We start from the raw sequence: 144,179 nt of genomic DNA on the forward strand, positions 1-144,179 counted from the left end.
TTGTTCAGCTAGAAGAGGGGAGTTTGTTTTATATTACCTAGGTTCTGTTTTCCTTCTGCTTTACACAGTTACCTTCATTGTTCATTATGTACTTTTCTTATCATAATCCAACTTTTAAATGAATTCTTTAATTTAGCCAATATTTACCAAGTGCCTTCTACACACCAGACACTATGTGAGGAGTAGGGGAAATGCTGTTAAACAAAAGAGACATAATTACTGCCCTAAGGAACTTCCATAATTAATTATTTACTTTCAACTAAAAAATTTTAGCAAATAAATAACATAGGCTACCTATAAGTGATGCAAAAAACAAACAGTTAAATCTAAAAAGTTTAACTAATTGGCATCATGTAACAGCCCCTATACTCAATATACCTATTAGAAATTTTGGTTCAAATCTACAAGACAAGTGAATTACATTGCATTTTTTTTAAATAAATTTATTTATTTTTATTTTTGGCTGTGTTGGGTCTTTGTTGCTGGGTGCAGGCTTTATCTAGTTGCAGCAAGTGAGGGCTACTCTTCCTTGTGGTGTGCGGGCTTCTCATTGTTGTGGCTTCTCTTGTTATGGAGCACGGGCTCTAGGCACATGGGCTTCAGTAGTTGTGGCACGTGGGCTTCAGAGTGCAAGCTCGGTAGTTGTGGCGCATGGGCTTTGTTGCTCCGTGGCATGTGGGATCTTCCCAGGCCAGGGATCGAACCCGTGTCCCCTGAATTGGCAGGTGGATTCTTAACCACTGCGCCACCAGGGAAGCCCTACAATGTATTTTTGTAGCAAAAGAGAGTACGGTTGACCCATGAAACACACAGGGGTCAGGGTCTCTGACCCACAGCGCAGTTGAAAATCCATGTGTAACCTTTGACTTCCCCAAAACTTAACTACTGATAGCCTACTGTTGACAGGAAAGCCCTATGGATAACATAGACAGTCAATTAACACATATTTTGTATGTTATATGTCTATCCACATATATTTTGTGCATTCACGACATACCTAACATTTTCTTAATTTTTTCCATATTTCTAGGCTACATGGTTCTTCTGCAAGTTTTTTCAAATTGTCACAAATTTCCAAAATTTTTTCCAATGTATTTATTGAAAAAATCCACATATAAGTGTACCAGCGCAGTTCAAACTCACGTTATTTAAGGGTCAACTGTAATTACTTTTTTTTTTTTTTTTTTTGCGGTACGCGGGCTTCTCACTGTTGTGGCCTCTCTCCCGTTGCGGAGCACAGGCTCCGGGCGCGCAGGCTCAGCGGCCATGGCTCACGGGCCCAGCCGCTCCGCGGCATGTGGGATCTTCCCAGACTGGGGCACGAACCCATGTCCCCTGCATCGGCAGGCGGACTCTCAACGACTGCGCCACCAGGGAAGCCCTGTAATTACTTTTATTATTTATCAGGAAAATTAAGGTACATTACTTGAGAATACTTCTACAGTTTCAGAATGCTTTGGTTTATTTTTATTGAACTATGAATTATGCTTCAATGTCTGTGGTTTTATGAATTAAAACACATAAGGATTGCTGATTTAAAATGATTTTGTAGATATGAAAACATTATTCTTTCAGTGCCTTGTCTTGTTTCTTTGCATTATTCTGATTCTCTTCCAAGGCCTGAAAAATGCCTGTCCAGTAAATATTACCTTGTAAAGCCAGGTGTTCATTAAAAGTTGTGTAGAAGATAAGAGCTTTTTTGGGTAGTGATTCACACTGTCAGCATTTTTCCCAGATGATAGCACATTATTTATAGAGCTAATTTTAATTAAGTGTAGATTTTAATCAAATGTAAATTGACTACTACATAATCAGATCTCCTAATGACTATGTAAGAATTAGTTGCAAAATGACCTGTTTGTTTTCCCTGATAGGTAAATAATGAATGAAATGTTCTATGTATTTTGGTTTACTCAGCATTTCAAAAAATATTCTTTATTATATAACTAGTTTTCTAAACCCTAGTGGGGGTTGAGACTTGGCCTGCAGTGTGAAAATATACCCTTAAAATAAAAATAAAATTACGTTAGAATTCACTTTTCCATAGTGGGGTCTTCATATTTTAAATGGTGTTATATTTAGGGTAAGGTATTTCCTAGCGAATTTAGTGTAAACCTGGGAGGGAGAAATGTTATAAAATTCAGTTTGTGGCTTTTCTAATTCTGCTTATTATAGGTTGCATAGAGTCTCTGGTGATATTACTTACAAACACAAATTACTATTTGTTGTGGTGTTGCAGAGAATTGTAAATAATCTTGACTTTTTTTCAATTTATTTGTTTGGAGGTTCTTCCGCCTTCTCACCCCACCCCCCTACAAGATCATATTCCCTCTCCACTCTCAGATTGTTGATACTGTCAGAATCTCCCTAGAGGTGATTCCTTGCTATATTATGGAATTAAATAATATCCAATTCAATTTAATTCAACATAACTATGTGAAAAATTTTTGTTTAAAGAAGTTGATCAAAGCATACTTTAGAAACACATTGAGAATGTGATTTTGCAACTTCATATTTTATCAGGTGCTTTAGATGCTAGATCTCCTTTCCAATCTTCCAGTGTATTGTACTATACTATGTAACCTGAAACACCTGGGTTAAGGCTTATCTCACATATAATTATGATTTTGTCCAGCAGATTACGTTTTCTTCCAACATTGTTTTCCTTCATACTAATAATAAGTTTGGTCACTTCTGTATGTAATGTAGGATTTTTTTATTGAGTAATATGCCCAAGAGATGGTCAGAAAGTTTATGTGCAAATATGAGATAGAGTTGTCCCTGGTGTAATATTTATTATACATCTGGCAATAGGGTATCATTATGTGACAAAAGACATAAAGAATAACCTCCAGTATGAAATATTTACCAACCTACTGGGGTAGATGGCCTATATTTTAGGCACTGGTATAAAAAGAAATATGTGATTAAATTCATAAGAATGACAATACGAAATACTTTAATTCAGGGAAGACGTACAGGCCTTTGCTTATGGTATTTTTTCCTGACTGAGATATTCTCAATTTGTGTTCCTACCCATTCAAATTCTTCATATTTTCTTAGGAATCAAACACCCTATAAAAGTCTTTTCCTGCTCTTCCATCTCTCACTATACATTATACAGTCTTTTTGCTTATTATTGTTAAAAAATGTTGCAGAGAGGAAATATTGGGAAAAGCCTGTCATCATATTATTTTTTCTTAATGCACTATCATAAAGATTCACAGATGGTTCTCTACTGTTTTATATTAACTGTGTGCTTATCATCAATTATTTTGAATTTGGAGATGTATAATAATTCTTTTTTTTTGACAATTTTGCCTTGAAAGATTTTGTAAATGCTCCTAATTGTTGGGATTGTTCTCATGAAGAATGCCTTTTGGAGTGGGGCAGTTTACAGACATGGTTATCTACTCTGTGTTGGCCTGGATTGCTGAAGATGCTAAAATTTACATTGGACTGTCAGTTATATAGTAGACCCACATTCTCCTATGATGTTTCTACTTTGGGATTAAAAGGAGTTGACAATCATTGTTTATGTCCTTAAGTCTTTGGAAGCTAAATTATACAGTGTTCCTATGCTAAAGTCCTTTTAGTAGGAACCACAAACCTTTAAAAGAGCTCTAAACTATTTTATATGTTCTCAACCTAAAATATTAAAATGCATAAAGATGCATTCTTAAATAGTTAACTAGCTGGACTTGATTTGAGGCAGAATGGGTATTGAATTATGAGAAACAACGATCAGTAAAAGACAAAAGTCATAGTGTATAGATACCAAAAAAGTCAATTATTTAGCTACTTGTGACGTTGGGTAAGTCACTTAAACTCTGTAACTATTTCCCTCTTTGTAAATTAGGAGACTTAAACTAATAACCCTTAACGTATTTTCATTCTAAAATTAGCAAATACCTGCATTCTTTTGAGTGCTGTATATTTCTGTGAATGAAGTAGAAAATAATGAAATGATTACCTATTATATATTTACCATTACTAAGTGAAGACAGTTAAGCTAAGCCTCTGTAAGTCTTTAATAGGTTATTGATTCATGATTTTGAATATTATCTTCTAATAAAAAAATTCACTGAAGCGTGAAGCACAATGTGCACAGGACAGAGAATGAGATTTCTGTCTCTTCATCTTAACCTTGTATGGACTTCACAAAGTCATTTATGTAGAACTCACTAGGCCATGCCTTCAGGAGGCCAGTACTCTTTTACACGGTACTGAACTGAGAATCATATCAGGGACTCTAGTACTGATGGGCTCAAGAGAGTCACCTTTATTTCCTCAGGCTTTCTATTCTTCTTTGTGCCCATCTTATACAATTTATCGCCTTTGCCATGTATCATGCATATTTTTTGTATGTGCCAAACACTCTACTTCTTGGGGATGCAAACTAAGCTTTGATAATAATTTCCACCGTTTTAAAAATTGATTTAGCATATAGTCATTTAGTAAATGTTTTTAAATTAAATTCATCTGCTTTTATATATATGTCCCCCCAAAATTAGCTTGACGACTTTTAGAGAAGCATGAGATTATCTGATCTGTATTTGATCTGTGAGATCAAACCAGATTCACAATGACATTTCCAACAGAATATGTGGTCAGGCACAGGTGGCTGGGATCACTAGAATGTCTATGACTGCCCTCCATTCCAGCATTTCAGTTGAGAGGTAACCATAGACTGTGGCCTCGAGACTTGAATTTTTTTAACTCTCATTCTTTTGTTTTTTATTGAAGTATATAGTTGATTTACTATAGTTGATTTACTATATTACTATAATTTACTAATTATATTAGTTTCAGGTATAGAACATAGTGACTGAATATTTTTAAGATTATACTCCATTTAAATTTATTGTAAAATGGTGGCTGTATTTCCCTGTGCTGTGCAATATATTCTTGTTGCAAATTTATTTTATACACAGTAGTTTGTATCTCTTAATCCCCTACCCATATCTTGCCCCTCTCCCCTTATCTCTCTCTCCACTGGAAACCACTAGTTTGTTCTCTGTATCTGTGACTATGTTTCTGTTTTTTTGTATCATTCATTTGCTTATTTTTTAGATTCCGTATATAAGTGATAACAGAGTATTTGACTTTCTGCCTCATTTCACTAAGCATAATATCTTCTAAGTCCATCCATGTTTTTTCAAATGGCAGAATTTCATTATTTTTTATGGCTGAATAATATTCCAGTGTGTGTGTGTGTGTGTGTGTGCGCGTGTGTGCGTGCACATACCATAGTTTCTTTATCCCCTCGTCTGTTGAAGAACACTTAGGTTGCTTCTATGTCTTGGCTATTGTAAATAATGCTTCTATGAACATTAGGCTGCACATTAGTGTTTTTGCTTTCCTTGGATGTATGCCCAGGAGTGGAATTGTTGGATTATATGATAGTTCTATTTTTAGTATTTTGAGGAACCGACATACTGTTTTCCATAGTGGCTGATTTGATTTGTAGACATTCTGACAGGTGTGAGGTAATATCTCATTGAGGTTTTGATTCAATTTTCTCTGATGAATAGTGATGTTGAGCATCTTTTCATGTGCCTGTTGGCTATCTGTATATCTTCATTGGAAAAATGTCTGTTCAGGTCTTCTGCCCATCTTTTAAATGGGTTATTTTTCTTTTTAATATTGAACTGTAGGAGCTATTTATATATTTTGAATATTAACACCTTATCGTCATATTGTTTGCAAATATTTTCTCCCATTCAGTAGTTTCTCTTTTCATTTTGTTGATGGTTTCCTTTGCTGTGCAAAAGCGTTTAAGTTTAATTAGGTTCCATTTGCTTAATTTTGCTGTTGTTTCTTTTGCCTTAGCAGACAGATTCAAAAACATTGCTATAATTTATGTCAAAGAGTATTCTGCCTATGTCCTATTTTAGGAGTTTTATGGTTTCAGGACTCAAATTTAGATCTTTAATTCATTTTGAGTTTATTTTTGTATGTGATGTGAGGAAATGTTCTAATTTCATTGTTTTACATGTGGCTGTCCAGTTTTTCCAGCACCACTTGTTGAAGAGACTGTCTTTTCTCCATTGTATATTCCTGCCTCTTTTGTCATAGATAAATTGACTACAGTTGTGTGGGTTTATTTGTGGGATCTCTATTCTGTTGCATTGACCTATGTGTCAGTTTTTGTGCCAGTACCATGATGTTTTGATTACTGTGGCTCTGTAGTGCAACGTGAAGTCAGGGAGTGTGATACCTCCAGCTTTATTCTTTTCCCTCAACATTGCTTTAGCAATTTGGGGTCTTCTGTTCATATAAATTTTAGGATCATTTGTTCTAGTTCTGTGAAAAATATCATGGGTATTTTGATAGGGATCGCATTAATTTTGGGTAGTATGGACATTTTAATAATAGTAATTCTTACAGTCCAAGGGCATTGGATATCTTTCCATTTCTTTGTATCATCTTCAGTTTCCTTATCACAGTTTTATAGTTCTCAGAGTATAGGTCTTTCACCCCCTTGATTAAGTTTACTTCTAGATATTTTATTCTTTTTGCTGTGATTTTAAATGGGATTTTCTTGCTTTTTCTTTCTGATAGTTCATTATTAGAAAAGCAACAGATTTAAGTATATCCTGCAACTTTACTGAATTCATTTATTAGTTCTAATAGTTTTTTGGTGGTGACTTTATGGTTTTCTATATATAAGATAATGTCATGTGAAAACAGTGACAGTTTTACTTCTTTCCTCCCAATTTGGATGTCTTTTATTTCTTTTTCTTGTCTATTACTGTGGCCAGAATGTCTAATACTATGTTAAATATAAGTGGTGAGAGTGGACATCTTTGTCTTTTTCCTGATTTTAGAAGAAATGCTTTCAGCTTTTCACTGTAGAGTATGATGTTATCTTTGGGTTTGTCATAAATAGCCTTTATTATGTTGAGACATGTTCCCTCTGTACCAACTTTTATGAAAGCTTTTTTATCATGAACGGATGTTGGATTTACTCACATGCTTTTTCTGCATCTACTGAGAAGATGTTAATGTGGTGTATCACATTGATTGATTTATGGATATTGAACCATTGTTACATCCCTGGAATAAAACCCCACTTGATCACGGTATATGCTCCTTTTTATATATTGTTGAATCTGGTTTGCTAATATTTTGTTGAGGATTTTTGCATAGTGGCCTGTAATTTTCTTTTTTTTTTGTAGTGTTTTTGTGTGGTTTTGGTATCAGGGTAATGCTGGCCTTGTAGAACGAATCCGGGATTGTTTTTCAATTTTTTGGAATAGTTTGAGAAGAATAGGTGTTAATCTTCTTTATGTGTTTGGTAGAATTCCCCTCTGAAGCTATCTAGTTCTGGAATTTTGTTTGGTGGAAATTTTTTTAATACAAATTCAATTTTTTTCTCTTTTTTTTCTTTTTTTTTTTTTTTTTACTATTAATGATTGGTTCCTTCAGATTGTCTATTTCTTCCTGATTCAGTCTTGGAAGGTTGTACATGTTTAGGAATTTGTCCATTTCTTCTAGGTTTTCCAATTTGTTGGCATGTAACTGTTCATAGTGTTTGCTTATATTTTTGTATCTCTGTCATATTGGTTGTTATTTCTCCTCTTTCATTTCTTATTTTATTTGGTTCCTTTCTTATTTTATTTGGTTCCTCTCTCTTTTCTTCTTGATGAACCTGGCTAAATGTTTATCGTTATTTATATCTTCAAAAAAACAGCTCTTGGTTTCATTGATCTTTTATAGTGTTTATTTTTTTTTTATCTCTATTTCAATTATTTCTTCTCTGATCTTTATTATTACCTTCCTTCTGCTGACTTTGGGCTTTCCTTGTTCTTCTTTTTCTAATTCATTTAGATGCTAGGTTAGGTAGTTTATTGGAGATTTTTCTGCAATAAACAATCTGTGAGGAAGGCCTGTATTGCTATAAACTTCCCTCTTAGAACTGCTTTTGCTGCATACCATAGATTGTGGAAATTTGTGTTTCCACTTTTATTTGTCTCAAGGTATCTTCTGCTTTACTCTTTGATTTTTTCATTGATATATTGGATTTTTAGTAGCATGTTGTTTAGTCACCATGTGTTTGTGTTTTTCCCATTTTTTCCCTGTATTTATTACTAGTTTCATACCATTGTGGTCAGAAAAAATGTTTGATATAATTTCTGTCCTCTTAAATTTGTTCAGACTTGTTTTGTGCCAAGCATATTTTCTATCTTGGAAAATATTCCATGTGTACTTGAAAATAAAGCATATTCTGTTTTTGGATGGAATGTCTAGTAGATACCTATTAATTTCAACTAGTCTAATGTGTCATGTAAGACCACTGTTTCCTTATTGATTTTGTTTGGTCTGGATGATATGTTCATTGATGTAAGTGAGGTGTTAAAGTCCCCTAGTATTATTATATTATTATCAATTTCTTCCTCTATGTCTGTTAATATTTGCTTTATATAGTTAGGTGGTCCTGTATTGGGTGTATATATGTTAATGGTTAATGAGTGCTATATCCTCTTCTTGTATTGATCCCTTTATTGTGATATAATGCTCTTCTTTGTCTTCTGTTAAATATTTTGTTTTAAAGTACATTTTGTCTTATATGATTATTTCTGTCACAGCTTTCTTGTCTTTATATTTGCATGAAATATCTTTTTCCATCCCCTCTCTTTTAGTCAATGTGTGTCTTTAGCTCTGAAGTGAGTCTCATAAGCAGCATATAGATTTTTATGGGTTTTATTTTTTCCATCCAATCAGCCCCCCTATGTCTTTTGATTGGAGCATTTAATCCATTGACATTTAAAATAATTATAGCTAGGCATGTACTTATTGCCATTTCTTGTTTTCAGATTGTTTTTATAGTTCTTCTTTATTCTTTTAGTTTCTTGCCTTGTAGTATAATGAATTTTTTTTTAGTGGTAATCTTGTGTTTATTTCTGTCTAGTTTTTGCATATCACTTATGAATTCTTCTGTATCACCTTGTCTGATATTCATTTCTTCTAGTGTTTTTCATTTTAGTTATTGTATTCTTCAGTTCTCACTGTTCTTTTTTATGTTTGCTATTTTTTTAAAAAAAATTCTCACTGTGCTAATCTACAGTTTTCCCTAATTCAGTTAACATTCTTATCACTAATGCTGTGAACTCTTTTTATGATAAATTATTTATTTCTGTTTCATTAGTTTTTTACCAGGGGTTTTATCTTGTTTTTTTCAATTGAAACATATTCCTCTGTCTTCTCATTTTGCTTAACTTTCTCTGTCTCTATGAAATTAGGTAAAACAGTTACCTATTGCAGTCTTGAAGTAGTGTCTTTGTGTGGGAGAGACACTCTACAGTCTGCTATCACCTTGGTAGGAGATGGGCCTAGAGATGGGGGGCGGCTAGAACCAGAGCCAGGTGTGAGCCATTGCTTCTCTGCTCAGTGGCCAACACCACCCTATTGGGGGTGGGAGTGGGTCCCAAGTTGCTGAAGCAGAAGCCCTGAGGGTCGGGTCTAATCTTGTTCTATTTCCTCTAAGTGTGTGCTCACCCTCCTTCCACACCACCACCCTCAACCCAGAGGGGAGCAGTGCTGGGGTAAGGTGTGCCATCATGGGTGCTCAGTGTCAATCAGGGTGTGGCTATGGCAGTCCTGACACAAGTCAAATTCCCATACTGCTTCTGATGTGCTACCTTTGTAAGCACTAGCAATGGCTGTTCCCACCCTTTCAGATGCCATTCAGGGTCAGAGCTGGCTCTGTCCATCACAACTGAGCACTCCTTTTGGCTGCTGCATGTCTTGCCCTAGTGCAGAGCTGTGTTGCGAAGCAAGCGGGGCCAGAGCAGGCGCTTGGCTTGGGCTGGGGTGCACGCCAGGGCAGTTGAGAGAAACCAAAGTCCTGTGCTTTCTCTGCCTTGTTTCAGGAGTAAGGAACTGTTTACAGGTTCTTCATGAACAAAGTCGAGGTTTCTTACAGCCCTCCTGTTAGTCTCACTGGTTTTCTAAATGGCTAAGGGAACTTGTGTTCCCAGTGTTGTACCCCAGGGCCAAGCACCTAATATTTGGCTCAAACTGCTCACTCCGCAAGGAGGATCTCCACCAGTATAATCTCCTTCCTCTTCTGTGTCTCCTCCCAGGGGCACAGGTCCTGATCTGATTGCCTCTCTTCCCTGTCTCCCCAAATACATGTGGAATTTTCATATATCCTTGGTTGTACAGGAGTCTTTCTGCCAATCACCAGTTAGTTTTCAGTGAGAATTGTTCCACATATAGTTGTATTTTTGATGTATTCATCAAGGAAGGTGAGCTCTGCATACCCCTATTCCACCATCTTGATCTGACTCATCAACACCATGGATTTTCAAGGCTCATCTTATCCACGGTGTTCTCCTTATTATAAGATACTATCCACAACTCTTCTACTGTATTTTTCCTTATTACAAAACTTTATCCCAAACTTTTTTTTTTTTATAAAGAAAATGGGCATATATTTGGCTTTTTGAGGTGTACTTTTTTTTTTATATATATATATATTTTTTTAACATCTTTATTGGGGTATAATTGCTTTACAATAGTGTGTTAGTTTCTGATTTATAACAAAGTGAATCAGCTATACATATACATGTGCTCCCATGTGTCTTCCCTCTTGCATCTCCCTCCCTCCCACTCTCCCCCTCCCACCCCTCCAGGCTGTCCCAAACCCCCGAGCTAATATCCCTGTGCCTTGCGGCTGCTTCCCCCCAGCTATCTACCTTACTACCTTTGTTAGTGTGTATATGTCCATGACTCTCTCTCGCCCTGTCAAAACTTACCCTTCCCCCTCCCCATATCCTCAAGTCCGTTCTCCAGTAGGTCTGCGCCTCTATTCCTGTCTTATCCCTAGGTTCTTCATGACATTTTTTCCCCTTAAATTCCATATATATGTGTTAGCATACGGTATTTGTCTTTGTCTTTCTGACTTACTTCACTCTGTATGACAGACTCTAGGTCTATCCATCTCATTACAAATAACTCAATTTCATTTCTTTTTAAGGCTGAGTAATATTCCATTGTGTATATGTGCCACATCTTCTTTATCCATTCGTCCGATGATGGGCGCTTAGGTTCTTTCCATCTCCGGGCTATTGTAAATAGAGCTGCAATGAACATTTTGGTACATGACTCTTTTTGAATTTTGGTTTTCTCAGGGTATATGCCCAGTAGTGGGATTGCTGGGTCGTATGGTAATTCTATTTGTAGTTTTTTAAGGAACCTCCATACTGTTCTCCATAGTGGCTGAACCAATTCACATTCCCACCAGCAGTGCAAGAGTGTCCCCTTTTCTCCACACCCTCTCCAGCATTTATTGTTTCTAGATTTTTTGATGATGGCCATTCTGACTGGTGTGAGATGATATCTCATTGTAGTTTTGATTTGCATTTCTCTAATGATTAATGATGTTGAGCATTCTTTCATGTGTTTGTTGGCATTCTGTATATCTTCTTTGGAGAAATGTCTGTTTAGGTCTTCTGCCCATTTTTGGATGGGGTTGTTTGTTTTTTTGTTATTGAGCTGCATGAGCTGCTTGTAAATTTTGGAGATTAATCCTTTGTCAGTTGCTTCATTTGCAAATGTTTTCTCCCATTCTGAGGGTTGTCTTTTGGTCTTGATTATGGTTTCCTTTGCTGTGCAAAAGCTTTGAAGTTTCATTAGGTCCCATTTGTTTATTTTTGTTTTTATTTCCATTACTCTAGGAGGTGGGTCAGAAAGGATCTTGCTTTGATTTATGTCATAGAGTGTTCTTCCTATGTTTTCCTCTAAGAGTTTGATAGTTTCTGGCCTTACATTTAGGTCTTTAATCCATTTTGAGCTTATTTTTGTGTATGGTGTTAGAGAGTGATCTAATTTCATACTTTTACATGTACCTGTCCAGTTTTCCCAGCACCATTTATTGAAGAGGCTGTCCTTTCTCCACTGTACATTCCTGCCTCCTTTATCAAAGATAAGTTGTCCATATGTGCGTGGGTTTATCTCTGGGCTTTCTATCCTGTTCCACTGATCTATCTTTCTGTTTTTGTGCCAGTACCATACTGTCTTGATTACTGTTGCTTTGTAGTATAGTCTGAAGTCAGGGAGCCTGATTCCTCCAGCTCCTTTTTTCGTTCTCAAGATTGCTTTGGCTATTCGGGGTCTTTTGTGTTTCCATACAAATTGCGAAATTTTTTGTTCTAGTTCTGTGAAAAATGCCAGGGGTAGTTTGATAGGGATTGCATTGAATCTGTAGATTGCTTTGGGTAGTAGAGTCATTTTCACAATGTTGATTCTTCCCATCCAAGAACATGGTATATCTCTCCATCTATTTGTATCATCTTTAATTTCTTTCATCAGTGTCTTATAATTTTCTGCATACAGGTCTTTCGTCTCCTTAGGTAGGTTTATTCCTAGATATTTTATTCTTTTTGTTGCAATGGTAAATGGGAGTGTTTTCTTGATTTCACTTTCAGATTTTTCATCATTAGTATATAGGAATGCCAGAGATTTCTGTGCATTAATTTTGTATCCTGCTACTTTACCAAATTCATTGATTAGCTCTAGTAGTTTCCTGGTAGCATCTTTAGGATTCTCTATGTATAGTATCATGTCATCTGCAAACAGTGACAGCTTTACTTCTTCTTTTCTGATGTGGATTCCTTTTATTTCCTTTTCTTCTCTGATTGCTGTGGCTAAAACTTCCAAAACTATGTTGAATAAGAGTGGTGAGAGTGGGCAACCTTGTCTTGTTCCTGATCTTAGTGGAAATGCTTTCAGTTTTTCACCATTGAGGATGATGTTTGCTGTGGGCTTGTCATATATGGCCTTTATTATGTTGAGGAAAGTTCCCTCTATGCCTACTTTCTGGAGGGTTTTTATCATAAATGGGTGTTGAATTTTGTCGAAAGCTTTCTCTGCATCTATTGAGATGATCATATGGTTTTTCTCCTTCAATTTGTTAATATGGTTTATCACATTGATAGATTTGTGTATATTGAAGAATCCTTGCATTCCTGGAATAAACCCCACTTGATCATGGTGTATGATCCTTTTAATGTGCTGTTGGATTCTGTTTGCTAGTATTTTGTTGAGGATTTTTGCATCTATGTTCATCAGTGATATTGGCCTGTAGTTTTCTTTCTTTGTGACATCCTTGTCTGGTTTTGGTATCAAGGTGATGGTGGCCTCGTAGAAGGAATTTGGGAGTGTTCCTCCCTCTGCTATATTTTGGAAGAGTTCGAGAAGGATAGGTGTTAGCTCTTCTCTAAACGTTTGATAGAATTCACCTGTGAAGCCATCTGGTCCTGGGCTTTTGTTTGTTGGAAGATTTTTAATCACAGTTTCAATTTCAGTGCTTGTGATTGGTCTGTTCATATTTTCTATTTCTTCCTGATTCAGTCTTGGCAGGTTGTGCATTTCTAAGAATTTGTCCATTTCTTCCAGATTGTCCATTTTATTGGCATAGAGTTGCTTGTAGTAATCTCTCATGATTTTTTTTATTTCTGCAGTGTCAGTTGTTATTTCTCCTTTCTCATTTCTAATTCTATTGATTTGAGTCTTCTCCCTTTTTTTCTTGATGAGTCTGGCTAGTGGTTTATCTATTTTGTTTATCTTCTCAAAGAACCAGCTTTAAGTTTTATTGATCTTTGCTATCGTTTTCTTCATTTCTTTTTCATTTATTTCTGATCTGATTTTTATGATTTCTTTCCTTCTGCTAGCTTTGGGGCTTTTTTGTTCTTCTTTCTCTAATTGCTTGAGGTGCAAGGTTAGGTTGTTTATTCGAGATGTTTCCTGCTTCTTAAGGTGGGCTTGTATTGCTATAAACTTCCCCCTTAGAACTGCTTTTGCTGCATCCCATAGGTTTTGGGTCGTTGTGTCTCCATTGTCATTTGTTTCTAGGTATTTTTTTATTTCCTCTTTGATTTCTTCAGTGATCACTTCATTATTAAGTAGTGTATTGTTTAGCCTCCATGTGTTTGTATATTTTACAGATCTTTTCCTGTAATTGATATCTAGTCTCATGGCGTTGTGGTCAGAAAAGATACTTGATACAATTTCAATTTTCTTAAATTTACCAAGGCTTGATTTGTGACCCAAGATATGATCTATCCTGGAGAATGTTCCATGAGCACTTGAGAAAAATGTGTATTCTGTTGTTTTTGGATGGAGTGTCCTATAAATATCAATTAAGTCCATCTTGTTTAATGTATCATTTAAAGCTTGTGTTTCCTTATTTATTTTCATTTTGGATGATCTGTCCATGGGTGAAAGTGGGGTGTTAAAGTCCCCTACTATGAATGTGTTACTGTCAATTTCCCCTTTTATTGCTGTTAGTATTTGCCTTACGTATTGAGGTGCTCCTATGTTGGGTGCATAAATATTTACAATTGTTATATCTTCTTCTTGGATCGATCCCTTGATCATTATGTAGTGTCCTTCTTTATCCCTTTTAATAGTCCTTATTTTAAAGTCTATTTTGTCTGATATGAGAATTGCTACTCCAGCTTTCTTTTGGTTTCCATTTGCATGGAATATCTTTTTCCATCCCCTTACTTTCAGTCTGTATGTGTCTCTAGGTCTGAGGTGGGTCTCTTGTAGACAGCATATATAAGGGTCTTGTTTTTGTATCCATTCAGCCAATCTGTGTCTTTTGGTGGGAGCATTTAGTCCAATTACATTTAAGGTAATTATCGATATGTATGTTCCTATTCCCGTTTTCTATATTGTTTTGGGTTCGTTATTATAGGTCGTTTCCTTCTTTTGCATTTCTTATCTAGAGAAGTTCCTTTAGCATTTGTTGTAAAGCTGGTTTGGTGGTGCTGAACTCTCTCAGCTTTTGCTTGTCTGTAAAGATTTTAATTTCTCCATCAAATCTGAATGAGATCCTTGCTGGGTAGAGTAGTCTTGGTTGCAGGTTTTTCTCCTTCATCACTTTCAGTATGTCCTGCCACTCCCTTCTGGCTTGTAGGGTTTCTGCTGAGAGATCAGCCATTAACCTTATGGGGATTCCCTTGTGTGTTATTTGTTGTTTTTCCCTTGCTGCTTTTAATATGCTTTCTTTGTATTTAATTTTTGATAGTTTGATTAATATGTGTCTTGGCGTATTTCTCCTTGTATTTATCCTGTATGGGACTCTCTGTGCTTCCTGGACTTGATTAACTATTTCCTTTCCCATATTAGGGAAGTTTTCAACTATAATCTCTTCAAATATTTTCTCAGTCCCTTTCTTTTTTTCTTCTTCTTCTGGAACCCCTATAATTCGAATGTTGGTGCGTTTAATGTTGTCCCAGAGCTCTCTGAGACTGTCCTCAGTTCTTTTCATTCTTTTTTCTTTATTCTGCTCTGCAGTAGTTATTTCCACTACTTTATCTTCCAGGTCACTTATCCGTTCTTCTGCCTCCGTTATTCTGCTATTGATCCTATCTAGAGTACTTTTAATTTCATTTATTGCGTTGTTCATCATTGCTTGTTTCATCTTTAGTTCTTGTAGGTCCTTGTTAACTGTTTCTTGCATTTTGTCCATTCTACTTCCAAGATTTCGGATCATCCTTACTATCATTATTCTGAATTCTTTTTCAGGTAGATTGCCTATTTCCTCTTCATTTGTTAGGTCTGGTGGGTTTTTATCTTGCTCCTTCATCTGTTGTGTGTTTTTCTGTCTTCTCATTTTGCTTATCTTACTGTGTTTGGGGTCTCCTTTTTCAGGCTGCACGTTCGTAGTTCCCGTTGTTTTTGATGTCTGTCTCCAGTGGCTAAGGTTGTTTCAGCGGGTTGTGTAGGCTTCCTGGTGGAGGGGACTAGTGCCTGTGTTGTGCTGGATGAGGCTGGATCTTGTCTCTCTAGTGGGCAGGTTCATGTCTGGTGGTGTGTTTTGGGGTGTCTGTGGCCTTGTTATGATTTTAGGCAGCCTCTCTGCTAATGGGTGGGGTTGTGTTCCTGTTTTGCTAGTTGTTTGGCATAGGTTGTCCAGCACTGTGGCTTGCTGGTCGTCGAGTGAAGCTGGGTGCTGGTGTTAAGATGGAGGTCTCTGGGAGATTTCCACCGTTTAATATTATGTGGAGCTGGGAGGTCTCTTGTTGATCAGTGTCCTGAAGTTGGCTCTCCTACCTCAGAGGCAGAGCCCTGCCTCCTGGGCTGGAGCACCAAGAGCCTTTCATCCACACGGCAAAGGTGTTGCGTGCGGTGCCAACTCTCAGGTTCCACGGAGTCCGAGCCTGCGCCACGGTGTATCTATCCCAAACTTTTAATATTCTTTTCTAGGTCATCAAATTTTGGCACCTTAGTTGTAGAATGATTTTATCGATAATTTAATTTAAGAGATTAGGCATCTCAGTAAGGAAGTGAGGGAGGGTACAAAAGCAATGTTGTTTAATAGTTCGTGACATGAATGAAAATGAAATATGTCACTGAAATTATTGGCCAGTCTAGGGAATCACTCCTATATATATCTGGGCCACATCCTAAATTAAACTCTGGTTAACAGAGCTACTGGTTCTTGATTTTATGGTTTGACCATAGTTATGATTCACATGTGCCATTCAACTGAAAGATTGCTTAGACAATTAGAATGAACAATTAGAATGTTTTAGCAGCTGCTACTACTCGGAATGTGCCTATGCTGAGTACCAAGCCAAGTGCCTTCAAATTACTTTGACCACAATTGTAAGCACAATTAAGTTGTCTTTGAGTACTAAGGAAACCTTGAACTCTGTGTTCTCCAGCTCGCTTAATGGCATATCTCCATGACTATTTTGCTGTTTAAAAAACAAGAATAAATCAGAGTTAAAATTACTGTGAAAAAAGGTAACTCAACAGCTGAACTGGGTTAAAGGAAAGCACAAAGAAATCAAAGTTGCAAATTAAATTTCCACAGTGATAAAAATTTGCATGATATCAAACAGTGAGATACCCTATTAGCTGATAAATAATCTCATTGCTATGTACCTTAGTGTATCTTTATCACATTTTATGATAATTATTTCTTGCCTGGGGACATTTGTTAAGAAAAACATTCAAGACTCACTAACAGAAAGGTCATAAGATACACTTTTCTAATTAAGTTTTGGGATGAATCAAATACATTCTTTGATTTACACTGTGTCTAAAGAATTTGGCTCATATGATCACAGTTGATTTGTGGCAATTATGAGAATGTTAAAGCAAATCAAATAAACAGAAAAAGATAATAGTATAATTAGTATAATTTGATGCAACTTTAAGGGCATGTGTTATTAATGAAATCATCCATAAGTAGTTATTTTTGGAAACTTTGATATATGTAACTATTAAATATTAATAGTTCTTGGACCAGATGATCAAAGTGTTCATTAAGCAACATTTCTCATTACTCTTCTCTGTACCTTTGTGCTGTTTCATCTGATTTCTGTCCTGTTTATTCCTTAGAAAGAACAGGTGCTCAGTATTGAGGATGCTTTTCAAAGCATAGATGAGAATTTAATATGTATCCCTCAATTTATTAATCAAAGATTTTAAAGAAGAGTCAATTTTATGTTTGGTATAAGATGGCTAAGAGGGGGTTCTTGCTTAAGAGAAGGACACAGATTACAATGTGGTACTCCAGACTATGTTCTAGTTTAGAAAAATAATAATCATAATACAAAATTGTTCAAAGAACAATAATATTGTTAAAGCAATAGTTAATTTTTACTCATCACACATGTGTCAGACACTATGCTCAGGCTGAAATATTTATTTATCCTCTTAACAGCTCTGTGAGGTAGTTCCTGTTCTTACTCCCAGACTTCATCTAAAGAGATGTGAAGCTAAATGCAACATTTGATTCTGAATTAGATCCTGGACCAGAGAAAAAGAATTATGTTTCTTTTGCTATAAAGGACCCAGGTGGAATATTGGCAAAATTTGAATACAGTTTCTAGGTTAGGTTGCAGTTCATTTTCTGATAATTGTAACTGAATATACAAGGTGTATATATATATATACCTTTGAATATACAAGAATGCCCTTATTTTTTAGGAAATATGCACTGAATCCTTTAAGGATAAGGAGCATTGTATCAACTTGCTCTCCAGTGGTTCAGAAAAAAGTAAATCATATGTATATAAATATATATTTATAAATATATATATGAGAGAGTCAGAGCAGGTAGGAAAATAGGGAAGGGAGAGCAAGGAATGGGAAGTAAATATGTTAAAATATTAACATTTGGGGACTTCAGCAAGTGTATGAGAATTCTTTGTTCTATTTTTGTAACTTCTCTGTGTCTTAAATTATTTCAACAATAAAAGTTTTGTAACTTTTCTGTAAGTCTTAATTTATTTCAACAAAAATGGTTAAAAAAAAAGTTTATTTCTTTTAACTATTCTGGTATCAGTCCTCTCCTTAGTGATGTATATGTTCTGCTTTGTAAAGAGTGTCATAATGTTCTTTAATGGAATAGAAACATTTTCACCTATCCTTTTGCTAAAATTTCTAATATGGGCTACATTTTCCCTACAGGCCAAGACATGCAACGGAGATCAAACTGGAATTTTGATCCCCTGTTGACCCTTAATGATGAATATAAACAGGGCCAAGAGATCTATGGCCTAATTTAGAGTTAATTCTCATATGGAGAAGTAACTTAGATATATTTTATTTATGTGTTTTGATTTCCCTATACAGGTTATATTATATTATTCTAATCTCATTGAGGTTATTAAAAAAATCTTGAAACATACTTATGATATTACCTGTTTAACACCAGATATCAATTTTTACCTGTGTGGCATTCAGATAAAATTTAATTTCTTCTGGTACTAACAGTGACACTGCAGCTTTGATTCATGCCATGAAACTGTAAAGATAAAGCTGCTTTCTTGAGTTTTTTCCAGCATTTTAAATAATTTATTTTATAGATGGTGTTCAGGATAAACCTACCTTATACTCTAATTTCATGCAAAAGGGAGCTTTACTGAAGTGAGGCCGTAAAGTATTTTAAACTCTAATAATAGCAGGTTTTCAAAGATGAGGACTGATTTCAGAAGTCTATGAGTTGCCTTAATGCAGGATATGTGGACTATCCTATGAACAAACTTAGGTTTAGAAGTGAGACAGGTGCAAGTTGAAGTTGACTCAGTGAGGACCACAGAACTCTGGGCATAAAAATAAAATTCCCACTATTTAGACCATATGGGACTGCACTGGGGAAAGGAATGGACATCCCGTGCTAATGAAAGGAAGCACATTTTCAAATATAGGGCTAAATTCGAAATTTTTAAGAAGACAAGGGAGAAGTAAATTATGCAACAGAAACTTCAATTAAATGGAATTTAGAGTGACATAAAAATAGCTCCCTATTTAGCTAAGACCAGCAATAGAAAATGTCTCATAAAACCCAAGGCAATGCTGATGCTTTGTGATGCATTCTAATTGTCTTCTGAATCCTTCTGTGGGTGCTTTAATTAACCTTTGTAACCCAGTCCTCAGCCTAATCTTCAACCATAGCTGAGCTGCTACAGAATTATGATCCTGTTCAGTGCTGGGTCACTGAATTGAATGATGCAAATTTTGCTAATTCCAGGCCTTTTCTCCATTCTGCGACTATGGAGTAAAATGAATCATGAAGAAATTTGGTGATCCTGGAGTGTTGTACATTTCAGCTTTTACTTCTCTTCCTGAGTAATCTCCCTTTCCCCAGATAAAATAGTTCACATTTTTTGTGAGTATCTACCAGAAAACTCAATCTTAGTAACTTTATCATTATTTTGATGAAAAACTTTTCTGAAAGGATTAAATGGAGTATTTGGAAAGTATTTTAAGATCACAAAAATCAATAATATGTGAATGAATGTTCAACGCTATTGTTGGAACCATGGGCCTTCTTACCGTGCTCCTGCTTCATGGAGTGTATAGTATGTGTGAGGAAGTGTTCAGAACTAATCAGAAGAAGTGGCTAGTCTCTGAGTGACATGCGCATTTTGGAGAACCAAATTGGCAAACATTTGGAATTACACTTTAAATTCCTCTCAGAGAATAAAATTACACGTGTTATAACTATATTTATAAGTGTATTTACAGACCTCCATTTTATTTTTCCTTCTGCATGTGCTTTTGCATAGTAGATAGTAGTCTAAGTATGGTTGATGGGTGCCTTTATGATAGAAACATGGGAAACCTGGCAGAGTGTGTAGTTGATATCTTGTTAAGTGATAGGAGAGTCCTGTGTGTCTGATAATGGCTAGTACATGGCTAGAGTGCATTTCCCAACTTCCCCTGCGTGTGAGTGGATTGTGAGCACAAATGGGTCCCACTGCCAGGCATGATTCTCCATGTTTTTTCCCTTTTAGCTTGATGCTAACATCTAGTTGAAAGTATAGGGTTAAGTGCATAGTTTCTGTCATCATGAGTTCCAAAATAATTGAGTAGGGCAGAACCCTACTGCCTGGAACTACTTTGGAATGTTAGGAATAAGTTCTCATATATTAAGCTACTAAAACGTTGGAGTTTATTATAGTAGCTAGTATTACCCTAACAAATTAGAAGGTGATAATTAATAGCATGAAAAAGTCAAGCTAAATTTAAAAGTGAACAGAAGAAGAATAAAAGAGTAGGTAAAAAAAGTAATGAAAATATTAAGAAATAAATGTATAGGGCAAGGAATGATGTTAAATAAGAAATCAGCATAAAGTAGATAGAAGCAATAAAATGAAATATATTCCAAGTATGAATGGACCAATTTCCACTACAAGGCAAACTGTTAGATAGAGTTAGAAAACAAAACCTAGCTGTATGCAATTTATAAGAAATAAGCAAAAAAATGATGAGGAAAATTTGACAATGAAAAAGATCTTGGCAAAGATATATAGTTCTGGGCAAATGCAAGCCTAAAGAAAGGGGTGGCAATGTTAATAAGGTCATTTAAAAAATTTAGAGCCCTAAACAAGATAAAAAAGACTAATGTATAATACAAAAGTCATATTTTTGAAGACGTTATGTTAGTAGTAACCCTACATGAAATACACTTGGTAACAAAAAAAACTTTTGCAATTAAAAAAGTGGGCAATTGTGTTACTGTCTGCTCATAAGTTAATACAATTGAGATAATTAACCAGAAATTGAAAAAAAATTATAACTACTTAAATTTTGAAAACACACAACTATATAACTCTTGTATCAGTGAAGAAATTTTAAAAAGAAATCAGCCATGCAAAAAACAGTGGAAAGAGCACTTCATACATATGGAATGTAGAAAAAGCTAAAATTAAGGGCTACTTTATAGCCTTAAAAGCCCTCTTATTAAAGAGATGAGAAAACAAATGAGAGAAATCAAGTACTCATCTTAGGAATTTTTAAAAGTGCACTGGCTAGGAATATAAATTGTATTATATAAATTCCATGACTATGGGGATTCAGTCTATTTCTCTCCCCAACAAAGTCTTATTGAAATATAACTGACATACATCACTGTATAAGTTTAAGGTGTACAACATAATGGTTTACCTTACATATATTGTGAAGTGATTACTGCAATAAGTTTAGTTATTGAGATCCATCATATCATATAGATAAGCAGAAAAAGCAAAAAAAAAAAAAAAGCAAAAACTTTCCTTGTGGCAAGAACTCTTAAAATGTACTGTCTGAACTTTCTTATATAGCATGCAACAGTTTTCACTATAGTCATCATGTTATACATTACATCCCCAGTAATTTTTAATTTCATAACTAGAAGTTTGTAACTTTTGACCACCTTCCTGCAATTCCCCCCTCCCCTTGCCCCTACTCTCCCACCTCTGGTAACCATAAATCTGATCTGTTTTTTCTGTGAGTTTGATTTTTTTTTTTAAGATTTTTTGATGTGGACCATTTTTAAAGTCTTTATTGAATTTGTTACAGTACTGCTTCTGTTTTATGTTTTTGTTTTTTGGCGGCGAGGCATGTGGGATCATAGCTCCCCGACCAGGGATGGAACCCACACCCCCTGTGCTGGAAGGCGAAGTCTTAACCACTGGACCTCCAGGGAAGTCCCTGATATTTTTCTTTTAAGATTCCACATATAAGTGAGATCATACAGAATCTGTCTTTCTCTGAATTCTTTCACTTAGCATAATGCCCTCATTGTCCATCCATGTTGTCACAAATGGCAGGATTTCCTCGTTTTTTATAGCTGAATATTTCATTAATATTTCAATAATAATAGTTCGTAAAGAAATTTCACAATTTCTTTATCCATCCTTTTGTTGATGGACACTTAGATTGTTCCCATGTCTTGGCTATTGGAAATAATGCTGCTATGAACATGGGGATGCAGAAACATTTTTTTTTCTTTTTTTTCCGGTACGCGGGCCTCTCACTGCTGTGGCCTCTCCCTTTGTGGAGCACAGGCTCCGGGCGCGCAGGCTCAGCGGCCATGGCTCACGGGCCCAGCTGCTCCGTGGCATGTGGGATCTTCCCGGACCAGGGCACGAACCCATGTCCCCTGCGTCGGCAGGCGGACTCTCAACCACTGCACCACCAGGGAAGACCCAGAAACCTTTTTGAGTTAGTATTTTCATTCCCTTTGGATTTATTCCCAGAGGAGGAATTGCTGCATCATGTAGTAGTTCTATTTTTAATTTTTGGAGGAGGTCTGTTTCTTTAGATTTGCAAACTTGGCCCCTAGTAGAGTACCAAGCTCATAAGAGACCTTTGGTAAATATTTGTTGAGCAAATAAACTATAGGAAACCCAATAATAAAAGTAGCTGCCATTTACTAAGCAATTACAGTGTGCCAGCCACTGTGCTTTACATGAATTATTTCATCCATTCATCAGTTCTGTGAAGGTATCACCTTTTCATATATGAAAAAATGGAAGCTTAAATAAGTTAAATTAATTTCCTAACCTACAAATCTAGCAAGTTTCAGGGCTGCAATTGGAACCCATGGGTCTTATTTCAAAAATTCATGAACTAAACAACTATTTATACCTGTGAATAATAGAACCTGAATAACCTTGCAAAGAGAAGATTACATTTTTCTTACAATTGGGAGATGTCAGATTTTAACCTGACCAGCCAGATGTAAATATGGAGCTAGGAACCATGTGTCTGATTAAGAAATACTAAGGTTAGCTACTTGCTGCCTTATATTCCCTGAGAGAAGAAATGCATCAATCATCAAGCTTATGGTGGACCATGTTAGTGTCCCGTGACTGCTGTAATCAGTCACTACATACTAGTGACCTAAACAACAGAAATATATTCTCCCACAGTTCTGGAGGCCAGAAGTCTGAAATCATGGTGAGCAGGGCTGTGTTCCTCCAAAGACTCTAGGGGAGAATTGATTCCTTGCCTCTCCCAGTGTCTGGTAGCTATCGGCGTTCCTTGGTTTGTAGCTGTATCTCTCCAAACTCTGCCTGTCTTCACATTGCCTTCTTGTCTGTGTATATGTGCTACCTCCCTTTGCTTCTCTTTTATAAGGACACTTGTGATGGCATTTAGAGCCCTCCTGGATAATCCAGGGCAATCTCATCTCAAAATCCTTAACTTCATTACATCTATAAAGACCCTTTATCCAAATAAGGTAATCTTTATAAGTTCCAGGGATTGGGACTTGATATCTTTGAGTGGCCATTATTCAGTTTATTGCAGGGATTTACCAAGAGAGAGCTACAGGCCTTGAGGGGGGAAGCAGGAACACATTAATATGATTAGTGAAGATAGAAGCTGTTAAAAGAATTGAGAAGTGGGGAATCACTTGATCTCAGGTTTTTGGGAGAAGCTTTATGAAAGTAGGCTCTGAGCTGTATTAGGAAGCTATAAAGAATTTTGTGGAGAAGGAATGAGCAGAGACCTGGAGCTGGAAATGTACAAGATGAATTTTGAGGCAGTGAGGAGGATCTGGTAAATATTTCTCGGGACAGGCAATATTCATCTATGGTTAAGTGATTAATATCAAATAATTATTTTTTAAAAACTGGCTGTGCATACACTGCTAAGTGGAAGGCAGCGTTCTCCAGTAAAACTCCATTCTCTGGCAGATGTTGAAGGAACAGCTCAGAAATCCCGAATGGTCCTCCATATGCACATGGAGAAGGCCATTTTTCTCCTTGTATTAGAGCTCAAAACACGCTGTCAGTAAGGGGTCTCTGAGATCCCAAGAGTGGAATGTGGTCCAAAGGTATGAATACCTTTAGGAAAATTGAGTAACATCTCAGAATTTGAGAACCAGAGTCTCTGCTCTTAAAATCTTATCAATCTTTACGGATGCTTCTTCATTATAAATATAAATCCTCATTTACCCAAGTTTTCTGAACAATAGTCTCGGCTCACTTCTGTGTCTCCCAGCAGCTGATCACATGGGACTTAGAGTGACTCTGGTAACTTTATTTTTGCAAGAGATGTATTTATTCTTCTGGTGAATATCATCATTTTTCTTCATTCTCTCTGACATTGTGTCCATTATATTCTGAGTTTGCCCACGGGACAGAAATAAATAGCTCAGTCTTCTTTAAAAACAATGTGAGAATTGAATAAATTTAGAGGCTGCTTGGTGCTCCTGATGCTGACGGAAGAGTGTCTTTCTTCAATTTATTCCATTCTCCTTTATTCCTATTTATTTTGGTTCATGGGGAGAGCTCTTAGCATCAAGGTTAGAGCCAGAATAATTACGAGTAATAGTTGGGCAAAAACTATAGCTGAGTCAAGGCATTACTGATAATCTGATTTACTCTCTGTTTTGTAAGGTAAAAGCAACAGCCCTATACCAGACAAATTGTAAATTACAATTTTAACATTTAAAAATCCTACTTTAGTGTAAATTAATTGTGTGTTTTTGGTGCTGAGGAAAGTAGTCTCAGTGTAGAGGTCTTCAATGTTTTTCTGCTTTATTTTCCACAGGGGGAATTTTAATTCTCAGGAAAATCTGGCTCTCAGCTGCCTATCAAAATGCAGGGTTCTTTCAAGTGGCAATTTCCCAGTGAAACCTTTTTGGTCTATAAGGATCAGAGTACTCTTACAGGAAGTGGAATTCAAGAGTACTCTTTAAAGCACCTTCAGGCACCTTCAGGTCTTTCTTATTCATCCTTAGTTTTTGAAGAATGTTAAGAAGGCTGCTGCTTCTTTGAATTTTCCCCAGGTGCACTTCTGACCCTGAGACTTGGGGTCTCACCTGGGTTCCATCACCTACGGGGTAAAGAAGTTGGTCAGGGAGAAAAACCTCATATCCTGGCCCCACTCTGACTCTAATGTATATATGAGGACATTTCTTGATGGTCCAGTCTGCTCCTCAGAGAGGAGCAGACTGGATAGCTCCGGATTTATTGATAGGTGAAAGGAGTTGTAGGATATAAACAATGCCAGAAAGGTTTAGGAATAGAATTAGCTAAAGATAGAAAATGCTGCAAGACTGGTGGCCAAGTATTATAATTTCAAGTACCTATGTTCACTCTGGTAATGTGGGGATGCACATAAAAGTTTCAAGGGATTTTGACACAATTTCATGTCATGATACCAAGTTTACATATGAGCTTAAGCATTACAGGCACACCTAGGAGACATTGTGTGTTTGGTTTCAGACCACCTAAATAAAGTGAGTCACACTTTTAAAACTGGCTGTGCAAAGGGACTTTTTGTTTTCCAGAGTATATAAAAGTTGTGTTTACACTATACTATAGTCTTTTAAGTGTGCAGTAGCATCAGTGTCTAAAGAAATCTACATAACTTGATTAAAAATACTTTATTGTTAAAAAATGTCAACTGTGATCTGAGCCTTCGGCATATCAGTGTAGTAATATCAAAGATCACTGATTCCAGATCACCATAACAAATATAATGATAATAATAAAAAAATTGAAATATTATGAGAATTACCAAAATGTGACACAGAGACCCACAATGAGCAAATACTGTTGGAAAAATGGTGCTGATAAACTTGCTCAATGCAGGGTTGCCACAAACCTTCAGTTTTTAAAAAACACAATATCTGTGAAGTGCAATAAAGCGAAGTACAACAAAAGAAGGTATAATATGAGTGGGTACAGATAACATGAGTTACAAACTCTGGTGTGTGTAATACAGAATGATTTTTAAAGAAATTTTCCAGGATTGAGTCATTTCTTTCTTGACCTGTATTCCACTAAAGATGACTAGAAACTTTATCCTAGTCAGTTCAGCATAAACATACTCAATTAGAGGTTTCTAAGTGACTTCCAGATTTCCTAGGCCAATTTACTCCTCCCCCTCGGTGGTGGCAGAATTCTAAGATAGCCTCCAGGGCTCCTGCCCTCTAGAAGTCACATGTTTCTCAGTCATTCAGTCAATCACTAATCTAGGTACTGCTGTGAATAGATTTTGAAGATATAGTTGAGGTCACAAATTAGTTGACTTTAAGGAAGGGAGATTATCTTGGTGAGTCTGGCATAATTTCATGAGCCCTTTAAATATGGGTCTAGACATCAGAGACAGAGGGATCAGATCTGAAGCTTGAGAAGGATTTGATGTGAGGGAGATTCTTCATGAATGGCCTGAGAGATGGAAGGGGCCACATGGCAAGGAATGCTGGCAGGCTCTGAGAGCTGAGAGTGGTCTGTTGTTGGAGGGTAGAGGGAACAAAAAGTGCCTGCTGAATTGAGAAGGTATCTAGAGACCAAAAAATGAGGCTGGCAGCTCCATATAATCAATGCATCAGTTTATTATAGGGTAACTTACTCACAGGGTGGGATCAGGCAGAGAATGATCTGGAAGCACTTGTAGCTGCACTGTGCACCGCCAAGGGGCCACTGGGACAATTTCATAGTTAACCTAGCGTACAGGGGTATGTGCTTGGAGACCGGAAGTATGTTCCTAAGTCAAGATTTATGAATGGGTAACTAGTCTCATGGGTACCGGAAACATGTCAGCGAATGTTTGTGGACTTCATTGTTTGGGGACTAACAGAGCATAGATGCCACCTAGTCCTAAGAAAAATAAATATTATCTACTAACTGCAAAGCCCTTGACAGCAGAGAAGTAATTTCCCGCACAGTACAGTCCTGGGTAGGGTCAGTGGAAGTACAGGAGGAACCAAGATGGTGTCAGTTACACTAAGAGTGATACACCTGTTTAACCTCTATGAACTGAGAGCAGCTCCTGGCTGACAGCCAGTTGGGAACAGGCTTTAGTCCTATAGGTACAAGGAACTGAATTCTGTCAACAACCTCAGTAGGCTTGGGAGCAGAGCCTTCCTGAGCCTCCAGACAAGAACTCAGCCTGGCAGACACCTTAATGTCAGGCTTGTGATATCCTGAGCAAAAAACTCAGTGTGGCTGCTGTAGACTTCTGTCCCATAGAAAAGTGAACTAATAGGTGTTAAGTTCCCTAAATTTATGATCATTTGCTACAGGGCAATAGTTAGCTAATACACCCTCATCTCTTTGAGGTTCCATGTAAGTTCTAATGGGCCAACATAGCATCAGGTGTTGGTGGGGCGAAAGGTCAGGAAACGCCAGGCATTTGGGTGCAATCAGTCCCAGTTAGAAACCCACTGCTGCATCATCATCTACTCCTCCATCCTACCTCCAGTCAGCAGGGCTTCCACACTGGTGTTTGTTGTATATTCTCAGTCCTGCCTGTTCTCCAGTTACCAGTCCATGCTGGTGTCTGCTGCTCTGTAACCCTCTGTCCTCACCACCTGCCTCTCTGGGCTGAGCCTTTAGAGGCTCTGTGAGGCTGTCCTCAAGATGAGATTCCTGGAGTCCTTCTGGAGACATTTCTAATCCACTGTTCCTCATCATCTGGACATCAGATTTCTCTAGAAGGCTGGAAAAATTCCTGGAGCTTTACTGGGGAAAAGAGAAGTTGTCCTCTGTACTCTCAAAATTCCAGACTTATTTGAGGTTCTGTCATTCTCAGCTCTCCATTTCTCCAACCCCCAAACCAGATGTTTGACTCAGGAGAGGGTCAGGGTATAAATTCCCTTCTTTAGAGATTGTCATTAACATCTAACTATGGCTTTCTCCACAACACTTTCCAGGAAAACCCTCTTGAATGGGAAAAAACTGTACAGCAAGTATTCTTCCACTTTTATTTGTTTCATACCTGGATTTTGGTATATTAGGTTGAAAGCCAATAATCTGACTCATTTGTTCTTTGGTTTTGCTGTGACAAATTCATCCTAAGGCAATAAGTGTTGCATAAGAGTGATGGGGTGTGAGAGGACTAAGGGGAAGAAAGAAACATGTAAATTAATGCCTTAAATATTACTTCACCATGCACAATTTTTTAGAGTAAATTAAGAAAGGTGGAGCTATTTAAAGAGAACATGAGTGTCTAGTTCTCAGTTAAAATTACTCAAGAATAATGACTGAGGAACTAAAAATATTCTCTGTAGGACAGGGTATTTAAAATAGTTGTTTTAGAAAGAGTTTAATGAGAACACTGTTACATAATATTTTTCAATATTTATTAGGATAAATATTTCATTAAGATTTTCACATCTTAATCCAACATTCAGTTTTTGAAAGGATAATTGATAGAGATTAAGCTTTGGACAGTTCTTCTGGGTAAATTGGCCTAAGTGTTCTGATTTTTGATATCAGTACTTTAATACATTGGATTCTATATTTTTTCTTACCTGAAAGATTTTTATTAAATAGTGAATATAGTTTAACAAAATAATTCAAGGCTTTGTAGAACAATAAAATACTAGAACTATAAGGGAACTTAATGGTAGTTTGTTTTAAATTTCAACCATCAATGCCACATTGTGTATACCTAACTTATTTATAAAGGACATTTATTAAATTCCAGCCTGAACTGTAAATCAGCAGGAGTTTAAACTATATTTAGGTCAAAGATGTAAAATCGATCTGTCACCTAGGAGGTAAATAAATTGGTCCGTAAGAAAATGATTTAGATTTTGACTTTTGAAATTTTGTCTTTAATAAACTAGTTTAATGTATCCCACTGATAGAATAGTCATTTTATATTTCTGTTTTGAAAACATATTATATTAATATATGAAAACATATTATAATAATGAAATATTAATATATGAAAACATATTAATGAAATGTTTTCACAAAGGTAAGTGATAGGGAGAGGGCTGTGTTGATAGCACTGTGTGAAACAGATATGTTTTAAAATATCAAATTTGTTGGTAGCTCAGGGTTAAATGCTTTTGTGTAAGAATTGTACACAAAGTAAAACTGACTGGCAAATCTTGTAATTTTCCAATTAAAAAAATGATTTCTATAAGTGGTAAGGGGTCATATTTGGAATAGCAAGTTTTAGCAATATCATCTTATTCAAATTTTTGGCACTACATTAATTGGTGGATACTGAGGTTAAATGCATCAGGTTTGCCATTAGAAATGAAACACTTGGTTTAGTGTACTGCTACTTGTCCTTGTTGGTATTTTACATTATTTGGTAGTTATTTAGCAGACATCAAGATATACAGGAAGAAAATGGGTCTAGAAATTAGAAAAAAAATTGTGTTAGGATCCTTATGATTGCAAATGCTAGAAACTCAACTTGTACTGGTCAAACAAACAGTGGAAGTACAAGGAGCTTCAGCTGCAGCCTGAGACAGTTTCCAATGATGTCAACATTTATTGTATTCCTCTTTCACTTTCCACTCTATCATTTAGCTAAGCTTTGGTCTCAGAGCAGCATCCGTCTAAGGAGAGTAGTGACTTTTAAAGAACTCTCATGGCCTTGCTTGAGCTATAATTCCACCCCTGAACTAATCACAGTAGTGCAGAGAGGAAGAGGGGTGGTCCTATTGGTCAGCTTGAGTCACATGACTTGCAGATATTGGAGGAAAGCAGACCTACCTAATATACAACCTCATCCAAAAAGCATTGAGTGGAGGAAATGCAGTTCCAAATTGGAAAAATCCTGATAACTAAATCCTCTCTGCTTCTGCTCTATCGCATTCTTTCTTTCACTAACTAGAAGTGTGGCCTACAGCAAATCTCTTAAATAGGCTGGACCTTGGTTTCTTCAGCTGTAAAATAAGGTGTTGTACTCTATGACATATTCATCCATCTTTCCATCTGTCCATTCTTCAGGTAGGGACGACTCTCTGCCAGCACTATGCTAGCTGTTAAGAATCCAAAGAAGATTAAATATGACCCCTCCCTCTGATGGTCTAGTGTGGGGTACAGACATAAGTGAAATAATGACAGTGAACTCTTATGTAGAGTAGTGAGGAATACTAATATTGGTAGCTATCATTCATTACAAATCTATTATGTGTTAGGTTCTGATCTACATAGTTTATGTACGTTATAGTATCTGGCCCTCATATTACATAGTAAAGCAATTGCTGAACTAAAATACTTTGAAGATAAGAAAACAAAGATTAGAGGAATTTGGTAAGCTACTCAGGACCAGATGATCAGTGGGTGAAAGCTGGAAATTTTGGATTCATGCTGGACTCTGGATCCTCTGGTTCTTTTCACTACACTGTGAGCAGAGAGGGAACAACCATCTTTACAGGAAATGATCAGGGAAATCTTCACAGCAGAGGTGACATTAGAGCTGAGTGGAAAGATAAGAACTTGCCAAGTGGAAAAGAGAAAAAAAGCATAAAAATATGTGGTTTATCTAAGAAACAGTGAGCAAGTGTCCTCCCTGCACAATTGAGTCAGGGGCTGCTGGGGAAACTGAGAAATGCAGCTAGAAAAGGAAATGACCACACCACATGCAGGGCTTTGAATGAAGGACATTCGAACTTTATTTTTGGCAGTAGAGATACTCTGGAGGGTTTAAGACAGGACTTTGAAGAGTCATATTTTGATTTAGAAATCATCTAAGATCCTTTTGATGCTAATATTTTATCTAGAGTCACATGCAATTGTACATTTTATTGGGTAATTTAAAACAGAGGAGTTTGAAAAAATGTGTGTAGAAAAATATAGGATTTATTACTTATAATTTTTAAGTTTTGAATTCTATAATATCTTTCATTTAAGAGTTAACATGTTCTTTCCTTTTTCCCCATACCATTTCTCTTTTTGGTTGGTATTTCCTGAGCAACGTGTGAATGTAGAATTTTAGATGGTATATTTTTACCCGATCTCCATTTTATGTAGAGAAAAATAGATTCAGAAAGCTCTGACTTATCTGTGTTTATATCTATGACTGGGCTTTTCATTCAATGCCTTTTTCATACAAAAGACCTTGCCTTTGGGTTAATCAATAACTAGGATGATTTAAATGTCTTGGGGTCATCTTCTCCATGGGAAAAGATGAAATAAGCTGAGGGTGACCAGAATAGCTGTGCTTCTCATAAGGCTGCCATTGTCTTAGACTTATTTATTTATTTTTACCATGTGGGCTCTGATAAATTAAGTGGATTGAACAAATAAACTAACTGTATAATAAGAATGCTGTTAAATTATTTTTGACTCATTTTGTCTGGAATTTAATTATGTTTTCATGTTAAACCATTTTCCATTTGAAAATGCCCCCTAGTACTTACAGAAATGTCTCGTTCATTACAATAATTTCTTTGAGTGTATCACATAAAAATTGTACTTGAGTTATTATGGCTTTTCTTGCCATGACATTAACCCTCTGGCCTGGTGCTGAAAATGCCTTGCCACTTTAAATAGATTAGAGAGTGTCTTGATATATTGAATGAAGGTTGGTTTTACAGGATCCTAAAATTGCATGAAAGTAAAAACTTATATGCTTTGAAAAAATAAAAACACAAGTCTTTTGTATTTTTATCTGCTTTCATGATATAAGGTGTAGATTCTATGGGGTTTTATTTTGAATGAAAGTTTAACTACTTTTAGATAACCAAACTCATCAGACTTCCCTGGCTTGATCCTTTTTCCTTGACTCTCATTTCTAGATACAGAAGCTAAGTGACAATAGTGGTATTACAAGTGTATTGCAAGTCATTCTGGGTAAACACATTCAGAGTTTAAGTGCCATGCTTCACATGTGGAATGGTTCAGTCACATTCATCTTGGAAAGAAGCTCGCTCTCATGTTCTCTCTCTCTCTCTCTCTCTCTCTGTGTGTGTGTGTGTGTGTCTCTCTCATATAGGAATAGGTCTGATAAATATTTGTCCTCAGGTAGTCAGTGTACCTTATACTCACACTGGAACTTTTTCTGTCAATAATTCTTTCTGTCCTTGGACACTTAAAGCCAATTCCCACCTGGTTTGATTCCCAATTTCATTGCATGATTTGTTGCTTGGTTTTATTAAATTTATAAATGTATCCATAATTTACATGCAAATATATTTGCTCTGTAATTCCCTGGTGCTCAGTGGACACATTACTATTCCTCATGGTTGGCTAAAGGAGAGTTTTTAGTACATGATTATGTTGTTTCTTTGCTGGTGCAGGAGTTCAGATAAGGTGATGGATTAGAAGCATAGTCTTTATTTACATTGTAGGATGTCCTTGTGGACACAAGGGAAGTTTACATATTTAGTAATGAAATTCTTTGTCCATTGTCCAAATAGTCTAGGAAAAGCCAATCTTTAAAATGTAGTATTGATAAGAGAAAGGCTGAATAGGTGGAAATTATTTCTACCTAAGGGCGTAGTGGGTAACATTGAGACGAGAAAATGAGTTAAGGAAAACTGTTCTGGAACTTGATTAAAAACTAGGTCTGATTATTGTACTTTCCCAGGTTAATGCTCATTTGAGGATAAGTGTCCCTCTGAAGAGACTCATGAAAAGGCAGCACACATTTTCATTACTGTTTACAAAATTTTCTCAGACTCCAGAAAACTGCCTGAAAACTGCTTAGAATGAATTTTGCAAGCTGCTTTTTATTTTATTCTGGGAAATATGGGAACAATCCATACCAGAAAAGCAGAAGGTGACATTATAGAATGCACTTTACCTAATAAGGAATAATATTCCAGTAAATGTTCAAAACAGTTTTATTGAGGTATAACTGGCACACAATAGATTGTACATGTTTAAAGGGTACAGTTTCAAGACATTATACATGTAGATAAAATTCCTTTATCAGATATATGATTTACAAATGTTTTTTCCCATTTATGTTGTCTTTTCCTTTTCTTAACTGTATATTTCAGAGGGAACACATTTTAATTTTTATGAATTCCAATATATCAGTTTTACTTTTATGGATTGCACTTTTGGTGCTGCATCTAAGAAACCTTTGCCTGTCCTGAGGTCACAAAGATTTTTCTCCTATACTTTTAAATTTTTTGTTCATGATCAATTGAGTTAACTTTGGTATAAGATATGAGGTATATATTGAAGTTGATTTTTTTGTATATGGACATCCAATGTTTCCAGCACGATTTTTTGAAAACACTGTCCTTTCCCTACTGAATTGTCTTTTCAACTTTGTTGAAAATTTGTTTTCCATATTTGTGTGGGTATATTTCTGGACTCTTCATTCTGTTCCATTGAGTTACTTTTCTGTCTTTACAACAGTACCACACTGTCTTGATTACTCTAGATTTATAAGAAACCTGGAAATCAGGTGTTGCTAGTTCTACAACTTTGTTCTTTTCCAAGTTGTTTTGGCTAGTCTACATCCTTGGCATTTCCATGAAGGTTTTAGAATCAATTTGTCAATTTCTACCAAAAAGCCTAATAGGATTTGGATTGAGATTGTATTAAATCTATAGATCAATTTGAGAGAATCAACCTCTTAACAACATCTCATCCTCTGACTCACGAACATGATATAACTCTCCATTGATTTATTCTTTTAATTCTCTCGGCACTATATTGTAGTGTTTAGACCTTGCAGTATTTGTCAGACATATGTCTGATTATTTGAAAATGGTATTGTTTTATAAAAGTTCCATGTCCAATTGCTTGTTACTATTATATTGAAATGAAATTGAATTTTGCATGTTGATTTTTATCCTGCAAACTTGCTATTAGTTTTTAAAAAATAGACTACATTGAGTTTTCTATATGTTTAAATAATTTTATGCTAATAGTTTTATCTATCACTATGCTTGATGTTTAGGGGCTGTGAACACATGGCAGTTGATCTGTCTAAAGTCACCTGTAAAGAATTTAACAATTCTATAACAATTAACATTTAGATCTCTAATAGAGAATGCATGGTATTATAAGAGTTATGGCTGGGACCCAAATGCAGTTAAAAATAAAATAACCATCTCTTGCCAGAAACCATGACTAACTTAAAATTTTAAACAGTTCCCTATATATTGTTAATGCTCAATAAATATTAAATATTAGTACAGTTAAGTGGGCTAAAACTCTTCTTCCCAATATTGATTTACCTTCATATAACATTTATCTTCTAAAGAAACAGAATGATGCATTGAGGTAATCAGTGTCTCTCTTTTAGGTCATTATTTTTTGTTCTTCGTCCTTTGGAAATTATAAAGAACTTTAATTAGGATTAACAACAGTATTCTGCCTTTATCAAAGGGCATTTAATGAAGGTATTTGGGTCATTTTCTCCTGAATAATTTGAGGTATTAAAACTTTGCTCTTTTAGGATGTTTACAGAGAACTAATCATAGCCAATAAATCACTTTCAGAAGAAATCTGTTCAAAGACAGATTTATACTGAAAGCATTCTCTCTCTCTCTCTCTCTCTCTCTCTCTGCCTATTTAAAGACATGAAAATGCAAAATAATTCTAACTTGAGTGGAACTTTTCAGGTAAATAGTTTCTTTTGATCTCTTTTAGGGAACCAGCTTTGTAATAGAAAAAGCTTTTTATTTCAATTATTAGGCAATTAGATAAGGATTGCCATTGAGAAATTGTTCTTATTCTATAAATCTGGATTAGACAGTCCTGGGTGCTCCCACAGGTCTCTTTTTTTGTCTGATCATGACATTGCTCATTCTGTGTTGGGATTGCCTGTTTACATGTTGATACTCTCTGGACTGTCAGCTCTGTGCAGTCAAGGGTCCCTTCTCCTTCCTGCTGCCTAGCATAGCGTGGAAGACAGAAGGCATTCCAAAAATGCTACTACTGAACGAATGAGTTACTTTAAGACATGCTGTTTTAAATCTAGTTTTAAGTAACTAGATTCTATGAATGGTATAAAATAAGTAAGTCACTTAGAATTTTAGTGATCTAACGTATACGTTTAAACATTATATAAGTAAATTCTAGTCTTACTAGGTAAATCAGTTATATATATTTTTTAAATTTAAGATCTTTTTTGTGGCCAGGGAATTAAATATTTTCAACATATGTGATGCTAATATACAAAACAGAATGTTAGTTAAGAATTCTTTGCTCTCTTAAGTCACTATCTCCAGTTAGCATGTTGCAAAATTGTTATTGTAGTATTTCTTCCTACCACACTTTTTACGAATTATGCAAATATTAATAAAAACTGCATTTTCAAAGGAAAGTAGATAAATTTGCAGCTAGCTGTGTTTGCTTATAATTCTAGTTTAAATTAAATGGAAATGAAGTTTGAAACTAATTATTAAAATGTGTTGTTTTCCTATTTGTAGACATTGCTATTCACACAACCCTTCTCCCTGATTATACAGTTAAGGTAATGAGAAACAAAGTGTAAATTCCCTTTGCGTTTGGTCATCTAACATTTAGACCATCTACTTTTTCTGCTTCAATTACTAAAGGTTTCTAAACTTTCTAGACAAAGGAAGCTTTTTGACTTTTCTAATTGAGACCATGGAACTATGGCTTAGTACCAAGCATGGAACTATACATTTCAAAGAGAATTTAGTGTTGACCATAACCTCTTTATTTTTCAGAAGCATCACATATTACGTTTGGAAGCTCTATGATAATAGATAAAATAATTTCTTATCTTTAGGGATTTAGAATTTATTTATATCTGCTCAACAAAAATCCTCCTAGGTAAATGAAAACCATAAAAATTTAAAAAAGGAGAAAATCCCCTGTTTGCATGAGACAAGTTCATCTACAGCTCTAAATCTCAATCAGGATGCATATTTTTTTAAATATTTGATCCTAAGTTACCAAAGGAACAATACTTCAGTGTAAATCACATGAACTTGGGACAGGAATAGGCTATAAAAGTTTGGGGATATTACTTGGGGTTAAGTTCCACATTCAGGGAAATGGGGGGAAAAGGCTTAAAGAGAGATTGTATAGATATATGTCTTAGTTTGGGTTTCTTCAGAGCAAAGCCTGAGACAAGGATTTTGGTGCAGAGATTATTTAGATAGTGATTTCAGACACAGGAATTAGTGATCAGGGAGGGAAAGACAAGGATGGAGGGAAAGTTGGCAAGCCAGAGTTTTATCAAAGATTCTGTGGTGAGTAATTCGCGTTAGATTCCACTGGGACCTCTGAAGAGTGTACAGAATACCTCTCAGAATTTTCCACTTGGAGGAGGCAGAACATTTATCTACAGAGTCCTGTCTCTTATTAGTTGAAGGTTGTTTCAAGGGTCCTGCCTGCCCTATGCTTCCAAGCAGTACTTGTGAGAGATGAACAGGCTCTCAAAGCATCTAAGAAGGAGATGAGACTACAGGCAGAAGGATGCACGGTTCCCACTTCAGATTAGGTGCTGGTGGTCTGAAGCAAAACTGAGCCCCCGCAGAACTGTCCACTAGAGCTCCAGCTGAAATCAGAAGTGGATGGATGTGAGGCACCAGTAGCATCTGGTCTCAAACAAGCTTACTACTTTATGTAGCTTGGAGTTTGAACACAAAAAAATGTGTGGTAGAGGTAAGGTAGGAAAGAGCAGAGAGCGGAAACAGAAGCTAGCTTTGTAGTTTCTGAGCAATAAATAAATTCTAAATCACTTGGTGGCTGTCTCACTTTGTGTTTTGGGATTTCTCTTTTCAGAGTGAGCAGATCACCAAAGTGGTATTTGGAATGGTGCACGTGGGATAATTTTAATTTACATTAGAAAAGTAGAATTTGATTCTAAGAAGTATGTGGAAATGAAAGAGAACAGGGACTTGAAGGAAAAAAAAAGGACAAAATACCAGAGAAGTTGGAAAAGAGTTAAAAGAGAACAGAAAAATAGAACAAATTGAAAAAGTGAGGTGGGTAAGCTATGGAAAGAAATTGAAGATAATAGTAAGGTCTTTACAAAAATTAAAACCATATTGGAAGCAATAAGAAGAAAACATGATGAAAAAAGAGCCAGTGATAATTTATAACGGTAATAAACACTTAATTGCTTAATGCTAATATTTACTTACTACATACTAGGAACTCTTCTGAGGGTCTTACTTTTATAAGGCTCACTGACTACTCAGAAAACTTCCATTAGTTAGTATTACTATTCTCTATATTCTATAAATGAGGAAACTGAGGCACAGACATCCTGCCTCAGCTATCTCTCTTTACTAGGAGTCCAGGCTGTATAAAATTAATTATTCCTTTCAGCTCTGTACCCTTACTGCTAGATAATGTGGAAGCAAGAACATGTTTGAGGCAATTACATAGATAAAACAATGAAAGCACTTAGCCATAAAGATGAGAGAGTGGAGATGCAACATTTGTGTAGTTGTTGTCTTTGAATTAGAGGCTGAAATGAATACCAAAAAGTAATAAAACTTTCCATATATGAAAGAAGAACTGAGTTTATAAATCTAAACTTGGAATACCATATTCCAAAAGAAAGTAGAATTATCAACCCTGAGGGGTCATATGGCATAAATATTAATGTTCAAGATTAAATAAAGAGTGCTGCAGTCATCCATCAGAAAAAGTAGTTACCTTCAAGAGGAAAAATTAGGCTAAACTCAGATTCTTCATAGCAGTATGCCATGTCAAGAGATGGTAGAGCACGTCTTCAGAATTCTGAATTTAAAAAATTGTGATTCTAAAATTTAATAACCAGCTACGTTTTTATTCATTAATAAAGGCAACAGTCCTTTCTTAAACAAGAAAGGACTCAGAGAGTATAGTACCCATGAGACACTGCCGAGGAAAAATCTTAATTATGAATTCTGTCAACCAACCTGTATCAGTTTGCTTTTGCTATGAAACAAATCACCCCCAAATGTAATCACTTTAAACTGTAGCTCTTATTTAGCTCATGGTTCTGTGTGTAGGTTGAGCAGTCTTCCTGATCTGGGCAACTTGATCAATGTCTCTGGGCTCTCAGGCATCCGCTTTTAGCTACATGTCTCCTGGCAGTTGAATGATCCAGGATGGCCTCACTCAAATGTCTGATGGTTGGAAGGCTGTTGGCAGGGCCAGTGAGGGTAACAGGTCACATGTCTCTCACCATCCACAAGACTACCCCAGACTTTTTTGCAGGTGGTGGTGGTAGGGGTCCCAAAAGTACCACAAGAGAAGAAATTGCAAGGCCTCCTGAGATCTTGGGCCAGAATCCACATGATATCCCTCCACAGCATTCCACTGGGTAAAGCATATTCTAAGAGATAAAAACATAGACTCATGTCTTATGGGAGAAGTTGAAAAGTGCTAAGGCCAGTTTTGACATCTGTTGCACAACTGAAAAGTTAAAATTTAAAGCAAAACAAAACAACACAAACACTAGGAAATGGGGAAGCAATAGTATCAAAAACTGCCTGTGCATTTTGAATTCATATAAATGTAAAAGGAAGGGTAAAGATTTGTAGGCATATTATGTTTAGAAATCAGAATATAAACTCATAAAGATCAAAATATAAAAGTAATAAAACAAACTAGGAGAAATGTTAGAGAAAGTGGAAATGTGTATCTAACCTTTCATAGTGTGGAAACAATAGATGCTTTCTAAACTTTATAACTTAGAAAACTGAGTTTTAAGCATATGATTTAAAATTCTGAAGGAAAACCAGTTGAAAATTAAGAATGGATTTTAACTCACTACAATTTCTAAGAGGAGGGAAGAAAGAAGATGCAGATATCACTACAAGAGATGGATAAAAATAAAACAAATGAGTAATTAAAAATCTGAAAAAACAAAGTATGTAGACTGAAGGTCAAATATATTCATTATCACATACATATAAATGAGATCAACATACCAATTAAAAGGTAAAATGCTGTGAGATTTAAAACTCAGGTATGTCCTACATACAAGAATCAAACATTTATAACATTCTCAAAATGAATAAATTATATACAAGAGATAAATTATATACGAGAACAGATTAATAACTATTACTTTGCTCTTTTATTGAGATATAATTGACATATAATGCTATATTAGTTTTGGGATTACAATACAGTGATTCAGTATCTGTGTATACTGTGAAATGTCACCACAATAAGTCTATTTACCATCCATCACCACACATAGTTACACATATGTTTTTATTGTGATGAGAACTTTTAGAATCTACTCTCTGAGCAACATTCAAGTATACAATGCAGTATTAATAACTATCGTTATTATGCTGTGCATTATATCTCCATTACCTATTTACTTCATAACTATTTATTTCATACCTTCACTCATTTTACCCCCTCCCAAACCCGCCACCTCTGACAACCACCAGTCTGTTCTGTGTATATATGAGTTTGGTGTTTTGTTTTAGATTCCACATATAAGTGAAATTATATATTTGTCTTTCTCTGTTTGATTTATTTTGCTTAGCACAATCCCCTCAAGGTCTGTCCATATTTTCACAAATGGTAAGATCTCCATCTTACTTTTGGCTGAGTAGTCTTCCATTGTATATATGTACCACAACTTCTTTATCCATTCAACCATCAATGGACACTTGGGTTGTTTCATGTCTTAGCTATTGTAAACAGTGCTGCAATGAACATGGGGGTGCAAATATCTTTTTGAGTTAGCATTTTAATTTTCTTTGGATGAATACTCAGAAGTGGAATAGCTGGATCACATGGTAGTTCTATTTTTAATATTTTTGAGGAAACTTCATACACAGTGGATGTACCAATTCACATTCCCAGTGTACAAGTGTTCCCTTTTCTCCACATCTTCCCAGTTTGTTATCTCTTGGCTTTCTGAGTCTAGCCATTCTACCAGGTGTGAGGTGCTATCTCATTGTGGTTTTGATTTGCATTTCCCTGATGATTAGTGATGTTGAAAACCTTTTCTTGTACCTGCCAGCCATTTGTATGTCTTCTTTGGAAAAATGCCTATGCAGATCCTCTGCCAATTTTTTAATCTTTAAAAAATTTTTTTTTTTTTTACTGTTGAGTTGTTTAAATTCTTTATATATTTTGGAAATTAACCTCTTATCAGACCCTTATCAGATATACAATTTGCAAATATTTACAAATATTTTTGCAAATATTTGCAAATATTACAATTTGCAAATATTACAGTATTACAATTTGCAAATATTTATAAATATTACAATTTACAAATATTTTTTCCCATTCAGTAGGTTACCTTTTCATTTTGTTGATAGTTTCCTTTGCTATGTAGAAATTTTTAGTTTGGTAGAGTCCCACTTGTTTATTTTTGCTTTTGTAGCCTTTGTTTTTGGTGTCAAGACAAACAATCAAAAAATCATCATCAACCAAAGTCAAAGTGCTCATGTTTTCCTTTAGGAGTTTTATGGCTTCCGGTCTTACACTCAAGTCTTTAATCCATTCCAAGTTAACTTTTGTGTATGGTGTAAGGTAGTGGTCCCTTTTCATTCTTTTGCAGGTTGAGGTCCAGTTTTCCCAACACCATTTATTTAAGAGAGTGTCCTTTCCCCATTTTATATTTTTGGCTCCTGTGTCATATTAATTGACTCTTTATGTGTGAGTTTATTTCTTGGCTTTCTATTCTGTTTCATTGATCTATGTGTCTGTTTTTATGCCAATACCATACTGTTTGGGTTACTATGGCTTTGTAATATAGTTTGAAATTAGGATGCATGAAGCCTCTAGCCTTGTTATTCTTTCTCAAGATTGCTTTGACTTTTCAGGATCTTTTGTAGTTTCATAGAAATTTTTGGATTATTTGTTCTATGTCTGTGAAAAAAACACCATTAGAATTTTGATAGAAATTGCATTGCATATCTGTAGATGGCTTTGGGTTGAATGGATATTTTAACAACACTGATTCTTCCAATCCATGAGCGTGACATATCTTTCCATTAATTTATGTCTTCTACAATTTTTTAATCAATGTCTTATAGTTTTCAGTGTAAAGGTTTTTAACCTACTCGGTTAAATTTATTCTTTTTGATACAATTATAAAAGGGATTGTTTTCTTAATTTCTCTTTTTGTTACTTGTTAGCATATAAAAATGCAAATGATTTTTGTATATGGATTTTGTATCTGCAACTTCACTAATTTTGTTTATTAGTCCTCACATTTCTTCAATGGAGTCTTTAGAATTTTCGATATATATCGTCTCTAAAAAGTGACAGTTTTATTTCTTTCTTTTCAATATGGATGCCTTTTATTTCTTTTTCTTTCATAATTGTTCTGGCTAGGACTTACAATACTATGTTGAATAACAGTGACAAGAATGGACATCCTTGTATTATTCCTGATCTTAAAGGAAAAGCTTTCAGCTTTTTACCATTGAGCATGATGTTAGCTGTGGGCTTATCATATACAGCCTTTATTATGTTGAGGCACCTCCCCTCTATACCCAATTTGTTGAGTTTTTATTTTAAATGGATGTTGAATTTTGTCAAATGCTTTTTCTGTATCTATTGAGATGATCATATGATTTTTATCCTTCATTTTAGTAATGTGGTGTATCATGTTGATTAACTTGTGGATGTTGAACCATCCCTACATCCCGGAATAAATCCCACTTGATCGTGGTGCATGATCATTTTAATCTATTGTTGAATTTGGTTTGCTAATATTTTGTTAAGTATTTTGTCATCTATGTTCATCAGGGGTATTAGCCTGTAATTTTCTTTTCTTGGTGTATCCTTCAATGGTTATGTATAAGGGTAATGCTGGCCCAGTAAATTGAATTCTGAAGTGTTCCCTCCTTTTCTTTTTGGAAAAGTTTGAGAAGGGTTGATATTCATTCCTGTTTAAATATATGGTAGAATTCAACAGTGAAGCCATCTGGTCCTGGACTTTTGTTTGTTGGGAGGTTTTATTTCTTACTGATTCAATCACTTCACTGGTAATCAGTCTGTTCAGATTTTCTGTTTCTTCATAATTCATTCTTAGTAGATTTTATATTTCTAAGAATTTATCCATATCTTCAAGGGTCCAATGTTAGCATAATGCCCTCACTTTATCTTAGCTAAAAGGCTGAGAAGCAATCATAGTAGTGTCATATAATACTTTACATATTTTTTGATATCAGTGTTAATCTTTCCTCTCTCATTTCTGATTTTGTTTATTTGAGTCATCTCTTTTTCTTGGTGAGTCTAGCTAAAAGTATGTCAATTTTGTTTATCTTTCAGAAACACACCTCTTAGTTTGATTGATCTTTTCTATTCTCTTTTTAGCTATTTTATTTATTTCTCCTCTGATCTTTATTTCCTTTCTTTCACTAACTTTGGACTCTATTTGTCCTTCCTTTTCCAGTTCCTTGAGGTATAAATTTATTTGTTTGAGATTTTTTTCTTGTTCCTTTATGTAGGCATTTGTTGCTATGAATTTCTTTCTCATTACTGCTTTTGCTAAATCCTATAAGTTTTGATGTTATTTTCCGTATTCATTTATCACAGGTATTTTTTGATTTATCTTTTGGTTACTTCTCTGGCCCTTTGGTTGTTTAACAGCATGTTGTTTAATTTTCACATTGTTGTGAATTTTCCAATTTTCTTCTTGTAATTTATATCTAGCTTTGTCCTGTTGTGGTCAGAAAATCTGCTTGATATGATTTCAGTCTTGAAGGAGTTGCTTTGGGTAGGAGATGAATGTTATTCAACTTTGCTCTAGCTCTTGGTTATCTCTCAAACCTTTGTCATTGCCCAAGTGGCCTACTTTATTTTTAGTGCCTCCCTGTAGTTAAGGTTGTGCCAAGCCCTGTAAGTCCCAAAGGGGAGGATCTCAGACAGCACCTAGATTTAGGCTGATTGGAAGCCAGACCCTCAGGCAGCAGCTTTTAAAGTATGCAAATATATACAATCCTGTGGGATCAGGAGTATAAGCCCAACTGGCCATGAGGACCAGGTGATCTTGAGGTGTCCCCTGGGTGGCACTCTTAAAATTTAGGGTGCTAGATTAGATTAGTGAACAAACTCCTTTCTAAGAGATACCAGCAAGGTATCTGGAGCAAGGAAGAAGGAAAGAAAAAAGATGGTGTCCACTGGCCTCCATCCCCTGAGAGCACTTCACCAGCTCCTAAATGTGTGCCAAACCAGAAATTTGAATTTCAGGCCAAAGTTCCAGGACAAGCAAGTAGGCCTTTCACAGAAAGAATAGTGATGTGTTTCAGTCAGCACTCTGACAGTTTCCTGGAGGTGGCAGCTGATCAGAAACTGTCTCTCCATCTGTTATAGTGCCATGGGGCCCAGGAATGCTAGCCTCATTGGCCAGGAGAGCCAGTCAATCAAGGGTCATCCCCAGGGCAGCCACTACAAAAACTGGGGCACCAAACGTGCATAAGCTCCCTTTGGGGAGATACTGGCACTCTGGAGCATGGCAGAGGGAAAGCGTGAAGATATTGCCTACCTCCAAGGTCTCTGGAGAGGATTTCAGTTGACCCTTAGATGTGTGTATAATTAGAAGCCTACCTCTCAGGTTGCAGCTATGAGGATAAGCTAAGATCTCTTTCACAGAAAAACTGGGCTCCTTAGGTGCTTCCTCTCTGCTGTACCTGGGGGATGGTAGCCTGTTAAGAACTTTTTCTCTGTTTGTTACAGTCCTGTGGGACCCACAAGTGTAAGTCCTGCTGACCACCAGAGCCAGGAGACCTAGAGGTGTCACCTGGGTAGCAGCCATATAAATTAGAGCACCAGACGAGGGTGTAAGCTCTCTCCAGGAGATACATGCTAGCTGGAGTGAGGCAGAAGGAGAGTGCAAAGATGGTGCCCACTGGCCTCCGTGTTTGGAGAATATTTCCGTAGACCCCTAGATATGTGTTAAATTAGATGTTTGCCCTTCAGGCCATATGTTTCTCATAATCAAATAAGCTTCTTTCACAGAAATTCTGGCTGCTTAGCAGTCAGCTGGCCCTAGGGTAGGTGAATCTGCATGCATGAAACTTTTTTTTTTTTTTTTTCGGTACATGGGCCTCTCACTGTTGTGGCCTCTCCCATTGCGGAGCACAGGCTCCGGAGGCGCAGGCTCAGCGGCCATGGCTCATGGGCCCAGCCGCTCCGCGGCATGTGGGATTTTCCCGGACCAGGGCACAAACCCGTGTCCCCTGCATTGGCAGGTGGACTCTCAACCACTGTGCCACCAGGGAAGCCCTGCATGAACCTTTTAAGAACCGTTTCTCAGTTCACTACAGGCTTGTGTAACTCATGGGTGCAAGTCCCTTTGACTTTCAAAGCTGTGCGTTTTGGGTGTTCGTCTCAGGTGAAGATCTTAAAAGTTGGGGAGCCAAATGTGGAGTTCAAATCCTTTGCTCCTCAGGGAGGAGCTTGAGTTGTATTTCCTCCCAATTGTAGGTTGCTGTGCTGAGAGTGGAGTTTATGGTCAGATCGTGTCTCAGCCTCTCCTACCCACTCCGATGTGGGTGTGGGTTTTCTCTTGTTTGTGTGATGTGTAGGGGTTGCTCATCTAGTTTTTTGTTTTTTGGTTTTTGGTTTTTTTCAAAAGGAAACAGTTTCATATATAGCTGTGGATTTGGTATGTCTATGAGAGAAGATGAGTAGATGAGTTCAGGATCCTTCTATGCTGCCATCTTGAACTGGAACCTATTAATTTGATTCTAATTTTTAAAATGGACAAACAATAAAATAGGCAGTATATTGGAAAAAACTTGAAATGGCCTATCAGTATGTGAAAATATGAACTAAATAAATGGAAATTTAAATACAATAAAATATATTTTTAAAAAATTCTCAGACTGGCAAAAATGAAAAATAAAATTATAATACTAACTGATAGCAAGGGTTCTGGAAGCAAAAACTGTTAGGTCCTGTTAGCAAGAGCAGACAAGCTCTTAAACTTATGGGACAAGAATGGAATATAAGCTGCCAGCTTTCAGTCTGCCCCTGTTCATGTCCCAGCCCTGTGTAATCATTCACCAGAAGGGGCCTGGCAACACATGTGTGGCCATCAAGCTCCATCCACTCACACCCATCTTCACAACCCTCCTTGGCCACCTGTCAAACCTCAGAGTGTCACTTGCATTCCATCCCAAGAAGAACAGATTCAAGGAACATACCCTTCCAGTCCCTGGAAGCAGGTTCAGGTATGTTTGGACAGAAAATTCTACAGCCCCAGATACTCAGAGTATTACCTGGAATAGAGAATATAGGTCCTGGGTGGACATGTCCCCTTAGTTCTGAGGTTTCCTCCCATTCTTGGCAGAGCCATGCTTAGAGCAGGACCAAAGGAGCCTTCTAAAATGTAGTTTAGAGTAGGAGTCCTGGTTGCCCAGCTCTAAAGGTGGTCTTGAGTAAAAGTATAGATTTACATCTTTATGGAAGGTCTTTAATAATATCTACCAAAATTTAACACTACCCTGATGTACATCAACAGGGAGTTCAATAAATTTTGTTACATTCATACAATGAAATTTCATGCAGGTATGTCAGATATTGAGATACTGAAATAGGAGTATTGTATGCCATAAAGTACAGAACTAAATAAAAAGCAAAGACCAAGGTGTAGAATGGTGCATTTACATTATACCACATATGTTTCTTTCCATTTTCACCCTCCTGTAATGTTACTCCAAGATTTCCTATGCTTCATTCTTTTCCATTGTTATGACTCAATCATGGCCTGCTTCTTTTTATAATAGGTGGCAGTTAACAGAAGATAAGTCGGAGGAGTTGGGTTTCTGAGAGAGAGTGTTTGGGACAAAGAGGTTTTTAACACTTTATACGCGCTCATATTTTTTTGACATGGGACATTAATTAATTTATTATTAACCATAAAAGTAAGAAGAGAATGTGAAAGGAGATAGAGTGGGTATAATTTTAATTTTTGTTTTACTATGGAGTAAACAGGCTCAAAGGGATTGGGCTGACTCGTGAGATAGTGACATAAAAGAGACCAGGTAAGACAAGTGGATGGAAATATTTAAAATAATATCTTCAAACTGATTTGCTGCAGAAATAATTTACTTTGTGAACATGGTTATCAGTAAAGTGAAGCCCCAATTTTTAATTTCAGTCACTCTTGGATTTGAAGTTCAACCCAAGTGGTGGTTTATCAAGGGCAGATTTAGAATTGGGAAGATTGCCCAGAATATGGCATTGGATGAGAAAAGAGATGTTTCCTTCTTTCCTCTCCTTAGATTTACTTACGAGTGTATTTTTCCAGCCAATACTGAGGATACAGAAGGGAGAGGAAAAGAGCGAGGGCTTTCTTCTCTAGTCCTAAAGAGTTATGAGAGAAAGGGAAATGGTCATCTTCCAAGACACCATTCTTTTATGGCTAAACTACAATCAACTAACCAAATAGCAACATTACAACTGTAGACCTGATGGTAGTAGACAGAGATGATGGAAATTGAAAAGAATTTCAAATTTGTTGAACCATAAAGACCTCTAAAGAAACCCTATTCTCTTCATTAATAGGAATAATCCACATATGCTAGTTAATTCAACTTCTATGCTTAAAAAATTTTAAATGGTAACTGGAATTTCAGAACAGAAAACATGCTGTCATCAGAAAACAGGCATCAAACTTGTAACTCCAGAAATATCACTTGCGCATTCAAACAAATTTGCAAACACAGGAAGTTGTGGTATACATAATTGAAATGGAAGGTGACTGAATTTGAGCTGAGAATTCCTTTCATCCTTTTGCACTTAGATTGTGTGCAAGAAATGTAGCATTTCTAGGCAGAGAATGCATGGCTTTTTCTTGAAGGAGAAAAGCCTACAGGATCAGCAATTTGAGTGTAGTCTTAACGGTTTTCTCTGGATGTGGTTTTGTTCTAATCAGCTCTGAAAATTCTGGAAGGAAATACATTAACTGGTCGCCCAGGATCTGATTTTCTCCCTAACTGTCAATATATTAGTTAGTACATATTAGTCAGTGGCCAGCTTCGACCACTGTGGTGGATAGTATTACTAAATCCACTTACAGTGAATGATTGAGAATAAAAAAATTCATTCTCTTTTATAGTCAGGCATTTGATAATAGGCATTTAAAGACATCTCTTTAATTACTGAGGTGGTGGATCAAGTCCATTTTACCCTGACCCCTGTGAGTATAACATCTGTTAAATTTATCACCTCTCCCTCAATATGACTGTGCAATGTTGATTAACTAAGCATGTGGCCCTTCCAATTTGGTGACTCAGGAGAGCCATATATCACTTAGCACATCAGAAAGCATGTTCAATTGCTTTTGCCTTCATTTATTACCCCACAGGACAGAAATGACTCTTAGCTTTCCTGATTAAAACACTATGACCATGCTTTGAGTTTAATTGTATACATTGCTAGCTAATAGGAAACACTTCCCTTGGGCATAAACTTTTAAATCTAATTTAGATCGACTCTGTGTTATTATAAAGGCTCTAGCTTGGGAAAAAGGGGAGCACTTACTATATCTTTGGTCTTTAACCATATGCAGTACATCTCGGAAATTCACAGAAAAAGTAAATTCAGGTAAATTTTAGAGATAAAACACCCAATAAATAATCCTCAGAAAATATTTAATTTGAATTAAAAATAGTGTTGTCCTGATAACTTTTATCTAAATAAAACAGGTTTATCTATCTGGAACATTCAAGTAGCTTGACACTGGAATAAAGAGTTCTGGAAAATATATGTGATCAATTGAAAACATTGTGATCTTTGAAACTGGTGACTTTCCCTTAATAGATAGTAAAGAAGACAATAAATACATGTAAGTGTGGAGGGAAAACAATCTGAAATGTTTAATGAATTTAAGCCCTTTAACTGTTATTTTTAAATCCTTGAGCTTTCTCAAAAACTTAGTAAAATCATAATTTAAGACATTTTTATTTATCATCAATAAATATTGAGAGTTTAAGTGGATTTTAGACATTTTTTTTTAACAATCAAGAGTTATTTGTACTAAGGAAATCTTTTTTATTTTGGATATTTTAAAAAATTTCCTTTGTTATAGAGTTGGTCCAGAGGAGGGAGAATCCCCAAAATCAAATCGGTACCACAAGCTTGTGTAAATCTAGAGATTTCCAGGCATGTGCCCAAGATATACATTTGCCATTAATCAATACAGTGTACTATACAGTAAGTAGAGAGGACACAAAATAAACACAGGAAAAATTGAATTTAAAATACAATTTAAGCAATGGCAAATTGGAGTAAGTGGTCTATCTTCATGTTTGTAGATAAAATGAACATAATAGAAATCTACAGAGTAAATGAAAACTTTTTATGGATAGAAAATATTGTTGGTGGAGTGGTGGTAGTGGATTAACAAATGGCATTATCTGTTTAAAATTTTGGTTTATGACTCCCCTTTTTTTCAGCTGATTTATTTAAGTGAAATACAGGTGTAAGATCTCTTTTTGATGTGTATCAATTTCTTTTTAAAGAGTCACTTTGTTAATGTTTGCATTAGTATTGCCCTATATGTTAATCAGTTCCAGGTCCATTGTAAAGCAAAGCCATGTTAGATGTCAATTTTGAATGCTAGCTAATATAATAATTCATCTGAAATACTTACAGAACAGTTACTTTGTGCTGAGTACCATTCTAGACACTGGGGATATAGTTGTGAATTAAAGCAAGACTATCCCTGATATCATGGAGTTTACATTCTAGCGAGGAAGACAGGTGATATGCAAATGAACACATACATATATAAAAGGCTAGAAAGATAAAACAGCACAAGAGGATCTAGAATAATGGGAGATGGGTGTCAACAGTGGTGTGGACCCTCCTCTCTGAGAGGGTGATGGTTGAGCAGAGCCTGAATGTACTGAGTTGTGTGAAAGTTTGTGTGTGGTGGGAGGAGGTAGGGAAGAGCCTTTGAGTCATAGTAATGAAGGGGCAAAGGCTGTGAGTTGAGAATGTTCCTGGCTTATTGGAGAGGTTACAAAGAAGACAGTAAGGCTAGAACAGAACAAGTGAAGAGAAGAGTGGCGAGATTAGGGTCAGGGATCAGAGCATGGGGCCAGGGCAAGAAGAGTTCAATAAAAGGAAAATAGACTTTATTCTAAATACACTTGGGGTGACTGAGCAGGAGAGTGATCAGATTTGCATTTTAAACACACCATTCTAGGTGTAGTGTGAAAAACAGAGTGTAGGTGGAGCAAGGGTGGAAACAGCAAAACCAGTTAGATGGTTGCAGTAGTCCAAGGAAGAGAAGCTGGTGTTTGGACCAGTGTGGTAGCAGTGGTGAGAAGTGATTGGGTTCTGAATTCTATTTTGAGATGTGGGTTTTTTTGTCTTTTTTTTAACATCTTTATTGAAGTCAGAGAGAGAAAAACAAATACCGTATTTTGAGATGTTTTGATTGTGGAGATGATAGAGTTTGCTGATAGCTATGGCAGTGAGTGAGTAGACAAGGAAAGGTAAGAGTTAAGAACAGTTCCCTAGTTTTAGAGCAGAAAAATAGAGGGGATTTTGCTCCCCAGTTCCTGAAATGGGGACACTTCAGAGGTCAGAGGAATGATTCAAGAGCTCTGTTCTGGACTTGCAAGTTTGAGTTATCCATTAGATAGTCAAAAAGACATGTTGAATGTGACTGCATTTATAAAATGGTAGATGTACATTTCCAGTTCACCAATGTACAAATGCTATATAAAACTATGGGAATGGGTGAGTTCAACTACGTGTAATTTCAGGATAGCAGAGTAGAGGATGGTAAACAGAACTACTCCAAAATTGGGAAGAAGAGTAGAAATCATCAGTGGAAATCTAGGACTGGCCAGTGACATAAGGAAAACCAAGTTTTAACAATTATAACCTGAAATCAAATGATTACTACTGGTTAGAGTAATAATCTCTTCTGGAATAATCTCTTCCTGAGACACAGGGAAAGATGCTTTGCTCACAGAAGCAGAAGATACATTTTGTGTTCCTGGATTTTGTGTCCTGGGTTCATAGAGAGACATGGAGAAGGGATGGTGTTTGTTTCTCCACTTTGCATTGAAAATAATGAATTCTTTCCTCTGAGGGTACCTGAATCATTCATTATAAAGGCATTAGCATAAATAGTAACATCATACTTTTTTGATATATGGAAGCCCTACTTAAACTTTGGCTGTTGTGTGGACCGTAAAGTGTATGGAGGGTGGGGGGCACTAAGTGTGGACTTAAGGAAGCTCATTAAGAGGCCATTACAGTGTTCCAGGTCAGAGACAATGGTGGCTTAGGCTATGGTAATCGCGACATTCTAAAAGGGTTGGAACCCAGCTGTACTAGCCAACCTGGAAGCAGTGTGATTTATTCTAGTGCCAACTGGGTTTAGTAGTTTCAGCACCTAAAGGGGTTCTTTTAATGTAAGATTTAATAAAATATCATTATTTATTGAGAAGAGTTAAAGTATTCTTTGGAACAAATTGCTTGTATTTCACCAAAAGGTTATTTTTAAAATGCTTATCCACAGTGTAGTATAACTGCATATTTTCTATAGTTATGTCTCTATATCCCTTTTCTCTAGGGAACTGGGGATATCCTTCTTCAGGAGGGTCTCCTGAAAGATTCTGTCCTTGTTCTGGTCTAGGTATACTCTCCTTTTGTCATCTGATTCCTTGTCTTTCTCCAAGACTGCTTCATTGACCCATGACAGTCAGTGTTGGATTGTTTCATGCTTTGCTGAATTCTTTATATCGCTGTGGTTGCCAAGAGTTCTACATCTCTTACAATTGTTCAGAGTTCAGTCTTTAGACTATTCAATTAAATTTCTGTTCCTAAGTTATTTCTCTTATTTACTATTGGGCACTGCTGAAATACATTAAAATATGGTCTGTACATTCCTCACAAAAATGTCTGCCAGAGGTGGGAGAGGTTATATGGAAAATCTCCATGAAATTAGATGAGAAAGAATAGCTTTGTGATTGATTGATAAGTCAATATATTTGTAATTGACATACATATATAATTTGTGTATAAATGTAATATATGTGTGATATGTATGTGTGGCAATATAAATGTATAATGTATATGTATATATGTAATTTATGTATGATATATGTGTGTATGTGTGTGTATGTGTATAAATGTAAATATATACAATCACTTAGCATAGGGCCTAGTAAAGAGTTAACTCTAACTGAGCTCACCATCCCACTGTGAAAAAGTAAATGCCTCCTGTTTTTTGACCTGGTGTGGTTTGGCAATAAATTACTCAGTAGACAGACAGGTAAAAATAAAACATAAAATTATGAAATGACTCTGGCACCTTTCCCTTTTTATGCACAGGCCTTTACCTACGTCTTTGTTCCCATTTTGTAGTCCCAAATGGACAGGAGGCCCAGTCAATAGGCAGGTAAAATGCAGACCAAAATTTAGCAAGCACTTCACTTTTAGGGGAAGTACCAGGTATGCCCGGTGACTCATTCGGTACCAAAGATAAACAGTTGTCAAAACACAGCACTTGCAAACAGGTTTCAGTTCTAGAGTAAAGGCTTGTGAGTAAAACCAGGGACTTGGAAGTAGCTTGAATGTGGTAAGCATTACGGCATTTGTTTAATAATATATATATATATCCAGTGTTGGTAATCACAGAATAAAAGGCACACAAACACAATTATATAACTGAAATTTCTTTTTCACATAAGACAACATAAGAAAAATTTCAAGGCAATTATAAACTAGAAAAATATTTCAAAACATATGAGCATTACTAAACTTAATACATGAATGTTATAATTCTATAAGATGAAAGTTAAAAACTTTACTCAGTTAAAAAGAGGAAGTCCAAAACTGAAGGAATAAATTTATAAAGAATGTTCAACCCCTCTAGAAAGCAGGTAAACATTAAATTAAAATTTTTATCAAAATGAATAAAATTTAAAATATGTATATTCAAGTTTGTAAGTGGATGAAGAAATGGATGTTATGTTAATTTTTCTGGAGAACAATTTGGTAATATAAAAACCTTGAGAAAAACTGTACTTTTTATCTCATAATTTGATTTATAGAAAATAACATTAATTATGTTATTAATTATGTTATTAATTATGTTATATTTATAGAAAATAACATTAATTATGTTATTAATTATGTTATTAATTATGTTATATTTATAGAAAATAACATTAATTATGTTATTTTTTACTATAACAGTAGTAAAAGAAAAACATCTGTAAATCTTCATCATATGAGAATGGTTTAAAAATCCCTCTGGCAAACTCATAGAGTGAAATATGGTGTAGGCATAAAATGATGTTGCCAGAGGATATTTAATTATGTGGAAAATAGACCCAAAACACTATGTTAGTTATGACCCTGTGTGCACATTTGTGCATGTAAGAGTGTGTGTGTGAGAGAGAGACAGTGAGAAAGAAAGGAGATAGCGGACCGGTGACTGAGATTTTGGCTGTGAGGCCAGCCTGCTCAGGTTCATATTCTGGTTCTGACATTTACTAAATCAATCTTGGGCAAGTATTTCAATATTCCTGTTGTTTCCATTTCCTCATTCATAAGATTGGAAAAAAAAATGATACCTTTCTTTTCTGATTGTTAGGAAGATTAAATGTTTACACGTGTAAGGCGTTTAGAAGAATGGCCCAAATAAGCACCCCAAAACATTTTTTTAAATTTTTATAACCAAAATGTTAACATTGGGTATTCATTTATTCAACAAATATTTATTGAGAGCTCATTGTAGGTCAAGAGTTTGATCAGCACTGGGGATGCACCGATGAACAAAACATCCTCTGGATGCTTACATTTTAGTGAATATACACAACATGGAGATAAACAAATGAACATGCAATGTAAAGTTACATAATGATGTGTAAGTGACGTTAAGAAATGGCAGGATTAAGGAGAGGCGGTCATGGGAGGGGTGTTGCTTTAGATAGATGGGGTCCTCAGGGAAGGCCTCTTTGAGGGGTGGTGTTTGAGCAGAGATCTGAATGAAGTCCACAGATAAGGCCATGAGTATCTGGGTAAAAAACATTCCAAACAGGGAACAGCTGGAAATGCCCTGTAGTAGGAATGTGCTTGGCATATTTGAGAAATCCTAGCTCAATTCTGGACTGGAGCAGAATGAGCTAGGGAAAGAGTGGTGGGAAATTAGGGAGAAAAAGAGAGAGCATGGGGCCAGGTCATTTGGGGCTGTATAGGCGTGGAAAGTCATTTAGACTTTAAGGTGTGCCAGGGATCCATTAGAGGGTTATGAACAGATGAACAATTCAGAAAGATCACAGCAGTTGCTCTGTATAAAATGGACTCATGCAAAGGTAGTTAGTGGGATAATGGATTATTTAAATGATCCTCTGTTTGTCTAGCTATATTTTCCAAGTTGCTTACAGTGGACATGTATTCCTTTATAAGAAAATAAACTTGCTAATTTTTTAAGCAAAGCTTTTGGGTAACAATTAAGCACATAAGATCATTATTGTTCTTACCATTTTCCCCAATCTTCAAAAGGGCCTGACTTTTGTATAGACATATAAAGTCTTCATGTTTCTCTGTGTTTTTTTTTTTTAAACCAGTTCTTAAAAGTTATTTCTAGTGATCTATCCTTTGTCAGACCTCATAGGCAGTTCACTTTTTAATTTTTCTTTTTGGAGACATCAGTCTATCATTACACAAGGTCATCTTCACATCCACTGCAAAAAAACAGCACACTTTTCATACCCTTCTCCCTGTTTTGTTTTCAAGGCCCTATACAGTTGCCACTGCTGTCAAAAACACCCTTCTTTCCATTGTCCAGTTAATGCTTCAGTCAATGTGAACAAGTCATTGTTGATTTTCTAGACCAATAGAAATTATGATAGTTACTGCTTGAAAAATGACACATTTGAGCTACTATACTATTACCTACAACTGACTTTCGCCAAAAAAAAAAAACAAAACAAAAACCAAAAAACCCCTAAGCCCTCTCATGCCAGCAGTGAAACATGGCATGTCACAAAGAAGGGACTCTTCTTACTTCACAACACATTGCCTGTGAGAAGGACTATGGCTGCGCTTGATCACTTCTTGAAGCATGTGTTTCATGAAAGATAATGTGAGCACTTAGGCGTTTACAATCATGGAGAGTGTGTCTTTATCACTGTTCTTTTTTTAATAGCTACTTGGTATCTGACACTGATGCCCTTAGCCAGAATTCTTAGTAACACATAAAAAAAAATTCAGTATATATAAAAAAACTTCAAGTAGAGTCCTTTCCTTTGTAAGCATAAGTTTCAAAATCAAAAGTGTAAGTAAGTAAAAAGGAAATGAATTGTTACAATCTCAGACATTTTATATAACACACTAGCTGTGATTTTAAGTACATGTAACAGCATTATATTGATATATTTTAAAAATAATGATAAAAAGTAGCTAAAGTTTAATTCAGGAGAAATATAAGAACTTATTTGGAAAGACCTCTCTGTTTAACCACTACTTTTTTACATGAGATGCTCCTGTTTGCCCTAGACTATGCCTCAGAAGAGGGAAGAGGACCAGAGCCCCAGATGGCTCTTGGTTAGGTAAACAGTCTCTGATTCATCCCATTCTGCCGTTTCTTCATTTTGACCACAAGACAAAGGGCTTAGAACCATGGAACTGTGTGTTTTAGCCTAGAAACTGATAATGGCCCTCAGACACCACCTCCAATACCCTTCAAGTAAGGTGGCAAGTGACATTAAGCTAAAAACAATAATTAGAGCCAGTATTTCCTGAGCTTTGACTACATCAAACAAGGTGCTACAGGTATTATATACATATTTCATTTCATCCTAATGATAACCTTTGTAGTAGAGACTATTATTTTATTATCTCTGTTGTGCATATGAAGAAAATTGAAGTCAAATAAATTGTTCAAGACTGCACAACTAGTTGATAACAGGATCAGAATTGAAACCCAGGCAGTCTGACTTCAGATCTATGTTCTCAATCACTTTATTTGGTCTGGCAAAATCCACACATAGTATTCTTGGGAGCATCATATTTGAACTTGTAGAATCTATTTATTGAATCATACAGGGTAATTGATCTATCAAGGTCAATCCCATACGAGGCTATTATTCATGACTTTTCTAGAACTCAGATTACATAGGTAGGGTTAATTCAAATGTTTCAGAAAAATGAGGTGAGTCAAATCAGACATATAACTTCTCTTCATCAGCCAAGAAGATATTCCTAAAAGTGCACACTGCTCTCACTGGTTTCTTTCTTTTTTTTTTTTTTTTTGTGGCACGCGGGCCTCTCACTGTTGTGGCCTCTTCCATTGCGGGGCACAGGCTCCGGACGCACAGGCCCAGTGGCCATGGATCACGGGCCTAGCCGCTCCACGGCATGTGGGATCTTCCCGGACCAGGGCACAAACCCGTGTCCCCTGCATTGGCAGGCAGACTCTCAACCACTGTGCCACCAGGGAAGCCCCTCACTGGTTTCTTTTAAAGAAAGATCAATCATAAGTGCTACTCCTGTATTCAGTGAAATGTTTTGCACAATATTTAGATTGTCTGAGCCACTGTGTGAACGGAGCTGAGGCATTTTCCTTAAGATTCATTTTTGCTTTTTCCATTGAACGTATTGAATGAGCCTCTTTTATTTTCTCTGTGGTGTAGGAACCTAGCTAGGTGTACCACCACATGCTCCCTCAATACACCCTGAATACACAAAGACCCATTAGGATCATGTATTACGTTCAGATGGATAATTAGAGTAACCAAAATCTACTCAGTCTCTGCAGAATCATTTTTGACCAAAGATACTAGCAATTGAATGTTTCTTGTCAAACCCATACAGAACTTGAACTTATCACTAGCAGCAGCAATTGCTGCAAAGAAAGCCTTTGCTCTTGTGAATACTTATGATTTGTCACATGTCCAGGCAGAGCTGCTGTATAAGCCATGCTAATGCTAACTATCTGGGAAATTTGGTCATCCATTTGAAGGGAGCAATCCTGTTCTTATTAGTTTCTAAATTTATTTTAACTTCCATTGACACAAATTAAAGTGGGACTCTTGCTGCCTATTGATTGTGTCAATAGTAGATTTTTTTCTCTGTCTATAATTCATTTTTAAAGACTTTACTTTTATTAAACTAAATACTGCCAGTTAACTAAAGTCTTGGCTTTTATAGACTCAGGAGAGCAGGATCTAACATAAATTAATCATGACTTAATTGACTGAGCTAATTCAAGTTCCCTCCAGCCCACTGCACAGCAATATTCTTGTCTTCCCAATGAAGGCTAAATGGTATACTGTTTCAGGAGTATGAACTTTTGCCACTTTAGCACCCCAATTTTTTCTGAGATCTAAAGTTTTAACACTCTTGGAATTTTCTACAAATGTATTCATAGTTAGGAAGACTGTTAATTGATCTTACACATTACAGATGAGCAATTTATTTCTATTACTTATTCTATGCATGGACTAACATCTTTATTTGTAATACTGTTGAACACACACACACACACACATACACACACACACACACATAAACACACATACACATACACACACACACATACAACAATTTGTTTGATTGCAATTTACACCTGGTTTTCCCTACCCCAAAATAATTTGAATTCCTAATGGTAGCACTATTGTTGCTATAAAAAACAAAAAGCATTTAGCAAAATTAGCTAAGACATAAATAGTAATAGTTTTCTCAAAACATGCTTAGGCAGAATAGTATTGATAAAGCTATAAAGAAATCATCAAAAAATTATGTTCCCAGAGCTCAGTTTTCTAAGTATCATATACAAGAAGGCAATACAATAGTATGTGACTACACAAAATACTCAAGATTTTTGTTTTTAACTTTTATATACTTTCCTTAAATTATCACCAAAATTTATAACAACATTTACAGCTAAAGAATTATTCACTCTTACAGTGGTAGGAGAACTACGTAAAGAAAAAATTAATGTTATCTTTTTTCTCCAAATCAGTGCTCTGTTCTTTGGAATGGCATGGGGCACAAAATAATGCAGAAAAAAATATATTTTTAAACTAGAGATTAGAATAGCTGTGCAAAAACTGGATTTCTTGAACAGGTTTTTTGTTTTGCTTTGGTCATTTGTGTTTAGTTATGTTTGTCTCATTTTTGGTTTAGTCTTATTTTGCTTATTTTTGTTTTATTTCTTGTTTTTTTGTTGGTTGGTTGGTTTTCTTTTGTTTTGTGTCACTCAAGAGTCCTCTCCCAGCCCCTCTCTTAGGACCTAAATACAATTAAGAGTAACTAGACTGATATTGTGAGTTCAGGGATGGCATTGATTTTTCGTTGACCATGATTGTAAGCAATAAAACATTACATAATGACAAGAATTGACTGTGGCCACGTCTCTAAAAGTCAGGGAATAAAGGACAGCATAGTGTTTAAGCTTTAGTGAGGATCTCTTTGTATATCCCATGATATATTTAGTATGTCCTATGAATATTCCATAATATAAAAGAAAGAGAGTTATATGTGTAGTCAGATAATAAGAATTTTAGTTTTATTTCTGCTACTTGCTATGTCAACTTGGGCAAACCTGTTCCATTTAGTCTTCCTTTTCCTCAGCAGTAAGTGGGATTTTATATACCTTAGGTGTTACTTACTAATGATTAAATGAAATCATATGTAAAAGCCTTTTATAAACAGAAAAACATTATCTACTTGTGAAGAGGCCCTGTTTTCCTTTTAAGATGAACTAACTCCTAATTTCAGGCATATATTAGTTATCGAATTACACTCTCAAAATTTTTTTCTGATTTAATTTTAGTAAGTAGAAAACAACCCTGCCACTTGTAAATTGGCATGTTTCTTATAAGTTTTAAGTCAAGGGTTTTCTGCCTGTGTGTGATAAGTTAAAGAATGGTGAGACCTGCCCCTAAGCTATTGAAGTATATATGTATAGGAAATTTGTGGAGGTATCATTGCTAAAAACATCCCCAACTCTCTTTTTTTCTGCTTAGCCTTAAGCATGAATCTGTGGAGACTTTCATGTTTAATATATGCAAATCTATAAGGAGAAAGATCAAACTGAAGCTGCTGACCTTTTACTGATTCTTGTTGAACCACAATTGCTGGTCTCACTGTAGCACAGCTTTTCCTGTTTTCCCAAGACCATCGATGGGGCACTGGGAGAGTTTAGAAGATATGATCCAGCAGTAGGATGGTGGCCTCCTTAAAAATTTCCTTGAAACTGAGGTTTTATTCGGCAGTATCTTTGAAATAAAGAACTGAGCTTTCACACAATTTCGTTCCCCATAAGTTAAAGTTCTCACTAATAGGCTTTTTAATACAAGCTTGATATTATCCAGTGTGGTAGACAATAGATGATCTAACATTTAATGTGAAGCTTCTGAGGTGGCACATGGATTTTGGAAGCTTCAGAGGATGTGGTGAAGTGGAAGTAGAAAAAAATGCTCTTTAAAATAGACACAAAATTTTTAAATAGCTATAAACTGTTGTTTCTTAGATAATAGAACAAAATTGAATGTTCAAGTTCTTCATCTTAATATAAAAATTCCTTTATTCTTTTTTTCCACACAATTTTCTAAGAGTTAATCAAGTTAAAAGTTAGATGCATATATAGCTTTTGTCTGTTTAAAAGCTTGAGTTACTTCCAAAATTCAGATTCTATCTACTTTTGTTTTTTACACAAACACACTGTATTTTATTTTTACAAGAGATAAATAAACTGACACAAAGCATTGTAAATGGATGACCACAACAAAAGCAACAATGATTGCAATTACCAAACACGAAACACACTCATACTATGTCATAATATTGACATTCAGTCCAGTAATCCTCACCTGTAACAGCTCCTTTACTTTGCAGTGAAAATTGATTTGTATATTTTTTGCCTCCGAGTCCTTGTGGGATTTTTTTTTTTTTAATTCAAACGGAAAGTTGCAAAAAGTATAATCATCCTCATCAGTTCAGTCAGTCCCATGTAATTAATTTTTTTATCTTGATCTTTTCTTAGCACTTTTATGAATTCATCAGTTTTCCATTAGAGTTCTGAAAATGCTTATTCATTCAGTTCAGCAGTATAGTCAGTTACCAGAAACCTGTACTTGTCAGAGTCTTTTCCATGAATTCCTTGAAGATGAAACCCTTTTATAGGAACATTTTTGCGAAAGCATAAGAGTACACCCAGAACTGTCTGTAAATGACAAAAGACTTAAAAATGACCACAGTTAAAGATTTGATGAAAGTTCATAATAATGCAATTGACAAGGAAATTTAGTTAATTCTGAGATATATATTTAAAGTAATAACTAGAATTATGACTTATAACATAATACCAGAACATATAAGATATTTTAGAAATTTCATGTAATGTCTGAAACATTTATATCAACGTATTTCCATACAAATAACCCAAAGAAAGCTTAGTTCTCTTTTTGTTTGTTTGTTTGTTTTTTGTACTGCAGGTTCTTATTAGTCATCAATTTTATACACATCAGTGTATACATGTCAATCCCAATCACCCAATTCAGCACACCACCATCCCCACCCCACCGCGGTTTTCCTCCTTTGGTGTCCATACATTTGTTCTCTACATCTGTGTCTCAACTTCTGCCCTGCAAACTGGTTCATCTGTACCACATCCACGTCTCAACAAATGACTCAATTTCGTTCCTTTTTATGGCTAATATTCCATTGGATATATGTACCACATCTTCTTTATCCATTCCTCTGTCGATGGGCATTTAGGTTGCTTCCATGACCTGGCTATTGTAAATAGTGCTGCAATGAACATTGGGGTACATGTGTCTTTTTGAATTATGGTTTTCTCTGGGTATATGCCCAGGAGTGGGATTGCTGGAACATATGGTAATTCTATCTTTAGTTTTTTAAGGAACTTCCATACTGTTCCATACTGTTCTCCATAGTGGCTATATCAATTTACATTCCCACCAACAGTGCAAGAGGGTTCCCTTTTCTCCACACCCTCTCCAGCATTTGTTGTTTGTAGATTTTCTGATGATGGCCATTCTGACTGGTGTGAGGTGATACCTCATTGTAGTTTTGATTTGCATTTCTCTAATTAGTGATGTTGAGCAGCTTTTCATGTGCTTCTTGGCCATCTGTATGTCTTCTTTGGAGAAATGTCTATTTAGGTCTTCTGCCTGTTTTTGGATTGGGTTGTTTGTTTTTTTAATATTGAGCTGCATGAGCTGTTTATATATTTTGGGGATTAATCCTTTGTCCATTGATTCATTTGCGAATATTTTCTCCCATTCTGAGGGTCATCTTTTTGCCTTGTTTATGGTATCCTTTGCTGTGCAAAAGCTTTCAAGTTTCAATAGGTCCCATTTGTTTATTTTTATTTCCATTACTCTAGGAGGTGGATCAGAAAAAGATCTTGCTGTGATTTATGTCAAAGAGTGCTCTTCCTGTGTTTTCCTCTAAGAGTTTTATAGTTTCTGGTCTTACATTTAGGTCTCGAATCCATTTTGAGTTTATTTTTGTGTATGGTGCTAGGGAGTGTTCTAATTTCATTATTTTACGCATAGCTGTCCAGTTTTCTGAGCACCACTTATTGAAGAGACTGTCTTTTCTCCATTGTATACTTTGCCTCCTTTGTCATAGATTAGTTGACCATAGTTGTGTGGGGTTTATCTCTGGGCTTTCTATTTTGTTCCATTGATCTATGTTTCTGTTTTTGTGCCAGTACCATATTGTCTTGATTACTGTAGCTTTGTAGTATAGCCTGAAGTCAGGGAGTCTGATTCCTCCAGCTCCATTTTTTTTCCTCAAGACTGCTTTGGCTACTCGGGGTCTGTTGTGTTTCCATACAAATTTTAAGATGACTTGTTCTAGTTCCGTAAAAAATACCATTGGTAATTTGATAGGGATTGCATTGATTCTGTAGATTGCTTCAGGTAGTATAGTCATTTTCACAATATTGATTCTTTCAATCCAAGAACATGGTATATCTCTCCATCTGTTGGTATCATCTTTAATTTCTTGCATCAGTGTCTTACAGTTTTCTGCATACAGGTCTTTTGTTTCCCTAGGTAGGTTAATTCCTAAATATTTTTTTCTTTTTGTTGCAATGGTAAATGGGAGTGTTTCCATAATTTCTTTCAGATTTTTCATCATTAGTATATAGGAATGCAAGAGATTTCTGTGCATTAATTTTGTATCCTGCAACTTTACCAAATTCATTGATTAGCTCTAGTAGTTTTCTGGTGGCATTTTTAGGATTCTCTATGTATAGTATCATGTCATCTGCAAACGGTGACAGTTTTACATCTTCTTTTCCAATTTGTATTCCTTTTATTTCTTTTCCTTCTCTGATGGCCGTGGCTAGGACTTCTAAAACTATGTTGAATGATAGTGTTGAGAGTGGACATCCTTGTCTTGTTCCTGATCTTAGAGGAAATGTTTTCAGTTTTTCACCATTGAAAATGATGTTTGCTGTGGGTTTGTCATATACGGCCTTTATTATGTTGAGGTAGGTTCCCTCTATGCCCACTTTGGAGAGTTTTTATCATAAACAGGTGTTGAATTTTGTCAAAAGCTTCTTCTGCCTCTATTGAGATGGTCATATGGTTTTTATTCTTCAATTTGTTAATATGGTGTATCACATTGATTGATTTGCATATATTGAAGAATCCTTGCATCCCTGGGATAAATCCCACTTGATCATGGTGTATGATCCTTTTAATGTGTTGTTGGATTCTGTTTGCTAGTATTTTGTAGAGGATTTTTGCATCTATATTCATCAGTGATATTGGTGTGTAATTTTCTTTTTTTGTAGTATCTTTGTCTGGTTTTGGTATCAGGTTGATGGTGGCCTCATAGAATGAGTTTGGGAGTGTTCCTTCCTCTGCAATTTTTGGGAAGAGTTTGAGAAGGATGGATGTTAGCTCTTCTCTAAATGTTTGATAGAATTCATCTGTGAAGCCATCTGGTCCTGGACTTTTTTTTGTTGGAAGATTTTTATCACAGTTTCAATTTCATTACTTGTGATTGGTCTGCTCATATTTTCTGTTTCTTCCTGGTTCAGCCTTGGAAGGTTATACTTTTCTAAGAATTTGTCCATTTCTTCCAGGTTGTCCATTTTATTGGCATAGAGTTGCTTGTAGTAGTCTCTTAGGATGCTTTGTACTTCTGCAATGTCTGTTGTAACTTCTCCTTTTTCATTCCTATTTTTATTGATTTGTGTCCTCTCCCTCTTTTTGTTCATGAGTCTGGATAATGGTTTATCCGTTTTGTTTATCTTCTCAAAGAACAAGCTTTTAGTTTTATTGACCTTTACTGTTGTTTTCTTTGTTTCTATTTCATTTATTTCTGCTCTGATCTTTATGGTTTCTTTCCTTCTGCTAACTTTGGGTTTTCTTTGTTCTTCTTTCTCTCGTTCCTTTAGGTGTAAGGTTAGATTGTTTACTTGAGATTTTTCTTGTTTCTTGAGGTAGGCTTGTATAGCTATAAACTTCCCTCTTAGAACTGCTTTTGCTGCATCCCATAGTTTTTGAATCGTCGTGTTTTCATTGTCATTTGTCTCTAGGTATTTTGTGATTTCCTCTTTGATTTCTTCAGTGATCTCTTGGTTATTTAGTAATGTATTGTTTAGCCTCCATGTGTTTGTGTTTTTTATGTTGTTTTCCCTGTAATGCATTTCTAATCTCATAGCGTTGTGGTCAGAAAAGATGCTTGATATGATTTCAATTTTCTTAAACTTACTGAGGCTTGATTTGTAGCCCAAGATGTGATCTATCCTGGAGAATGTTCTATGTGCACTTGAGAAGAAAGTGTTATCTGCTGTTATTGGATGGAATGTCCTATAAATATCAATTAAATCTATCTGGTCTATTGTGTCATTTAAAGCTTCTGTTTCCTTATTTATTTTCATTTTGGATGATCTTTCCATTGGTGTAAGTGAGGTATTAAAGTCCCCCTATTATTTTGTTACTGTCGATTTCCTCTTTTATAGCTGTTAACAGTTGCCTTATGTATTGAGGTGCTCCTGTGTTAGGTGCATATATATTTATAATTGTTATATCTTCTTCTTGGATTGATCCCTTGATCATTATGTAGTGTCCTTCCTTGTCTCTTGTAACATTCTTTATTTTAAAGTATTTTATCTGATATAAGTATAACTACTCCAGCTTTCTTTTGATTTCCATTTGCATGGAATATCTTTTCCATCCCCTCACTTTCAGTCTGAATGTGTCCCTAGGTCTGAAGTGGGTCTCTTGTAGACAGCATATATATGGGTCTTGTTTTTGTATCCATCCAGCAAGCCTGTATCTTTTGGTTGGAGCATTTAATCCATTCATGTTTAAGGTAATTATTGATATGTATGTTCCTATGACCATTTTCTTAATTGTTTTGGGTTTGTTATTGTAGATCTTTTCCTTCTTTTGTGTTTCCTGCCTAGAGAAGTTCCTTTAGCATTTGTTGTAAAGCTGGTTTGGTGGTGCTGAATTCTCTTAGCTTTTACTTGTCTGTAAAGCTTTCGATTTCTCCATCAAATCTGAATGAGACCCTTACCAGGTAGAGTAATCTTGGTTGTAGGTTCTTCTCTTTCCTCACTTTAAGTATATCATGCCACTCTCTTCTGGCTTGTAGAGTTTCTGCTGAGAAATCAGCTGTTAAACTTATGGGAGTTCCCTTGTATGTTATTTGTCATTTTTCCCTTGCTGCTTTCAATAATTTTTCTTTGTCTTTAATTTTTGCCAATTTGATTACTATGTGTCTCAGTGTATTTCTCCTTGAGTTTATCCTGTATGGGACTCACTGCGCTTCCTGGACTTGGGTGGCTATTTCCTTTCCCATGTTAGGGAAGTTTTTGACTATAATCTCTTCAAATATTTTCTCTGGTCCTTTCTCTCTCTCTTCTCCTTCTGGGACCCGTATAATGTGAATGTTTTTGTGTTTAATGTTGTCCCAGAGGTCTCTTAGGCTATCTTCATTTCTTTTCATTCCTTTTTCTTTATTCTGTTCTGCAGCAGTGAATTCCACCATTCTGTCTTCCAGGTCACTTATCCGTTCTTCTGCCTCAGTTTTTCTATTGATTACTTCTAGTGTAGTTTTCATTTCAGTTATTGTATTGTTCATCTCTGTTTGTTTGTTCTTTAATTCTTCTTGGTCTTTGTTAAACATTTCTTGCATCTTTTTGATCTTTGCCTCCACTGTTTTTCCGAGGTCCTGGATCATCTTCACTTTCATTATTCTGAATTCCTTTTCTGGAAGGTTGCCTATCTGCACTTCATTTAGTTGTTTTTCTGGGCTTTTATCTTGTTCCTTCATCTGATACATAGCCCTCTGCCTTTTCATCTTGTCTATCTTTATGTGAATGTGGTTTTTGTTCCACAGGCTGCAGGATTGTAGTTCTTCTTGCTTCTGCTCTCTGCCCTCTGGTGGATGAGGCTATCTAAGAGGCTTGATGTGAGGGACTTGTCTCTATCTATTTCTTAACCACAACTGGGAAACTGACTTCTTGTAGATATCTCAAGCATATGACTGGTTAATATATTTGCCATTCTCTTGTTGTCATAAAGTTGAATCATATAAAATATTTTTGCCGACAAAAAGGGGTTAAATTTTGGGAGTTTCGTGTGCGTCAACTTATTATATTTGTTTCTAGTCTCTCCTCTTGTTTTGTGAAAGACATGGTCCTTCCTGACAGTACAAAGGGTACTAGACAGTATTTGTATGTGTAATCAGTATCGTTTTATCTATGAGAATTTAAAAATTATTTTTACCTGGTTTCCAGAAAAGTTTATTATATAAAGAGTGGTTTATGTCAATGATATGGGGAGAGATTGTATTTCTGCTACCTTGTAGTGCTTTGAATATATGAAATATTCTGGGTCGAATATATTTGAAGAACTTTCTATTTCCAAGACACAATATAATACTCAACACTTAACATTAGTGAAACCTTTGTTTTAGCATTTTATGTAATACACAGTTCAATATACCGCCTATTTATTGTGCACATACCATTTGATTCTATTTGCTTTTTTGACTGAAAGACCATCAAATACAGGGAAACTACTTCTGTAGCAGTTTTTTAAGAGAACTATAAATTTATGTGCAGCAGTGACTACCCAATTAAATACTTACGTTTTGTTTTTTATTTTGCGGTACGTGAGCCTCTCACTGTTGTGTCCTTTCCCGTTGTGGAGCACAGGCTCCAGATGCACAAGCTCAGCAGCCATGGCTCATGGGCTTAGTTGCTCTGTGGCATGTGGGATCCTCCCAGACCAGGGCACGAACCCATGTCCCCTGCATCGGCAGGTGGACTCTCAACCACTGAGCCACCAGGGAAGCCCCTAAATACTTACTTTATAAGCTCTAAGTACATTTTCATAATATTCTCCCTAAGGAATATTTCATTACAAGGTTTGTTTCTTTTATATGTCCATTTTGGCCACAGGTCATTAATTGCTGATAGGGATGATTATATTTTACAATTTTGTGTAAAGTTTCATTTGCTAAGAATACTCTTCTTTCTAAAACAATGTGATATCCTTGACAAACTGAAGTATTTCTGTGTATATCATAAAAAAATGTATAAATGCTGAAGTGTGCTTTAATACAGCCTCATGTAATGAAACTGAAATTAAACTTTAACTTAATGAAGTAGATTGTTTTTTAATTGAATGTCTTTCCCCCTCAATTGGGAGTATTCCAATTTTAATTTTATTTCATTAAAAAAAGAAAAGAAAAATCTATTTTCTGACTGCTAATAGAAAACAATATTTCCCACCAAATATTTAAATAACTTTCTGATAAAATCAATTAGAATAATTTGAAATTGACCAGTTTTAATTTAAAATTTGTAATTTATAAATTGACTTCTGTGCCAGACCATGAGAAATAAACATAATTTTAGTATGACTGAAAGTTTATTGAGAAGCTCTTAGGATATTTGGATTGAATATGGATGGAGAAAAAAAGGGAAAAATGTAAATGTTTTCTGAATTGATATTGCTTTATATGTTCACAACACATTAACTTATTGAATTAAAAAAAGTATCTCAAATTTTTAAAGTAATATATACTGTTGCTAATGAATTTCAGAGAAGATAAAAGGTGAAGGAAATAAAATCAGGCAAGTGTAACTGATGGTCTGGTTCAGGAATAATCTTTTTCTGGCTTTGCATCAGCAAATTTATGACACTCCATACCTAATCAAAGACATGCTGTGCTTGAGGTGCTTGGTAGGTAGGCTTCTAGACATCCAAGTGGAGATCTAGAATAAGCAGTTGGCTATAGTAACATAATGCCATAATAATAATAATGACAACAATAACAACCACCACATTTATTTAGTACTCCCCGTCACCTGTGGGTCTTAAAGTTTTATTTGCATTATCTCAACTGTACCTATGAGGTAGGTACTATTATTATCCCCGTTTTACAGATGAAAAACTGAGACACAGATAAGCAGCTTTCTTCATGGTCACACTGAGCTGAGATTTGAACCAAGTCAATTGGACTCCACACTTTTACACGATATGCAGCTAATTCCTGTAGGGGGAGGAGATTGCAGTGGAGATATTTTTGAATAGACGTTGATTGATTTACTATTGTACCCATGTACCTTCCCTTTTTTCCTGTTGAAATTAGTGGAAATCTCTCTGTGCCCATGGGAAGAAAATTTTTTCCACTTGATCAACTTGGTCATTAGATTCTTTGCTGTGACCTACTCAAGGATTTTGCTTCTGTAGTTATAGCTTATTTCTTTTCACAATCAATTTAGTCTCTTTTATCTGAAAATTCCCATCAAAATAAAAAATCATAGTATCTCCCTCTTAAAAAATTCTAGTCCTCACAATACTCCTCTAGCTCCTACCCCATTTCTCTGCTCTTTTTCACACACATATTCTAGACACACTATTTCTACTATTCTCTTTCCTCCTTCACTTTTCAATCCACTTCAGTTAAACCTTTTGCCCATGATCTACTGAAATTGCTTTTGTCAAAGTCACCAGTGTCTTCCATCTTGATAAGTCCCGTGGTCAATCCTTGTTTCTCAATTTAGAAATTCTCAGCAGTATTTTCATGTCTACACCATTTCCTTATATAATCTGATGTAGTCCTGTGATTTTTAATACTGTCTTATATTCATGACTATCAAGTTTATATATCCAGCCCCAATCTCTGAGCTTAAGAATGATATACCTACTTTACCTTTTCAAAAGCTCCACATAGATATATAGTAGGTATTCTAAATTTCATTTTTTCAAAAAGAACTGTCACTTTTGGCTCCATCCCTTACTTCCCATCAACCTGGTCCTGTTTCAGCCTTCTACATCTCAGTAAGTGATGCTGCCTATATATAAAAAGTATACATAGGAGTGGCAATTGTCTTCCTTTTTCTGTACATCTAATACATCAGCAATTCCTGTCAACCCTACTTTCAATATATTTCCCAAGCATCACTACTTTGCACCTTTTTCATGATTACTACCTCCATGATTATTAGCCTTCTAAATGATCTGTTTGTCTCTAATCTTACCTATTAATTATTTTGAAATACGTAGCTCTACTGCTTAAAATCCTCTGTTTTCCATCATGCTAAAAGAAATCCAAATTACCTCCTATAGCCTATGCACTCATAAATTATCTGGCCCCTGCCTATTCTCATACCTCTTCTCATACTGTGCTCTATCCTGTTTCCTCTCCTTTGTCCACTTTAGTTTTCTCATTTCCCACCAAAAATATAAGCTTATTATCAGCTTAGACATTTACATTTGTTCTTATCTCTTGACCTCTGTTTTCATTGGATCCCAAGGCTGGATTACTTTCATCTTTCAACTTCCAGTTGAAATGGTACTTCCTTCATAGGACCTACATTGACTAAAGTAACCCACCCAGCTTAAGTTACTTTCTGTTTCCTACATCTTCCTGTTTATTTCTTTTTTGGCCCTTAATAATTGTCTTGTGTTTTTATTGACTGATCAATTCATTCATTCAATTATCGCTTGTTATCTTGCAACTAGACTTCCTGCTAACTTTCCTTTTTATTTTCCTGCAATTCTTAGCTCTAAGAATATAGGTGCTTGGTCAGGGACATAGAATATGCTCAATAAACATTTGAAGAAGGAATTAATTATACTTTAGAATTGACAGAGGATTTTAGGTATATAAACTCGTTATCTGATTAACTATTATCAGCAAGGAATACAGTATATTTCCTCCCATCCTAGAGGCCTGACATAAACATGGCTTAAAAGATCACCTATTCCGATTCTGTTCTTCTGCTACCATGATGAAAACCTCTTTTTAGAGAGATTTAATTAGCTTGCACAAATTATAAGGAAGGATTGAGATGATTTACCCCTAAACAACCTAATGTCAAATTATTCAATGCCTGCCTTATACCCCTCTTTTGACAGTTTAGTGTTTGACATATTTTAGAAAATAGATAGCACCTACAAATTAACCTCTTTAAGTAAATCTAAATATACTCTATATTAAACTTGACAAGATGAACATCTGAAGAAGTCACCTTCTTGAAGAAATAATAGATAAATGTATGACTTTTTAGAATAGGGTGTTTCTCAGTCTCTATCTCTGAGATTTAAAAAAAGGTAAACAAATTAATCCAGTGATACCAGGATATCTTCCACCAGTTATCAACGTGATCAGAATGTATCAATATTCAGATTTAACCAATAAGTACTGAATAAATACTATGCATTAGGTATTGTGCTGATTACTTTTGCCTGTGTTTTCTCATTTAATTTGCACAATCATTTGGTAGTTATTTTCATATTTTTTGGTTTGAGAGAAAGCCTTGTACAGCAAGTAAGCTACCAAAGTCCTCTGACTCATAATTAATTGCTCCTTATATTGTATTTTACTGTCTCTACACTGTTAGAAAAATATCTCTGCAATATAATTAGTGGGAAAAATTTGGCATCTTGACAACTGTATTGTAATGTACCACGTTATACAAGTGCTCGTCTTCTCAAGCCCCAAACCCTGGATTTTCCTTTATTTCTCCCTTTCCTTCATGCTCATCCCTCATATTTAATTCATCAATGGATCATGACTGTTCTGTCTCTAAGTTGTGTCTTGAATTGGTTCACTTCTTTCCATCTCCACTGCCATTGTGCTGGTCCAAATCTATGTCATCTTTAAACTGTAATAACTGATATTTCTATTCCTGTTCTTGTTGCTTACAAACCATTCTTCATAGGCTACAACTAAAATTGTCTTTTAAAAACTGAAATCCGGTCATAACTTTCTATTAAACAAAACATAAATATTAACCAAAAATAAAACAACAACAACAGCAACAGTAGCAACTCTGTAATGGCTTATTATCGTATTTATGATCAAAACCAACTCTTACCTTGGCCTACAAGATCACATGCTCAGAGTCACATGGTCTGACTCTCACCTACTCCATCTTCTACTAGTCACTTCTTTTTCTAGGTTCCAGCTACAGGGGCTTTCTTCTCTTACTCAAACATGCCAAGGTCTTTTATGTCTTCTGGTCTTCGCATTTGTTACACCCTTTTCCTTCAATGATTCACAATCATTTCTTTCATAGCTGGTTCATTTCCATAATTTTAGTCTTGCAAATATTTTTTAAGAAGAACTTTCATGATCATTTCATTTTATACAGTGTGCCCCTTCCCCCTTGTACCTACTTAATTACACTTAACTGTACCACACTGTTATTTTTTTAAAAATTACTGATCACATTTTAGTATTGTCTTTATTTCTTTACTTGTCTATTTTTCGAGTTTTCTCACAGAAGAACATAAGCTCTTTGAATCAGGGTCTTCTCTAAATTATTTACCATTGTGTTGTCATGCTCCAGGATAGTGCTGAATACCTGTTTCTGGAATGAATTAGTGAAGATGAGAAGGATACAAGTAGAATTAAGAAAAATGACAGAATCTTTAATCTTCACTTCATTCCAACTCAATGCATAAGACTGTGTCTTTATTATACAATAGACAATGAAGAGAAAAGAACAAAATGATTCCTAAGGAGTAATTTTGGTACTTACAAGAGAACTATGCCTTAATTGGAAAATAGCAATCATCCACTTAACGATGCTTGTAGAAACATTTCTAAACACTTTCTTTGTATTAATTCAATAATAATTATTGATCTTCCATACAATAATGGAGTACATTCCATTATTATGAAAATGACTCATATTGGTAATCTAGCCAGATATATCTCTCATGGTATATAACTAAACTGACAATCTAATTTCAGATCACTTAAATCCAATTGTATGGAATTTAAAATATATAATTTTTTTCATGAAGAGATAGTAGCAAAGATAAGCTAAAACCAGAGCTGATGATTTGAAAAGATTATTAAACTACCCTCTGGTAAGAATGATTAAAAAGAAAGAATAATCAAGATTTCAAAAAGTATCTGCACCCTCATGTGCATTGCAACATTACCTACAATAGCCAAGATATGGAAACAACCCAGAAGTCCATCAACAGATGAATGGATAAAGAAAATGTGATATACATACACAATGGAATATTATTCAGCCTTAAAAACAGAAGGGAATCCTACATTTGTGACAACATGGATGAACCTGGAGGATATAATGTTAAGTAAAATAAGCCAGTCACAGAAGGAAAAATACTGTATGATTCCACTTACAAAAGGTATCTAAAATAACCAAACTTATAGAAGCAGAGAATAGAATGATGATTTTTAGGGAAAAGGGAAGGGGAGATATGGGAAGTTATTGCTTAATTGATATATGGTTCAGTAATAAAAGATGAATAATTTCTAGAGATATGCTGTATAACATAGTGCCTATAGTTAATAATACAGTACTGTGTGCTTCAAAATTTTTTAAGAGAATACATCTCATGTTAAGTGTCCTTAACACACACACACACACACACACACACAATCACACAAGGAAATTTTTGGAGGTGATGGATATGTTTAGCATCTTGATTGTAGTGATATGCATATGTCCAATCTCTTCACAATGTTAAATCTGTGCAATGTTTTTGGATATCAGTTATATCTCAATAGAGCTTAAAAAAAGAAAGGTGCAAAAGGCAGTATTAGTTATAAAAATTGGATACAGATTATATTGCATTATACATGTTCAAAATATCAACAAAAATGTACGTTAATAAAGTTGAAAAATTGGATGAAATAGATAATTTTCTGAAAAAAACACTTAAAGTATTAAAATGGCCTCAAGAAGTAAAAATCTTAAGAGACCTATAACTACTAAAGAAATTGAATCAGTGTTTTGTGTTCTGCTCCAGCCTCTCAAAGTCCTAAATTTAGAAGAATTTACAAGGTCATTTCACAAAACCCTAAAGAAAAGATAATGTCATTGTAGTATACTACTCTAAAGACTACAGAGCAATAGGTCTTCCAAATCATTCTGAAAAACTATCTCAAAACCACACAAGAAGAGTAAGAAAAAGAAAAATTACAGATCAGTATTTATGAACATAGAGGCAAAATTCTAAAAACAAGTAGCAAAATATATAAAGTAATACATAGATAAAATACATCAGAGTCAAGTAGAATTTAATCCCCAAATGCAAGGCTTGTTGAATAGTTGAAAAAATATTTTAATTGCTACAAATGCCCAAAAAATGATAATTAAGACATAAACACTAGAAACATTCAATTTAAGGTCAAGAATAATCAAGGATTCCAGCTATAATGGCTTCTATCTAATGGCTTCACTTACGGGGCTCAATAAGGTAAGATTTAAAAGGAAAAAGGAAAATTATAGCAAAGGAAAAATAAAACTTCACTGTAGGCGATGAAATGATTGCTGATGAGAAAAAATTTTAAAACATCAGCATAAAAAGTAGTACAAAGAACAATTTTCTATGCATCAACTCCTTAAAAATAATTTTCACAGTAGCAACTAACCCCATAAGGCATTTAGAAATAGAGGCTATACACCAAGTGTAAGATCTGTATAGGAAAAAAAATGTGTGTGTTTCTATATATATATATATGTACATATGTATATAATCACTAAAGGACATAAAGAAATGTAAAATAAGTGAAAACATATCTCATCCTTGTGTATGGGGGATGAAATATTGCAAAAATGCCCCTTTTTCCTATAATAATTTATGTATTCAAAGCAATTTCGTTAAAAATTTCAACAGGATCACTTCTGGTAATTTATAATTGGAAGACTAAAGTGGTTTAAAAGAGCCAAGAAAAAAAATTTAAATAGTCTTTAAAAGTCAAAATATAATATAGAAATATGTACAGATTATTAAAGCTTAATGCATTGTCACTAAATGAACTAACTCATGAAATTACTACACAGATTAAGAGACAAAACATAATTTGCACATCATTAGCCACCTTCACATTCTCCTCCTCCATTAGGGATATCTCCCAAAGATAACCACTTTCTAACACCACATTTTAGTTTTGACTGCTTTTTTTAAACTATATTTAAAAGGTATAATAAACAATGTATTATTCTATATTTGGCTTCTTTTCCTCAACATTGTGTCTGTGAAATTCACCCATTTCTTTAGGTATGACAGTATTTCATTTATTTTCAATGCTATAGAGTATATAGTTTCCTCTCATTTGTCTACTTTGTTAGTATGCCACAATTTATCCATTTTACTACTAATGGATGTATGTCTTGTTTCATGTTTGGGGTTATTACAGACAATATTACTAAATGATTTTGTGCTTGTCTTTGGCACACACACACACACACACACACACATATGCATATCCCACACCCTTCTTTTATGTACATATCCAAGGATGGGATGGGGTTTTAGGGTCATAAGGTGTGTGTATGTTCAGCTTCAGTAGGTACTGCCAAACACATAGCCAAAGTAGTTACCCAAATTATATTCCCAGTTGCAGCATTTCCATTGTTCACAACCACCTCAACACTTGATATTGTCAATCCCTTTAATGATAGCTATTCTGGAGGGGCTGTAATTGTAGATCATTATGGTTTACTTTGCATTTCCTGATGACTAGTAGAGTTGCTAAATTTTTATTTATTGACTACTTAGATATGCTATTTTATGGAGTTCCTCTCCAAGTCTTTGTCCATTTTCTAGGTTGCCTGTTAGGTTGCCTGTTTTTATATCTTTGTGATTTATATATTTTTTCCTGGACACAAATCTTTCTACGTGTTATAAATATCTTCTTTAATTCCTAGCCTTCTTTTATATTTTCTTAATGTCTTTTGATGAATATACATTCTTAATTTTAATAAAGTCTAATTTATCAAATTTTCCTTTATGATTAGTACTTTTATTTTTTAAATTTTATTTATTTATTTATTTTTGACTATGTTGGGTCTTCGTTTACTGTGCGAGGGCTTTCTCTAGTTGTGGCGAGTGGGGGCCACTCTTCATTGCAGTGCGTGGGCCTCTCACTGTCTTGGCCTCTCATTGCGGGGAGCACAAGCTCCAGATGCGCAGGCTGAGTAGTTGTGGCTTACGGGCCTAGTTGCTCTGCGGCATGTGGGATCTTCCCAGACCAGGGCTCGAACCCGTGTCTACTGCATTGGCAGGCAGATTCTCAACCACTGTGCCACCAGGGAAGCCCCTGATTAGTAAGTTTTTTCATGACCAGTTTGGGTAATCTTTGTCTGTCTTATGTGTATTTATTTCCTGTAGCTGTTGTAACAAATTGCCAACAACTTGGTGGCTTAAAAGAACAATTTATTCTCTCATAGTTGTGGAACCAGAAGTCCAAAATTAGTATCACTGGGCTGAAATCAAGGTGTTGGTAGGGCTGTGATCCCTCTGGAGGCATTATGAGAAAATCCCTTTTATGCCTCTTCCAGCTTTTGGTGGCTGCTGACAATCTTTGGTTTGTGGCTGCATGACTGCAGCCTCTGCTTCTTTACATTGCCTTTGCCTTTTCTGTATGGTCACATTTCCCTCTGCCTTCCTTTTAGAAGGATACACGTGATTGTATTTCAGATATCCTGGATAATTTCCCCATCTAAAGATTCTTAATCACACCTGAAAAGTTGCTTTTTCTAAATAAGATGATATTTACAGGATTCAGAGTTTAGGAGGACATTAACTCAGCCTACTACACCAAGCTAAGGAAGATCTCCTATTATATTTTCCAGATGCTTTGTTCTTCACATTTCCATTGGCAGTCTATCTGGAATTGATGTGTATGTGTGTGAGGGTGGAAGGTGCAGGAAGGATACAGGTTTTTCCACATTAATACTTTTTGAAATATAATATCAGTACCATCTCTGTCATAAGTTAAATGGTCATACATGTATGGTACTGTTTCTGAAATTTCCATGGCTTCCATTGGCTATTTGTTTTCCTTTGCATCAACAGAATTCTGTCTTAATTATTGTAAGTCTAACATAAGCCTTTATATCTGGTATACGTCCTCTATGTTATTCCTCCTCAAGACTGTCTTTTGTCTTTGATATTTTTGGCACAATCAGTTTATCAGTAACCCTCCCTGGAGCTTCCCCCTCCCCCAAAAAATACTTGCTGCGCTTTAGATTGGGACTGTATTGTACTGAATCTGAAAAACAATTTTGGGAGGAATTTTCCATTTTATGATACCAGATCTTCAAATTCTTGAATGTCATTTCTTCCATTTATTTTGCCCTTTGATCTCTTTCAATGTTTCATAGTTTCTGTGAAGAGGACTTAAAAATCTTTTATTAGATTTTACCAGAGCACTTAATGTTTTTTGATATATCATAAAAGGTATCAATGAATTTTATATTTCATTTTCTAATTTTCAGGTTTTTTATATTTAAATACAATTGATTTTTACATGTTAATATTGTGTCTATGGACCTTGTTAAATAATAGTAAGTTGCAGATATTTTTGATTTTCTATGAACACAAACATGTCATTTGTGAATAATAATATATTTAGTTTTTCCTTGGAACTTTCTTAAACTGTTCCTGTGTATTGTTCTGGATAGGAACTCTAGTATAGCATTAAAAGAAGTTAGACATGTACTGCTGTCATAGGTGGTCTACCTTGTTTCAAATCTGCATGCACCTGAGTCAAATAGGCCCCATGGGTCCTCACCACAAGCAGGAGCATTATGATCAGCTTCAGAATGTCATCTCCATAAAAAGCACTGACATTATCACTTTTAAGGGCCATGAGCATGTATATTCAAAGCAAAAATGCAATGTACCATCAACTACTTATTAAAGTCCTTGTTCATTCCAGTAAAATTAAATTATGGCTAGTTTCTGACAAAAGGCTTTTAAACCTGACTGGTTTAAAAATATTTCACCTGAAATCTGATTTTATTGCCCACTACTCTGCCTTGCAATTTAACTGCATATTCACGCCCTTTTCCAATTTTTCTATTCATTTATTGATTTTTTTTCATTTTGGAATTTAAGCACTAAATTTGCACTATTTTTAAACCTTTACATTATGAAAAATTTTAAACATAGAATACGGAACCATATAAAAACCCATATGCCCATCAACCAACTTAAATATGACCCATCTTGTATCGTCTATATCTCCCTACACATACGCCCAACAAAACTACTCTCTCCACCCTCTTAGAGTTAATTTAAAGCAAATAAAAGGAATCATATTACTTTATTTACAAATATTTCAGTACATATATCTAAAAAGCTACTTTTAATACAACCACAGTGTTATCATCTCCAAAAATGAGTTGAATTTGCTCTTCTTTTGCTAGCTTCTTGAGATGGGTTTTGTCAGACTTCTTTTCTGATATTTACATTTAACACTGAACATTTACCAACAAGAATGGTTTTAGCTGCATCCTTCTAGCTGGGAAATGTCATATTTTCACTATATTCAGTTCAAAATATGATTAATTTCCACGATCTAACCCATTCTTTGACACTTGAGTTATTTAGATGTATATGCTTAATAGCTTAACATATGGGGATTTTTTTTGTGGTTATAGTTTTGTTTTTAATTTCTAGCTTATTCCACTGTGGTCAGAGAATATATTCTATAAGTTCGGTCCTTTGAACTTTGTAGAAGTGTGCTTCACTGTGTGCAAATATTTAAATGATAGAGTTAAATCAATATGGGTAAATGTTCTGAAAGCCCTTGAAAAAAATGTTCTGCAGTCATTTGGTGCAGTGATCTACTAATATCAATTAAAAGTCAATAGTGTTACTACTATACATAAAATAAACAACAAGGACCTACTGTATAGCACAGGAAACTGTAATAACTGAATCACTTTGCTGTACACCTGAAACTAACACAACTTTGTAAATCAACTATACTCCTATAAAAAAATGTCAATAGTGTTAATGATGTTGTTCCAGTCACTTATGTACTACTGATTTTGGTTTTTGCTGGTTTCATCCGTGTTTGAGATATATATGTTAAAATCTTCCATTGTGGTAGATGCTGTGATGTGCCACTCAAATTTTCCTCAGAAATGAGGATTTAGTACCACATCTACTGAGAGGGCTATAGGCAGACAGCTTTTACCTGACAGCACCCTTCAGAGACCTTTCTGGAGTTTCCTACACCCAATAACTGATCCATGCAGGGATATAAAAGCCTGGCTTCCTTATCCCAATTTGGAAAGAATTCAAAGGATCATCTCATCTTCAGAACTCTGCTAAGGGTAGGCTAAAACTTCCACAGAGACAGCATTAGATCTCAACATTTCTTTCTGACCAGTTTTGCCTTTTTCTCTCTCTTCTGTAGCTGCTGATCCTAGGAGTACTCCTCAACAAATCTGCAACATGGTAATCTCCAGCTCCGTATCTGCTTCCAGAGAACCCAACCTGTAGCAGTTGATGGAAGGAATGGCCCAAGAAATTAGCCATGGGGATGGAATTTTGGAGCTGGATCATTTGCCACCCAGCTAACTGTGAGGACTGCCATCCTTGGTGTAGGAGGTAGGTGAAGACCAGATACTTCTACAAGGTAGGTGTCCAACTGTTAGACTTCCACAGATATTAGACTGCAATGATATTCTTGTATAAGGGAATGCTTTTGCTGACAATGTAGATTGGACCTCTGAGAAATATGGAGAACATTTTAACTATAAGGGCAATGAAATTGGGAAGTAACTGTTCAACTCAGTTGATATTTAGAAAAATTTATTTTTTCTAGGAAGCTGGGAGTAATTCATCAATTATAAGCTAAGTTGAGAAAGCAAAGAGGACGCCTTTGTTGCATATGGAGAGCTCTCATCTCCTGCAGTTTGGAGAACAGAGAAAGCTGAGGATGAGGCTCAGGACTTAATTGTAAAAGTAGCCATGATCTAAATATTAAGTTCACAGCCAAGATAAGTCTTCTATGTCAAGGTTTGGAGCCTGACTGGAAAAGAATAGGAAGCCCCAAATCATGAATCCTTGGATTGCCTCAAACTTTCTGAGCCTTCACAAGTAGAAAATTCAGAGGCATGTCCACTCAGGTTCTGCCTGCACTGCCCCTCTGGTCTACTATGAGAGTAACTAGGGTTAAGTCATAACTCAGCTGGGGACACCTGGGTCTGATAAAAGAGGAAAGGGCCTATGCTCAAAAGAGTGTACAGTAAGACTTAGCCTGTGTTCTTCTGGCAGGAGCTGAGAGATTAAGCATGGGACTAGATTTCTGAGAACTCTTGATCAAGGGGCTGAAACACAAAATTGGATAAGGGAGAGATTATTCATTTGGGAGCACTCTCATAGGACCCAGGATTCAACACCTTGACAGGGACCCCAGAAGATGTTACAAACTTGCTACTAAGATGACTTCTAGAAGCATGGAAAAAGCAATCACTAACATTTAGTGTGGTAGAATTGCCAGAATTGCCATGACAGATAGTGAAGGAAGGGATTAAAAGGCTTGGATAAGTAGGAATGCTGGAGTGTAAGCATAAGGCAAAAAACTCCATCAAATGATTATGTTCCATGAACAGCCCAGAAGATACATTTTTTACTAATGCAAAAATGAGTGCGTTAGTCAGAAGGTGGTTAGGGTCACTAAGAAATTCAGTGGTGGGTCTCTTTCATATGCAAGGACTCATGATAGGAGATGACATTGCAGCTGACTGCAATGGCAACTGGGCAGGTAGGAGAGATTATTAATCATCGGAAGCTAGATGGACAAAATTACCACAATGAGTGGCAAGGTCAAAGGATTCTTTCTCTGCTCTTTTCTGGGACACCAATTACATGTAAATTAGTCTTGTCACTGTGTCACCTTTCTTACATTAGTTTTTAAATTTTCCATTCTTTTTAAAACACTGTATTTCCTTCTGTATATTTTTTTCTGACCTATATTCTGGTTAGCAATTCACTGATAAGCATTGCCTAATATGCTATTAAACCCATCTTCAGAGATCTTAATTTGGTTATTTTATTTTTTTCTATTCATTTATATATTCTACTTTTATATTAAAGTTCTAGATTTTGTCTTTTATATTCTTTAACTTATTTAACAGTTATTTTAAAGCCTGCATCTGATAATTCTATTATCCAGTTCCTCTGTGTATCTATTTCTATTGTGTATTTTTCAATTTGTTGTATTTATGTTCTTTTATTTCCTCATTGTCCTGATATTTCTTATTGGGTGATATTTGCTGCTTATAATTTTTTAACCATATGATGCCTAGGATAATATTATGTTCATTCAGAGAGGATTTGCATATGCTTCTGGTAGAACACTAGCAATCTTAGATTACTTGTAAACAATTCTAAGGAACTAATAGTATTTGAACCTTAACTTCAGTCCCCTTGAGAATGAGACTATGCCCTGGGCACACTTACTCCTTGGATGTGGTCCCTAAAGCATGAAGGATTTATCAGGACTTGGCTTGTTATCAGGTCTGAACTGCAACTTTCGTTCCTCTAGTAACATGACACTTGTCATGAAGTCTAACACTGACATTACATTATCATCAAGGCACAATTTCTCAGGCTAAGTGACCTTTTCCAGAATTTGCAATAGTCCCCAGAGAAATAGCTGCTCCATGAGCGAGGCTCATCTCTCTGAGTTTCCTTCTTCTGAATTTGGTTTTGCAGATATTCACTACCTTGATAGCTGCCTTATATCAAGTGTGTGTGTATGTGTGTGTACAGGTTTTCTACTTTTATTTAGTGGGAGTGTAGTTAACATTATCTAGTTTGTGACATTTAATATTCTAGGAATGTTTCCTTTATTATTTCTTCATATTTTTTGTGTCAAGACATGTTTCATTATTTCATATAAACATTAAAGTCAATTAGGAAAGCTACCCAAAAAATTTGCAGTGGGATTTTTTTTTATTGAGGTATAACTGACATATAACATTATATTAGTTTTAAGTATATAACATAATGATCTGATATTTGTACATATTGTGGAATGATCACCACAATAAATCTAGTTAACATCCATTGATATACAAGGTTACTACATGATGAGAACTTTTAAGATCTACTATTTAACAACTTTCAAATATAATAAATATACAGTACACCATGCTGTACATTATATCCCCATGACTTATTTATTTTATAACTGGAAATTTGTATCTTTTGATACCTTTCATTCATTTTCCTCACCTCTTACCCTCCCTCTGCCAGCTACCAACCTGTTCTCTGTATCTATGAACATTTTAAAAATTCCACCTATAAGTGAGATCATCCAGTATTTGTCTTTCTCTATCTGACTTCTTTTACTTAGCATAATGTCCTCAAGGTAAATCCATGTTGTCCCAAATGGCAAGATTTCAATCTTATTTATGGCTGAATAATGTTCCATTGTGTGTATGTATCACATATTATTTATCCATTGATCCATCAATGGACACTTAGGTTATTTCCAATCCTGGCTAGTGTAAACAATGCTGCAATGAATATGGGGGTGCAGATATCTTTTCAAGTTATTGATTTCGGTTTCTTCAGATAAATACCCAGAAGTGGAATTGCTAGATCATATGGTAGTTCTGTTCTTAATTTTTTTGAGAAAACTCCATACTGTTTTCCATAGTGGCTACAGCAGTTTATATTCCCACCAACAATGCAAAAGTGTTTTCTTTTCTCTACATCCTCATCAACATTTGTTATTTCTTATCTTCGATTATACCCCATTCTAACAGGGTGAGGTGATATTTCTTTCTAGTTTTGATTTGCATTTCCCTGATGATTAGTGATGATTGAATGCCTTTTCTTATACCTGTTGGTCATCTGTATGTTTTCTTTGCAAAATGCCTATTCAGATCCTCTGCCCAATTTTAATTGAATTGTTTATTAATTTATTTTTTGCTGTTGAGTTGAATTAGTTCTTTATATATTTTGATATTAACCCTTTATCAGATATATGATTTTCAAATAATTTTTCCCATCTGGTAGGTTGCCTTTATAGATGGTTTCCTATGCAGTGCAGAAGCTTTTTAGTTTGAAGTAGTGTCACTTGTTTATTTTTGATTTTGTTACCTTTGCTTTTGGTATCTAGTCCAAAAAACTCATCATCAAAACCAATATCCAGGTTACACTGGTTACAACCTATGTTTTCTTCTAGGAGTTTTATGATTACAGGTTTTTTATTGAAGTCTGTGATCCATTTTGAGTTACTTTGTATATGGTGTAAGAGACAGGTCTAGTTTCATTCTTTTGCATGTGGCTGTCCATTTTTCCCAGCAACAGTTATTGAACAGACTTCTCTTGTATTTTCTTGGCTTCTTTGTCACAAATTAATTGACCATATATGTGTGGGTTTATTTATGGGCTCTGTTCTATTCCATTGATCTATGTGTCTGTTTTTAAGCCAATAATACCATATTGTTTTGATTACTATGGCTTTGTAATATAGTTTGAAATTGGGGAGTGTGATGCCTCCAGCTTTGCTCTCTCTCAAGATTTCTTTGGCTATTAAGGGTCGTTTGTGGTTCTAACTAATTTTAAGATTGTTTGTTTTCTTTCTGTGAAAAATGCCATTGGAATTTTTGATAGTGATTGCATTGAATCTATAGATTGCTTTGGGTAGGATGGATATTTTAACAATATCAATCCAGAAAATGATCATGGAATATCTTTTCACTTATTTGTATCTTCTTCAATTTCTTTCATTGATATCTTAAAGTTTTCAGTGTACAAGTCTTTCACCTCATTGGTTAAATTTATTCCTAGGTATTTTATTCTTTTTGATGCAAATAAAAATGGGATTGTTTTCTTAATTTCTTTTTCTGATAGTTTATTATGGATATATAGAAATGTGAACGATTTTTGTATATAGATTTTGTATTCTGCAACTTTACTGATTTTGTTTACTGCTTCTACAAGTTTTTGGTGGAGTATTTAGAGTTTTTCAGTGTAATATCATGTCATCTGCAAATGGCTACTCTTGTGCTACTTCTTCTCTGATTTGTATGCCTTTTATTTCTTTTCCTTGCCTAACTGCTCTGGCTGGGACTTCCAGTACAATGTTAAATAAATATTCAACAAGTCAAGAGTAAGCATCCTTGTCTTGTTCCTGATTTTTAGAGGAAAAGCTTTCAGCTTTACACCATGAGTATCATGTCAGCTGTGAGCTTTTCATATATGGCTTTTACTATTTTGAGGTATGTTCCTTATATACACACTTTGTTGATAGTTGTTAATCATAAGTTGATGTTAAATTTTGTCAGATATTTTCCTACATCTATTAGATGATCACGATTTTTATCCTTCATTTTATTAACACGGTGTATCCCATTGATTGATTTGCAGATACTGAACCATCCTTACATCCCAGGAATAAATATCACTTGATCGTGGTGTATGATCCTTTTAATGTATTCTTGAATGTTGTTTGTTACCATTTTGCTAGGGATTTTATCATCTATATTCATCAGGGATATTGGCTGTAATTTTCTTTTCTTGTGGTCGTCCTTGTCTGGTTTTGGATATCAGGGTAATGCTAGCCTCATAAAGTGAGTTTGAAAGTACTCCCTCCTCTTCAAATTTTTGGAAGAATTTCAGAAGGATTCGTATTCATTTTTCTTTAAGTGTTTGATAGAATTCATCAGTGAAGCCATCTGGTTCTGGACTTTTTTTTGTTGGCAAATTTTTGATTACTGATTAAGTCTCTTAACTAGTTCTGTCCATATTTTATTTCTTCATGATTTAGTCTGGTAGGTTGTATTTTCCTGGAAATTTATCCATTTCTTCTAGGTTGTCCAAATTGTTGGTGTATATTTATTCATAGTAGCCTTTTATGATCCTTTTTATATCTCTGATATGTATTGAATACTTTATCAAATAAATCACTTATCTCTATTTTGTTAAGATATGTTTTTAATGTTTTATCTTGTTCTGTTGTTCGGAACATATTTCTCTGTTACTTCATTTTCCTTGACTCTCTGTGTTGGTTTCTATGCTTTAAATAAAACAGCTACCTCTCCCATTCTTGAAAAAGTAGACTTGTGTAAGAGATGAACCTTATCATTAATCCTTGCCCTAGCTCTTGTTTGTCTGTCAAACCTTTGTGATTATACAAGCAGCCTACTTTTAGTGGATCCTAGTGGTTGACCATGTGCCAAGACTTGTCAGTGTCCCAAAGGAGAGGATCTCAGTCAGCATCTAGATTCAGGCTGACTGAAAGCCAGACACTCAGGCAGTAGCTTTGAAAAATACACACACACACACACACACGTATATATATATATATATATATATATATATATATATATATATATATATATACAGTCCTGTGGGACCACAAGGTTAAGTCCCCCTGGTTATCAAAGACAGGCAATCAACTGCCATCCCTGGGTGGCAGCCACAAGAACTGGGGTAGCATATACAAAATTCCATCTGGGTGATACCCTGGAAGGAGGTGGTGGGAAAGTACAAAGTTAGCACCCACCCTCTGAGGTCTCTGGAGACGATTACAGGTGGCCCTAAGAAGTGTGTTTAATTAGAAGCCTGCCTCTCAGGCCATAGCTATGAAGATGAACTAATAGGCCTCTTTTACAGAAAGACTAGGCACCTCATTCTGTTGCTTCTTGGTGTGCCCTAGGAATGGTAGCTGGTTAAGAATGTCTCCATTGATTACAGTCCCCTGGGACCCATAAGTGTAAGCCCCACTGGCCCCCAGAGCCAGGTGAGCTAGAGGTGTCCCTTGGGCAGCAGCTGCAAAAATCAGGTGCCAGACGGGTATAAGCTCTTTTCCAAGAGATACTAGTGACTTCCAGTGAGGCAGAGGGAGAATGAATAGATACCATTTACTGACCTCCATCCCTGGAGTCCCTAGAGAGCATCTCAGTAGGATCCTACATGTGTGCCAGACCAGAAGCTGGTCCCTCAGGCTCCAGAACAAGCAAATAGGCCTCTTTCACAGAAAGACTGAGTATGTGCTTTAGTCTATTTTCTGTGCTGTGCCCTGGGAGTGGTAATTGGCCAAGGACTGTTCCATGGGACACAGGAATGCAAGCCCTGCTGGCCACCAGAGCCAGGTGGTCAAGGGACATCCTCTGGGTGGCAGCCACAAAAACTGGGGTGCTAGATGAGGATACAAACTCCTGTCTGGGAGATACTGGTGAGCTGGAGCAAGGCAGAGGGAGGACACAAAGATGGCAGCCACCAACCTCCATCCATGGAGAGTATTTCAGGAGACCCACAGATGTGTGTTAAATTATATGCCTGCCCCTTTAAAGGTCATTGCTTTAAAATAAGCAAATAAGACTCTTTCATGGAAAGTCTGGGCTCTTTGCAGTTGGTTGATGCTGTGCTGGACTCTAGGGTGTGTGGGTTAATGTGCACGAGCCCTTTAAGAAAAGTTTCTCAGTTTGCTATAGCTTTGTTGGTCTCCTGAACACATGTCCCATTGGCTTTCAAAGCTAGATGTTTTGGGGGCTTGTGTCTCAGGTGCAGGTCTTAAAAGTTGGGTAGCTCAAGGAGAAGCTTGGGGTTTTGTGTTTCCTCCAAACTTTGGGCTCCTGTGCTGGAGTTAGGATTTATGGTGAAGTGGTATCTGACCCTTGTCTACATACTTCAATATGGATTTATTTCCCCACATTCACTTGATGTGTATGAGTCACTCAAATAATATTGGGTTTTCTTCAAAGGAAATTGTTCCATATGTAGCTGTAAATTGGGCATGTCTGCGGCAGGAGCAGGGTTCAGGATTTTCCTCCATCACCATCTTTTAATTTTTTTGTGGCACGCGGGCCTCTCACTGCTCTGGCCTCTCCCGTTGGCGGAGCACAGGCTCTGGACGCGCAGGCCCAGCAGCCATGGCTCACGGGTCCAGCTGCTTCGCGGCATGTGGGATCCTCCCGGACCGGGGCACAAACCTGCGTCCCCTGCATCGTCAGGGGGACTCTCAACCACTGTGCCACCAGTGAAGCCCCATCACGATCTTTAACTGGTGCTGCAGTGGGTTTTGATTGGAATGTAATTAAATTGAAAATTTATTTTTCAGTAATAGACATCTTAATATTTCATATTGACATAATATTTTATGTCAAAATATGATAAAACATTCCATGCATCCACAGTGTCTCATTTATCCCTAAAGTAGATTTATTTTTTTAACTGTAAGGGCCAGGCAGGTTTATTTTTTTTCAAGCTTTCTTTTTTTTTTTTTACATCTTTATTGGAGTATAATTGCTTTACAATGGTGTGTTAGTTTCTGCTTTATAACAAAGTGAGTCAGTTATACATATACATATGTTCCCATATCTCTTCCCTCTTGTGTCTCCCTCCCTCCCACCCTCCCTATCCCACCCCTCTAGGTGGTCACAAAGCACCGAGCTGATCTCCCTGTGCTATGCGGATGCTTCCCACTAGCTATCTATTTTACGTTTGGTAGTGTATACATGTCCATGCCACTCTCTCACTTTGTCACAGCTTACCGTTCCCGAGTCCATTCTCTAGTAGGTCTGTGTCTTATTCCTGTCTTACCCCTAGGTTCTTCATATTTCTTTTTCTTAAATTCCGTATATATGTGTTAGCATACAGTATTTGTCTTTCTCTTTCTGACTTACTACACTCTGTATGACAGACTCTAGGTCCATTCACCTCATTACAAATAGCTCAATTTCATTTCTTTTTATGGCTGAGTAATATTCCATTGTATATATGTGTCACATCTTCTTTATCCATTCATCCGATGATGGACACTTAGGTTGTTTCCATCTCCTAGCTATTGTAAATAGAGCTGCAATGAACATTTTGGTACCTGACTCTTTTTGAATTATGGTTCTCTCAGGGTATATGCCCAGTAGTGGGATTGCTGGCTCGTATGGTAGTTCTATTTGTAGCTTTCTTTCTTTTTTTTTTTTTGGCGGTATGTCGGCCTCCCACTGTCGTGGCTTCTCCCGTTGCAGAGCACAGGCTCTGGACGCGCAGGCCCAGCGGCCACGGCTCACGGGCTTAGCTGCTCCGCGACATGTGGTATCCTCCCGGACTGGGGCATGAACCCGTGTTTCCGGCATTGGCAGGTGGACCCCCAACCACTGTGCCACCAGGGGAACCCCCTATTTGTAGATGTTTAAGGAACCTCCATACTGTTCTCCATAGTGGCTGTACCAATTCACATTCCCACCAGCAGTGCAAGAGTGTTACCTTTTCTCCACACCCTCTCCAGCATTTATTGTTTCTAGATTTTTTGATGACCATTCTGATTGGTGTGAGATGATATCTCATTGTAGTTTTGATCTGCATTTCTCTAATGATTAATGATGTTGAGCATTCTTTCATGTGTTAGTTGGCAGTCTGTATATCTTCTTTGGAGAAATGTCTATTTAGGTCTTCTGCCCATTTTTGGATTGGGTTGTTTGTTTTTTTGTTATTGAGCTGCATGAGCTACTTGTAAATTTTGGAGCTTAATCCTTAGTCAGTTGCTTAATTTGCAAATATGTTCTCCCATTCTGAGGGTTGTCTTTTGGTCTTGTTTATGGTTTCCTTTGCTGTGCAAAAGCTTTGAAGTTTCATTAGGTCCCATTTGTTTATTTTTATTTCCATTTCTCTAGGAGGTGGGTCAGAAAGGATCTTGCTGTGATTTATGTCATAGAGTGTTCTGCCTATGTTTTCCTCTAAGAGTTTGATAGTTTCTGACCTAACATTTAGGTCTTTAATCCATTTTGAGCTTATTTTTGTGTATGGTGTTACAGAGTGATCTAATCTCATACTTTTACATGTATCTGTCCAGTTTTCCCAGCACCACGTATTGAAGAGGCTTTCCTTTCTCCACTGTACATTCCAGCCTCCTTTATCAAAGATAAGGTGACCATATGTGCGTGGGTTTACCTCTGGGCTTTATATCCTGTTCCATTGATCTATCTTTCTGTTTTTGTGCCAGTACCATAATGTCTTGATTACTGTAGCATTGTAGTATAGTCTGAAGTCAGGGAGCCTGATTCCTCCAGCTCTGTTTTTCATTCTCAAGATTGCTTTTGCTATTCGGGGTCTCTTGTGTTTCCATACAAATTGCGAACTTTTTTGTTCTCGTTCTGTGAAAAATGTCATTGGTAGTTTGATAGGGATTGCATTGAATCTGTAGATTGTTTTGGGTAGTAGAGTCATTTTCACAATGTTGATTCTTCCAATCCAAGAACATGGTATATCTCTCCATCTATTTGTATCATCTTTAATTTCTTTCATCAGTGTCTTATAATTTTCTGCATACAGGTCTTTTGTGTCCTTAGGTAGGTTTCTTCCTAGATATTTTATTCTTTTTGTTGCAATGGTAAATGGGAGTGTTTTCTTGATTTCACTTTCAGATTTTTCATCATTAGTGTATAGGAATGCCAGAGATTTCTGTGCATTAATTTTGTATCCTGCTACTGTACCAAATTCATTGATTAGCTGTAGTAGTTTTCTGGTAGCATCTTTAGGATTCTCTATGTGTAGTATCATGTCATGTGCAAACAGTGACAGCTTTACTTCTTCTTTTCCAATTTGGAATCCTTTTATTTACTTTTCTTCTCTGATTGCTGGGGCTAAAACTTCCATGGGGCTAAAACTTCCAAAACTATGTTGAATAAGAGTGGTGACAGTGGGCAACCTTGTCTTGTTCCTGATCTTAGTGGAAATGCTTTCAGTTTTTCACCATTTAGAACAATGTTGGCTGTGGGTTTGTCATCTATGGCTTTTATTATGTTTAGGAAAGTTCCCTCTGTGCCTCCTTTCTGGAAGGTTTTTATCATAAATGGGTGTTGAATTTTGTTGAAAGCTTTCTCTGCATCTATTGAGATGATCATATGGTTTTACTCCTTCAATTTGTTAATATGGTTTATCACATTGATTGATTTGCGTATATTGAAGAATCCTTGCAGTCCTGGAATAAACCTCACTTGATCATGGTGTATGATGTGTTTAATGTGCTGTTGGATTCTGTTTGCTAGTATTTTGTTGAGGATATTTACATCTGTGTTTATCAGTGATATTGGCCTGTAGTTTTCTTTCTTTGTGACACCCTTGTCTGGTTCTGATATCAGGGTGATGCTGGCCTCGTAGAATGAGTTTGTGAATGTTCCTCCCTCTGCTATATTTTGGAAGAGTTTGAGAAGGATAGGTGTTAGCTCTTCTGTAAATGTTTGATAGAATTCACCTGTGAAACCATCTGGTCCTGGGCTTTTATTTGTTAGAAGATTTTTAATCACAGTTTCAATTTCAGTACTTGTGATCGGTCTGTTCATATTTTCTATTTCTTCCTGATTCAGTCTTGGCAGGTTGTGCATTTCTAAGAATTTGTCCATTTCTTCCAGGTTGTCCATTTTATTGGCATAGAGTTGCTTGTAGTAATCTCTCATGATCTTTTGTATTTCTGCAGTGGCAGTTGTTACTTCTCCTTTTTCATTTCTAATTCTATTGATTTGAGTCTTCTCCCTTTTTTTCATGATGAGTCTGGCTAATGGTTTATCAATTTTGTTTATCTTCTCAAAGAACCAGCTTTTAGTTTTATTGATTTTTGCTATTGTTTCCTTCATTTCTTTTTCATTTATTTCTGATCTGATTTTTATGATTTCTTTCCTTATGCTAATTTTGGGTTTTTTTTGTTCTTTTTCTCTAATTGCTTTAGGTGTAAGGTTATGTTGCTTATTCGAGATGTTTCCTGTTTCTTAAGTAGGACTGTACTGCTGTAAACTTCCCTCTTAGAAATGCTTTTGCTGCATCCCATAGGTTTTGGGTCATAGTGTCTCCATTGTCATTTGTTTCTAGGTATTTTTTTTATTTCCTTTGTGATTTCTTCAGTGATCTCTTAGGTATTAAGTAGTGTATTGTTTAGCCTCCATTTGTTTGTATTTTTTATACTTTTTCCTTTAATTGATATCTAGTCTCATACTGTTGTCATCTGAAAAGATACTTGATATTATTTCAATTTACTTAAATTTTACAAAGGCTTGATATTTGAGCGAAGATATGATCTATGCTGGAGAATGTTGCATGAGCACTTGTGAAGAAAGTGTATACTGTTGTTTTTGGATGGAAAGTCCTATAAATATCAATTAAGTCCATCTTGTTTAATGTATCATCTAAAGCTTGTGTTTCCTTATTTATTTTCATTTTGGATGATCTGTCCATTGGTGAAAGTGGGGTGTTAAAGTCCCCTGCTATGATTGTATTACTGTCAATTTCCCATTTTATGGCTGTTAGCGTTTGCCTTATGTATGGAGGTGCTACTATGTTGGGTGCATAAATAATTACAATTGTTATATCTTCTTGGACTGATCTCTTGATCATTGTGGAATGTCCTTCTTTGTCTCTTATAATAGTCTTTATTTTGAAGTCTATTGTCTCTGATACTAGAATTGCTACTCCAGCTTTCTTCTGATTTCCATTTGCATGGAGTATCTTTTTCTATCCCCTCACTTTTAGTCTGCATGTGTCACTAGGTCTGAAGTAGATCTCTTGTAGACAGCATATATATGGGTCTTGTTTTTGTGTCCATTCAGCCAGTCAATGTCTTTTGGTTGGAGTATTTAATCCATTGACATTTAAGGTAATTATTGATATGTATGTTCCTATTACCATTTCCTTAATTGTTTTGGGCTTGTTTTTGTAGGTCTTTTCCTTCTCTTGTGTTTCCTGCCTAGAGAAGTTCCTTTAGCATTTGTTTTAAAGCTTGTTTGCTGGTGCTGAACTCTCTTAGATTTGGCTTGTCTGTAAGGGTTTTAATTTCTCCACTGAATCTGAATGAGATCCTTGCTGGGTAGTGTAATATTGGTTGTAGGTTTTTACCTTTCATCATTTTAAATATGTCCTGCCACTCCCTTCTGGCTTCAGAGTTTCTGCTGAAAGATTAGCTGTTAACTTTATGAGGATTCCCTTGTATGTTATTTGTTGATTTTCCCTTGCTGCTTTTAATATTCTTTCTTTTTATATAATTTTTGATAGTTTGATTAATATGTGTCTTGGCATTTCTCCTTGGATTTATCCTGTATGGGACTCTCTGTGCTTCCTAGACTTTATTAACTATTTCCTTTCCCATATTAGGGAAGTTCTCAACTATAATCTCTTCAAATATTTTCTCATTCCCTTTCTTTTTCTCTTCTTCTGGGACCCCTGTTTTTAGAATGTTGGTGCCTTTAATGTTGTCCCAGAGGTGTCTGAGACTGTCCTCAATTTTTTTCATTCTTTTTTCTTTATTATGCTCTGCAGTAGTTATTTCCTCTATTTTATCTTCCAGGTCACTTATCCGTTCTTCTGCCTCAGTTATTCTGCTATTGATTCCTTCTAGAGAATTTTTAATTTCATTTATTGTGTTGCTCATCATTGTTTATTTGCTCTTTAGTTCTTCTAGTTCCTTGCTAAACATTTCTTGTATTTTCTCCAATCTATTTCCAAGATTTTGGATCATCTTTACTATCATTATTCTGAGGTTTTTTTCAGGTAGACTGCCTATTTACTCTTCATTTATTTCATCTGTTTGGTTTTTACCTTGCTCCTTCATCTGCTGTGTGTTTCTATGTCTTCTTATTTTGCTTAACTTACTGTGTTTGGGGTATCCTTTTCACAGCTGCAGGTTCGTAGTTCCCATTGTTTTTGGTGTCTGCTCCCACTGGGTAAGGTTCGTTCAGTGGGTTGTGTAGGCTTCCTGATGGAGGGGACTAGTGCCTGTGTTCTGGTGGATGAGTCTGGATATTGTCTTTCTGGTGGGCAGGTTTGCATCTGGTGGTGGGTTTTGTGGTGTCTGTGACATTATGATTTTACACAGCCTCTCTGCTAATGGGTGATGTTGTGTCCCTGTCTTGCTAGTCTTTTGGCCTAGTGTGTCCATCACTGTAGCTTGCTGGTCGTTGAGTGGAGCTGGGTCTTAGCATTGAGATGGAGATCTCTGGGAGATTTTCACAGTTTGACATTATGTGGAGATGGGAATCTTCTGGTGGACAAATATCCTGAACTTATCTCTCCCACCTCAGAGGCACAGGCCTGACACCTGGCCAGAGCACCAAGACCCTGTCATCCACACGGCTCAAAATAAAAGGGAGAAAAAATAGAAAAAATAAGAAAGAAAAAATAAAATAAAGTTACTAAACTCAAAACTAAAAAATAACTTTAAAAAATTTTAAAGTAATAATAAAAAAAATAAAGGAAGAAAGACAGAAAGAAAGAAGAGAGCAACCAAACCAAAAATCAAATCCACCAATGATAACAAGCACTATAAACTATACTATAAAAAACAAAAACAGAAAACAAAAAAATGGACAGACAGGACCCTAGGACAAATGGTAAAAGCAAAGCTATACAGACAATATCACACAACGAAGCATATACATACAAACTCACAAAAAGAGAAAAAGGAAAAAAAAAAAATATATATATCATTTCTCCCAAAGTCCACTGCTTCAATTTTGGGATGATTCGTTGTCTATTCAGGTATTCCACTGATGCAGGGTACATCAAGTTGTTTGTGGAGATTTAATCCGCTGCTCCTGAGGCTGCTGGGAGAGATTTCCCTTTCTCTTATTTGTTCGCACATCTCCTGTGGTTCAGCTTTGGATTTGGCCCTGCCTGTGTGTGTGTACGTCGCCTGAGAGCGTCTGTTCCCACCCAGACAGGACAGGGTTAAAGTAGCAGCTGATTAGGTGGCTCTGGCTCACTCAGGCTGCCGGGAGGGAGGGGTACAGAATGCTGGGCGAGCCTGCAGCGGCAGAGGCCAGCGTGAAGTTGCAACAGCCTGAGGCGCACCCTGTGTTCTCCCGGGGAAGCTGTCCCTGGATCTCGGGACCCTGGCAGTGGCAGACTGCACAGGCTCCCGGGAGGGGCAGGTGTGGAGAGTGACCTGTGCTTTCACACAGGCTTCTTGGTGGCAGCAGCAGCAGCCTTAGCGTCTCATGCCCGTCTCTGGGGTCCGCGCTGATAGCCGTAGCTCGCGCCCGTCTCTGGAGCTCCTTTAAGCGGCACTCTTAATCCCCTCTCCTCGTGCAACAGGAAACAAACAGGCAAGAAAAAGTCTCTTGCCTCTTTGGCAGCTCCAGACTTTTTCCCTGACTCCCTCCCGGCTAGCCTTGGCGCACTAGCCCCCTTCAGGCTGTGTTCAAACAGCCAACCCCAGTCCTCTCCCTGGGATCCAAACTCCAAAGCCTGAGCCTCAGCTCCCTTCCCCCCGCCCGCTCTGGCGGGTGAGCAGACAAGCCTCTTGGGCTGGTGAGTGCTGGTCGGCACCGATCCTCTGTGTGGGAATCTCTCCGCTTTGCCCTCCGCACCCCCTGTTGCTGTGCTCTCCTCCGTGGCTCTGAAGCTTCTCTCCTGTCACCCCCTGTCTCCGCCAGTGAAGGGGCTTCCTAGTGTGTGGAAACCTTCACAACTCCCTCCCACTGGTGCAGGTCCCTTCCCTATTCTTTATCTGTGTTGTTTCTTTTTTCTTTTGATATACCCAGGTACATGGGGAGTTTCTTACCTTTTCGGAGGGCTGAGGTGTTCTGCCAGCGTTCAGTAGGTGTTCTGTAGGAGTTGTTCCACATGTAGATGTATTTCTGGTGTATTTGTGGGGAGGAAGGTTATCTCCACTTCTTACTCTTTCACCATCTTGAAGCTCCTCTGAAAAGAGAAAATCTTAAAAGTATCCAGAGAAAAAGCACATGTTGTAATACATTTAGAGAATAACAGTAAGAATAATGGCTGACGTTGAATAAAGATGAAACCAGAAAATAATAAAATGACATTTCTGAAGAGAAGCAAATAAAAAAACTAGAATTCTGTATCCTGCAAACATATCTTTCCAAAATACTGACAAGTAAAGCTATTTTCAGACAAAGAAAATAAAAAGCAATTTATCATGAGGAGATTCACACTACGAAATACTATAGAAAATCAAAGATCCTTAAATAGCAGTCTGAACTGTAGGAATGAACAAATAGTACTGAAAAGTATGACAGAAATGTAAAAGACTGATTTTTAAATGGTTAAAATAATACTGCCTTTATATAACAATATTTTGTTATCACCATCATTTGATATCCAGTTCCCAGATCATGATTCTGTCATGATGAGATTCTGCTTGCTCTTCTCAATGTTGCTCTTTAATGTGGGGATGATGATAAACTACAGCTTCTTGGGAATAAGCAGCGGAACAATGGGAGACCTCGTGAACTCAGGTTTCTTTGTGAATTCAGGTTTCTTTGTGAACTCAGTGATGTGGTCCACAAGGACAATAAACGGGGGAGCTCTCTACTGCTGCATGTTTGTAACTAATCTCACAGGCACCAACTTCTGACAGAATGAACTACAGCTTCTTATGGAAACAGTTGTTGGTGCTGTTGATTTTGCCACTGCCCCCAGGCAGCATTTGGCTGGCCATGTGATTGTGGTACACATCTCTGGAGATGAGTGGTAAGAATGCAACCAGGTATAAGGTGAAGATGCTCTCCTGGATGGATTGCCCTGATTCCCAGTTCACCTTGTCTTTGATAAAAGTGCTGTATGCCTTGGCCCAGGAGTTGCAGTGATTAGAGGTGAGGGAGCTATGGGCTCTTTGTTCATTGGCAGTGATGAGTTACACATCTCTAGTTGCATAAAGATCTGATCTTAGGTGAGGGGTGTGATATACATCCAACTCAAAAAATTGGTAGTTGTGCACCATGGTGATATGTATGGGCAGCTTCTCCATTATGCTGAGACTGATGACAATATATTATGAGGTTTATAACATATGGAGAAGCTAAATATCTGACAATAATAGTACAAAGGGCAGTGGGTGAAAAAATGGGAATATACAGTTGTATATTGGCTATAAACAATGGTTAATTGGTAAAATATTAACTCAAGTTGGACTACAATAAGTTAAGGATACATGATGAAATCTCTAGAGTAACCAGTTAATAATTATTTTAAAAGTAAGGCCATAAAGCCAATATAAAAGATAAAGTAGAATAATAGAAAAGATAGAATGGATAATAAATAATATTTGAGAAAGGCAGACTAGACTAGAGGAAAAACAAGTGAAAACGAACAGAAGGCACAAATAGAAAAAAAATAGCAAAGTGGTGAACTTTAAACCAATTATATAAGTAATTAATTAGAGAAGTAATTAATTTTCAGACACCTATTAATTCATAACCACCAAAATTAATAAAGTTAATCATTGAATTTAATTAATGTTTGAATCATAAGTTATGATGTGTTTACCCAGTGCAGTACTGAGATATTTCAATGTGTAGAAGGACAACATGATATAGTGATTCTATTCTCAGTCCTTCCTTATAGGAGAAAAAAAGACTTGAAATATTATTAAATATTAGACTATCCTCAAAGTTCTTGTATGTAAAGTAAAATATTAGCTTAAAGTAGTTCTGCTAAAAATTTGAAAACTCTGAGGTCATAAATAAACTTATACTATAAAAGTTATGCAACATTATAAATAAATATTTGTACTCTAATCATGCACTCTGTACATTATATTATAGAATCTGTTGGATGCAATAATGTTGTGTGAAAAATTTTTGCCCATTCAGACTTTGTTGAAAATTAAAAATAATTAAATTTACACATGCAAATTCTGAACTAAATGTTTTTTAAAGAAAAATCACACAAGACAAAAGTGACTTTTTATTTTTGAAATATATTTGACATAAAACATTGTGTAAATTTAAGGTGTACAACATGCTATTTGACACATTTATATATTGTAATATGATTGCCATTTCAGAGATCATTAACACCTCTGTCACTTTATATAATTATCCTTTCATTTTAGTGGTTGGAATCATTATGATCTAGTCTCTTAGCAGGTTTGATGACTAAATACAATATTGTCTATATCCATTATACTCTGCATTAGATCTCTAGGTTTTTGTTTTTTTTTTTTTTTTTTGCAGTACACGGGCCTCTCACTGTTGTGGCCTCTCCCGTTGCGGAGCACAGGCTCTGGATGCGCAGGCTCAGTGGCCATGGATCACGGGCCCAGCCGCTCTGCGGCATGTGGGGTCTTCCCAGACCGGGGCACGAACCCGTAACCCCTGCATCGGCAGGTGGACTCTAAACCACTGCGCCACCACAGAAGCCCAGATCTCTAGGTTTTGTTTAATTTTTGGTGGGGGGGCTACTTTGGGTCTTCGTTGCTGTGCACGGGCTTTCTCTAGTTGTGGAGAGCAGGGGCTACTCTTCATTGTGGTGTGCGGGCTTCTCATTGTGGTGGCTTCTCTTGTTGCAGAACATGGGCTCTAGGCACGTGGGCTTCAGTAGTTGTGGCACATGGGCTCAGTAGCTGTGGCTCGCAGGCTCTAGAGTGCAGACTCAGTACTTGTGGCACATGGGCTTAGCTGTTCCACGGCATGTTTGATCTTCCCGGACCAAGGCTTGAATCCGTGTCCCCTGCATTGGCAGGAAGATTCTTAACAATTGCGCCACCAGGGAAGCCCCTCTAGGTCTTATTTTACTACTCAGTGCAAGTTTGTACACTTAAACAACATGTGCCCTATCTTTCCACCCCTTTCCTGTGGTAACAATCATTTTACTTTGTATTTATGAGTATGGCTTTTTTAGATTCCACATATAAGTGATGTCATATGGTTCTTTCCCTTCTGTGTCTATCTCTCTTAGCATAAAATGCTCAAGATCCGTCAATGTTGTCACAAATGGAAGGATGTCCTTCTTTCTTGTGGCTGAATAATAGTCCATGGTATAAATGTACCATATCTTCTTTATTCATTCATCCATTGATGAGCACTTAGGATGTTTCTGGATCTTGGCTATTGTGAATAATGCTGCAATAAACATGTGAGTGCATATATCTGTTTTTGTTTCCTTTGGGTGTATACCCAGAAATGGAATTGCTTGATCATATGGTAGATTGATTTTTAATTTTTTAAAGACTCTCCATGCTGTTTTCCATAGTAGTTAAACCAATTTACATTTCCACCAACAGTGTACAAGGGTGCCCTATTCTCCACATTCTCGCCAACACTTCTTATCTCTTGTCTTCTTGATGATAGCCATACTAATAGGTATGGGGTGATATCTCATTGTGGTTTTGATTTGCATTTTCCTGATGATTAGTGATGTTGAACATCTTTTCATGTACCTGTTGGCCATTTGGATGTCTTCTTTGGAATAATGTCTATTTAATTCCTCTGCCCATTTTAAAGTTGGTTTGTTTGTGGTTATTTATTTTATTGAGTTGTGTAAGTTCATAATGTATTTTGAATATTAACTCCTTATCTGCTACCTGGTTTGCAAAAATTTTTCCCATTCTGTAGGTTGACATTTCATTTTGTAAAGTGTTCCTTTTGCTGTGCAGAAGCTTTCAGATTTGATGTAGTCATATTTTTTTATTTTTGCTTTTGTTATTTGTGCTTTTGGCATCATATCCAGAAAAGTATTGTCAAGATCAATGTCGAGGAGCTTCTTTCTTACATTTTCTTCTAGGACTTATAGTATTGGGTCTTATGTTTTAAGTCTTTGATCCATTCAAATTAGTTTTTGTGAGGGATGGAATATAGAGGTCCAATTTCATTTGTCTACATATGTTTATCCAGTTTTCCCAATACCATTTGTTGAAGAGATGAAACTGTCCTTTCCACATCAGGTGTTCTTGGCTCCCTTGTTGAATGTTAGTTGACTGTATATGCAGGGTTTATTTCTGGCCTCTCTATTCTGTTCCATTATTCTATGTGTTTTTTTTTTTTAATGCCAGTACTACACTATTTTTATTGCTATGGGTTTGTAGTATAGTTGAAATCAGGAATTGTGATACCTCCAGCTTTGTTCTTTTTCCTCGGGATTGGTTTGGCTATTTGGGGTCTTTTGTAATTTCATAAGAATTTTATGATTTTTTTTTTCTATTTCTGTGAAGAATGTCCTTGGTATTTTGATGGGGATTGCATTGAATTTAAGATGGCTTTGGGTAGAACAGACAGTTTAATAATATTAATTCTTTTGATACATGAACATGGGATGTCTTTCCACTTGTTTGTTTTTTTTTATTTCAGCAAAGTCTCATAGCTCTCATTGTACAGATCTTTCATTTCATTGGTTCATTTTATTCCTAGATATTTGACTGGTTTTGATACTGTTGTAAATGGGATTGTTTTATTTATTTTTTTCAGATATTTCATTATTATTGTATAGAAATTCAACTGATTTCTGTATGTTGATTTTATATCTTGCAACTTCATTGAAATAGTTTCTTTGTCCAACAGTTTCTTGGTTGAGTCTTTGGATTTTCTATATGCAAAATCATATCATCTGCATATAGTGACAATTTTCTTCCTTTCTGATTTAGATGCATGCTTTTTCTTTGCCTTGCCTAACTGCCCTTGCTAGGACTTCCAATACTATATTAAATAGAAATGATGAGAGTGGGCATCCTTGTCTTATTCCTGATTTTAGAGGAAAAGCTTTCAATTTTTCTCTATTGTGTATTAGGTTAACTGTGGGTTTGTCATATATAGCCTTTATTATGTTGAGGCATGTCCCTTCTATACCCAATCTGTTGAGGGTTTTTATAATGAAAGAATGTGGCATTATGTCAAATGCTTTATCTGCATCTATTGAGATGACCATGTGATTTTAATCTTTCATTCCATCAATGGGATGTATTACATTTATTGATTTTCATATGTTAAGCCAGCATTGCAATCTAAGGATACATTCCATTTGGTCATTGTATAGAATGTGTCCTTGAATTTCATGTGGTTTGCTAATATCTTGTTGAGAATTTTTGCATCTATATTCATCAGGGTTATTTGTGTATAGTTTTCTGTTATGTCCTTACCTGGCTTTGGTATCAGGGTGATGCTGGCCTTGTAGAATGAGTTGGAAGTGTTTCCTCCTCTTCTGTTTTTTGGAGGAGTCTGTAAAAGATTGGCATTAATTATTCATTAAATGTTTACTAAAATTTGCCAATGAAGTTGTCTGGTCCCAGGGTTTTCTGTGTTGGGGGGTTTTTGATTACTGATTCAATCTCTTTATAGGTTTGGTATTCTCAGGTTTTCTATTTTTTCCTGATTCAGTCTTGGTAAGTTGTGAGTTTTTGAAATTTATCCATTTCTTCTAGAGTATCTAATTTGTTGTCATATGATTGCTCATAGTAATCTCTTATGATGCTATGTATTTCTGCAGTGTTAGTTGTAATGTCTCATTTATTTTATTTGAGTCTTCTCCCTTTTTTCTTATTCTAGCTAAAGATCCATAAATTTTGTTTTGTTTCTTTAAAGAACAGCTCTTAGTTTTGTTGATCTTATCTATTGTTTTTCTGGTCTCTATTTCATTTATTTATGCTCAGATCATTATTTTTTTCTTCCTTTTGCTAAATTTGAACTTCATTTGTTCTTTTTCAAGTCTTTGAAGTGTAAAGTTAGTTTACTTGAGATCTTTCCAATTTCTTATATATGCATTTATTGCTATAAACCTTCCTGTCAGAACTGCTTTTGATGCATGCCATAGGATTTGATGTGTTTATTTCCATTTTCATGTTTATTTGAATTTTATTTAATTAATTTTTTAATACAGCAGGTTCTTATTAGTTATCCATTTTATACATATTAGTGATTACATGTCAATCCCAGTTCATCACTCCACCACCGCCCTCCCCCCACTTTCTCCCACTGGTATCCATACATTTGTTCTTTACATCTGTGTCTCTATTTCTGCCATTTTCATTTGTTTTAAGATATTTATTTCCCTTTTGATTTCTTCTTTGACCCATTGGTTGTTCAGAATTGTATTGTTTGGTGTACATATATTTGTAGATAGTCCAGCTTTCCTCTTATTGTTGATTTCTAGTTTCACACCACTGTGGACAGAAAATAGTTAGAATGATTTCAGTCTTCTTAAGTTTGCTAAGATTTGTTTTGTGTCCTAGAGAATTTTCCATATGCACTTGAGTAAAATGTGTATTCTGCTGGTGTTAGATGACACGTTTTATATGTGTCTGCTAAGTTCATTTGGTCTGAAATATGGTTCACAGTCAGCATTTCTTTGTTAATTTACAGTATATTAGTTTCAGGAGTATGACATAGTGACTCAGTATTTTTGTAGATTATATTTCACTTAAAGTTATTATAAAATATTGGCTATATTCCCTGTGCTGTACAATATTTCCTTGTAGTTTACGTTTTTTTTTTTTTTTTGCGGTATGTGGGCCCCCCACTGCCATGGCCCCCGCCACTGCAGAGCACAGGCTCCAGACACGCAGGCCCAGTGGCCACGGCCCACGGGCCCAGCCGCTCCATGGCACACAGTTTCCTCCCAGACCGGGGCACAAATCTGCGCCCCCCCACATCGGCAGGCAGACTCCCAACCACTGCGCCACCAGGGAAGCCCTGTAGTTTACTTATTTTATATAGAATAATTTGTGCCTATTAATCCCCTATTCCTGTCTATCCCCTCCCACCTTCCCTCATTTTTATATATTGTTGAATTCAGTTTGATCATATTTTGTTGAGGATTTTTGCATCTATATTCATCATGGATGTTGGTCTGTAGTTTTCTGTTGTGTACTTCCTTACCTGACTTGGTATCAGGGTAATGGTGGGCTTTTAGAATGAATTTGGGAATGTTCCCTCTTCTTTAATTTTTTGGAAGGGTTTGAAAAGGATTGATATTAATTTTTTTTTTAACGCTTAGTAAAATTTGCCAGTGAAGCCACCTGGTCCTTGGGTTTTCTGTGTTTGGAGGTTTTTGATCACTGATTCAGTCTCTTTTCAGGTTTTCTATTTCTTCCTGATCCAGTTTTGGAAGACTGTTTGTTTCTAGAAATTTATCCATTTCTTCTAGGTTGTCCAGTTTGTTGGCATATTACTGTTCAGAATAGTCTCTTATGGTGCTATATATTTCTGTAGTGTTAGTAGTAGTTTCTCCTATTTCACTTCTTATTTTGTTTATTTGGGTGTCATGATTTTTTGATTAACCTGGCTAAAGTCATATCAACTACATTTATCTTTTCAAAAAATCAACTCATGGTTTTACTGATATTTTCTACATATATATTTTTTTTGGTCTCTATTTCCTCTCTGAATGTTAGTATACTTGTTGTCTCAGAGGTCCCATAAACTGTTCTCACTTTCTTGTTTTTTTTTCTTTTCGATGTTCTGATTGGGTGATTTCTGTTATTTTATCTTCCAGATCACTTATGCATTCTTCTGTAAGACCTAGTTTGATGTTAATTCCTTCTAGTGTGTTTTTCATTTCAATTATTGTATTCTTCTGTTATGACTGGTTCCTTTTTATATTTTCTATCTTTTTGGTTTTAATAATTCTTACTGTGTTCATCTATTCTTTTCCCCACCTTAATTAGTATTACTAATACTAATTTAATTCTTATTACTAATGCTTTGAACTCTTTATCTGGTAAATTATTTGTTCCATTAGTTGTTTTTTCAGGGGTGGCTTTTTTCTCTTCTTCTTTCATTGAACAAATTCTTCTGTCTTCTCATTTTGCTTAACTTTCTCTGTCTCTATGAAATTAGGTGAAACAGTTGCCTATCAGTGTCTTGTAGGGGCATCCTTATATGGGAGCATCCCTATTAGTCAGCGTGTCCCCAGTGGCTTTAGTTGGGGAGCTGGATCTGAAGTGAGCATGAGTCATGTTTTTCTCTCAGAATGTGCTGGCTACTATCACATTAGTGGGAGGTGTGGCTTGAGATGGAGGGGCTAGAGTCAGACCTAGGTGTGAACCATTGCTTCTCCTCTGCTCAATGGTCACCACCACTTTTGGGGGTGGGGGGCAGAGTCACATCCTAAATTGCTGGAACAGAAGCCATGAGGGTCTGGTCTAAGCTGGCTCCATTCCCTCTAAGTGTATGCTATCCCCCCTCCTAGCAGTGGCATCTGGTTCCCAGAAGGAAGCAGTGCTAGAGCAAGAGGGGCCATGGTGGGTACCTTGTGTGGTCTGGGGCACATGCTGAAGCAGTCCCAGCACACCAGAGTTCCAAACCATTCCCAGTTTGCCACCCCTATGATTGCCAGTAATGGTTGCCTTCACCCCCATTCAGTTGCTAATACAGGATCCAAGCTGGCTCCATTCCCCACAACTGCACACTCTCCTTGGCAGGGACCCTCACCCTAGTGTGGAGCTGTGCTGCAGAACAAGAGGGACCAGAACATGTGCTTAGCATGGGCCAGGACGTGCACAAGGGCGGTCATAGGGGCCCAGTCACAGGAACCCAGCCAGGCTCCTGGGCAGCTTCAGTCTGCTTCTTCTGCCTTGTTTTGGAAGTAAGCAAGCATGTGTGTGCTCTTCACAAGCAGAGTCAAGGTTTCTTACAGCTCTACTGTTAGTCTCGCTGGTTTTCAAACCAGCAAAGGGGACTCAACTTCCTGGTGTCAGACTCTAAGGCTGGGGTGCCAAATTATGTGGTTCAAACCACTCACTCCCCAGGGAGGATCTCTGAACATGTGTAATTCCCCTCCTCTTCTGTGCCCTGTCCTAGGGGTGCAGGTCTTGACCCTATCACTTCTCTTTCCTTTTTACCTGACTCAGTGTGGATCTTTTCTACAGCTTTGGTTGTGTAAGAGTCTTTCTGCTAGTCTCCAGTTTGTTTTCAGTGAGAATTACTCCACATGTAGATGTATTTTTGATGTGCTCATGGGGGAAGATGAGCTCTGGGTCTTCCACTCTGCCATCTTGATCTTCTCGCTCCTTGTTGATTTTCTGTCTGGACGATCTATCCATTGCTGACAGTAGGGTATGGAAGTTCCCTACCATTATTTTATTGTTTTCTATTTCTCCCTTCAGTTATGTTAGTATTTGCTTAATATATTTAGGTGCTCTGAGGCTGGGTGTGCATATATTTATGATTGTACTATCTTCTTGATGTATTGATCCCTTTATCATTATGTAAGTATATTCTTGTTACCATTTTTGTCTTGAAGACTAGTTTGTCTGTTATAAGTATGGCTACCTGCTTTCTTTTGGCTTCCACTTGCATGGAATATCTTCTTCCCCCTCTTAACTTTGAGCCTATGTGTGTCTATATGGCTGAAATGAGTTCATAGTTGGGTTTTGTTTTTGTTATCCAGACAGCCACATTGTCCCTTTAGATTGGTAAACTCAATCCATTCATATTTAGAATGATTATTGATATGTAAGGACTTACTGCTACCATCTTATTTACCTTCTGTTTGTTTTGTATCTCCATTCTTTCTTTTTCCTTCTGTTTCTGTCTACCTTTGTTGGTTGGTAGTTTTCTATTGTGATACGCTCAGTCTCCCCTTTATATATGTTTCTGAATCTACTCTAGATTTTTATTTTTTGCCTTGGGATTAACATGAGGCTTACATAAACATCTCATAGGTAAAAGTCCATTTTATGCTGATAGCAACTTATTTTCATTCTTCAATAAAGATTCCACCCCCTACTCCTCCCCTTTTATATTTTTAATGTCACAATTCTTTTTACATTGTGAATTCATTTAAAAAATTATAGTAGTTGTAGTTATTTTTAATGCTCTTTTCCTTAAGCTTTATACTATAGTAAATGGGTTAATACCCCGTTCTGAATGTTTATTTTTCACCTTTACCTTTGTTGTGTTCTTTTATATGTTTTTATGTCCCTGATTAGCTTCTTTTCAGTTCACCTTGCAGAGCTCCTTTCAGCAGTTCTTGCAAGAAATGTCTAGTAGTAGTGAATTCTCTCAGCTTTTGTTTATTTTTCCCTCATATCTGAATGATAATTCTGCAGGATAACGTATTTTTGGTTGGCACTCTGAATATGTCATTCCATTCTCTTTTGGCCTGTAGAGTTTCTGCTTGGAAATCTGATGCTAGCCAAATGGGGTTCTTCTGTAGACAAATTTATTTCTTTTCCCTAACTGCTTTTAAGATTCTTCATCATTGATTTTTGACAATTTCATTATAAGGTGTCTTGGAGAAGATCTTTTTACATTGAGATAATAGTGTTCTATCAGATTTATGAACTTGATTGTCCAGTTCCTTCCTATGGTTTGGGAAGTTCTCAGCAATTATTTCTTTAAATACACTCTCTGTCCCTTTCTCCCTCTTTTCTTTTTCTGGTGTAACAATTATTCTTATATTTGCCTTTGTGGTCAAATCTGATAGCTCTTATAGGGTTTGTTCACTTAAAATAAATCTAAGTTCACCTTTTGTAACTGAATTATTTCTATATTTCTGTCCTCCAAGTCATTATTCTTTCCTCCATCTGGTCTGCCCTGTTATCTATGGTCCCAGTGTACCCTTCATTTATTGAATTCTTTAGCTCCAGAATGTCTGTTTGGTTCTTTTTGATAATTTTAATCTCTTTGGTAAATAACTCCTTCTGCTTATTAATGTTATTCCTGAGTTTTCTTGTAGCTCACTGAATTTCTTCATAACAGCTATTTCAAATATATTTTTTTGTCAATTAGATTACAATATTCCATGCCTTTGAGTTTGGTTGCTGAAGAATTATTTTCTCTGTGATACCATATTTCCCTGATTTTTCAATGGTGTTTGACGGTATATGCTTCTGTTTTCTCACATAAAGTAGCAGACTACTTTCTTAGTTAAGATCTTATGTTTACTTTGTTTTGTTTCTTACAATTCAACAGGCTGGTAATTAGAATCTTTTCTTTTGTGTTCTAGAAGGTGGCACTACAGCTCAAGTTTGTGTTTTCTTCTACCAGAGCTAGAGCTCTCTGAGCACACAGAACTGACAGCAGAGTGAGGGGAAGTATGGGCTCAGCACATGAGGCTTTGGGGATGGCCCATGAGTCTAGTAGAGGGATCTTCCAGCAGGGCACTCCCAGAGGTCCATGGGCAGACTCCCTGCTGAAATCTCAAAGGAGAGAATGCATTCCTTCAGTGCCCTTTGACAGTCTTGTCTGACTCTTTCTATTCCTCACCAGCCCCACACCAGTCACTGAGTGCCCTCCTGGTAAAGAGAAATAGGTCCCTCCACCTGCATCCAGAACAAATGGGGCAGCTGGATGGTCAGTCAACACTTTCAGTTTCTATCTCAACTGCCAAAGAGGTGGCCTGTAATGTCACCTGGGGGAGAGGTGCTGACTTAGTGAGTTCCTCTGTGTCCTCTGCCTCAAAACTTGTCTTTATTCTTCAACAGCATGCCAGAGTCCCCTGTCAGGCAGGCTGGGCCTCCACCAATTGTCTGTCACCTGTGGATATCCACCCAGTTTTGCTCTCTCCCAGTTCCCTTTTTCCTGATGGACATGAGTGGAGCTAGGGCAGGCTCACTGACTCCCAGGATCCATCATTCCCACTGAGGTCTTATCTGTCCGGCTTTGGAGGCACAGGTGGGTAGAAAATCCTGGCTGTCCTGTTATAACAGGCAGAGGCACTTGGGTTTGGTTATGGATGTCCAATTAGCTGCAAATCAAGAAGAGAAAAAAAGGCAAATGATGCAGGCTGCCATCATGCTGCAGACAAAAGTGACTTGTCTTTGAATTTTAAGACAATATTTTTTTCACTTTTTATAATGGAAAAACATGAGAGAATAAACTAAATTAATTTTCTTATTATATAAAACAAGAGGACTTCAAAGGTAAAGGCAGCAGGTGACAAGTTTGCTCTATAATATAAATGAATCTCCCTCAATTTTTTTAACACTTGATGGAAAAGTATGTGCCAGCAAAATCCTTCTTTAAAACATCCCTTGGGGCTTCCCTGGTGGTGCAGCGGTTGAGAGTCCGCCTGCTGATGCAGGGGACACGAGTTCATGACCTGGTCTGGGAAGATCCCACATGCTGCAGAGCGGCTGGGCCCGTGAGCCATGGCCGCTGAGCCTGTGCGTCCAGAGCCTGTGCTCTGCAACAGGAGAGTCCACAACAGTGAGAGGCCCGCATACTGCAAAAAAAAAAAAAAAAAGCATCCCTTGCCTTGAGTGATCAGAAACTGGATTTGAATGAGATTCAGCCAGAATGAACTAGCTAAGTTCAGAATGGTAAGGAGACAGAGAGGTCGTGAGAGGTCTGAAAGTAACACCTGGCTGCCACTGTGTAGAATGGAGCAAGAGCAGCCCCACAGCAAGACAGCACCATGTTTACCAAATGGTATGTCTGCGATTTATGTCAAAGAGTGTCCTGCCTATGTTTTCCTCTAGGAGTTTTACAGTATCTAATCTTACATTTAGGTATTTAGTCCATCTGGAGTGGATTTTTGTATATGGCATTAGAAAATATTCTAATTTCATTCTTTGCATGCAGCTGTCCAGTTTTCCCAGCACCATATATTGAAAAGACTGTCTTTTCTCCATTGTATATCCGTGCTTCCTTTGTTGTAGCTTCATTAACCATAAGTGCATGGATTTATTTATGGGCTTTCTATCATGTTCCATTTATCTGTGTGTGTGCTTTTGTGCCAGTACCACACTGTTTTGATTACTGTAACTTTGTAGTATAGACTGAGGGTAGGGAGCATTATTCCTCCAGATCTGTTTTTCTTAAGATTGATTTGGCTATTCAGGGCCATTTGTGTTTTAACACAAATGCAAAATTTTTTTGTTCCTGTTCTGAGAAAAATACTGTTGGTAATTTTATAGGATTGCATTGAATCTGTAGATTGCCTTGAGTAGTATGGTCATTATAATAATATTAATTCTTCTAATACAGGAACAGGGTATATCTTTCCATCTGTTGGTGTGGTCGTCAATTTCTTTCATCACAGTCTTATAGTTTTTGGAGTATAGATATTTTGTTTACTTAGATAGGTTTATTCCTCAGTTGGTTTTTTTTTTTTTTTTGGATGGATGGTAAATGGGAGTGTTTCCTTAACTTCTCTTTCTGATAGTTTGTTCTTAGTGTAGAGAAATGCAACAGATTTGTGAGTATTAATTTTGTATCCTGCAACTTTACCAAATTCAGCGATGAGCTCTAGTAGTTTTCTGGTGGCACCTTTAAGATTTTACATGTATAGTATCATGTCATCTGCAAACAGTGACAGTTTTACTTCTTCCTTTCCAATTTGGATTCCTTTTATTTCTTTTTCTTCTCTGATTGCTGTGTCTAGGACTTCCAAAGCTGTATTGAATAAAAGTGGTGAGAGTGGACATCCTTGTCTTGCTCCTGATCTTAGAGGAAATGCTTTCAGCTTCTTACTTTTGAGTATGATAGCTGTGGGTTTGTCATATATGGCCTTTATTATGTTGAGCTATGTTGCCTCTTTGCCCACTTTCTGGAGAGTTTTATTATTTTATTATAAATGGATATTTAATTTTATCCAAAGCTTTTTCTGCATCTATTGAAATGATCCCATGGTTTTTGTTATTCAATTTGTTAATGTGGTGTATCACACTGATTGATTTGTGGATATTGAAAAATCTTTGCATCCCTGGGATAAATCTCACTTGATCATGGTGTCTGATCCTTTTAATGTAGTGTTGGTATTTTGTTGAGGATTTTTGCATCTATGTTCATCAGTGATATTGGCCTCTAATTTTCTTTTTTGTGGTATCTTTGTCTGCTTTTGGTACTAGGGGGATGGTGGCCTCATAGAATGGGTTTGGAAGTGTTCCTTCCTCTGCAACTTTTTGGAATAGTTTCAGAAACATAGGTGTTAACTCTTCTCTAAATGTTTGGTAGTATTCAACTGTGAAGCCATCTGGTCCTGGACTTTTGTTTTTTGGGAGTTTTTTAAATTACTGGTTCAATTTCAGTACTTGTAATTGATCTGTTCATATTTTTAATTTCTTCCTGGTTCAGTCTTGGGAGATTGTACCTTTCTAAAAATGTGTCCATTTCTTCTAGGTTGTCCATTTTATTGGTGTATAGTTATTTGCAGGAGTCTCTTATGATCTTATGTATTTCTGTGGTGTTGATTGTAACTTCTCCTTTTTCATTTTTGATTTTATTGATTTGGACCCTTTTTCTTTTTTTCTTAATGACGCTTGCTAAAAGTTTATCAATTTTATCTTTTCAAAGAACCAGCTTTTAGTTTCATTGATCTTCTCTATTGCTTTTTTAGTCTTTGTGTCATTTATTTCTGCCCTGATCTTTATGAGTTATTTCCTTCTACTAACTTTGGGTTTTGTTTGTTCTTCTTTCTCTAGTTGCTTTATGTGTAAAGTTAGGTTGTTTATTTGAGATTTTTCTTGTTTCCTGAGGTTAACTTGTATTGCTAGAAACTTCCCCCTTAGAACTGCCTTTGCTGTGTCCCATAGGTTTTGGATCACTGTGCTTTCATTTTCATTTGTCTATAGGTATTTTTTGATTTCCTCATTGATTTCTTCAGTGATCCATTTGTTGTTTAGTATAGCCTATTATTCCCCCTCCATGTGTTTGTATTTTTTGCAGTTTTTTTCTTGTAGTTGATTTCTGATCTCATAGCATTGTGCTTGGAAAAGATGCTTGATAAGATTTCAATTTTGTTAAATTTACCAAACCTTGTTTTGTGGCCTACCATGCAATATATCCTGGAGAATGGTCCATGTGCTCTTGAAAAGAATGTGTAATCTGCAGCTTTCAGATGGAATGCTCTATAAATATCAATAAAATCCATTTGGTCTAATGTGTTATTTAAGGCCTGTGTTTCCTTACTGATTTTCTGTCTGGATGATCTGTCCATTGATGTAAGTGGGGTGGCAAAGACTCCCACCATTATTGTTTTACTGTTAATTTCTCCTTTCATGGTTGTTAGCATTTGTCTTATATATTGAGTTGCTCCTATGTTGAGTTGCTCCTATGTTGGGTGCATATATATTTACAATGGTTATATCTTCTTCTTGGATTGATCTCTTGATCATTATGTAGTGTCCTTCTTTGCCTCTTGTAACAGTCTTTATTTTAAAGTCTACTTTTTTCTGATATAAGTATTGCTACTCTGGCTTTCTTTTGGTTTCCATTTTGGTAGTATACCTTTTTCCATTCCCTCACTTTCAGTCTGTGTATATCTCTAGATCTGAAATAAATCTCTTGTAGGCAGCAAATATATGGGTCTTGTTTTTGTATCCATTCAGCCAGTCTGTGTCTTTTGGTTGGAGCATTTAGTCTGTTTACCTTTAAGGTAATTATTGATACGTATGTTCTTATTGTCATTTCATTAATTATTTTGGATTTGTTTTTTTAGGTCTTTTTTTACCCTTTTGTCTTTGTTCTCCTATGTTTTGATGACTAATGATATTTTTGGATTCCTTTTTCCTTTTTGTGTGTATATCTATTCCAGGTTTTTGGTGTGCAGTTACCTTGATGTTTTTGTGTAGAAGTATATATATACACATGATTATTCTAAGTTGCTGATCTCTTAATTTCAAATGCATTTTAAATACCCTGCATTTGTACTCTCCTCTCATGATTATTGTTTTTGATATCATATTTTACATCTAATTGTTTTGTGTATCCCTTAACTACTTATTGTGGCTACAGATGATTTTACTACTTTTGCCTTTTAACATCCCTACTAGCTTTGTGTGTGGACAATTTCCTACCTTTACTGTATGTTTGCCGTTACCAGTGAGCTTTTTTATTTCATATTTTTCTTGTTTCTAGTTGTGGACTTTTCTTTTTCACCTAGAGAAGTTCCTTTAACATTTGTTTTAAAACTTATCTGATGGTGTTGAATTTTTAGCTTTTGTTTGTTTATAAAGCTTTAGATTTCTCCATCAATTCTGAATGAGAGCCTTGATGAGTAGAGTATTCTTGGTTGTAGGTTTTTTCTCTATCATCACTTTAAATATATCTTGCAACTCCCTCTAGCCTATAGAGTTTCTGCTGAAAAAAGTCAGGTGATAGTCTTATGGGAGTTGCCTTGTATATTATTTGTTGCTTTTCTCTTGCTTTTTTTTTTTTTAACATCTTTATTGGAGTATAATTGCTTTACAATGGTGTGTTGGTTTCTGCTTTATAACAAAGTGAGTCAGCTATACATATACATATATCCCCATATCTCCTCCTTCTTGCATCTCCCTCCCACCCTCCCTATCCCACCCCTCTAGGTGGTCACAAAGTGCTGAGCTGATCTCCCTGTGCTATGCAGCTGCTTTTTTGTATTCTCTCTTTATCTTTAATTTTTGTCATTTTGATTACAATGTGTCTTGGTGTGTTCCTCTTTGGACTCCCTGCACGTCCTGGACTTAGGGGACTATTTCCTTTCTTGGGTTAGGGAAGTTTTCAGCTGTTATGTCTTCAAATATTTTCTTGGGCCCCTTCTCTCTCTCGTTCTTCTAGGACCCCTATAATGCAAATACTAGTGTGCTTTATGTTGTTCCAGAGGTCTCGTAAACTGTCTTTATTTCTTTTCATTTTTTTTCTGTTCAGTGGCAGTGATTTCAATTACTCTGTCTTCCAGCTCACTAATCTGTTCTTCTGAATCATTTAATCTACTATTGATTCCTTCCATTGTATTTTTCATTTCAGTTATTGTATTCTTCATCTGTGTTTGGTTGTTCTTTATATTTTCTAACTATTTCTTAAAAACTTCTAACTTCTTGTTCTGTGCATCCATTCTTCTCCTGAGTTCTTTGATCATCTTTACTATCATTACTCTGAACTCTTTCTCAGGTAGACTGCCTATCTCCACTTCCCTTAGTTCTTCTTCTTGGGTTTTATCTTGTTCCTTTTTCTGGAACATGTTCCTCTGCTGCATCATTTTGTCTAAGTTGCTATTTGTATTTCTATGTATGTGGTAGGTTATTTATGTCTCTCGACCTTGGAGAAGTGGCCCTCTGTAGGAGGCACCCTATGCATCCCAGGAGGGCGCTCCCTCTTGTCACCCAAGCTATATGCTTTAGGGTTTCATCCTAAGGGGGTTATGTTGGTCCTTCTTTTGTGATGAGATGTGTGGGTGGTCTAATAGGCCCCTAGTTGTTTGGTTGCCAGGCTCTGCCTTGTGTGGCTACTCCTGGCTGCTATTTAGTGGGGCCTGGTCACCAGGTTGCTGGTTGTGGAGCCCTAGGGGGCTCTCAGGTCTAGTGCTGGCTCTCTGGTGGGCAGAGTCAGGGTCCCAAAGAAAGACTCTGGAGCTGTTGCCCACCCACTGGCAGGCAAAGCCAAATCCTGTGGTTAGTGCCAGTCTACTGGCATACAGTGCTGATTACTGGAGTGTGGCTGCAGGGCCCAGGGTTCCCAGAGCTCATTTTAGATCATTGGGGTGTGTGTGTGTGTGTGTGTCAGTTCCTGACACAGTTGGGTATGGGGTCTTGGGTGTCCCAAAGACTGTGTTGATCTGCTCTTGGGCCAGGCTAGGGCCCTGCTGGTCCCAAGGAAAGGTTTGGGCTGCATTGCGGGATCATAGTTTTCTTGCTACTGGTGTCTGCCTCTGGTGGATGAGGTTAGTGTAGAGGTTTGGTCTGGCTTCCTGGTGGGAGGGGCTGGTGCCTGTCTACTGGTGGGTGGGGCTGGGTCTTGGGGCAAGCCCAGAGGCAGCTGTGGACTTTTTAGTCTTTAGGCAGCCTGTCTACTAATGGATAGGACTCTGTCCCCACCTAGTTAGTTGTCTGGCCTGAGGCATACCAGCATTGTCACCTGCAGACTGTTGGGTGCCCAGATCTTGAAGATACTGAGCCAAGATGTCAGCTGCCAACAATGTTCCCCAATATGTCTACCACTGGTGTCTATGTCCCCAGGTGAGCTGCAGCCACACACCCCCAACCCCCCACCATCTTTCCAGTAGATTCTCCAAGAGCAGCAGCTCCTATCAAATTACTTCTCTTACCCTGTGTCCTGGTGCACTTGAGATTTTTCTGGGCACCTTTTAAGAGTGATGTCTCTATTTTCCCCAGGCCTGTGGGGCTCCTGCAATTAGGACCCACTGGCCTTCAAAGCCAAATGCTCTGGGAGTTCATCTTCCTGGGCTGGGGAGCCTGACTTGGAGGTCAGAACTCTTGCTCTTGCTCTTGCTCTTGCTCCTGTGGGAGAACCTCTGCAATATAATTGCTCTCAGTCTTGTCTCAGTGGTTCCTTCTTTATGTCTTTAGCTGTAGAAGATCTTTTCTTGTAGATTCCAGTCATTTTTATTGATGGTTGTTTTTCAGATAGTTGTAATTTTGGTGTGCTTGTGAGAAGAGTTGAGCTCAGGGTCTTTTTACTCTGCCATCTTGTATAGATCAAGGAACATTTTTTTTAGAAATTAACCTTTGGATATAATATTTATACAATCATAAACAAATATTGAACTTTAATTGTAGTAGGTATGCTTTTTCAGTGGTAGTTTAGAAATTCTCAAACTACTTTCTATATATTCTAGGATTAAGCTAGTTAGTAACTATATTATAGATGTCTGAATTTACTCTTAAAGGGCTCAAAATAAAGATTATAAGTGTACCTGTGTTTTAAGGGTAAATACAAATTAAAAATAAGAGATTTAATTTTTCCTGTGGAAAATAAGGGAAGAGACTTCCCTTCTCTCTTTTCTTAGAGCATGTCCTTTAGACTACTTGTATTATAAGCACATTCTCAATATCTTTAAAATGTGTATAAACCTTTTAAGAAGCTAAATAAGCCTCTTGTTAGCTTTAAGACCCAGGAACCATCTCTTTATAATGTGGTCACCTAGGAAGATAGTGCCCAGTTTCCAATTCTCTGTGGGAGAGTAGGAACCTAATTTGGGTGAGTCCCTCATTTCAGGTTGCAAATGGATTGTATCTGCTAGGTTATACAAAACGGTGATTTTTTTTTTTCCCCCTCTAGGCAGTCTCTTAGCAGATTGCCTGTAAAGAGCATCACATTCTGGATTAATGCTTATTCAGTAATACAACTTTCTTTCCCTTACACCTTTGTGAAGAGGTTTTCTGGGTTGAAAGAAGATTTTATTTGTAATTATATTTCCTCAACAGTAGAGAAAGGAAGAGAGCATAAGGAAGAGAGAGGGAAAGAGAAAGAGAGAAAGAAAAGCAAATGTGACAATGTTAATATTTGGGGAATTTGGATAAAGATTATAGGGAATTCTTTGTACTGTTCTTTCACCATTTCAATAAGTCTGAAATTATGTGAAAATAAAAAGGTAAAAGAAAAGAATAAAACAGAGTAAATAGTAGGAGGGTACAGAAAAAATGCTGAGCATTATTCAGGAAATCCAGGGCCTTGGCACCTCTTCCAGAATCTTGTTCCACTAGTCACCACTAATGAGATCTCAAGCCTGACCTGTAGCAAATTTACCCACCTCATCAATTTATCACTTAGGAACTTTTCAGAACTATGTAACTCTTAGCTCCTAGCACTATAATAGGAAACAATTTCTCAATTTTATGACAGATCAAGATGCAACTAAATTTCTAAAAATGACTGAGAAGTTATCATCATATTTGATTTGCAAATGTGGAAATACATTATGTAATACATATTTAGCAAATTCAACAAATCTGTTATTTATAAAGGCAAAAATATTTGTAAGTCACTCAATATAATAAACAACAAAAATTATAATATATACAAGGAGAAATCAACCATGCCTAAAAATTAGAGAAGCTCTTCATAACTTATAATCAGTCTTTTGATGTTAAAAACAACTATATTGAGCTTCAATGGAAGAGAAGAAGCTGTATTGTTTCTGTGAACTATCAGAAAGGGAAATGCCTCAGTAAATTATAAAAAAAATTAAAATTTTCTACATTTAGAAATAAACTACATTTATTTTCATATCTTTCTATATGTCATTTCTATAAATTCTCTATTCCAAGTTTATGTACACATTGGTATTATGGAATGGATAATCTCTTAAATGTTGTGTATTCATCACCACTATAATGGTGTTACAGATTTCTTTTTGTCTAGTTTATCTTGTAATTCAGATTTCTTTTTGTCTAGTTTATCTTGTAATTCGAACTGTCTCTACTTACTAAAATGATAGGAAAAGCAAAATGTTGAGTGTCAAAAAAAAAGACAAAACTACAACTTGTACTATTTTCCATTTCTTATAATCCTATTATCCTTTTGCCAAATTTTCTTTCAGTACTGTAATACTAGCTTCATTAATTGCATTGGCCAAAGAAATTCTAAAAGTATACAAATAATAATAGTTATAAAATAGTAATAGCTAACGTATCATGAGAACTTGCTACATATCATGCACCATATTATGCACTTAGACATTTATTTCTTATAGCAATTCCAAGAGTTTTATTATTTCCAGCTTATAAATGAGCTAACTGAAGCTCAGAAAGATTAAGTAACTTTTCCAAGGACACAAAGCTAGTAAATGGGTGGATCAGCATAAATCTAGGACTGTCTGATTTCAAAAGTCTAGAAAAAGCATCTGTAACAACAGTATTTCTCAACCTGGATTCATCATCTGAGCTACAGAATACAAGAAAAAAATTATTTGAATGACCATTTCCTGAATTTTTCCAAGAAGAGTTAATTCATTAGCCTCTATTCATTAGTGATTGGTATATTCTGGATAACGTGCCATGCACTGTATATTGATTCACTTTATACTCAAAGCCACCTGAGGGAAACATGGCATCATCTCAAGTTTCCATGCTGGGAACTTGATACTCAGAATGGAAAGTGAATTGACTTAGTTCATGTAGACACTAAGTGGTGGTAAGAGAACAAATAACAAGCATGTTATTTTAGTTGATCCTGATGTACTACTTAGAACTTACTGACAAGTGGAACTCCAGTTAATGAATGGGTTATTTACATCATTTGTTTTCAGATTTGACTGTACAATGTACCTGAATTCCACCCCCAAAATTTCTAATATGATTGAGCTGGGGGAGTCCCAGGGCATCAAGATTTTGAAAATTCCTCAGATGACTCTAAGCTACAAAAAGCAAAAAGTTTACCTGATTGATACATGATGCTATCTCTAAATCAGCCAAGCCAGGAAAAAGTATAAACTTTTACCACAAAGAACTATTTCCTACCTACTTTTCATATAATAGCATATGATCTCCAACAGGAAGTCTGTCTTCAGAAGGAAATTCAGTTGTTGTAATGTAGGTTATCTAGTAATTTGCTGTATTGATCATTATCATCATCATTACTTTATGAACAGAAGGCCTAGCTTTGCAAAATCTGAGAGGTAAGAGGCAGACCAAGCACATATTGAAATTACCTGAAAAGTCCTGACACAGGGGACTGTGGGAAATAGTATAGATTAAAAGAATCAGAAATTGAAAGATCACTCATCTTACAGATAAACTAACAGAAAAATGCAGTGAATGGGCCATGACTTCATAAATGAATATTGATGCTCCCACCAGTAATGAAGCACCACCACTATAGAAAAAAACAGTTTTTGTTTGTGTGGCCCTCTATGGTTGGATCTATTTTTTCAGCTTTGCTCCTCTTTCCTCCCTCACCCAAAGCTTATACAGAAGAAAGCAGATGGACAAATAAGCCACTCTCAAAGAAAAATAACTTAAAAGGAGAAACGAGAAAGTCATTGGTATCAAGGATACCATGCGCATTCTTACTCCTACACTTATTAGTTATGTGACATTTGACAGGTAAACAATCTTGAGCAAGAACAAAGCTGGAGGTATCACACTTCCTGATTTCAAACTAAATCACAAAGCTACAGTGACCAAAACAGTGTGGTATTGACATAAAAACAAACACATAGATCAATGGAACAGAATAGAGTGTCCAGAAATAACCCACTCATAAATGGTCAGTTGATTTTTGTCAAAGGAACCAAGAATATACAGTGGAGAAAGGCTAGTCTCTCCAATAAATGGTGTTGGTAAAGCTGGACAGCTACATGCAAAAGAAAGAAATTGGACCCCTATCTTACACAATAGACAAAAATCAACTAACAATGGATTAAAGACTTGAATGTAAGACCTGAAATTGTAAAACTCCTAGAAGGAAACATAGGTGATAGGCTCCTTGACATTGATTTTGGCAATGATGTTTTAAATTTGGTAACAAAAGCAAAAATAAAGAAGTAGGTCACCATCAAACTAAAAAGCTTATGCTCAGCAAAGGAAATTATTAACTAAATGAGAAGGCAAACTATGGAAGGAGAGGGAATATTTTCAAACCACATATCTGGTAAGGTGTTAATATCTAAAATATATAAGGAACCCATACAACTTAATAGTAAAAAACCAAAATAACTTAATTGAAAAATGGGCTAAGGATCTGAATAGACATTTTTCCAAAGAAGACATACAAATGGCCAATAGGTACATGAAAATTGCTCAACATCATCAATCATCAGGGAAATGCAAATCAAAATTACAATCAGATAGCACCTTACACCTGTTGGGACAGTCCTTATCAAAAAGACAAGAGATAAATCCTGGTGAGGATATGGAGAAAAGGGAACCCTTGTGCACAGTTGACTAGAATGTAATCTGGTGCAGCCACTATGGAAAACAGTATGTAGGTTTCTCAAGAAATTAAAAATAGAACTACCATATTATCCAGCAATCCCACTATGGGTATATATCAAAGGAAACAAAACCATTATCTCAAAGAGATATTTGTACTCCCATGTTGCTTGAAGTATTATTCACAGTAGCCACCATCTGAAAACAACCTAAAAGTGTCTATCAATCAGTGGATGAATGTATTAAGAAACTGTGATACACCACACACACACACACAAATGGAATATTATTTAACCTCAAAACAGAAGGAAATCCTGCCATTTCTGGTAACATGGATAAACCTGGAGGGCATTATGCTAAGTGCAATAAATTAGAGAATGAAAAATATTGTATGGTATCACTTATACATGAAATATTTTTAAAAAGTCAAATTTATAGAAGTTGAAAATAGAGAAAATAGGGAGAAGTTAGTAAAGGGGTGCGAGGTTTGTTATGGGTTGAGTAAGGAACACTGTGTTGTAGCACTGAAATTTGCTAAGAAAGTAGAAATAAATGTTCTCACCAAGTGAGGGGAGGTATATATGTGAGGTGATGGATGTGTTAACATGATGGGAGAAGCCTTTTCACAATGTGTACACATATCAAATCATCACTTTTTATTCTTTAAATATATTACAACTTTGTTAGTTATACCTTGATAAAGCTGGAAAAAATGTTGTATGAAGACAGGAATTTTGTTTTATTTGCTGCTTTAGACCTAATTTTTATAATACTGCCTGGAACATGGGAGAAATTAATATTCTTTTTCCATTTCTCCAGTTGTAGTTCGTCGTCATCTCTAGGTGCCCTGCACTTAATTTTCTCTTACTCTGCTTTCATTTTTGACCAACTATCTTTCTTTTTGAGATTTCTGTTCTATTTTGTTTACTACTTTCTGGCTTGGGGTAATTTGCTAAAATAAAATCCTTTCTGAGTTTTTATCTGCTTTGCTTTATGTCTTCATTCACTGACATTGTCTTGCATTTTAATTTGAATACTATGGTTACTGCAGAAATGTTCATTTTACTTTACTTTTCCTAGTTAAAAAATATTAAGCAGCAAATTTTCAATACTAAGTATATCCTTGTTGTTTGTATATATACTGTAGAGGATACAAAGACATTTTAAGAAAAAGTAGCTTTCTTCATTGAGCCAAAAATATAGTAGGTCAGAAATAATTCCAGAAGAAATACAAAAATATATACCTCAAAGTGGTAGTTCTGTTATTACACACAACATAGGTTGAGAAGAGAAAGCTTGGTGTAGGATGATTTCGTTTCTCTTTGGCTTTAAGGTAAAGACATATTTTTCTCCTTACTCAGCCTTCTCTTTTATACAAAAGAGAATTTTGCTGTCATTTTTTTTGTTTTAAATTATTATTATAGAAAATTGAAATATTTATAAAAGAAGAAAAACACTATAGTGAGCCTCAAGGACCCATCACCTAATTTTTGGTTTTCTTTTTTAACATTTTTATTGGAGTATAATTGCTTTACAATGGTGTGTTAGTTTCTGGTGTATAACAAAGTGAATCAGCTATACATATACATATATCCCCATATCTCCTCCCTCTTGCATCTCCCTCCCACCCTCCCTATCCCACCCCTCTAGGTGGACACAAAACACCGAGCTGATATCCCTGTGCTATGTGGCTGCTTCCCACTAGCTATTTTATATTTGGTAGTGTATATATGTCCATGCCACTCTCTCACTTCGTCCCAGCTTACCCTTCCCCCTCCCCATGTCCTCAGCTCCATTCTCTAGTAGGTCTGTGTCTTTATTCCTGTCAGGACCCTAGGTTCTTCAGAACCATTTTTTTTTTTTTAGATTCCATATATATGTGTTAGCATACAGTATTTGTTTTTGTCTTTCTGACTTACTTCACTCTGTTCGACAGTCTCTAGGTCCATCCACCTCACTACAAATAAATCAATTTCGTTTCTTTTTATGGCTGAGTAATATTCCATTGTATATATATGCCACATCTTCTTTATCCATTCATCTGTCAATGGACACAGGCTGCTTCCATGTCCTGGCTATTGTAAATAGAGCTGCAATGAACATTGTGGTGCATGACTTTTTGAATTATGGTTTTCTCAGTGTATATACCCAGCAGTGGGATTGCTGGGTAGCTCTATTTTTAGTTTTTTAAGGAACCTCCATACTGTTCTCCATAGTGGCTCTATGAATTTACATTCCCACCAACACTGCAAGAGGGTTCCCTTTTCTCCACACACTCTCAGGCATTTATTGTTTGTAGATTTTTTGATGATGGCCATTCTGACTGGTGTGAGGTGATACCTCATTGTAGTTTTGATTTGCATTTCTCTAATGATTAGTGATGCTGAACATTCTTTCATGTGTTTTTTGGCAATCTGTATAACTTCTTTGTAGATATGTCTATTTTGGTCTTCTGCCCATTTTTGGATTGGGTTGTTTGTTTATTTCATATTGAGCCACATGAGCTGCTTGTATATTTTGGAGATTAATCCTTTGTCAGTTGCTTCATTTGCAAATATTTTCTCCCATTCTAAGGGTTGTCGTTTCGTCTTGGCTATGGTTTCCTTTGCTGTGCAAAAGCTTTTAAGTTTCATTAGGTCCTATTTATTTATTTTTGTTTTTATTTCCATTTCTCTAGGAAGTGGATCAAAAAGGATCTTGCTGTGATTTATGTCATAGAGTGTTCTGCCTCTAAGAGTTTTATAGTGTTTGGCCTTACATTTAGGGCTTTAATCCATTTTTAGTTTATTTTTGTGTATGGTGTTAGGGACTGTTCTAATTTCATTCTTTTTCATGTACTTGTCCAGTTTTCCCAGCACCACTTATTGAAGAGGCTGTCTTTCTCCATTGTATATTCTTGCCTCCTTTGTCAGATAAGGTGACCATATGTGTGGGCTTTCTCTCCTGTTCCATTGATCTATATTTCTGTTTTCGTGCCAGTACCATACTGTCTTGATTACTGTAGCTTTGCAGTATGGTCGGAAGTCAGGGAGCCTGATTCCTCCAGCTGCATTTCTCTTTCTCAATATTGCTTTGGCTATTCAGGCTCTTTTGTGTTTCCATAGAAATTGCAAAAATTTTTGTTCTAGTTCTGTGAAAAATGCCATTGGTAGTTTGATAGGGATTGCATTGAATCTGTAGATTGCTTTGGGTAGAATACGCATTTTCACAGTGTTGATTCTTCCAGTCCAAGAACATGGTATATCTCTCCATCTGTTTGTACCATCCTTAATTTCTTTCATCAGTGTCTTATAGTTTTCTGCCTACAGATCTTTTGTCTCCTTAGGTAGGTTTATTCCTAGGTATTTTATTCTTTTTGTTGCAATGGTAAATGGGAATGTTTCTTAATTTCTCTTTTAGACTTTTCATGATTAGTGTATAGGAATGCAAGAGATTTCTGTGCATTAATTTTGTATCCTGCTACTTTACCAAATTCATTGATTAGCTCTAGTAGTTTTCTGGTAGCATCTTTAAGATTCTCTATGTATAGCATCATGCCATCTGTAAACAGTGACAGTTTTTTACTTCTTTTCCATTTGTATTACTTTTATTTCTTTTTCTTTTCTGATTGCCGTGGCTAGAACTTCCAAAACTATGTTGAATAATAGTGGTGAGAGTGGGCAACCTTGTCTTGTTCCTGATCTTAGTGGAAATGGTTTCAGTTTTTCACCATCCATCACCTAGTTTCAACAATTGTTGCCTCAACCCCAATCTTTTTTCATTTATATCTGCTCATAACTCCTCGCCCATCCCCTTACTTTACCATTGTGAAGTCAATTCCAAATGATTTTATTTGTAAATATATCACTGTGAATCACTAAACAAATGGACCATTTAAAAACATTGCAACGTTAATATCATCAAAATATACTCAATGTTCATATTCTCCCAGTTGTCTTTTAGTTTTTTTACCTAAATCAAAATATAAGAAAGTTCTTTATATTTGCAATTAATATCTCTTTAAGAGTATTCTTTGTTGACACATGTTGAGTTTCTAAAGCTAGAAATTTATTTCTTTAATTGTAAAATCTTTTGTCTAAGCTTAGCCTGGAGAAATATTTGATGTCAGCTATAACACTAGGAAGAAAATTGAGATATCAGAGGGTAATTTCTGTGAGAAATGATTCCTGATTCATTGGCTTGAGGATGAGAGCTTGAACTAAGCAGCCTAGAACTTCCTACTAATCAATCACTCTCTCATACATGGTAGTGGTCACCCTGATTGTGTTACCTCTAAGTGTACATAGCCCCCTACCTAAAGTAATAATGAGTGATTCTCATATCATAGGAATTCTTGGGCTGCCTTTTTATCAACATGGACTGTTATTCAATAGGAAGATAGTTATTCTATGTAAATGTTAATATTTATTCAATTTCTGCTGCCATAGCCTTATGTGATTTTTTTTTCTGTAATGAAAAGAAGTGTTGCACACTGTAACAGCAGTGATTGGAAATAACTCTTGAAATGTCAAGGAGTTTTTCTTTAAACAATAATTAGCAGATTAAATGCCAACAAGTACATTTAATAACCATGATATTTTGCATTTGGACCACAGCCAACATCATCAGTAAATATAGTCCCTTAAGGATCACATAGCATTCTGATCTTGAATTGAAATGTTATTTGTTAAGGTATATTTTCATTATTCAACAGTAACCTTGACTATATAAGGTATGTATAGTGAGTCTGAAATGTTACACTGTACACAGAGTTTACTAAATGACAGGAAAGTATTTGAGAGTAAATTCCATGTCATTTTAGCTTTTCCCTTAAATTTTCTGATATAATTTTATAGCCCTACCATCAATATTCAAGTTTTCTGAATTCATATACAATGGTTTAGAAAATATGAACAGTAAATAGTTAATCCAATGAATATTTATGTAATGCCTATTTATATGCCAGGTACTATTTGAAGGAATATGTATAAAGCAGAGACTAAAACAAAAAATCCCTGCCTTCATGGACCCTCCTTTAAATAACACTCACAAAAGGAAATAGGAAGAAGGAAGAGTTCTCATTTCTGGAAAACAAATATGAGTGTATTTATTAAATATCCAACATGTTACAGGCACTGTTCTAAGTAGCAGGGACAAAAAAGGAGTTGGAAACATTCCTTCCCTCCAGAATGATGTGAGAAAGCAATAGAGCATAGTCAGTCATAAGTAGCAGACTAGGCAAAATAAAATCACAAGAAGACTAAAAGCACCACTGGCAGATGAGAATATTAGTGGGAGATGATAATGAAAGAGAAGGAAATAGAACATGAGAGGATATGAATATGGAATTTTCCCACCTTATTTTGATGGTAGATTCTTGGACAAAGAGATAAAATTGACTTAGATTTTAGTTTGCCATAGATTGACAAGCTGTTAAGAGTAACAACTTCAGATTGCTGAGTGTGGGAGCTGAAATGCACTTTAACAACTAGGTTAGGTCAAAACTACAAAATATGTTGAAATAATGTTGAAATAAGTTTACTCACTCAAGTTGATTCATCATTTGAACTAAGTCAGAAGTACAAGGCTTTTAGGGATGGATATCTGATCCTATAATTGAAAGTTTATGAAAATTAACAAGTTTCTTCCTCTCATGATTTTTTTTCTATTAAAAAAAATTGGTATTGAAACCAGAAAAAAGTTTTCTTTGGGTACCTTTTGAATTTTATCATCCTATGTTTTTGTCTCTCATAAGGGGCCACTTTCTCTTCAATAGAATTACTGCTGACATAGGATTGCTGAAAATGAAAGGTCTCTCTGTTCACTATTTTCTAATCAATACTTCTCTAGAAGCAGTACTCCAAATTGTTTGTATGCTTTATATATAGAAAGTAAGTACACAAAATCGGTTTAGAGTAGATAATCCTCCACAATATAAAGTCATTTAAAAATACAACAGTAATGAAAAGGTCTAAAGAGTCAAAATAAAGAAGATGTTACCCCTTACTGGACTCATAATAGTCCTCATAGTCCCAGTGATAAAGGTAATTAAATTTCAAAGACTTTAGCACTGGTAAATAGTTTAAAAACTTGACAGACTTGCTCAGTTAGATTCTATGCTTCGATTTGTACTGATTTGGAAAGCATATTGAGATGCTGCTGCTCTGTTCCAGGTGCAGCATGAAGCAGTTGGGCTCTGACAAAGAGCCTTTTGGAAGCAAAGATAAATACACAATGGACAATGAATACCTTCTCAATAGGTCTGTATGCATTCGCCTGTAAGTGTGGTTTTTAATCTGTCTTCACTAACCTGGTCAGTTAGACTATTAGGAGATTAAGAGCCATAAAGCACAAATTTTAGAAACTTTAAAGGACAAACAAAAGTGAAAACCAGAGAAGTAGAGGAGGAAGGAAAAACCTTGCCTTCTGAGGGACAAGTGATTTAAGCCAGGTCCTGGCAGAACACATCATCAGACAAAGGATCATCTGCACACATATTCCTGCTTACATACTGCTTTTCCTTTTTAAAGAAATATTTTCTGTTTTATGACGCTTGCAGAAATTTTGCCACTCTAGTGTGATTGTTATTTTTCTGTTTGTACAGGTACATTAAAAAGTAGGCAATGGGGAGCTAAGACTTTCAAGTAAAGATCAAACTTGTATACAGTAAAACAATAAATAAGAACCAAAGTATATAAGTTTTAAAAAGCTAAGATGGCAAAAGTAATCTGCTCATTGGATCTATTCCCAGTTCAGGAAAAATTGAGGATTACATCTTGCAAATATCTGTCAGTTAAATGTAGCTGTGCTTAAAAGGTATTTCTCTACACAATTAAATGATATGAGGGCAGATGCTGAGATGCAGTTTTCAAGCCAATAATCCAAGTTCTAAGAGTACTTAGGTATAAAACATAGATGAATAAATGCAATGAAAAATAATCTTCTGCACCTAACCCCCCTAGAATATAGTAGTAAGAAAATTACCAGGGCACATGAACAACATATTGTAGTACGCACATGGATGAAGACGAACACAAAAGATTCATTTCACTGATAAATAATTATACTAAGATTATTGCAATTAGTCCACATAGGTTTCCAACCTCCAAGAAATATTGGAATCAGTGTCTCCTACAGGACATTGCTAACTCATCAGTCTCCTCTGTGAGAATTGGGGAAAAAAAAAAGACTTTCCTTCCTTGGGGCAGGCTTAGCCCAGGACCACGGTTATGGTTCTGCAACACTCACCCAGTTAGCCTAGCACCCTTATGCAAGACAGCCTTATAATCTGGCTCCTGGTCATGAAGTATTTCCAATGCTGCCTTCAGGTATAATGTAGACAAAGCTTTCATTGTACCTGACAAAGAAAGATCCTGTATCTTTAAAGGAATTTAATTACTTATATTTAAGATGATCTACTGCAAATGCTATTTGAGAAACTTGCAAATACATTTCTAGGTAAATGGACCAGCTAAAATCAGTTTATTATTATTATTATCAGCATTTGAAATGACAATGAAAAGTGAGATGTAACGTTTAGTTAATTAATAAGACCAGAATATACTTCTATGGTCAAGAAATGATTTTTCATTCTAAGACACATTTGACAAGGGACTAAAAAATTAACTACATTTGTGAGAGTTTTTTAGTTTAGAAAAGTAAAAACGACAAGTATCCATCACCTTAAACACACAGTTCTAGTTATCTTCAATAAGTATCTTCTCCACACACAAGGGCATTATTTACACACTTATCTAGTCATGAAATGAAAACATATATAGACAATAGAAATTCTGTTGGTCAATCCATTTGAAACCCAGGCAAAGCAGAGAATCATAAAAATGTATAGGTACATAATGTAAACATTTAAATTGTAACCTGAAACCTAATGTATATTAATTTATCATATATAACATATATATATTTTATATATGGTATATAATCAATACAATTTGATTTGTATTAATTATATTAAGTTTTATTCTCTTTTATAAATATAGAAAATATACTTACTTTAAAAACTGTGGGCAGACTCCTTGTAGAAGTTAACCAGTATTTGTAGTCAGTATAATTAGTTTCAGCCACTCATTGGTATAATTTTCCACTATGGAATGAATGTTTATGTCCTCTGAATTCCATATGTTTAATCCTCAATGTGATTGTATTAGGAGATGGAGCCTTTGGGAGATAATTAGGTCATGAGGGTAGAGCCCTCATGAATGGGATGGAACACTAGCTATTTCCCTATCTCTATCTCTGTCTATAACTCTATCCCTTCCCCACACCCCTTCCCACTCTCATTTGAAGGTACAGGGAGAAGATGGCTGTCTGCAAACCAGGAAGAGTGTACTTACTAGACACCAGATCTACCAGAGCCTTGATCTTCAACTTCCCAGCCGACAGAACAGTGAGAAATAAATTTCTTTTACGTCACCCAGCCTATATAATTTGTTATAGCCACCTGAACTGAGTAAGACAATTACCTATATCAGGGTTTTGCTTTTCCATAACTCTCAACTAGCCTTTATTAACATAAATGTTTACAAACATATTTCATATAATAATGCTTAAATGCTTAATTAAATTTCATAACTAGATTTCAAAATGCAGTTTGTGTAATCTAAGAAACACACAGATGATTCTTTTTGATTGTATCATTCAGGTAGTGGAGTAAAACTACAGGAATGCAAAACAAATAGACAACAGCAACAGACAAAATAACAATGACAAAAAGTAACATCTTCCAGCTACCTCACTCTAATGGCAGACTCTTCTATTTAATGTGTGAAGTTTAAGTAGGGAGACTATTAATACTTCCAATATACTACTTTTTCTTCCATTTTAAGTATTTCTTCTCTAAGATCCAAGTTACTTTGTTGCAGAAAAATGTAGACCAGCACTCATAAGAAGCCTAAAAATATGGTTATCCTATCCTTCATACTTAGTAAGTCACATACAATTTGTGCAAAGTGTAGAATTACTGTTGTCTTGTATCTGTTGCTGTTTTTCTTCTTTTAAGAGTTATCTAATATGTCATTGGAAATATTACTTGGCAGGTTGGGTATTCATAGTCTGAAAAACACCTTGGTTCTAGCCTTATTTATCTGTCCCATGTCACTAAAAAATGCATACCTTTCTTAACTCACTTGACTTGTATAGCAAACCCTTGAAGCTATGATTTGGGAGAAAATTTTCCATTTCTTTATAATTTTTTAAGATGAAAGTGGGTAGGAAAAGAAAGGAGTTGGTTAAATATAGTATAAATGTAAAGCATCAGACATACTTATTGAAATTAACATCAAAATACTGAGTTTCTGGCATTTGCAATTTCTCCTTTCAATGAAGGACTTTTATCCATATGCCAATAGTGTAAATTTACGTCAGTCTCAAAAGTATATGCTTAGAATACAACATTATGTATTTTGGTGAAGGAGTAAATTTTATAATTATTCTATATGAGGGCTATCAATTGCATAATGTATAGACAAATTGACCCTTCTATGCTTTTCATAGTTGACAAAGATTTTTAATGAAAGGAAAAAATAAAGTAGGCAATTGGTTGCTCTGTTTATGCCCCACTAAATGACTAGGGTTCTCATTTTCCATTGGCTAATATTTGTGAGAAGGTAGAGTCTTTCCACATAAAATTCCTACATTAAGAAAAAAAAAGGAAAGGAAAGAAAAGAAAACCTAAGGCACTCAGTATCTAGCTGTCTATAGGAACATGTCGAATCTATTAAAAACATTAAGTGGTATTCTATATGATCAATTGTTCTTTTTTCTTCTAAGAGATAAAAATGTGCTTTATTAATTTTTAAATTCTAAATATATATTTTTTCTTCTTGACCCTTTAGAATTCCACAATGTTTTCTCTTATTGTTTTTTTCTGTGTGTATTTTGGGGAAATATAATGGGCTTCTGGAACCTCTAAGAGACCCTTCCTCCAATGGGATCTGGATAAAACAAGACCCAAGTACATGCTGCCTACAAAGGAGTCACCTCAGCTTTAAGGATACACAGAGACTGAAAGTAAAATGTGGAAAAAAGACATTCCATGCAAACGAAAACCAAAAGAAAGCTAGGGTTGCTATACTTATATCAGACAAAAATTTTAAAGACTGTAATAAGAGAAAAAGAAGGTCATTGTATAACGATAAAGGGGTCAATCCACAAAGAAGATATAATATTTGTATATATTTATGCACCCAACATAAAAACACCTAATATATAAAGCAAATATTAACAGAAATAAAGAAAACAGCAATACAAAAATAGTAGGGGACTTCAATACCACACTTTCATCAATGAATAGATCATCCAGCAGAAAATGAATAAGTAAACATGAAAGTTAAATGACATGTTAAACCATAAGGACTTGAAGAACATTTGCTGACAGTTCCATCAAGAAGCAATAGAATACAGATCCTTCTCAAGCACACATGGAGCATTCTCTAGGACAGATCATATGTTTGTTAGGACACAAAACAAGTCTCAATAAATTTAAGAAGACTGAAATCATATCAAGCATCTTTTACAGCCAGAGTGGTGTGAAAATAGAAATCAGTTACGAGAAGAAAACTGGAAAATTCACAAATATTTGGAGATTAAATCACATGTTACTGAACCAAATGGGTCAAAGAAAAAAAAGTGCAATCAAAAAATATCTTGAGGGCTTCCCTGGTGGTTGAGAGTCCACCTGCCGATGCAGGGCACACAGGTTCGTGCCCCAGTCCGGGAAGATCCCACATGCCGCAGAGTGGCTGGGCCCATGAGCCATGGCCACTGAGCCTGTGCTCCACAATGGGAGAGGCCACAACAGTGAGATGCCTGTGTACCGCAAAAAAAAAAAAAAAAAAAAAAAAAAGAAAAATATATCTTGAGACAAATGAATGGGAAATGCAACATACCATAACCTATGGGATGCAGCAAAGCAGCAAAACAGTTCTAAGAGGGCATTTCCTAGCCATGAATGCCTATATAAAAACAAGCACAATCTCAAATAAGCAATCTAACTTTTTACCTCAAGAAACTAGGCAAAAATAACAAACTAAGCCCAAAGTTAGAAGAAAAAAAGTTACAGATTAGAGCATAAATAAATGAAATAGAAACAAAAGACAATAGAAAAAAGATCAATGAAACTGAGCTGTTGTTTTTACAAAAGATAAATTTGAAAAATATTTAGCAAGACTTATAGAGAAGAAAGAGGAGACTTAGCAATTGATAGCCTAGGTTTACAAAGACTCATCAGATAATACTACAAACAATTTTATGCCAACAGAATGGACAGCCTATAAGAAATGAATATCTTCCTAGAAACATACAACCTACAAGGAATATATCATGAATAAATAGAAAATCTAAATAGAACAGTTACTAGGAAGCAGATTGAATCAGTAATCAAAACACTGTCAACAAATAAAAGTCAAGGACCAGATGGCTTCACCAGTGAATTCTATTAAACATTTAAAGAAACATTAATACCAATCCTCTCAAACTCTTCCAAAAACTAGGAGAGGAGGGAACACTTTCAAACTCATTTTATGAATCCAGCATTTAACCTGGTACCAAAGCCAAACAATGACACTACAAAAAAAGAAAATTACAGGCCAATATCCCTGATGAACACAGATGCAAAAGTTTTCAACAAAATATTGGCAAACCAAATTCAACAGTATGTTAAAAAGATCATACACCATGATCAAGTGGTATGTATTTCAGTGATGCAAAGATAGTTTGACATCTGCAAATCAATATGATGATACATCACATTATAAGATGAGGGATAAAAATTATACACAACCATACAAAATCTATGGGATGAAATAAAAGCAGTTCTTAGAGGGAAGTTCATACTGATACAGGCCTTCCCTCCAAAAACAAGAAAAATCTCAAACAACCTAACCTACCACTTAAAACAATTAGAAAAAGAAGAACAAATAAAACCTAAAGTCAGTCAAAGGAAGGAAATAATAAAGATCAGAGAGGAAATAAATAAAACAGATTAAAAAACAATAGAAAAAAGTCAATAAAACCAAGAGCTGGTTCTTTGAAAGGGTAAACAAGATTTAAAATCCTCTGGCCAGGTTCACTAAGAAGAATAGAGAGATAACCCAAATAAAATAAGAAATGAAAAAGGAGACATAACAACAGATACCACAGAAATACAAAAAACCATAAGGGAATACTATGAACAATTATATGCCAACAAATTTGACAACATAGAAGAAATGGACAAGTTTCTAGAAATATACAGCTCACCAAAAATGAATCAAGAAGAAATAGATAATTTGAACAGACTGATTACTAGAGGTGAAATAGAATCTGTGATTTACAAACTCCCTACAAACAAAAGTCCAGGACCAGATGGCTTCATAGATGAAGTCTCCTAAACATACAAAAAATAACTTTTATACCAATCCTTCTCAAACTCTTCCAAAAAGTTGAAGAGGAGGGAATACTCCCAAGGACATTCTATGAAGCCACCATCAGCCTGATATCAAAAACAGACAAAGACACTACCAAAAAAGATTACAGGGCTTCCCTGGTGGCGCAGTGGTTGAGAGTCCGCCTGCCGATGCAGGGGACGCGGGTTCGTGCCCCAGTCCGGGAAGATCCCACATGCCGCGGAGTGGCTGGCCCGTGACCCATGGCTGCTGAGCCTGCGCGTCCGGAGCCTGTGCTCCGCAACGGGAGAGGCCACGGCAGTGAGAGGCCCGCATAGCGCAAAAAAAAAAAAAAAAAAAGATTACAGGTTGATATTTTTGATGAATATAGATGCAAAAATTCTCAACAAAATATTAGCAAACCAAATCCAACAACGCATATAAAAGATCATACACCATGACCAAGTGGGATTCATCCCAAGTTCACAAGGATGTTTCAACATACCAAATCAATCAATGTGATACACCACATTAAAAAAACCCCACAAATGATCATCTCAATAGATGCAGAAAAAGCATTTGCAGAAAAAGCATTTGACAAAATTAAACATCGATTCATAATAAAAACTCTTACCAAAGTGGGTATAGAGGGAACATATCTCAACATAATAAAAGACATTTATGACAAACCCACAGCCAATATAATACTCAATGGTGAAAAGCTAAAAGCTTTTCCACTAAAATATGGAACAAGATAAGGATGCCCACTCTCACCTCTTCTATTCAACATAGTATTGGAAGTCCTGGCCACAGCAATCAGAGAAGAGAAAGAAATAAAATGTAGGGAAAGGAAGAGGTAAAATTGTCATTATATTCAGAGGACATGATTCTGTATGTAGAAAACCTGAAAGACTCCACACTAAAACTACCGGAATGAATTCAGCAAGTTAGCAGGATACAAGATTAACATACAGAAATTGGTTGCATTTGATTATACTAACAATGAAATATCAGGGAATGTAAAAAAATAATACCCTTCAAAATCACACCCCCAAAAGTAAAATACTTAAAGACTTATACACTGAGAACTATAAAACATTAATAAAGGAAGTTGAAGATGATTCAAAGAAATGGAAAGATACCCCACACTCTTGGATTGGAAGAATTAATATTGTTAAAATGGCCACAGTACGCAAAGCAATCTACCAATTTAATGCAATACCTATCAAAGTACCTATGACATTTTTCACAGAACTAAAACAAATAATCCTAAAATTTATATGGAACAATAAGAGACACAGAATTGCCAAAGCAATCATGAAGAAAAAGAACAAAGTAGGAGGCATAACCCTGCTGGACATCAGACAATACTACAAAGCTACAGTAAACAAAACAGTGTGATGTTGGCACAAAAACAGACACGTGGATCAATGGAACAGAACAGAATAGAAAGCCCAGAAATAAACTCACCCAGCTATGGTCAATTAATCTTCAACAAAGAGGCAAGAATATACAACGGGAAAAAGACAGTTCCTTCAGCAAGTAGTGTTGGGAAAGCTGGACAGCCACATTTAAATTATGAAGTTAAAACACACCCTCTCAGCATACACAAATTAAACTCAAAATGTCTTAAAGACTTAAACATAAGACATGACACCATAAAACTCCTAGAAGAGATCATAGGCAAAACATTCTCTGATATAAATCGTACCAAAGATTTCTTAGGTCAGTCTCCCCAGGCAATAGAAATAAAAGCAAAATAAACAAATGGGACCTAATCAAACTTACAAGCTTTTGTACATCAAAGGAAACCATAAACAAAATGAAAAGACAACCTACAGAATGGCAGAAAATATTTTCAAACAATGTGACCGACAAGGGCTTAATTTCCAAAATATACAAACAGCTCATACAACTCAACAACAAACAACCCAATCTAAAAACAGGCAGAAGACCTAAACAGACATTTCTCCAAAAAAGAAATACAAATGGCAAAGAGGCACATGAAAAGATGCTCAACATCACTAATTATTAGAGAAGAGCAAATCAAAACTACAATGAGGTACCACCTCACACTGGTCAGAATGGCCATCATTAAAAAGTCTACAAATAACAAATACTGGAGAGGATTTGGAGAAGAGGGAACCCTCCTACACTGTTCATGGGAAGGTAAGTTGGTATAGCCACTATGGAAAACAGTATGGAGATTCCTTAAAAAACTAAAAATAGAATTACCACATGATCCAGCAATCTCACTCCTGGGCATATATCCAGACAAAAAGATACATGTGCCCCTATGTTCATAGCAGCACTATTCACAATAACCAAGATATGGAAACAACCTAAATGTCCATCGACAGATGAACGGATAAAGAAGATGTGGTACATATATACAATGGAATACTACTTAGCCATAAAAAGAATGAAATAATGCCATTTTCAGCAACATGGATGCAACTAGAGATTATCATACTAAGTGAAGTAAGTCAGAAAGAGAAAGACAAATACCATGTATCACTTATATGTGGAATCTAATATGTGACACAAACAAACCTATTTACAAAACAGAAAGAGACTCACAGAGATAGAGAACAAACTTGTGGTTGCCAAGGGGAGGGGTTTGGGGAAGGGATGGAGTAGGAAGTTGGAATTAGCTGATGGAAGCTATTACATATGGAATGGATAAACAACAAGGTCATAATATATAGCACAGAGAGCTATATGGGAAATAACATAAAAAAGAATGTATATATATATATTATATATTACTGAATCACTTTGCTGTACAGGAGAAATTAACACAACATTGTAAATTAACTATACTTCAATAAAAAAAATTTTTTAATTATATGAATGCCTCAACAGATGTAGAAAAAGCATTTGACAGCATTCAACATCCTTTCATGATAAAAAAAAACTCTCAACAATCTGGGTATAGAAGTAATATACCTCAACATAATAAAGGCCATATATGACAAGCTCACAGCTAATATCATACTCAATGGTGAAAAATGGAAAGCTTTTCCTCTAATATCAGAAGGAAGACAAGGATGCCCATTCTCACCATTTTTATTCATCATAGTACTGAAAGTCCTAGCCAGAGAGATTAGACAAGAAAACGAAATAAAAGTCACCTGAATCCAAAAGGAAGAAGTAATGCTATCTCTATTTGCAGATGACATAATATTGTATATATAGAAATCCCTAAAAGCCTGACCAAAAAACCTGTTAGTACTAATCAACGAATTCAATAAAGTTTCAGGATACCAAAGCAATATACAAAAGTCTGTTTCAGTCCTATACATTAATAACAAACTGTCAGAGAATTTAAGAACACATTCTATTTACAATTGTCTTAAAAAATACTTAGAAACAAATTTAGCCAAGGAGGTGAAAGACCTGTATACTGAAAGCTATAAGACACTGATGAAAAAATTGAAGAACACACAAATAAATGGAAAGATATTCCATGCTCATTGATTGGAAGAATTAAAATGTTAAAATGTCCATACTACTTAGAGCAATCTACAGATTCAATTCAATTCCTATCAAAATTCCAATGACTTTTTTCTTTTTTATACAACAAACAATCCTAAAACCACAAAAGACTTCAAATAGCCAAAACAACCTTGAGTAAGAATAAAGCTGCAGGCATCACATTTCCTGATTTCAAACTATATTACAAAGCTATAGTAATTATAGTATGGAATGGGTATTAAAACACACACATAGATCAATGGAGAAGAATAGAAAGCCCAGAAATACACCCACTCATATATGGTCAATTAATTTATGATAAAGGAGCCAAGAATACACAATGGGGAAAGGGCAATAAATGGTGTTGGTAAAACTGACCCTTATCTTACATCATACACAAAAACTAACTCAAAATGAATTAAAGACTTGAAATGCAAGGCCTGAAATCATAAAACTACTAGAGGAGAAGATAGGAAGTGAGCTCTTTGGCATTGGCCTTGGCAAAGATTTTTTTGGATTTGACACCAAAAGCAATGGTAACAAAAGCAAAAAAAAAACTAGTGTGAAGACATCAAAATAAAAAGCTTCTGCTCAGCTCAGGAAGTCAACAAAATGAAAAGACAATGTACTGATTGGGAGAAAATATTGGGATTGACATATACACACTACTATATATACAATAGGTAACTAATAAGAACCTACTGTATAGCACAGGGAACTCTACTCAATACTCTAATGATCTATATGGGAATAGAATCTTAAAAAGAGTGGATATATGTATATGTATAACTGATTCACTTTGTTGTACACCTGAAACTAACACAACATTGTAAATCAATTATACTCCAATAAAAATTAATTTAAACAAAAAAAAAACAAGGAATAACAAGTGTTGGAGAAATAACAAGATGTGGAGAAAAGGGAACCCTTTTGCACTTTTGGTGGGAATGTAAATTGGTACAGCCACTATTGTAAACAGTATAGAGATTCTTCAAAAATTAAAAATAGAACAATCATATAATCTAGTAATTCCACTTCTGTTTTTTTTTTTTTTTTTCACTTTCTTTTTTTGGGAGGCAGAGGGCACACAGGGTGGGAAGTAGCCCAATGCCACCTCGTGAGACCCAGGACAATGGTAGTCAGAGTCAGGGACACCGCAGTGGCCAGGCCTAAACCCAACATCACGGAGGTGGGAGAGGAGATCAACACTTCCACACCATGGTCACTAAGTCTTTCCCACAAAGATCTCTGGCCCCGCTGTAACATCCAGAGGAAATGAAAACACTAAGTCAAAAAGATAGCTGTACTCCCACATACATTGCAGCATTATTTACAGTAGCCAGACATAGAAACAACCTAGGTGTCCATCAGCAGATCAATGGATAAAGAAAATGTGTCATGGTGTGTGGGTATGTATGTATGTGTGTGTGTATATATATATATAATGTAATATTATTTAGCCATAAAAAGGAGGAACTCCTGCCGTTTGTGACAACACGTACAGACCTTGAGGGCATTATACCAAGTTAAATAAGTCAGGCAGAGAAAGACAAATATCATATGATATCACTTATATGTGGAATCTAAAAAATGGTACAAATGAGCTTATTTACAAAGAAATAGAATCAAAGTTGTAAAAAACAAACTTATGGTTACCAAGGGGGAAAGGGGCAGGGAGGGATAAATTGGGATACTGGGATTGACATATACACACTACTATATATAAAATAGATAACCAATAAGGACCTACTGTATAGCACAGGGAACTCTACTCAATACTCTGTAATGACCTAAGTGGGAAAAGAATCTAAGAAAGAGTGGATATGTGTACACGTATAACTGATTCACTTGTTGTACAGCAGAAACTAACACAACATTGTAAATCAACTATACTCCAATAAAAGTTAAAGAAAAAAGAATCTATGTCATTTAAAAGGGAAAATTATGGAGGTTATACAATCTACCCAATGTCTTCAGTACCTTAGGGACAAGTCCAATTATCTTAATTATCTTGGTGGTATAGAGACATTTTGAGCCTTAGAACATTGCCTGGCATTTTGTATGAGTCAAAACATGTTTGCTCAACATAAAAACAAAAAATAACTTTTAGTTTCAGCAGTCTAGCATATTTTTATTATTCTAACTGAATATCTCCCAGGATATTTGTTAAGAAACATCATTTATATGTTACATATAAACATCACTAGAGTCTTGAAAAGCAACTTGATTGGAAACCCTTCTATAGATAATCTGTGGGCCAAAAGAAGACAGGAAATTATAAATTTTTAAATGTCATTAAATAGATATTTAAAAAACAAGAATAAATATCACAAATAGCATCTCCTTACACAATTAACTGAATATGTGATGTGTAGCCATTACAAATCCTGCTTTGAGAGGTAACTCTAATAGGTACAAATTAAAAGGCAGGCTCTCTCACTCACCATAATTCTCATATTGATGATTCACATTCCTCCATCCCTTTAAAGAACCAATTTTCCTCTCCACTGACCTTTCTCCTCAAGGACATCTAAAGGGGTTTGTTGCATGATGCTTTTTCTCTAGTACAGTGATTGGTCTTAAAGTAGATTCATGACCCACTGGGCCAGTAATATACATCACATCCTGGCCTCTATGATTGCTCTAGGACAGTGTTTACCAAACTTTCCTGATGCTAAGAAATCACATGCTAAAGATACTGCTTTTCAGGCCTTTCTCCTGGTGATGCAGATCTAGTTATTCTGGGATGGGGACTGAGAATTGGTATTTTAACAAGTCTTCTGATTAGGAAGTTTTGAAATGTTTTGAAATGTTTTACTCTAAAACAGTAAAGCTTTAGAGTAAAGTAAAGCTTCTCAAACTTTGCCCTGGGGGATTAAAACTCCAAATACTGAGATCCCACTTCATAACAATTAAATCAGAACCTCTGGAAGTAGGAAAGAGGCATCAATGTTATTTTTGAAATTCTGAGGATTATCAGCATTAGACTCTTTTGAGAGCTCATTAGAAATGTAGACTCTCAGACTCTACTCCAGACTTACCTATTGTTTATAATCAGGATTTTCATTTTAGCAAAATTCTCAGGTGGTTGTTAGGCACATTAAAGTTTAAGAAGTACTACTGGGTAGTGTTCTGATCAAAGTGAGGCAAGGGCTTTTCTAAATTGAGCTGGGCAAGTGCTTCCTCTTTAGTGAAGGTGGAAGAACATGAGGCCAGCAACAGTCATTTCTACCCTCCCCATGACTGAATCATGTGAGTTGGTGAGTTAAGTCTTTTTCTTGCAAGCAAAAAAGTTCTAATTCAGTAAGCTCCTTCTAAAACCACCTTCATTCAATTAAAAAATATTAATCTTTCATAGTGAGCTGCTGAGGCCCCTTCTATTTTAAGATTTGTTGTTTTAAGTTTTTAAAATTCCCTATTTGTTTAAAGTTTAATTGAATTCCTTGCCCTTGCATTTTTTTTCGATTTCCTATCTTTGCAAAATGAACATGTAACTGTGTGACCTTTTCCTATATAATCAAGATACTAAAAGTATATTTTTCCTGGGCTTGCTCTAATATTTACTCATTGAGAGATTACTTCTCTCTCTACCACTCTCATACCCCAGTACAACGAGAGGTGGGGATAATGATTATTAGAGTATTCTTTTGTTCTGTGGCATAAATGGATTTGTAAGTATATAAAGAGATTGAATATTTTAAAAATTGAGGGGAAATTAGAAACTCTAATTGTCACAAAAGCAAAATCACAGATGATGAAGTAATTTAAGTGTGTGTTTCCATTATTGTAACATAAAATGAATCCTTGAGATAGTGACTTGGTATCATTGGTAAGCTATTTCAAATGATTTAATTCAAGTAATAGAAATGTTATTTGAAGGAAAGAGGTGCTGAATTTCTTTGTTGGGTGGCTTCTATGAGTCAAATGTATGTTAGGACCCAGAAGAAGTTGTGACAAAGTGGTCAACAAGCCATCTGGCCTCTGGGCCAGCAACTACAACGTTGCCCATAAGCCTGACTAAAGATTGCACTCTACCAGAGTGCTGAAGAAAAGAAAATCTCTTGAGATCTTACTGAGAAGTGGGATAGTGAAGCAGTGTAGTTTTCACATTTTTTCCTTGTTCTAAATTCCCTGATGGCCTCTCAGTTCTAGAGGCAGTAACATAAGCACAGACTACTGGCCTGTCCCAATGACCTTCACAAAGCCCCAGACAACCATTTTTTGGGGGTAGATTTCCCACCCAACTTCTCACACATCATGAGGGAGGACTTATTAGATTCACAATAACAATTTGTCAAAATACCATGCAAAGCAATCTACAGATTCAATGCAATCCCTATTAAAATCCCAGTGGCAGTTTTATAGACATAGAAGAAAATATTAAAATTTAAAAAAAAGTTCTTCCTTCAGAATAACTTGCTGTCTTAATCTTCTAAATATTTTTTGTATTTTGTGTCTAAAGGACCCAAGACTTGTGTGAATTAAGGTAGGTCACATCAGGTCATCACATAAGGTCCTTTAAGGCATTTTTCTACAGAAATACAGAGAAGTGTTTTTGTTTTCCTTGGAGAGATAAAAAGAATGAAAGTGATATCAGCCTTCATACAAGTGGTTATGCTTATATAAGAAACCCCAAGAGCCATGCTCAAACTTGGCAGACAGTAATATCCCATCATATATTTTTTTGCTTTGTTTATTGTTTCTTTCCTTTATTTTTTAGATTATTTAACTTTAAATAACTTTGTAAAATTGCTTACTTTAAATCAGTTAAATCCCCACCATAACAAATTCTAGTCTCCTACTTCATCTTCAAGTAATTGACTCTTCTAAATAATTATAAATATGCTCTGTTAATAGCCACTTTTAATCAGGAATTCTGTCCTTCAGTGAAATGTTACCAACATTTTACCATATTTTGAAATATCATGGGGAGTAATGTCAGTAAGATGATAGAGTAGGAAGGACCAGACCCCCTTTTCCCCTGACAATCACACTGATTTGGCAAAATTCAAAAACAAATTCCTTTCCTGATAAATCAGAAAATAATTGAAAGGCTCCAAACCCTGGGAGAATGCAAAACTAGACTCACTGAAGCTGGTAAGGGAATTTGGGACACCTTCTTGCCAGTGACCCTTCCCCTGGCACAGTGCCGTATAATCAAGGAGAGACCCCCTAGCTCCCAACCTCACCTAGGGGAGGGAGGGATTGGCTCAAATGTTTAGTTACTTAAACATATCTGAGGGGGCTCTTCAGAGGTCTGGCTTCTGAGTTGCCAGTTTTGGAGTTCTGACAGATCCAGCATATCCTAGCTGCCCAGGGGAAAGTCAGAAGCTTAGGCTGGAAGATGCCATTGATCCTGTCCCCTGGCTCAGCACACAATGAGTGGACAATACAACAGTTGCCTACTTCTCCATGGTGAAGGAAAGAGTAGAGGCCCTCAGAATCTCAGGCTACAAGGATTGGTAAGGATCTTCCCCTGTATGAGGCTGGTCTATGAAGACATAGAGTGGCTTAATGGATTAAAGAAATCAATCAAACAAACGAAAAAGAGACCCAACTACATGCCCTCTGCAAGAAACTTACCTTAGATTTAAGAACACACATAGGCTGAAAGTGAAGAGATGGAAAAAGATATCCCTTGCAAATGGTAACCAAAAGAAAGCAGTGGTGGCTATACTTATATCATACAAAATAGACTTTAGAGTTCAAAACTGAAACAGGAGAAAAAGAAGGACATTATGTAAAAATAAAGGAGTTAATTCTCCAGGAAGATGTAACAATTATAATTATGTATGAACCCAATGTAATAAGCACCTAAATATATAAGGCAGGCAAAAACAGATATGAAGGAAGAAATATACAGCAATAAAATAATAATAAGAGACTTCAATACCCCTTTCAATAGTGAAAAGAACATCCAGACAGAATATCAATAAAGAAACAAAGGACTTGAATAACACTACAGACCAGTGGACCTATAAGACATATATAGAACATTCCACTCAACAGCAGCAGAATACACAACTCTATTTAAGCATGCACATCTCTCTCTAGAACAGATCACAAGTTAGATCACAAAACAAGTTTTAAAAATTTAAGAAAATTGAAATTATACCAGTTATTTTTTCTGACCACAGTGGAATGAAACTTAGAAATCAAAGAAGTCAAAATGGAAAATTCACAAATGCGTGGAAATTAAGCAGTATGCTCTTAAACAGCCATTGGGTTAAAGAAGAAATTAAAAAAACTAGAAAATACCTTGAGACACACAAAAACAACAACAAAAAGATATACCAAAACTTATGGTATGCAGCAAAAGCAGTACTAAGAAGAAAGTTCATAGTGACAAATATCTACACTAAAAAAGAAGAAAGATCTCAAATCAACAGTGTAACAGTATATCAGGAACTAGAGAAAAAGAACAAACTAAATGCCAAATTAGCAGAAGGGAGGAAATAAAGATTAGAGCAGAAATAAATAAAAATAAACTAAAAAAAAGAAAGAAATGAAATGAGTTGTGGGTTTTTTTGAAAAAAAAAACATAAACTGGTCAACCCTTAGATAGACTAACATGAAGAAAGAAGACTTAATAAATCAGAAGTAAAAGGAGACTAATACTACAAAAATAAGAGTCATAAGAAACTGCTATGAACAATTATATGCCAAAAAACTGAATAACCTAGGTGAAATGGATACATTCCTAGAAACATAAAACCTACTAAATCTAAATTGGGAAGAAATAGAAAGTCTGAAAAAACCCATAACTAGTATGGAGATTAAATAAGTTACCAAAACTACTCAAAGAAAAGCTGAGACCTGGATGGTTTCATTGGTGAATTCTATCAAATATTTAAAGAATAATGAACACCAATCCTTCTGAAACTCTTCTGAAGAAATTAAAGAGGAGAGAACACTTCCAAACTTATTTTATGAGGCAAACGTTATCCTGATACTGAAGCTAGACAAAACACCACAAGAAAAGAAAACTACAGACCATATGCCTGATGAATACTGATGCAAAAATCTTCAAAAAATATCAGGAACCAGAATCCAACAGCATATTAAAAGGATAATACACCATAACCAGGCGAGACTTATTGCTGGGAGGCAAGAACAGCTAAGTATATGAATATCTAGTAAGATGATACACTACATTAATAGAATAAAGGATAAGAATCACATGATTATCACAATAAATGTCAAAAAAAACTATTTGACAAATTCAACACCCTTTCATGATAAAAACTCAACAACCAGGAATAGAAGGCTATTTCCCCAATCTAATAAAGACTATATTTGAAGAACCTATAGATAACATCATACTCAACAGAAAATAACTGAAAGCTTTTCCTCTAAGCCCAGGAAAAAGGCAAGGATGTACACCATCACCACTTCTATTTAATGTAGTACTGGAAGCCCTCATCAGAGCAATTAGACAAGATAAAGAAATAAAAGAGGGCTTCCCTGGTGTCGCAGTGGTTGAGAGTCTGCCTGCTGATGCGGGGGACATGGGTTTGTGCCCTGATCCAGGAAGATCCCACATGCCGCGGAGCGGCTGGGCCTGTGAGCCATGGCCGCTGAGCCTGCGCATACAGAGCCTGTGCTCCACAATGGGGGAGGCCACAACAGTGAGAGGCCCGTGTAACGCAAAAAAAAAAAAAAAAAAAAAAAAAAAGGCATTCAAATTAGAAAGGTAGTAGTAAATTTTTAGATGTCACTGTTTTTAGATGATATGATCTTATATATAGGAAACCGTAAAGACGCCATAAAAACTGCTAGAACTAGTAAGTAAATTCAGTGCAGTTTCAGGATAAAAAATCAACATACAAAAATCAGTTGCTTTTCTATACACTAAAATGAACTATACAGAAAGAAAGTAGGAAAACAATTTTATTTACAACAGCACCAAAATGAATAAAATACTTAGGAATAAACTTAACTAAGGAAGTGAAAGACTTGAATACTGAAAACTACAAAATATTGGTAAAAGAAATTAACTAAACACAAACAAATGGAAAGATGTCTCATGTTCATGGATTGGAAGACCTGATATTCTTAAGATGTCCATACTATCCAAAGCAATCTACAGATTCAAAGCAATCCCTATCAAAATCCCAGTGGTAGTTTTATAGAAATAGAAAAAATATTAAAATTAAAAAAAAGAAGTTACAATAACCCGAATAGTATGGTACTGGCATACAAACTTATAGACCAATAGAACAGAATAGAGAACCCAGAAATAAACCCATGCATCCCATGCATAAAAAGTCAAATGATATTTCACAAAAACACACAATGGAAAAAGGACAGTCTTCAGCAAATGGCGCTGGGAAAACTGAATAACCACATGCAAAAAAAAGAAAGAAAAAACAGAAAGAAATTGGACCCTTATCTTACACCTTACACAAAAATCAAATCAAAGTGGGATTAAAGACTTAAAATATAAGACCTAGAACTTTAACCCTCATAGAAGAAAACATAGGAAAAAACTTTCATGATATAAGTCCTGGCAAAGATTTGATGGATATGACACCAAAAGCACAGGCAATAAAAACAAACAAGTGGAACTACATCAAACTAAAGAGCTTCTGCACAGCAAAGGAAATAAGCAACAAAGCAAAAAGGCAACCCACAGAATGGGAGAAACTATTTGCAAACCATGTATATGATGAGGGAGTAATATCCAAAATATATAAGGAATTCCTATAACTTAATAGTTAAAAAAAAAACCCAATAGGCTAAGGACATATATAAATTTTCTGCAAAGAAAACTTAAAAATGGCCTACTTATATTAAAAAAATGCTCAATGTCACTAATAATCAAGGAAATGTAAATCACGACCATAATGAGCTGTCACCTCACACCTGTCAGTATGATTATTATCAAAAAGCAAAAGACAAAAGAAAAACAAACTGAAACCAAACTTAGCAGAAGGAAGGAAATAATAAAGGTTAGAGCAGAAATAAATGAGAGATCAGGAAAACAATAGAAAAGATTAAACTGTTTGTTCTCTGAAAAGATAAAATTGAAAAATCATTAGCTAGACTAACCAGGGAGAAAAGAGGGAGGACACAAATGAACAAACCAATAAATGAAACAAGAGACAAGTGATACCACAGAAATACAAAGGATCATAAGAGGCTACTGTGAACAACTGTATGCCAACAAACTGGACAACCTAGAAAATGCAAAATTTCTTAGAAATATATAAACTACCAAGACTAAATCAGGAATACATAGAAAATCTGAATAGACCAATTACTAGAAAAGAGATTGAATCAGTAATCAAAAATTTCCCAACACAGAGAAGCCCAGAATCAAACGGCTTCATTGGTGAATTTTACCAAACATTTAAAGGGGAATTAATGCCAATCTTCCTCAAATATATAGAGAATTCATACAACTTAATAGCAAAACCCCAAATATCCAGGTAAAAATGGCAGGACAGGAATAAAGACGCAGACGTATAGAATGAACTTGAAGACATGGTGGGGGGAGGGAGGGGAAGCTGGGACGAAGTGAGACAGTAGCACTGACATATATACACTACCAAAGGTAAAACTGATAGCTAGTCGGAAGTAGCCGCATAGCACAGGGAGATCAGCTAGGTGCTTTGTGACCATGTAGAGGGGTGGGATAAGAAGGGTGAAAGAGAGGCTCAAGAGGGAGGGGATATGAGGATATATGTATATGTGTAGCTGATTCACCTTATTATACAGCAGAAAGTAACACAACATTGTAAAGCAATTATATTCCAATAAAGATGTTAAAAAAAAATGGACAAAGGACCTGAATAAACATTTTTCCAAAAAAAGAGGTATACAAATGACCAATAAGTACTTGAAAGATGCTCAACATCACTAGTCATTAGAGAAATGCAAATAGAAACCAAAACGAGGTATCACTTCACACCTGTTACAAAAGCCATAGTCAAAAAGATAAAAGATAGCAAATGCTGGTGAGGATGTGGAGAAAAGGAAACCTTTTGCATTGTTGGTGAGATTATAAACTGGTACAGCCACTATGGAAAACAGTATGGAGACTCCTCAAAAAATTAAAAATAGAACTACCATATGACTCAGCATTTCTACTCTTGGTTACATATCAGAAGAAATGAAAATACTAATTTAAAACCATATAGGCACCCCTATGTTCATTGCAGCATAATTTACATTAGCCAATATATGGAAGCAATCTGTGCCCACCAACAGATGAATGAATAAAGAAGATAAACATACATACACACACACACACACAAATATTATTTAGCCTTAAAAATGAGGAAATCCTGCCATTTGTGACAATATAGATGGACCTTGAGAGCATTATACTAAGTGAAACAAGTCAGACAGAGAAAGACACATACAGTATGATCTCAGTTATATGTGGAATCTTAAAAAAAGAAGACCAGACTTGTGGTTACCAGAGGATGGGGATGGGTGTGGAAGAAGGTAATCAAAAGTTACAACCTTCCAGTTTTAAAATATATAAGTACTAGGTATGTAATGCACAACAAGATGACTATAGTTCACACTGCTGTATGATACATATGAAAGTTGTTAAGAGAGTAAATCTGAAGAGTTCTCATCACGAGACATTTTATTTCTTTTTATTGTATCTATATGAGAGGATGGATATTAACTAAACTTATAGTTATCCTTTCACAATGTATATAACTCAAATCATTATGATGTACATTTTAAAGTTATACAGTGATGTATGTAAATTATATGTCAATAAAAGTGGAAAAATCCCCAAAGACAACAAATATTTAAGGATGTGCAGAAATTAGAACCCAGGTACAATCTTGGTGGGAATGCAAAATGGTGTAGCCACTATGGAAAACAGTATGGAGGCTTCTCAAGAAATTACAAATAGAACTACCATATGATCTAGCAATCCCACTCTAGGGCATACATCCAGACAAAATTCTAATCCAAAAAGATACATGCACCCCTATGTTCGTAGCAGCACTATTTACAATAACCAAAATAAGGAAACAACCTAAACGTCCATCGACAGATGAATGGATAAAGAAGACATAGTACATACATACAATGGAATACTACTTTGCCATAAAAAGAATGAAATAATGCCATTTTCAGCAACATGGATGCAACTAGAGATTATCATACTAAGTGAAGTCAGAAAGAGAAAGACAAATACCATATATCACTTATATGTGGAATCTAATGTATGACACAAATGGACCTATCTACAAAACAGAAAGAGACTCAGAGAGATAGAGAACAAACTTGTGGTTGCCAAGGGGAGGCATTTGGGGGAGGGATGGAGTGGGAAGTTGGAATTAGCTGATGTAAGCTATTATATATAGAATGGGTAAACAACAAGGTCATAATATATAGCACAGTGAGCTATATTCACTATCCTAAGATAAACTATAATGGGAAAGAGCATTAATTATATATATATATATATATATATATATATATATATATATATATATATATATATAACTGAATCACTTTGCAGTACAGGATAAATTAACACAGCATTGTAAATTAACTATACTTCAATAAACATTTTTTAAAAATTATATGAATGCCTCAACAGATGTAGAAAAAGCATTTGACAGCATTCAACATCCTTTCATGATAAAAAATCTCAACAATCTGGGTATAGAGGGAATATACCTCAACATAATTGAAATTGGAATTAGGAACTCAAAGAAATATCTGTACTCACATGTTCACTGCAACGCAGTTTACAATAGCCAATACATGGAAACAACCTAAATGTCCATTGAAGGATGAATGGATGAAGAAACTCACCTATACAGTTGACCAGGGTTGAACTGCACGGGTCTACTTCTACAAAAATTTTTTTTTCAATAGATACCTACTGCAGTACTAAATGATTGGTGATTGGTTGAACCCTCAGCTGCAGAACTACACTGCTGATACAGAAGGCTGACTGTAAAGCTATACTCAGATTTTCAACTGCATATGTGGTCAGTGCCCCTAACCCCCTAAGTTGCTCAAGGGTCAACTGTACAAACAATGAAATAATATTCAGCATTTAAAAAAAGAGGAAATTCTGCAAAATTCAACTCCATGTGTGAAACCTGAAGGCATTATGCTAAGAGAAATAAGCCAATCGCAGAAATACAAATACTGTGAGATTCCACTTCTATGAGGTATCTAAAAGAGTCAAATTTATAGAATCAAAAGAGTGGGATGGCTGTTGCCAGTGACTGGGGATTGAGGAGAAACAGGGAGTTACTAATCAAGGTGCATGAAGTTTCAGTTAAGCAAGATGAACAAGCTCTAGGGATCTGCTATAAAACATTGTACCTATAGTCTGCAATAACATATTGTACATTTAAATATTTTTAAGAGGGTAGATTTCATGTTATAGTCTTCCAAAATAAAACAAAATAATATAGGACAATCCCTGTTTCTTCTTTTGGTATCCATAAAGCAAAGATGCATTTCCTTACTTCTTTACCTAAAAAAACGGAGGAGCATTTGGATCTCTCTTGATACCTGTCAGGAGTCCCTCAAAAGATGGGTAAGGGGGCTTCCCTGGTGGCACAGTGGTTGAGAGTCCGCCTGCCGATGCAGGGGATGTGGGTTCGTGCCCTGGTCCGGGAGGATCCCACATGCCGCGGAGCGGCTGGGCCCGTGAGCCATGGCCGCTGAGCCTGCGCGTCCGGAGCCTGTGCTCCGCAACGGGAGAGGCCACAGCAGTGAGAGACCCGCGTACCGCAAAAAAAAAAAAAAAAAAAAAAAAGATGGGTAAGATACATTTAAAGGCTGAATGATATAGTTTACACTATGCAAAGGCCTCAATCCATTCTATACTCCTTGGCTTAAAATCCAAATTGTTAATTCTGATTAAGATTGTCCCCAGAATTAAATCAAATCATTAATTTAAGAGGAAAATACCCAAAAAAGAGTCAGAAATAGTTTGCCATCTTTTTTTTATTACTCAAAAATATAGTTAAATCACTGAAGCTCCAAGAAATCCTAACTTTTTAAATGTATGATCTTATTATAAGAGCAATGGAGAATTAACTTTGCCTGGTTTAACTTCTGATGTTAATAAATGTGTTCCGAGATTTTTGAAGTTTTGCTGGAAGACATTTTCCAATCCCTTGACAACTTTATAGTCTTCCTGTTTGAGACAAATAACATAATATTTTAAAGTTTATGGTTCCCAATAATGACAATGAAGAATATAATTTCATATAAAAAGTATCCATTGTCCACAGTGCCCAACACATTTTTAACCATACAGGGGGCTTTTTTTTTTTTTTTTGGTTTTGTTGATTTCTTTAGTAGTGGCACCTTTGAATAGCAGATGATCAAGAGGGAGACTGCCCCTCTGCCCCCCCCCCCAAAAAAATCAAAGGTAAACCAGATTTACTATTAGCACTAAAGTATTCTCACATGCTTTTTTACTTTCAAAGATCTAGGACTTGAGTGTGTTACTGTCTTTGAAGTCCTAGACAGAAACATAACAGGTAAATTGAATATTTAGAATCACGGAATATCAGATATAGAATTGAACTCAGAAGTCACATAGGTTAAAAATTATATAGACAAACTGGAATCTAGCAAAGGGAGCAGATGGCCTCAGGTCATAGACGTACATTCTTGACAGAAGGAGGAATAGATTTAAGGACTCCTGACTTCCAGGTCAGTGCCTTCACCTGAATATCACTTGTGTCAAGATTTCCCAAGGTGACCCTCAGTTTCAGTTATTCACTAGAAAGACCTGCACAACTCAGAAATTCAGTTACCGCTTATTACAGTGAAAGGATTAGAGATTAAAATCAGTAAAGGAAAAAGGTAAATAGGGCATAGTCCAGAAGAGACCAGACATAGGCTTCCAGTTGTCCTCTCCCAGTGGAGTCGTACAGACAGTGCTTAATTCTCCCAACAAGGACATGTGACAACATGCGTGAAGTACTGCCAACAAGGGAAGCTCACCTGAGCTGTGGTGTACAGAGAGTTTTCACATGGGTGGGAAGGGTCAGTCACGTAGGCATGGAGCACCAGCATGCCTCATCTGAATTACTCA

Source organism: Phocoena phocoena, chromosome 2 (genome assembly GCF_963924675.1).
Source record: "Phocoena phocoena chromosome 2, mPhoPho1.1, whole genome shotgun sequence".
In the NCBI taxonomy this organism is placed as follows: domain Eukaryota; kingdom Metazoa; phylum Chordata; class Mammalia; order Artiodactyla; family Phocoenidae; genus Phocoena; species Phocoena phocoena.